Source organism: Macaca nemestrina, chromosome 6, assembly GCF_043159975.1.
Source record: "Macaca nemestrina isolate mMacNem1 chromosome 6, mMacNem.hap1, whole genome shotgun sequence".
NCBI classification, from domain to species: domain Eukaryota; kingdom Metazoa; phylum Chordata; class Mammalia; order Primates; family Cercopithecidae; genus Macaca; species Macaca nemestrina.
Window position 1 is genome coordinate 56,970,476 of NC_092130.1, and position 144,179 is coordinate 57,114,654.

General features: G+C 37.0%; 1 protein-coding gene across 6 annotated transcripts; it reads left to right on the plus strand.

Annotated features, from left to right (window-relative positions):
- Positions 1-11,322: 11,322 nt before the first annotated feature.
- Positions 11,323-88,161, plus strand: LOC105463149 (centrosomal protein 120). Of its 6 annotated transcripts, none has more exons than XM_011710108.3 (21): positions 11,323-11,447; positions 11,704-11,784; positions 16,175-16,331; positions 18,549-18,663; positions 22,098-22,239; positions 33,751-33,899; positions 39,231-39,428; positions 41,370-41,597; positions 42,601-42,817; positions 44,157-44,331; positions 46,022-46,171; positions 47,545-47,727; positions 49,592-49,688; positions 49,782-49,934; positions 50,464-50,553; positions 54,266-54,358; positions 55,158-55,319; positions 59,869-59,991; positions 68,280-68,378; positions 81,397-81,542; positions 86,320-88,161. In XM_011710108.3, exons 2-21 carry the CDS (start codon positions 11,736-11,738, stop codon positions 86,552-86,554), a joined length of 2,961 nt encoding a protein of 986 aa, XP_011708410.1. In that variant the 5' UTR covers positions 11,323-11,447; positions 11,704-11,735; the 3' UTR covers positions 86,555-88,161. The 6 variants fall into 6 exon arrangements, with proteins under 6 accessions (XP_011708410.1, XP_011708411.1, XP_011708413.1 ...); XM_011710109.3 differs by lacking the exon at positions 11,323-11,447 and adding an exon at positions 11,463-11,606; XM_024787144.2 differs by lacking the exon at positions 11,323-11,447 and having other exon boundaries at positions 11,633-11,784.
- The last annotated feature ends 56,018 nt before the right edge of the window (positions 88,162-144,179 follow it).

Below are 144,179 nucleotides of genomic sequence, written 5' to 3' on the forward strand. Positions count from 1 at the left end.
GTGGATTGGGGTATTTGAAATTTGAAGAAACTCCTGGGAATCTTATAGTGCCTGATGTTTCTACTTTGGTCCAGTTGGGAAATAGGAGAAAGTCCTTGAAAACCTCTGATTTCCACATAAAAAAATTGAAGTTTAGAAGTTTGACAAATGAGAAAGCTACTAGCCAAATACAATAAAATATTATAACATTTTATTGTGAAGAAGTGAATATTCCAAGAAAGTATTTAATATTTTGATTCATTTACTTTATAAAAGAGGATATTACTTGAATATATCATGTCGGATTAGATTTAACAGTCAGTCCATCTACTGACTAAAATCTATTGTGTATCATGTTGAGCGCTTATTGTATACCAAGCACTATTCTAGGCCCTGGGGATAGAGAGGTGAACAGGTGAACAAACAGATACCTATCTCAGGTAACTTAATAGATTGTACTTCATTGGCACTTGTGCTAGCAATATAATGACACTAATTTAAACAAGGATTTAGCATGCACTATATCAAAACTCTTAAAATTCACAACAAAGAAATAATAACAAACACATAAATTTTTTTTAGAGGATGTCTTGGTCTGTCACCCCAGGCTGGAGTGCAGTGGTGCGACCTGGGTTCACTGCAACCTCTGTCCCCAGGTTCAAGCAATTCTCCTGCCTCAGCCTCCCGAGTAGCTGGGACTACAGTCACCGGCCACCAGGCCCAGCTAATTTTTGTATTTTTAGCAGAGGTTTCACCATGTTGGTCAGACTGGTCTCAAACTCCTGACCTTGTGATCTGCCTGTCTTGGCCTCCCAAAGTGCTGGGTTTACAGGCATGAGTCACCACGCCCGGCTAATAAAATATCTTTTTAACTTCACCCTGCTGAATAGACATCATTTTTGTGTGTTCATATTCCTTGATAGAGATAACCGAACCCAGTTTGTTAATAAATGCTGCCTGGATGGTGAACAAAACTATAATAGTCTATATCTTGGTCCTTTGTAAATGTTATATAAATAAGAAGTAGTAGAAGTGGCTGACAAATATGTATGTTTTCAAAAAACATTCAGAAAATACCACTCATTGTATCAGTGGGTATTGGTTTAAGTTCTTCAGATGTCTAGATTTTTAACCCCCCTCCCCTCCCGCTTCCTTCTCTCTCTCCCTCTCCCTCTCCCTCTCCCCTCCCTTCCCCTCCCTTGCCCTCCCTTCCGCTTCCCTTCTCTTCTCTTCCCTTCCCTTCTCTTCCCTTCCCTTCCCTTCCCTTCCTTCATTCCTTCCTTCTCTCTTTCTTTCTCTTGTCCCCCTCTTACTCCCTAATGAAATATCCTCTGGTTGTCAGGCTTCTTGTGGTACTGCCAATGAAAATGCTAACATAACATATAAACTTAATATTATATCCCTCCCTTTTCTTTCTTTTGTTCAATTTTTCTTCTTTCTCCTCTTAACACTTATAGATTAGACATATTTTCCAATGTTAAACTATTTACCCTTATCCCTTATATCCCTCCAAAATCATCTGTTTACAGTCACCTTAATATTTGAGCCTTTTCCCAAAGCATTACTGTAAATCTTTCTCTTCTCCTCCTGTGCAATAAATAATTTCCTTTCATGTTATCAAAAGCTTCTGAAATCAAATAAATGCATCATAATGTTTTTCTTAATGCATCAAAGAATGGCTGGCAATTTTCTCAAATGCAATTTGAGTAAGACAATCTCTCACAGCCACATTTTTCTTTATCTGCACTTAATTATGTATTCATTATTGTCTTCTACACATATAAGAATTATGTCTCTATTACTCTATCACTGGCGTAAAGATCTAACATTGTTATAAATTTAGCTTCATTTATTTATTAAATAGGAATTTATTGAGTCTTTACTATAAATTTATTCAAGACACTTCTAGGCACTAGGAATATGGTAATTAAAAAAGACACATTTTATAAGTTACTATAATTTACATTTGTCAACTTTTGGAAGATTATATTTTTCTTAATGTTAAGCCTGTAAATGTTGACATTATAGATTCTTAGCCAGAAACTTTTTTTTAAAGACATCACTATTTTGTATCTCTGATTTCACTAATCTGGGATATTAATCAATTTTATAATTAGCAAACATACTTCACATTCGTAACCATTTATAGAGTACACTAACATTCTGTTTTCACACTCAGCAATTATAAGGGTACTTCTCAGTTAAACATTCAACCAAATGTATCTGGAGTAACTAGAATATCCAAGTGAAACTTCCTAAGAATTTCATTCACTATATTGATGTTAACAACGATTTTAACATGTAATTGGAATAATAACTTTAATCTTCTTCTACCATATGGAGCATAATGTGGAAGTAGCACGTTACTTTCTCTTAAACATTAGGAAATGTTTCCCTTTCACTATTCCAAACAGCTTTCAATGTGAGTATGGCTCAAGAATGTAGGTGATGAGCTTCTCAAAGGTTCCCCAAGTTACTTCTTAAGTGCAGAAGAGGGTTAACATAGACATGGTTTCTGTAGGTTACAGGCTGAAGATATAATCCAAAACAAATTACTTTGAGGTATATTTTATATTTAAAAATCATGCAAGGCCATGTGTGATGGCCCATGTCTGTAATCCCAACACTTTGGGAAGCCAAGGCGGGTGGATTGCTTGAGCCCAGAAGTTTGAGACCAGCCTGGGCAAACACCGTCTCTACAAAAAATTAAAAAATTAGCTGGTCGTGGTAGTGCCTGCCTGTAGTCCCAGCTACTCAGGAGGCTGAGGTGGGAGAATCATCTGAGCTCTGGAGAGTGAGGCTGCAGTGAGCCATGATCATGCCACTGAACTCTAGCCTGGCTGACAGAGTAAGACCCTATCTCCAAAAATAATAATAAATAAAACATGCAAATGTTTATTGTATCCGCATAGTTTCTATTTTTTTTTATTATAAATACAATGTTTTAATTTCTTACCATTGACGAACATTGTTGCTCTACAACATGATACATTGTTTCTACTCCAGTTTCCTGGCACAGCTCCATGTTCTCAGGGTACTTTGAGAATAACTTGGGTAGCTTAACATAAGCACTCAGAAGACCTGAGCTCTGATTGTTATCAAATTGCTCAGGTTATCAAACTTCAGATTTTCTCATCTGTTAAAACATGGTAAAACTCCTGCTTTTCCCTCCACAGTGTTGCTTAGGAGATCAAAAGTGGCAATATGTATGATTGGTTTATTCAACAATCTGAACTAGGGTCAAGTACAAATATGAAATAGTTCATGTTTTCTCCAAATACTGCTTTCAGCTATGTTCCACTGAGTCTTTTTCCCATCCCTTATTCACAACTTTGTCAGATCCCATAAGCTTTCTGATCACTTCCAGCTATTAAAATGTCAGTTCATTCCATTTTGATCTAATTTAAAATTTAATCTCATATCTTTTTGAAGTCTCATCTCCTCCTACCCCTCCAATTTCAGCAAAGTTGCTCTCTGAGGGACTTGGATTGGGGAGGGAGTGGAATCAATTTTTTTCACTCCTTTTTTGGGGAGCCTTTTCCTGGGGATCAGAGACAGACTACAAATATCCTTACCTTAGTGATGTGGCTGTGTTCCTCACTTGTCTCTTGCTCTTTTTCTGTTCAGGATCCATCTGTCGCTGATGCTAAGTGGATCCCAGATAAATGTAGAGTCTCTCCTGGGACACAGGTGTTATTTCTTGGGTTGATGTTGCAGAGTGGTGGAGTGGGGGGTCCCAGTGCCATATGTTCTGTTCTGGGAGACCTGCATAATGCAGTGACTTCTGACATCTGCTCAACTCTTCTGAAACCAAATCAGTTCTTATTTTGGATTCTATACCAGGTAACGTTATGCTGCTTCAGTCTTCTCACTGGGTGGCCTGTCAACTTGGACACCAAAATAACTGAAAGTGACCTGCCATTATATTCTTTTCACCCACAGGAATCTCACACATTTTTGCCACGACAAATTTGGACACAGGCTGCTAATCAATTAATCATCTCTCTCTCTCTCTCTCTCTCTCTCTCTCTCTCTCTCTCTCTCTCTCACACACACACACACACACACACACACACACAGTCTTTCTCTCTTTTCTTTCTACTCAAGCATTCATGGTGAACTGCTGATCAGCAGGTTCACCCATCTCTGTCAGAGGTTCCCTTTACCTGCCCTCTTCTACCTGGCTTGGGGGTGAGAAAGGGAAGTGCTCCCACCTTCTAAATAGAAAGGGCCTCAGGCTTATCACTCAATACTCCTCTGCCCATCATCTAGGAATATAAAGTTAGGTGGTGCTAAACTGATGGCTGAAGGTAGCAAAGTCAGTGTCATCTCCTCTTACCAAGACTGGGAGTGGTATCTGTGCCTCAGTTTCCTTGGGTGTTCTTTAGAGAAGGGGGAAACACCACCTCTGTGTCATCTTTTGGGTCATAGGTGGTAACACTAAGGCAATAAATAAAAGTCACCATTCAACTTCCTGTTAACTGTTACACTTGCTAGATGCTTAGAAACGTACACATTTATGCAAATACAAAGCATTATGTTGGCAGCAGAAACACCTACCATAATTCAGGAAGAACAGTTTTGTGGCTGATGCGATAGTCAAGGGATAGAGCTTTGTTATACCCCTAGTGAAATGGGTGACTCAGCTTACTAGCTGCTGGCTGCGGAAGCTTCTTGTGCAGTTGCTTAATGTATGATGGAGGCTTTTCTCGTCTCTGAACCCAGATTGTATGTTTAGAAACTTCCTCTGAATTCAAAGGGGAAGGGGGTTATTATTGACTGTTGTTATAATTTATTTATTTATCTATTTTGTTCCTTGAAACACAGAGAAGTAGGGGATAGTCTTATAACCTTCAGGTGTACTTGTAATGTTAGCATTAAATAGAACCCTTCTGCCAGAGATAGCTTGTAGTACAGAAGATTCTTTGTTGCCATTTACTGAGATCAGACTTTTATGGGCCCAAACACTGACCCAGAGCCTGGGGAATTTCTTCACCAGAGAGCTGAGTAGGCCAGCACCAGCTCTTCCTCTGCTATTGGCTCCAGTGTGTCAAAAGAAAGATTTTTGGATGAAAAAAAAATCCACACACATCAAACATTACACAATAAGTGAATCAAAGTCCCACAATGTCATGTAGTGTTTCTCAATGTCACAGTGTTACAGAGAGGGGTTCCAGCATCTACCATCTGTTCCAATCTCTACTCCTAAAATGAAACCTGTTCACAAGTCAGCTGTCTCTAGAATGTGGTCATTTTGCCAATGGTATAGTTTTTTCAAAGCAAACCTGAGTAGCATTTTTTGTTGGCCTGAAACCCTTTGCTACAGTTCCAGAATGTCCCTACCTCTGCCTTTCCTCCATAGAGTAGGGGGCATTCTCCCACCCTCCACTCTATACCTTGCCTCAGGGAGAGCCACTGTGACACACACCACAACAGAGTGGCTCAATGCTCATCTCAGCCTAAAGTTATCCCATGAAGCTTAGAACACAAAGGAGAGTGTGCAAGAAATGTTGCTTTTCTTTATACTCAAATTCAACCCCAATCTCCTTCTGCCAATCAACAGGAAATTCAATCTCAGTAATCACTGGGGCTTCCCTCTCCACATACATAGTGTTGGGCAAAGTTGTTGGAGTTCTCACACAGAGCAAATATTGGGGGAGGCCTTGCTGGCTCTTGCCTTGCTGGTCACTGATAAGCTGACTAATATCCAAGCCAACCTGCTGAGTCCGTCAAATTAGGGGCATAAGAATCTATGCCAAGGATGATAAACCAGGACCTAACGTCTCACTTCCCTAGGGTTCCCACAGGGCCACTTTCTGTGTCTGTCCCCTCTCCAAGACTCTGCCAAGGAGTGGAATGTTGGTCTCCACTATACTTTCATTCATCCTGTTTCTTCCTAGCTGTAGGCAATCTCTTTTATTTACTGCTCTCTTTTCTCTTCCCCTGACACCTATCACAACCATCTCAATGAATTTGGCTGTAGGTAACTAACCTGTGGCTGGCAGAAGTGTTTGGTCTGGCTCATGCAGTGTTTTTTGTTTTATTTTGCTTTGTTTTGTTTTTTTGAGACAGAGCCCTGCTCTATCACCCAGGCTGAAATGCACTGATGCAATCTTGGCTCTCTGCAACCTTGCCTCCCAGATTCAAGCAATTCTCATGCCTTAGCTTCCTGAGTAGCCAGGACTACAGATGTGCGCCACCATGCCCAGCTAATTTTTGTATTTTTCATAGAGATGGGGTTTGGCCATGTTGGCCAGGCTGGTCTTGAACTCCTGGCCTCAAGTGATCTGCTTGCCTCAGCCTCATAAAGTGCTGGAATTATAGGTGTGAGCCACTGCACCTGGCCTGCTTTTTGTTTTTAAACTAAATTTCATTACTGGCATTTAAAAATTGCATGAGTTCACATAAAAAATCTATAATTCTATCTCCTTATGAAACTTACAATCTGTCTTATTGCATGGCAATGATCAGCTGGAGCAGAGCAGGGCTCCTCCTTGAGACAGCTGTGTGCCATACTTCTGCCCTCACCCCGCTTCACTACTTGATCACACCTGACCTGCAGGATGGTTTGACTTTGGCATGCTCTACTGTGGTCTTTCACAGAAGTCAAGGAGATATTATGCATTGCAGACCTGTATCAAAATATCTCACATAACCCATAAATATGTATACCTACTACGTGCCCACAAAAATTAAAAGCAGCCAGGGAGAGAGGAGCTGTTTTGGGGATATCACCAATAGAACATAAATATAGGCCAAGGTGAGGGAATATAAAGGGTCTGTTAACTTCGTAGAACCAAAGAAAGGGAACAAATATCAGAATAATCCCACAACAAATTATCCCTCCATACTAACAATAAAACTAGCTACCACATTTGGAGATTTCATAGTGGCCTAGGTCCCTCACAGAAGCAATCCCATTTAATTCTGACAAAAACCATGTGAGGAAAGGACTAATAACCTGTTTTACAGATGGAAAAACTGAGGTTCAGAGATAAGTGACTTGGCCAAGTCACAAAGCTCATAAGTCATGCTACTTGAAATTCAGGGACATATGGCTCTTTGATACTGGGTTATCCTGCCTCTCTTATGATAGATGATAGAGGCCCTACTTCCAGGGATCAAAGATGCCCAAATTAACTGCCAAGTTTAATTACAGTAAATCCTGAATTGAAAGGTTCTGTCTTCTTGACACTAAGCGATGAGGATTAGTTATCACTTTTACTCCCATTCCCTCTTTCTAATGTAGTAATTTTAGAAGCACCTCTTGAAGTTGGGTCTGGCACCAAGCTTTTACAAACTGCAATTATTCAATAGACGTGCTAATTTTATTAGTCTTTGGGAGCTTGCCTAAAATTTTACGAAGTGTATGTGTATTTTTGTGTATACAGTGGAAAAGGCTGAGGAAGAGAAATATAGCTCATAATTCCTCCTGTGGTGGTCGACAGAAGTGGTTAAAGAGAAAAAATATAGAGAACTACTACAAAGTAAAATGTTTTCCCAAAAGGTAAAATAGCTACAGCAAAGAAAGGCTTAAAATATGTCAAAATGCTTTGTTTTGTTCTTTTTTTGATAGAAAGTTATGGAACTAGAAAGCCACCTAATATGATTAGTTATTAGGTTGACAAACTAATGAATTCAGAATCAAGCCTTTAGTCAAACCTGTCAGTTTCACCCACGCGCGGTGGCTCATGCCTGTAATCCCAACGCTTGGGGAGGCCAAAGCTGGAGAATCACCTGAGGTCAGGAGTTTGAGACCGGCCTGGACAACACGGTGAAACCCCATCTCTACTAAAAATACAAAAATGAGCTAGATGTGGTGGTGTGCACCTGTAATCCCAATTACTCAGGAGGCTGAGGCAGGAGAATCACTTGAACCCTGGAGGCGAAGGTTGCAGTGAGCTGTGTGCCAAGAGCGTACCACTGCACTCCAGCCTGGGTGACAGAGCAAGACTCCATCTCAAAAAATAAATAAATAAAATAAAAAAACCTGTCAGTTTAAATTTATAAGCTTATAGTGTAATAAATCTCATATTGTCTTATAGATAAAAATTACATGTTACTAGCATTTACTTTCATATTTTAAGGCAGTAATTGGTACTTTATAAACTTATAACAAGATTTTCCCTCATAAATCTAAGCTTAAATGTGATGATTTATACTAGAACCGAAGTCACTACTGTTTAATATCACATATGAAAGGAAATTAGATTATAGAATAACAGGTATAGATGATGATAGGATTATAATTCCATTTCTAGATGGGGAATTTTGTATCATTGATTTTGTACATTCTGTTAAAGACAGCACCAGGCCAACTAAATTGGTGACTTTTCAGTAGCTGTGCTGAAGTGATTTTAGGAGTAATAATGTTGTTCATGAGGAAAATCCAAATAAAGGGAATCATGTGAAATTTACTACATGAAAAAGTTCGTTTCTTTAATTTTAATAATTGTCAGATTTTTTATGACCTAAAACTATTCTATGGCATACAGTAATGGTTTATAATCTAGGTTTGAAGCCCTTCTGGATATCCTAAAGCAAAACAACAAGGTATGCTGATGGACAGTTCCTGGCTCTTTTCACAGCTACTACTTAAAGGTCTGAGATTGTTCATATAAAAAAATAACAACTAGGTGGCATTTACTACATTTAAGTCCTGTACTAAAGAACCATGCATACTATCATTTTATAGCTGAAACTGAGGCTCAAAGAGGTAAAGTGATTTGCTTAAGGTCACCTGGCATGCAAATAGCAGAGGTAGGTCCCAAACGCTGATCTTCTGGGGTATTCTATCCATCAGAGGTACTTGGGCCTCTCTTTGTCTATAATGCTGAGTACTGGCTTACACCACTGATAACATTATATTTGCTTGTTGTTAATTTGTTTCCTAATCTTTAAGTGTTGTTAATGTGTACGTATTTATTAGACCTCCCAACAGAGGATATGTTAAACCACAACACTGGTATTATACAACAAAATTTAGACTGGTAAACTGCAGACACGACCAGTTTCTTCAATAAAGAATTTCAAGAAAAAAAAGTAGGACTGGGTACCTGCGTTAGTCTGTTTTCATACTACTATAAAGAACTGCCCAAGACTGAGTAATTTCAAAAGGAAAGAGGTTTAATTGACTCAGAGTTCAGCATGGCTGAGGAGGCCTCAGGAAACTTACAGTCATGGCAGAAGGTAAAGGGGAAGCAAGGCACCTTCCTCACAAGGCAGCAAGAAGAAGAGTGAGTAAAGGGAGAAGAGCACTTAATAAAACCATCAGATCACCTGAGAACTCACTCACTGTCAGGAGAATAGCATGGGGGAAACCACCCCCATGATTCAATTACCTCCACCTGGTTCCTTCCTTGACACGTGGGGGTTGTGGGGATTACAATTCAAGATGAGATTTGAGTCAGGGCACAAAGCCTAACCATAGACATTAAAAAGGACAAGAGACACACCAATCACTGTATTTTGGAATTTGTTTGGATCCTGATTTGAAAAAAAAACTGCAAAAAAATTATTAGACAATCAGAGAAATTTGAACAGTGTATATTTAATGGGATTAAGAAATTTTTGTTAATTATTAGGTGTAACAATGGGATTGTGGTTAAATATTTAATATTTTAAGATTCTTTAAAAAGTGTTTATCTTTTTTTTTTTCCCCAGACTGAGTCTCTCTCTGTTGCCCAGGCTGGAGTGCCGTGGCATGATCTTGGCTCACTGCAACCTCTGCCTCCTGATTTCAAGCGATTTTCGTGCCTCAGTTTTCTTGTTCCTCAGTCTCCCAAGTAGCTGGGATTTCTGGCTTGCACTACCACGCCTGGCTACTTTTTGTAGTTTTAGTAGAGACGGAGTTCTGCCATGTTGGCCAGGTTGGTCTCGAACTGCTGATGCAAGTGATCCGCCCACCTCGGCCTCCCGAAGTGCTGGGATTACAGGCGTGAGCCACCACCACGTCTGGCCAAAAAGTCTTCATCTTTTAGAAGTACGTATCCAAAAAAATGAATTGATGTGATGTTGGGGATTTCCTTAAAAATAATATAACAGATGAAGATGATTGGTCTTAAGTTGTTAATTGTCGAAGCTGGGGTCTGGGTACCTGGGGGTTCATTATATCATTCTGCTTTCTTTAAAGTATGTTTGACATCTTCCACAAAAATCATGCATTGTTCAATGATGAATGCAAAGTAGATCATTACTTTGATTTTACATTGAATAGTGCTTCATTTTAAGAATGCCTGTGACAGGACCTGAAAGGACCTTAGAAGTAATTAGTCCAATCTCCACATATTTCTCCTTTTCTTTTGGGCAGAAAGCAAAGAAGAAAGAAGAAGAAGAGGAAGAAGAAAACAATAGTGATGTTGTATTATTTGCTCTCAAAATAACTTCTACATTTACAAAACAAGAAAGTAATAGGAGAAGCCGGACTTATGTTCACTACCTAGTGCCATCTCTACAGCTTTATTTTTCTATTATGATTTACTTTTGTTTTCTGAAGCAGAATCTTTCCCAAACATAATAGTGTCCACGATCGCTCCAACCAGTATGGTTATTTAGGTTTCAAGCTAGATAACCTCCAAAAGAATTTTGCCTTTGACTTGAATACATGCTTCATGCAATTTGAGTAGTATTTAGGAGGCCGTTCCCTTTACAAGTCTTGAACCATTTCTTAAGTCTGAATTTGGGAGACGTTAAGTGGAAAGGATCGGCAGACAGCATCTCAATGCCTTGTTTATGTTTGGTTTTGACTTTGCTAGTAACTTTGTGATCGGGGGTGGAAGAACCTATACCTTTATATTTCATTGCCCACGTGACAATGTTTTTGTTTTAGGGGGAATTTCTAAGGACAGGAAATTCTCGGGGAGTTTACGTCAGCTGCAACAAGTACTGTGATTACCGTATTGACGCTACTTGTTTTCAAAGGTTGGAAATTTGAGGTGCCGCGTGAGCACGATTTAGGGACTTTAGAGTTTAGATTTAAGTTATTATTTTTCTGTGATTTAATTTTTAAAGCAGTGTTGACACTGGGTACCTCAACTAAGCTAGGTTTTTTTGTTTTTTTAATTCCCACTAACACAACTCTCAGGTTGTCGCTGAGGCACAAAGCACGTAACACGCTACACTCTTGCTCCTTATAGGCTACGCAGTTTCAGGAAGCGTTTACAGCAGTAGTGCGCCTGCGCAGCTGGTCCCACACCAAGTCGTCCGCCTCTCCCCGTCCGGCTAGCAGAGGGCGCTGTGAGGTAATGAAGGCGTCCCCCTTAGGGCTCTGGAACAGAGCGTAAAAGGGCGGGAGGCGAAGCTCGCTGACGGACGTTCTAGCCTTGACTGCTCTGTCTCTATCACCCTTTGTCCTCCAACCTCCCCTGGGCACTGGGCCTGCGGGCCTGGTTGCTAGGCGGTAGCTGGGCGCGGCGGCTGCCGCTGCGGCCGCCGGGGCGTTTGAAAAGCGGCTACGCAGGCGGCAAAAGGTCCTCGGGCGGCGGGCTAGTCTCTGCCTGCAGACTGGCAGGGCTGCAGAGCGGCTTTTTCCTTGAGTCGGGGCAGAGTTAGGGTCTGGGCTGGCGGCTCGGGGCAGAGGAGCCGGGCGCGCTGCAGCAGACGGCGGTGGGACCTGGCTGCGGAGCGGGGTCCGGGCATCAGGGACCGGGACCCGGGGCGGGCAGTGGGGGTCCCGCCTGGGGTCTCAGATTACCCGCGACTTACCTGGACCTCACTTCCCCCCAGGCGACTTCGCCCCCAGACCGCCCACCGCAACCATGGTCTCCAAATCCGACCAACTGCTCATCGTCGTGTCCATCCTAGAAGGTGAGCGGCCTGAGGCTTGCTTTTGCAACTGCTGCCTCCCGAGTTTTAAAAGATTAGTGTGGGACCGAGGCCTTTTTAACCTTAAGAACCCTGTCATCTGTGTTTTTATGGTCCCCACAGACTTGTTCAAAGTTGTACGTAGTGAAGTCTGTTAGGCAATTGATTTAAAAATCTCTCCAGGGATATGAGCGCTATTAGGAATAAGTGATATTTAGCGTGACTAGCCATAGCCCCAGAGAATCTAGAGAAAACGATTTTCATCCAAAGCAGCACGTCGATGGCTTTTATATATGAGCTGAACGTGGTCCTGAGAAGCGCGTTTTGATCAGCGGTTCCCAATAATAGCACTTGTAAGAGCTTTGACTTGAATACAGGTTTCCTGCAATTCCAGAGTGTTGCGGAGGCAATTGCCTTTACACGTCTTGGTGGAGGACTCAGGGGACTACAGTTCTTAAGAGGGTATATTATACATTTCTTAAAAAGTGTGTTTTGGGTGAATGACATTTGTTTATTGGGGACTCATTGAGTGTCAGACACTGTGCTGGGAATGTAATAATAACAGTCCTGATTCTAAAAAGCTAAGGATGTAGCTTGGAGAGTGTGTCAGCAAATAATTCATCGGGATATGAAAGACCCTGATGAATGACCACCTCTGTCTGAGGAAACTGGGGAAGATTCACCAGAGGAGGTGGCGTTTTTTTGGGTCCTACAGATGATTAGGAATTTGTCAGGTGAAAAAGGGAAGGGCATTCCAGGCAAAGGGAAGAGCAGAGAGCACTTCAAGTATGGAAAAGCAAGACACGTTTTGCCTTGCTTCATTATATTCATTCAGTAAATGTTGCTTACATTCAGTGTAGTTGGAGAACAGATTTGCAAGAAAGTGGAGAGCAGAGGAGATAACAGGTGAATTGAGGACACTTTACGAATAATATGTTAAGAAGGAGTCATCTTGAGCCAGAGCAGAGGCCTGGCTGCATTCTTTCCCCCATGGGAGAGTATTTTATAAAGGCCTGGCGCTGTGTGAGGGACGAGAGCAAAGGAAACATTGTAATCCTAATCTTTGAATTTTGGGACAAGAGACTGACCAGAAGCCATAAAGATTTGGAGCACTATTAGCTGTTAGGTTACTTATTGTTTAAAAACGCAGGACTGAAATAACCTTCAAATTTGGTTAACAACACTTTTTAGACTTAAAACTGACCATGCTATGAGAAAACAAACATCTACTTTCCCTCCAAGGATGTAGAGGTCTGTCCATGTGGGGAGATCACAGGACACAATATGTTGGGGTATAATATGATATTTAAAATATGTGATATGGATTGTAAATAAAGGTTTGAGGGTAGGGTGGGCGGGATGGCTGAAGTTCTTTAAGTAATAAGTGAGCTTTAGATATGTGACAGTTGAATTCTATGGACGACCCAGGCCAATCTGACAACCCAGGACATACATGCAGTTCATTTGGGGAAGCTGGTTTTAGAGCAGCAGAAAATGAGGTCCTGAGAGAGGCCTGTTAGTGCTAACTGGGAGAGCCCTGCCATGTGTGTTAATATTCCTGATACAGAGTTTCAAGTGAGAGCCTCAGGCTTAAACTAAAAACGTTAGCAGTCAAGGTCTTTCTGACCAGCTTGATTCCCAACCAAGTAACTTGTGCCAGGGTGAGCATGGTGGGTGGAACATTGAAAAGATCAGCAAGATGACCAGGGTGAATATTTAGAAATGTCATGGTAAGAAATGAGCTTGTACAACTAGAGCAAATGGGCCTTGAAAGCCAGTTTAGAATTAATGTTCTAAGAAATAGATTGGCCTCATGTATTCCTAAATAGAATGCTTTTCTCGAGTTCAGTTTAGTAGCAGTGTGCAAGGAAGAGAACCTGGAGTCAAGGATGTCAGTTAGGTTGTTACCACAAACATACCCGAAACTAGCATGTGGTCCTTCCTCCAAACTATTCTTCTCTTTTGTTTGTACTGTATTTCCATTCATCATAACCATGCTGTTGCCTCAAGCCAAGAACCTAGGAGTCATCCTCAGCCTGGATTCACTCTCCATTTCTAACTTCCAGATGGTCACCATGTAAAATTGATTTTATTTCTGAATAATAATAGATTCTACATGTAAGTTTTTGAATGAATGAGTTTCCATTGTGAGTGCCTTGGTAAGGGGCGCTCATCATCCACCTAACTTATTGTAATAATCTTTTCAATAGTCTGATTCTTGAATGTTTTCTTCCTTTCCAGAAACATCTAGACTTCCTCCATTACTCACTGGGGATAATCTTTCTGAAATGCAAATCTGATTTTCTTAAAGTCCTTCAGTGTCGTAAAGGGTTATGTCTGTATTTCTCAGAATGGCATACATGGCCCTTTGTGGTAGACCTCTTGCCTACCTTTTCAGTCTCATTTCCCCTCATGTATTCCCAGCTCTTCGGATTGGCGGAGGACTCGGGACTATAGCCCTTAAGAGTTACTTGCAATTTCTTGACTACACTTTTAGAAATGCCCTTTATTCAAAAGAAAATGGTTAAGCTTTTACCATGTACAAAATTTGGGCTATGTACTAGATTCCAAGGAGGAAGAAGACGGTTTCTATTCTCTCTGTATCACTTTCCGCTGCAAGGCAGGCACCTGTTTGTTCCACTTCACATCCTCTGTTCTCAAGCTTGTTGGAAGCTGTTGGTTCTAATAATATGGAAAATGTAGGTTCTTTGACATATATGACATTTCATTTGAGGAAGCTGGGTATCTTTTGGAGCAGCAGAAATGAGGTCCTGAGAGGGGCCTCTGTTAATGCTAGTTGGGAGAGCTGTGTGATGTGTGTTAATACTCCCAATACAGTTTCAGTGAGAGCCTCAGGCTTAAACTCACAAGGTTAGAGTCAAGGTCTTTTTAACAGCTTAATTCCTACACTTCCCCCACAAGTAGCTTGCGCCAGAGTGAGTAGCAGCAGGGATTTCTTTATTAATCAGTGGATAAAATTCCCCTCACTAGGATCCACCTTACCAGATTTATAAACAGGAGGACTAGTTGACTCAGGGCAAGATTCTTAGTGTTTCTTCGTTGATGTTCTTTAGCTTTCTGTTTTCAGTTTTTTTGGTTGTTTCTCTTAACTAGACCCTCAGGTTTTTTAGAGCAAGTACTCTGTTTTACTCATTTTGCACTCCACCATCTGATATAATACCTGACTCTGAATATGTCTTCAGTAAACATTGATGAAATGGGGTTTAGCAGTACAAATGAAAAGTGATGTGTAGATAGAATATTTGAATACTTCTTGATAGTATACAATGTTATCCTTGAGAATAGAATGAAGGAATCTATGTGGCTATTTTTCTTTAGCTAATTTGGAAAGTATGCTTTTTTTTTTTTTTTTTGAGAGAGAGTATTGCTCTGTTGCCCAGGCTGTAGTGCAGTGACAGGATCTCGGCTCACTGTGATCTCTGCCGCCAGGGTTCAAGCTATTCTCCTGCCTCAGCCTCCCGAATAGCTGGGACTACAGGTGCGTGCCACCACGCCCGGCTAATTTTTTGCATTTTTAGTAGAGACAGGATTTCACCAGGAAAGTATTCTTAACTGAGTTAACGGAAAAATTAAGATGCAGACAAGTTTGTTTTTACTAATTTATTTCCCAGCTCTTCAGATGACTGTTCTCTATTAAGTACTGCTATAGTAATATCTAAAATTCATGTAATCACATTAAGTCTTTAATTCCAGATGTTGTTGAGATCATTCCTACTCAAAGTGTGAACCAAGGACAGCAGCATTCACATCACCTTGGATCTTGTTAGAAATGTGGAATCTTAGGCCCACCCTAAATCTACTGAGTCAGAATCTACATTTTAACAGGGTCCCTAAGTGATTCATGTGCACACTAATGTTTGAGAAGCACATATTTGTAAATTATAGCTTTCTATTTGATTCATGTGTCTTATGAATTATGAAGGTGGGTGTATATGTGAGCCTGCATTAGTGAGGTAGCTTATGGAATGTCAACCACACTTAACAGATACTAGTTTTAAAAAACGCATGCTAGGCTGGGCGTGGTGGCTCATGCCTGTAATCCCAGCACTTTGGGAGGCCGAGGCGGGTAGATCACCTGAAGTCAGGAGGTCCAACGTGGCAAAACCCTGTCTCTACTAAAAATACAAAAATTAGCTGGGTTTGGTGGCATGCGCCTGTAATCCCAGCTACTCGGGAGGCTGAGGTAGGAGAATCCCATGAACCTGGGAGGCAGAGGTTGCAGTGAGCTGAGATTGCACCACTGCACTCCAGCCTGGGCAACAGAGTAAGACTCCATCTTAAAAAAAACCAACCAAACAAAAAAAACACATGCTAAATGATCCTGTTTGATTTTTGTACACTTTTGATTAATCTGTATATTCTGTTTCTCCAGGTCGCCATTTCCCCAAACGTCCAAAGCATATGCTTGTAGTGGAAGCAAAGTTTGATGGAGAACAGTTGGCTACTGATCCTGTGGACCACACTGACCAGCCAGAATTTGCTACTGAGTTAGCCTGGGAAATTGACAGGAAGGCACTTCATCAGCACAGGTGATTATCATTTTCATTTTAAAGTAGCTTCTTTATTGGTTTCTTGTTTTTCAGGCTGTTATAAATAAATGCGGGTTGAGTATTTAATACTTGCGACCAGAAGTGTTTCAGATTTTTGGAATATCTGCATAATCAAATACCTCGGGGATGGGACCCAAGTCTAAACATGAAATTTATTTGTGTTTTACATTATACACAGTCAAAGGTAGTTTTACATAATGTTTTAAATAAATTTTTCATAAAATGAAGTATGTGTTAAATGCTTGTGTGTGGAATTTTCCATTTGTGGCATTACGTCAGCACTCAAAGTTTTAGAATTTGGAGCATTTCAAATCAGGAATGTTCAACCTATAAATTTTGTATCTCTCATTATGTTATAGTAATAATTACAGTTATTGAGTGTTTTTTTAAATGTGACAGGAAATTTTTAAAGTGCTTTGCAACAAAAACAGTTAAATATCAGAACAACACTATGAAGCTGGTATTTTTATTTCCGCTGTATTATAGATGAGGAAACTGAGGCCTGATAGGTTAAGTATTAGTAACTTGCTTTGAGTCTGTTAGCTTAGTAGTGGTAGAGCCCAGCCAGTCCAGCTCCAAAGCCTAAGCTTTTACACTACACTTACACTGAGCTGTTTGGGGTTTTTTTTCCTTATGTGTGAGACAGTAGATATTCTAGAAATACCTTGATGATACCTACTCAGTACTAAATATGGTTGGAATTCATTAATTCTGTTAATTTACTTATTGTATATTTACCTGGCTTGCCAAGGATATATAGAAGGGTATCCAGTGAAAAGCTATGAAAGTAATTCTATCAAGGTTTCTTTCTAATTAATTTATGTTTGATTTTAAACAAAACCACTTTATTAGTATATAAAATAGACTTAAAGTTATAGCATATATTTTTTTGTGAACTCTGTGACTGGAAGCAAGCAACAACAATAAAAGCAATACTCTTATTTATTAAAGGATTAAAAATTATTTTCTTCTGGGAAACATGTTGTCACTTTAATACTTGCTTGTTCTCAGTACTAAATTAAATCAAAATGGAAAGTTAAAGCAAGGAAAACTCAATTTGCCTCTATTGCTAGAGTAGTCCATGGATTTATTTGAAGAATTATTGCATCTTTAGAGAATATCAATGTTGGATTTCCTTTTAGTGGTGTCTGTAACGGAGTCCTGCTATGAGCTGTTAGAGCTTCCATTTTGTTAGTGCCAGGTTAGTACCACTCTGATTGTTGTAGGCTGAGAAAATACAGATAAATTGAATTTATAAGTGATGAGTTTGTGCTAAGTGCAGTTCTATAATAATTCCACTAGATAAAAGCAGTGGCAAAATTTATTCAGCTTAATGCATGAGCCAGTTTAGGGGTTCCCAACTAAAACAGAGCCCATGCTAAACAAGCCAATATCATTCTTTCAGAATATTGTCTTAAATTATTAATTTAAATTTTAATTTATTTTATATTCCTGTTTGTTTAGCTACAAAAGAGCTATAAGCATGTATTTCTAATTTTATATATGTTGCAGTATAAGAAAAATAAAATAGATCCTGAAAATTCATGATAATTTTTTACTTTCAGAAGGTTTTACACGTTACAGAAGCTTGAGAAACATTGACCTACGTGATGGCTTCTTAGATGAAAGAATGTAAAATATGTTGACATGTTTTGTATAATATTTAGTTGGTGTAGAGGTTAGTAGATATAATTAATAGTTCTTGCCTCTTTATTTTTTTTTATTTTTTTTTTATTTTGGAGTCTTGCTCTGTCGCCCATGCTGGAGTGCAGTGGTGTGATCTGGGCTCACTGCAACCTCCGCCTCCCAGGTTCACGTGATTCCCCTGCCTCAGTAGGGGAATACAGGGATTCTGAGTAGCTGGGATTACAGGCGTGTGGCACCACACCCAGCTAATTTTTTTTTTTTTTTTTTTGTATTTTAGTAGAGATGGGGTTTCACCATGTTGGTCAGGATAGTCTCGATTTCCTGACCTTGCGATCTGCCTGCCTCGGCCTCCCAAAGTGCTGGGATTACAGGTGTGAGCCATTGCACCTGGCCTAGTTCTTGCCTGTTGAAGAGTTTTTTAGACAATATAAAATAGATATAGTTTTATCCAACAAAATTATAACTATCTTGATAATAGGTAATATTTTCAAGGCTAATAGAAAGTTTATTAAGCAAAAACCATTTTATTTATCACATGTTTTGTTATAGGCTGCAACGTACTCCTATCAAACTCCAGTGTTTTGCCTTGGATCCTATAACTTCAGCCAAGGAAACCATAGGTTACATCGTTCTGGATTTAAGAACCGCCCAAGAAACAAAGCAGGTATTGCCCTTTTGATGTTTTGCTAATGATTATGTTAGACAGTTGATTATTTTCAGTAGATAACAGATTGATGAAAAGGACGTGAAATACTAGACCTGATCAATCATAGGCTTAAGCTAACATGGCAGTTCTTTTTTTTTTTTTTTTTTTTTTTTGAGATGGAGTCTCTGTTACCCAGGCTGGAGTGCAGTAGCACAATCTTGGCTCACTGCAACCTCCACTTCCCAAGTTCAAGCAGTTCTCCCTGCCTCAGCCTCCTGAGTAACTGGGATTACAGGCGCTCATCACCACGCCTGGCTAATTTTTGTCTTTTTAGTTGGAGTTTTGCCATGTTGGCCAGGCTGGTTTCAAACTCCTCACCTCAGGTGATCTGCCTGCCTCAGCCTCCCAAAGTGCTGAGATTACAGGCGTGAGCCACTGCACCCAGTCAGTATGGCAGTTCTTATGTTTTAGTTTATGAATTAGATTTAGAAAATCTCAACATTTTAATCATTTTCTTGGCCAAGAACTGTCTTTCTCAAAAAAAGTCTCTGAACTCACTTGTATCCAAGTTGCTATTATCAGAAGCTTAACATGCCTAGCCCCCGAGCTTTCCTTTTAAAGGTGGTTAATCCTCTTCCAATGTTTCCTGCTTCAGTGAATTGTCGCCACTCCCCTTTCAGTTATACAAGTTAGAAATACAGAAGTCTTCCTTGACATTTTTCCTTTTCCTTCCCCCATAACCACCTATTCCAGTTGGGTTTTTTCCCTCCTGATCTCTCTGCTATTCTCCTTTTCACTGCTGCCACTCCAAACTTAGCTGTTATTGTTTCTTACCTTGGCTATCATAATAGCCTCCCTGCTTCCTGCTCCTTGCATAGCAGTCAGAGCAAGTGAACTTATTGAAACACACTTGATGTTATCTAACCAGTACCTCTCTCTCTGCCCCACTACTCCCAAGAAAAGGAACTCAGAATCGTCCTGATTCCTGTGATAGTGACTTTTATTATTTAATATGGTGCTGTTTAGGGCTTTTTTTTTTTTTTTTTTTTTTGAGATGGAGTCTTGCTCTGTTGCCCAGGCTGGAGTGTAGTGGCGCTATCTCAGCTCACTGCAAGCTCCAAGTCCTGGGTTCACGCCATACTTCCGCCTTAGCCTCCCGAGTTGCTGTGACTACAGGTGTCTGCCACCATGCCCGGCTAAGTTTTTTTAAAATTTTTTTTATTTTTAGTAGAGATGGGGTTTCACCATGTTAGCCAGGATAGTTTCGAACTCCTGACCTCATTATCTGCCTGCCTGGGCCTCCCAAAGTGCTGGGATTCCAGGCGTGAGCCACCGCGCCCAGCCGCTGCTTAGGGCTTCAAGTCTCTTCTGCCCTTTTCGTATGTGACTGCCTTTAGAAACCTCCCTTGTGATGTTTCTGCTTGTCTTGGGTCATAATTTTCTTAAGGGGGAAAAAAAGCTAAAAAATTAAAATAATATCTTCTTTTTATTTAAAACTCCTTTCTTGATTTGAATCTTAAATTGGTATTCTGTGAAGAAAAATTTATCTCTTACTAATGTTTTTGCTGCTGATAGCAATGATATTTGCATATGATCAGTCAGCCTAGCCTGAGGTTGGAATAATTTAAAAGAAACTGCAATTTTAAAATGCTTTAAAAGAGGACTTGCTTTCCTCCCATCCTTGGTACTCATTACCTCTCTGCCCCTAAATCTTATCCTGAAAAGGTTTTTCGTTTTTAGTTTTAGACCCTGGGCCTTGATTGGGTTCTTGATGTTTCTCTTAACCACCTTCTCTCATGTAACGTGCAAGTGTCTAGAAGACACTTCTGCAGTCAGTTTAGTTGCAGAGAAGGTAAATCCTCTTAGGAGGGTATCTGAGGGATGAGGTCACGCCTTTAAATACTCTTGGCATTCCTTGTCCCCTTGTCCTTTAGGACAATTTGTCAATGTATTTGTAATCAAAGTTAGGGAGAAATGGCTCAGTTATTTAAACCAAATGCTGTATTGCTTATTCTCTCCTGTTTGTCAGCATAAATATTTGAAATGGATGGTACAATATTTGAAGTTCAAAATAAATTGATTCTCCGTAAATAAATATAAACAGAAAAAAATCCAGACTTATTTTTCTGAGTTATGTAACAGAAAAAGTCATCAATTCTCTGAGTAGCTGGAAATCTTTCTTTCAGGCTTATATTCAAAATTATAACATATTTGTCATAAGAAATACATCAACAAACTGTATTATGTGTTTTTATCTTTAAAAAATTAGGTTGTTGATTTTTATTTAAACTTATGGCCTACTTAATTCTGTTTTACTTATCAAACATGACTTGAATGTAAAATAGCAGTATAGGCACCATTTATTAATGTCTTTATGTAACAAAGACAATATAAGCACTATCTACTATATCTTTATATAACAAATTATCAGAGTAAAAAATGCTGTTTCCAAGTATTGAGATGGTGTTCCCACTGACCAGTGATTCCTGCACTAATAATATATGTAGGCATGATATTTTTCAGGTGGTCTTGAGTACTAGAATTTCTGAGGTTGGCCTAGTGGGGATATTAAAATAATTTAGGATGCTTTATTCTGTAAGAAGGGTTTTGTTTCAATATCAGTCAAGTACCTGGTTCATAATCCACCACTCTTCCATCAGTCCTTGACTTTAGTATTTTGTTAATGCTTTTTATTAACACTAATAAGATTTTCTTTTTTCTTTTTCTTATTTTTTTTTTTTGCAACAGGGTCTCACTCCTGTTGCTCAGGCTGGCTGATCATGGCTCATTGCAGCTTCAATTTATCACGCTCAAGCAATCCTCCCATCTCAGCCTCCCAGGTGTGCACCACCATGCCTGGCTAATTTTTTGTATTTTTACTAGAGACGGACGGGATTTCGCCATGTTGCCCAGGCTGGTCTTGAACTCCTGGACTCAAGTGATGTGCCCACCTCGGCCTTCCAAAGTGTTAGGATTACAGGCATGAGCCATCCATCCAAGATTTTCCTTTGCTTATTGATATAAGCAGAACGAAGCAGGTCTATGGCAGAAAGAAAAGGTATACTTTTAAAATATGAGAAGATAGAGGTTCAGGAATTAGAAAACTGGTAGTTTTTTGTGTTGCTTAAGGGATGGAGTGACATTGGGGCTATAAGGTGAAAGGTAGAAAGAAATATATTATGCTTTCTTCCTTTTAATATTTTACCTCTTGAAGCATAGAAGACAAGCAAAGAAAACAATTTAAACTTCTACATAGTTTTTCCAGAGGAAAATTCAGCTGATGGCTTCCTAAGGAGGATTAATTTGTTTTGAGAAAAATGTGAAAAAAAATTGTTTATAGAGGATAAAGTACTGAAAAGCTACAAGAAATTTATTTAGAACCATATAGCATTTCCCAATATTTTTTTTCCCTTATTAACTAGTAGGTGTTTTGTTATTTTGTTATTCTCTAGGCACCAAAATGGTACCAGTTGCTGAGTAATAAATACACCAAATTCAAGTCTGAGATACAGATAAGTATTGCTTTGGAAACCGATACAAAGGCACCAGTGGATAGCTTTAAAGCAAAGGGGGCTCCCCCTCGAGATGGAAAAGGTTTGTGCATCATCTCTAAAAACATTCTCTGAGAAGTTCCATCTTTGGACTAGAGCTTTAGGAAGGGGGAGTGTTATAGGGAGATATATGCAGGGTGTAAACTGTTCATCAGACAAGTGTTGTGACATTGTTACACATGCAGCACTTGTTGCTCTTAGCTCTTGTTTACAAATCTTAGGACATTTTTTTCTTTATTTGTTATGTAATAGAACAAAGCACAATGTTGTATAGTGTTAAAAATTTGCTACTTAGGACAGTTTTCTTCCTAGAATGAGTACAGGAAAGCCCAAAATGGTCATGCTGTTCTCTATTATCAACTGTAGTTTAACAAAACCTTTATATTTTTTCTTTTTTAATTAATACACTCTATTTTTTAGAGCAGTTTTAGTTTCACAGTAAAATTAAGCAGAGAGAAATGAGAGTTCTCCTATATACTCCCTGTGCCCACGTATTTGCAGCCTGCTTGCTGTCAACATGCCACACCAGAGTGGTGATGCTACAGTGCATAAACATATATCATTCATATCAGTGTCACCCAGGGTCCATAGTTTTACATTGGGTTTCTCTCTTGGTGGTGTACATTCTGTGGGTTTTGACAAATGTAAATGACTCGTAGTATCCACTATTGTAGTATCATAGAGTAGTTTCACTACCCTAAAAATCATCTGTGCTCCTCCTATTCATTCCTCCCTCCTCCCAGCCCCCTTGGCAACTATTGATCTTTTTTACTGTCTCCATAGTTTTGCCTTTTCCCGAATGTCATATCGTTGGAGTAATTTCATATACAGCCTTTTCCAGATTGGTTTCTTTCCCTTAGTCGTAAGTGCATGTAAGGTTACTTCATGTCTTTGCATGGCTTGATAGCCCATTCCTTTTGAGTGCTGAGTAATAGTCAATTGTCTGGATGTATCACAGTTTATTTTTTCACTCAGCTCCTAAGGGACATCTTGGTTGCTTCTAACTTTTGGCAATTATAAATAAAGCTACTGTAAACTGCTGTAAACATCTGTGTGCAGGTTCTTATGTGGAAAGAAGTTTTCAGTTCGTTTGGGTAAATTTCCAGGATTTCAGTCATTGGATCATGTGGTAAGAGTATGTTTAGTTCTGTAAGAAATATCCGCACTACTTTCCAAAGTGGCTGTGCTATTTTCATTCCCACCAGCAATGAGTGAGAATTTCTGTTGCTCCATATTGTTACCAGAATTTAGTGGTGTTAGTGTTTTGAATTTTGGCCATTCTACTAGGTATATCATAGTATCTCGTTGTTTTAATTTGCAGTTCCTCAATGACATAGGATGTTGAGCATGTTTGCATATGCTTACCTACTATGTGTATATCTTCTCTGAGGTATCTGCTCAGGTCTTTGGCCCATTTTTAAATTGGGTTGTTTATTTTCTTGTTGAATTGTAAGAGTTCTTTGTATATTTTGGATAATAGTTCTTTATCAGATATGAATTTTACATATATGTTTTCCCAGTATGTGGCTTAACTTCTCATTCTGTTGACATTGTCTTTCCCAGAGCAGAAGTTTTAAATTTTAATGAAGTCCAGCTTATGAGTTGTTGCATTCATGGATTGTGCCTTTGTAGTTGTATCTGAAAAATCATTGCCACCACCCAAGGCCATCTAGGTTTCTCCTTTGTTATCTTCTAGGACTTTTATAGTTTTGCAGTTCACATTTAGGTCTGTAATCCTTTCTGAGTTAATTTTTGGAAAGGTCGTAAGGTCTGTGTCTAGATTCACTTTTTGCATATAGATGTCCAGTTGTTCCAGCACCATTTGTTGAAAAGACTTTCTTTGCTCCATTGCATTGTCTTTCTCCTTTGTCAAAGATCAGTTGACTTTACTTATGTGAGTCTATTTCTGGTCTCTTTATTATGTTCCATTGATCTGTTTGTCTATTTGTTTGTCAATGCAACACTGTCTTGATTACTGTAGCTTCAAGTAGGACTTGAAGTCAGTGCCAGTCCTCTGACTCTATTCTTTGTCTTCAATATTGAATTGGCTGTTCTGACTCTTTTGCTTCTCCATATAAACTTAAGAATTAGTTTGTCAGTATCTACAAAATAATTTGCTGGGATTTTTATTGGGATTGTGTTGAATCTTTGATCAAGTTGGGAAGAACTGACATCTTGACAATATTGAGTCTTCCTGTCTGTGAACATGCACTCCATTTATTTAGTTCTTTGATTTCTTTTATCAAAGTTTTATAGTTTTCTTCATATAGATCTTACATATTTTGTTAGATTTATATCTGAGTTCTTTATTTTTGGGGGTGTTCATGCAAATTTTATTTGTTCATTGCTGGCATGTAAGAAAACTGTTGACTTGTGTATTTGTATCTTGTAACCTTGCTATAACCTCGTGTGTGTGTGTGTGTGTGTGTGTGTGTGTGTTTTGCTTGTTTTGTTTTTTGAGACAGGGTCTCGCTCTGTCACCCAGGCTGGAGTGCAGTTGTGTGATCTTGGCTTACTGTATCCCTGTCTCCCGGGTTCAAGCGATTCTCCTGCCTCAGCTTCCTAGGTAGCTGGGACTACAGGTGTATGCCACCATGCCCAGCTAATTTTTGTATTTTAGTAGAGAGAGGGTTTCACTACATTGGCCAGGCCAGTCTCAAACTACTGACCTCAGGTGATCTGCCTGCCTCAGCCTCCGAAAGTCCTGGGATTACAGGCATAAGCCACCACACCTGGCCTTTTTTTAAATTCGTTTCGTCGTCGTTGTTGATTCTTTCCACAGACTTTTTTATGTAATCATGTCCTCTGTGAACAAAGACAATTATTTTTTCTTTCCTAATCTGTATACTTTTCCTTTTCTTTTGTATTAGTAAGGCTCTAAGTATGATGTTGAAAAGGTGTGGTGAGAGGGGACCCTGATCTTGAATGCTTCAGGTTTTTTTTTTTTTTTTTTTTTTTTTTTTTTTGAGACGGAGTCTCACTCTGTCGCCCGGGCTGGAGTACAGTGGCCGGATCTCAGCTCACTGCAAGCTCCGCCTCCCGGGTTTACGTCATTCTCCTGCCTCAGCCTCCCGAGTAGCTGGGACTATAGGCGCCCGCCACCTCGCCCGGCTAGTTTTTTGTATTTTTTTAGTAGAGACGGGGTTTCACTGTGTTAGCCAGGATGGTCTTGATCTCCTGGCCTCGTGATCCGCCCGTCTCGGCCTCCCAAAGTGCTGGGATTACAGGCTTGAGCCACCGCGCCCGGCCAGCTGCAGGTTTTTAAATATTCTTTATTAATTGAGGAAGTTTCCTTCTAATTCTGGTTTATTGAGAGTTTTTATCATTAATAGATAATGGATTTTGTCAAATACTTTTTCTGCATCTATTGATAAGATTATGTGATTTTGTTTTTCTTCATTAGGCTGTTGATGTGATAGATTACATTAATTGATTTTCGAATGGTGAATCAGTCTTGCATACCTGGGATAAATCCCACTTGATCATGGTGTATATTTTTCTTTCTAAAAACCTTTTGTAAAGATGGAATCTCCCTATGTTGCCAAGACTGGTCTCGAACTCCTGGGCTCAAGTGATCCTCCCACCCCAGCCTCCCAAAGTGCTGGAATTACAGGTGTGAGCCACCATGTCTGGCCTATAATTCTTTTTATACACTGATGGATTTGATTGGCTAATATTTTGTTGAAGATTTTTGCATTTGTGTTCATGAGAGATATTGGTCTGTATTTTTTGTTTTCTTTATTGTAATGTCTTTGATTTTGGTATTAGGATGATGCTGGCCTCATAGAATGAGTTAGGAAGTATTCTCTATGTTTCTAGCTTCTGAAAGAGATTATAGAGAATTGGTATAATTTCTTCCTTAAATGTTTGGTGGAATTCATCAGTGATTTCTAGACCTGGTGCTTTCTGTTTGGGAAGGTTACTGATTATTGACTCAATTTCTTTAATAGATATAGGCCTATTCAGATTGTCTATTTACTCTTGTATGAGTTTTGGCATATTGTTTCTTTCAAGGAATTGGTCTATTTCATCTAGATTATCAAATTTGTGGGCCTAGACATCTTCGTAGTATTCCTTTATTATTATTTTAATACCCATAGGCGCTGTAGTGATCCCTTTCATTTCTGATATTGGCAATTTGTATCCTTTCTTTTCTTTTCTTTTCTTTTTTTTCTTATTGAGCCTGGCTAGAGGCTTATTGATTTTATTTATCTTTTCAGAGAACCAGCTTTTGATTTTGTTAATTTTTCTCTATTGATTTCCTGTCTTCAGTTCCATTGATTTTCTCTAATTTTTATTATTATCTTCTGCTTACTTGGACCTAATTTGCTCTTCTTTTTCTGGTTTCCTAAAGTGGAAGCTTAGATGTTTGATTTTAGATCTTCTCTTTTAACAAATGTATGCATTTAATGCTGTAAATCTTCCTCTAAGCACTGCTTTCATTGCATGTCACAATTTCTGTGCCCAGTGAAATTATCCTTCAAAAGTGAAGGAGAAATAAAAACTCTCAAATAAAAATTGTGTCTCACAATTTTTGTTGTGTTTTCATTTTCATTTAGTTCAAGATATTTTAAATTTATCTTGAGATTTTTTTTTTAACCCATGTTTTATTTAGAAGTATGTTTAATCTCCAAGTATTTTGGGATTTTCCAGCTATCTCTGTTACTGATTTCTAGTTTATGTAGCCTGATAGTAGACATGATTACTATTCTTAAATTTGTTCATGTGTGTTTTGTGGCCCAGAATTGCTCTGTCTTGGTGAACTTTCTATGTAAGCTTGACAAGAATATGTATTCTGCTGCTGTTGTTTGAAGTGGTCTATAGATATCCATTGCATCCAGTTGATTGATAATGTTGAATTCAACTATGTCAATAATTTTCTGCCTGCTGGATCTGTCCATTTTTGATAGTGTGTGTTAAAGTCTGCAAGTTGGATTCAACTGTTTCTCCTTGCAGTTCTGTTAGTTTTTGCTGCATGTATTTTGATACTCTGTTAGGTGCATTCACATTAAAAATTATTTTGTCTCTTTGGAGAATTGACTCCTTTATGATCATGAAGTATTCCTCTTTCCTTGTTAACTTTCTTTGGTCTGTAGTCTCTTCTATCTGAAATTGATATAACTCCTACCATTTTCTTTTGATTAGTATAGCTTTTAATCTATATTTGTTTTTATATTTAAAGTGGGTTTCTTGTAGATAACATATAGTTGGATCTTGTTTTTTGATCCACTCTGACAATCTGTTTTTTAATTGGTACATTTAAACTATTGATGTTCGAGGTGATTATTAATATGTTGTGTGAATAACCTTATTTGTTAGTGTTTTGTATTTGTTTCTCTTGTTCCTTAGTCCTGTTTTTGTCTGTTACTCTTTTCCCACGTTTGTGGTTTTAATTTTATTTTCTCTTTCTTGCATATCAGTTATACTTTTTTGTTTTTGTTCTTTTTTTACTTTTTTAGTGGTTGCCCTAGAGTTTGCACTATACATTTACAAATTTCGAATAACAGTATACTGCTTTTACTTTGAAGGTCCAGCTTCAAATAACAGAATTCTGCTTCACAGGTTGTTTTAGGTATTTTAAAATAAAATATTACTAATCCCTCCTTCTTGTCCCTTGTATCATTACTTTCAGTTATACATCAGCATACATACGCACATGCGTACACATGCACATAATTGAAGAACCTTTTATCTGTTAGATCAATTAAGAATAAAAAAAAAGTTTTTATTTTACTTTCATTTATTCTCTGATGATGTTCATTTCTTTGTGTAGATCTGAGCTTCTTACCCATGCCATTTTTCTTGTCTGTGAAGAGCTTTTTAATATTTCTTGCACACAGGTCTACTGGCAACGAATGCCCTCAATTTTTATTTGAGAGTTTTTATTTCTCCTTCACTTTTGAAGGATAATTTAACTGGGCACAGAATTCTAGGGTGGTGGTTTTTGTTTTTTTTTTTTTTCTCTCAACATTGTAAATACTTCACTCTACCCTTCTTGCTTGCATGGCTTCTGAGAAATTGGATGTAATTCTTATCTTTGGTCTCCTAGAAGTAAGATTTGTTTTTCCTGTTTGACTTCTTTCAATATTTTCTCTTTAGCTTTGATTTTCTGATGTTTTTATATGGGATGCCTAGCAGCAAGTTTTGTTTTGGCATTGATCCTGCTCAGTGTTCTCTGAGCTTCCTGAATCTGTGGTTTGGTGTGTCATTAATTGGGGGAAATTCTCAGTAATTATTGCTTCAATTATTTCTTCTGTTCCTTTCTCTCTTTTTTCTTCTGGTATTCCCAGTCTGTGTTTATTACCCCATTTTTAGTTATCTCACAGTTCTGAGATGTTCTGTTCTGTTCTGTTCTGTTCCCCCCCCCCGCCCCCCCCAGTCTTTTTTCTCTTGACGTTCCAGTTTTGGAAATTCCTATTGTCATATCAAGCTAAGAGATTCTTTCCTTAGCCTGTGTCCCATCTACTAATGAACCAATTCTCATAGTCATTCATTTCTGTTATAGTATTTTTTTGTCTCTAGCATTTCTTTTTTATTCTTTCTTACACTTTACCATCTTTCTGCTCCCATTATCTCTCTGCTCTTGTATGCTGTCTACTTTTTTCATTAAATCCTTATAAGGCATATATTAATCATAGTTTTAAAATTTTTTTCTGTTTTGATGATTCCAGCATTCCTGCCATATGCTTGTTTCGTCTCTTCAAAACTGTGTTTTTTCTTTCTGTTTTTTTTTTTCCTTTTAGTATGCCTTGCAATTTTTTGTTGCAAGCCAGACATGATGTATGGGGCAAAAGGAACTGCTATAAATAGACCTTAGTAATGTAGTGGTCAGGAGTGGGGAAGGAGAAGCATTCTATAGACTTATGGTTAGGTCTCAGTCTTTTACTGACCCTGTGCCCATTGGGTCTGAACTTCACCATTGCTTCTCAGTTTTTTCTCCCCTTAAATGGGGCAGAGTGTCTGGAGGGGCTGGAGTTGTGTATTCCCTTCCCTTGCATGGAAGACCAGAGGCAGCTGGAGTTGGGTATTTGTCTTCTCCCAGGTCAGTTAAGCTCTGATAGAACCTCAACAGGTTAGGCTCTGGCAAATAGTTTCTCCCGAGGGCAGGCCTTGTTAACAAAAGCAGAATTGTCTTTTCTCTTCCCTATGCCAGAAGAATGAGGGAACTTTTCTCTGATATTCACTGTGAGGACCTGGTAGAGCTCCTGGAGGTAAAAGTCACAAAAGTGTGGGGCTCCCTTGTGACTGGGTCCCCCTGGAGTTTTTATCTCTCAGGCTGGTTCACACCAAGCTAGTAGCAATTCCTCCCAGTTCAGGTTTTCCTACTTCCTGCATTGGCTCTTTCTGTTCCAAAATTGTGATTCTCTGTAGCTCCTTGTTTGTTTCCTTAGTTTTGGGGAGCAGCAGTTTTCTTGAGACTTCACTTCTCTGACAGATCTATGGAGAGTTGTTAATTTTTAGTTCGTCCAGCTGTTTATTTGCTATTAGGGCTAAGTGAAGATTTCTAAGCTCTGTGTGCCAGACTGCATTATTTCTTCTTCAGTGTTTTACAGTCCCTATTTTCTTTTTGGTAAAATGATGGAATTGAATGAGATAGTCTCTAAAGTTCTTTCCTACTCTAATATCTAGTGATTCCATCTCTTGTGTAAACTTTTTCTGTAGAGGAAGAAGGAAGAAGGTGTCTTCTGGAAGTGAGAGAAACGAGTAGTGAAATTGAAATCATACAATTGGCATTCTGTGCTTCAGTCATGTTGCATGCAATGTCCTAGACTTATCTGGAAAATAACGTTAATAGCACTCTTTGTATTGGCACATATATTCTTAGTTCAGTGAATTTATAAATAGTCTTGTCCTAAAAGTTTAATTCTGAGTTGAGAATTACTTTTTGAATTGAGAAGATAATTATAATTCAGTATTTTAACAATAACTTTTCCTCAGTTTCTTCTCTTACCAGTACTTCTTAACTTCCTTTTAGCCTTTTCATCCTCTTCCCAACCTTTATATGTTAAAGAAATCTCTTCTCATTCTGTATACACTCTTCTAATGCAATCTTACTTATTTACCAGGCATCAATCATACTCTTCTGTGCCGAAGACCCCCCACTTAGGCCTTTGGACCCAAATATCACTTGCCTCCTGGACATCTTCTTTTGGATGACCTCTAGGCACCATGAACGCAATAGATGGTTAAATTGAACTTCAGCGATGTGTTTGCCAAAATGGCATATGTCATAAGTAGTGAAATCCGGATATGAACTTGGAAGTCAGATTCTAGAGCCTTTATTATTTTTTCCCTCAGTGAAAAAATATTTTTAAGAATTTGTTTTCTGTTGTGAAATAATCTGTCTTCCCCAAAAGTTGGAAGTATGTTATGAAGAAGAATATTTTTCCCTGGACTATTTGAGAGGAATTTACTACCTAATGCACCTGAATATTTGGAGTATTTATTAGAGCATTCTCCTTCATAATCATGGTATATCCATCAGAACTGGGAAATTTACATCAATATATGAACACATGTAACCTTATTACATTAATGAAACATTGATACATTATTATCACCTAGTTTCATTTGAGTTTTGTTTTACCAATTGTCTTTTCCCAATAATTTCTGTTATAAGTAAAGGATTTAGTTTAAAATTAGATGTTTATATTGAATTGTTGTATCTGTGTATTCTGAAATAGTTCCTTGATCTTTCCATGACCTTAAAATTTTGAAAATTGCAGGCCAGTTAATTTGTAGATTGTTTCATGACTTGAGTTTGTCTGATTTTAGATTTAGCTTATGCATCTTTGGCAGGAATATCACCGAAGAGATGCCACATTCTTCCCATTGCATCTTATCAGGTGGTGCACAGTTTTGATTTGTCCTATTACTGATGCTAACTTTGATGACTTGATTAAAGTGTTGTGTGTTAGTGTTCTCAACTGTAAACTTGTTCTTTTTTCCTTTGTAATTAATAACTTTTGTGGGGCAGAATTGTGAAATTTTGAATATATTCAATTTCTTATTAGACCTTCAATTCATTTATTTGTATCAGTCTGAATTTACAGTTTTCTCTTTTTGTTTAGTGTTTTATAATATTTAACTACCCTTGAATATTTGTCCCGGATTTGGGCAGCCCTTTCAAGTTGCTTTTGTTTGCTTTTGAATGTCTCCATGATTCCTTGAACTTATCAACAAATATTTTCAGGCACATCAAGATGTTCCAAGCTTATCTTGTGCTTACCCTGTCTCAGCTCTGGATTCAGCCATTTCTCGAAGGAGCCCTGCTTCCTTTTAGTAAAGAATGATTTTTAGAAGCCAAGATCTAGGTGCTAGGTATGTTAGCTGATATCGAGGTGTCACTGCTCCCAGGCCCTTTCAGTAGACAAAGTGAGGGAATTTGTGTATATATGTGTACACACACATATAAATACATACACACATTTGTATATATACATATGATCTTACCTGTTTTGTGCTGCTATGATAGAATACTACAGACTGAGTAATTTATAAAGAACAGAAATTTATTTCATACAGTGCTGGAGGCTGGGAAGTTCAAAATCAAGGCACTGGCATCTGGTGAGGGACTTTGTCCTGCATCCTCACATATTGGAAGGCTGAAGAGCAAGAGAGGAACTCTCTCCACCAACCCCTTTTATAAGAGCGCCTGATCTCATTCATTAGGGAGGAGCTCTCATGGCCTAATCACCTGTTTAAGACCTTATCTCGTAATATCATCACATTGGCCATTAAGTTTCAACACCTGAGTTTTGGAGGGGACACGTTGAAACCATAGCACATGTACACCATTTTGCTTATGTTTATCAATATACATTGAACAGGGCCAGGTGCGGTGGTTCACACCTGTTCCAGCACTTTGGGAGGCTGAGGCAGGTGGATCACTTGAGGACAGGAGTTCGAGACTGGCCTGGCCAACATGGTGAAACCCCTTTTATACTAAAAATACAAAAAATTAGCCTGGCTTGGTGGCACAAGCCTGTAATCCCAGCTACTCAGGAGGCTGAGGCGGCAGAATTGCTTGAACCCCGGGGGGGCAGAGGTTGCAGTTAGCCAAGATCCACTTCAGCCTGGGTGACAGAGCGAGACTCTGTCTCAATAAAAAACAAAAACAAAAAACACCATATATATGTGTATATATATGTATGTATATATATGATATCTGAATTGATGCTGTTCTATATATATTGAATTCAGATTCAATATCAGAATTGATGCTCTTCTATATATATGTATATAGATTGACGCCTCAGTATATATAATTCAGTTCAGATTGACACCAATTCAGATTGACACCTTCAATTCCATTCCAACACCACAAGATTTATTCTAGTTTTCACCTTCACCCTATTTGTAACACCCTTCACTGTCAGTGAGAACATGTCATAGTTATTTTAACTTCTAAGCTCTGTCGGCCTTACTATGTAATGGCTACCTTTATTAAAGTGCTTAATGGGTCAGAGGCTGTGCTAGATGCTTTGCTTTCATTATTTAATTTGATCTTTCAACAACTCTATAAAAGCTTTCTAGAAAAAAAAATGGAGACTAAAAGAGATGGGTATAGTTTCCCTATGTAACAAGTGAAGGACAGAACTGAGATTGGAACCTTGGTCTATGTGACTTAGATATCTGTGCTCTTAATCATTATACTGTTTTCAGCCACTGCTACTTTGAGCACAACTCTTTAGGATTAACTCCTAGAAGGATTGCTTGTTTATAGGGTATGCACATGTAAAATTTTGATAGGCCCTGATACATCACCCTCTAGTACGTTATTCTAGTGTATACCTGCCAACATTGAGAGCACTCACTTTCCTGCTTTCTCCTCAACATTGGATATTATCAATTATTTTAGTTGTGTATATGTTTTGTTTTTTAAATCAATTTGAAAAACGCTGTCCCTCTTCAGTCTCCTCATACTAAAGCCTATTTGATTATGTCAGTTTTCTTCTCAAAACTTATTTCATGATTTTCTCTTATTCTTAGAAAACTATCCAAAAATGTGTCTGGATAGCATACAGAAAGAATGTATGATATGGCTTCTGCTTATCCAGCCCCACCTCCCTCTGTATGTCAGTTCTCACTCTGTAATCTGGCACCCTATGCCTGTGTCAGTTTTCTCACACATACTTTCTCTTGCTTGCTTCTGTGTTTTTGTACATACTGTCCCTTCTGTCTAGAACACTCTTTTTTTTTACTCCCCCATTCCCTGTTCAGCTACCCTTTTCTTCTTAGCCAAATCTAGTTTATTCACTTTCCAGTTTAGATTCACTATAAAACCTATGTTAGATGCCTTTTCTTTGTGGTTTATTACCTTAAGGTTTTAAAGGGTTACTTCAGAATTTTATATACAGAAAGAATATGCTGGTTAAGTAAGGTTTCTTTGGTGAGTATGTAAGAGAGTATGTCAGAGAGTAAAGGAAACCTTACTAGATATTAACTGTATTCATGAAAATTACCAAGCAAATTAAAAAATACCAGTTTTAAAAGTCTTACAATGGTTTATAACAAACTGCAATGTAGTTTAATCGTGTTTTTCTCTGTAAAGTACCTGCCATCCTGGCTGGACTTGACCCCAGGGACATTGTGGCTGTGCTGAATGAAGAGGGAGGCTACCATCAGATTGGACCAGCAGAATATTGTACTGACTCCTTCATTATGTCAGTGACCATAGCATTTGCCACCCAGTTGGAACAGGTGAGACTTTCCGTGAGATTGGTGACTTATGAATAATTTGAAAACATTATGTAAAACATTTTAGCTTTCAGCTATTAAAAAGACTTGCAAGTAGACTTTTTTTTTTTTTTACTTTTGAGAAATGAGTACAAAACATGTTTTCTTTCATACTAGAGAGAAAACTTTTTAATTTAGAAAAAAGAATAGATTTGATGATCTTGATTGTAAGATAATAAATCTTCAGGATTTCGGAGAGTGACCATCAGTTAACATTGTTTTCCATTGTGCTGTGTGGCATTGTAAGGACTGACATGAAAGGATTTTTAAATTTGTGAATAATTTACTTTTTGGAGAAACTTAAAATGTCAGGAATACTTTCTGCCAGTAATGCTTAATGCATATACAGTTTTGGGTTCTATTTTACCTTGTTTATAAACTAACAAATTAAGCTGTTACTATCATGGATGCTAGCAGAAGACACAGGTTCTTCGATCAGAAACGAAGGAATTTATTACCCTTAGCACAGCAAGAACATGAATATTGGTATATTTCCTTCAGTTGCCCTTACCCTAAGTCCCATGGGGACTCCACAGAGGGGCCCAGGTGGTTGCTCTGCACATAGTGGGTTTTATCACAGCTGAGGAAACTGAATTTGAGGAACCTGCCACTTTTATTGTAAGCAGTAAGCAGGCCTGGTCTTTGTCCAGGAAGACACATTACCTTATCTCTCAAGCTGCTTAAACAACCCTGGGAAATGTGCTGAGTAAAAGAGTGGTCTGGGCCTTGCAGTCTTGTCATACTCTGCAAGAATGTGTAGGGATGCTCAGGGCTCATTGTAGATTGCTTTCCTCCCAACAACAGCTCAACACAAAACTAGCTGTTATTCCACTGTCCTTCTCAAGTCCACTTCCTCTTTTTTTCCCTCCTCTGCCATCAACTTGGTTTTACAGGTCTACTTTTCTTGACATTATGTTGTTCTGTAGTAGCTGAAATGAATACTTACAAAAACAGATGATATGGCTTATAACTGTACAATTTTTCTCAGATGATTCCCCTCCCCCGCTTTTCCCCTAAGAGACAGGTCTTTCTTTGTTGCCCAGGCTGGAGTGCCTTGGCGTGATCATAGCTCGCTGTAGCCTCAAGCTCCGACAGTCAATTGATCCTTCTGCCTCAGCCTCCTGAGTAGCTGGGATTACAGGCATCTGCCACCACACCCAGCTAATTTTTAAAAGTTTTTGTAGAGACAGGGTTTTACTATGCTGCTGAGGCTGGTCTCAAAATCCTGGCCTCAAATGATTCTCTCACCTCAGCCTCACAAGATGCTGGGATTACAGGTGTGAGCCACCATGCCCAGCCTTATTTATTTTCTTAGAGGAACAGAATATCCATGTAATCCACATTCACAAATGAAATATGCAATTAGTGGCCACATTTTTATTTTACTTGCAAGGTACATCAGGTAAAGATTTTTATCAGGAAATGTGTTTACTTTGTCACACTGAATTCATGCACACTATATAAAGAACTTGGCGTTCTTTGAGTATTTACTCTTTCTCTCCTAATTTGGTACTGTGAATTTCCTTGTTGATACATACGTACTTTTGCGTTTATATCAGTTTCCGTATTTTTCTTCTCTTCTTAAAGCTCTGCTTCTGGATTTGTTATAGTTTAATATGCCACTCTAGTTGCAAGGAAAGACAGATATCTGTTGGCTTTTTATTTATTAACCACATCAGAACACTCTTGTCCACATGTCAGATACTTAGGAATGTACTGTATTTTTACTGTGTTGTTACCGTATTTTCTAAGCTTTTTATTTTTTATTTTTATTTTTTGAGATGGAGTCTTGCTCTTGTCGCCCAGGCTGGAGTGCAATGGTGCAGTCTCAGCTCACTGCAACCTCTGCTTTCCCAGTTCAAGAGATTCTCCTGCCTCACCCTCCCGAGTAGCTGGGATTACAGGCGCCTGCCATCACGCCTGGCCAGTTTTTATATTTTTGGTAGAGATGGGGTTTCACCATGTTCGCCAGTTTGGTCTCAAACTCCTGACCTCAGGGCATCTTCCTGCCTCGGCCTCCTAAAAGTGCTGGGATTACAGGCGTGAGCCACCATGCCCAGCTGAATTTTAAATCACTGTTTTAACAATTTTATCCTCCTTAGGGAGGCATAATTGTTCATATTTATTGATTACTTACTGTGTAATGCTTTGTATAATAGACATTGTGCCACCCACTCTGCATATTTTGCATTTAATCCTACCACAATCTTAGAGTTGCTCATTTTCATTTTAGAGATAAGGAAACCAAGTCTTAGGAAGATCTTACGGCTAGTTAATGGCCCAAGTATTTCTGACCATGTGGTCATTTTTAATGTTCTCTTGGTCCCATATAATGCTCTCTTGCCTCTTACTGAGTTTGGAATAAAATAGATTTGAGTTGTAATCTCATTCTATTTTCTAGCTCCTTCAACGTAGGCAAGTTACATAACCTTTTTGAGGCTTGATTTTATAGTTATACAGTGGTGATATTTACCATCTTTTCAGTTGTGCGTGAGGAATGAGGTAATATTAGTAAGTTGCCGACCATGTTGTTTGTGAGAAAGTACATTTGTATGGTAAAGTTTCCTGTGGGTAATTGACCTATTGAGTCCATAACTTTTAAAAACCAGTATAATACAGTTCTTGGTAATACAGGTGAATTACTGGGACAAATTACTATTTCAGTTTAGTTTAAAAAAAAAAAACACACACAGGTTGATGTCTGGCAAACTGTTTACTATCTCTATAAAAAGTAAGCCAGATAGATTCCTCAGAATGTTAAACAGAATTACGACATGATCAGCAATACTACTCCTAGGTATATACGCAAAAGTATTGGAAACAGGTGTTCAAATAAAAATTTGTATGTGAGTGTTTATAGCAATACTATACACGATAGCCAAAAGGTGAAAGCTACCCAGATGCCCATCAGTAGATGAATGGATAAACAAACTTTGGTATATGTACACAATTAAATACAATTTAGCTATCAAAGTACTGCCTGTGGGTGGTGTGGTACACAGCTGTAATCTCAGCTCCTCAGGAGCCTGAGGCAAGAGGATCCCTTAAGTCCCAGCAGTCCAAGACCAGCTGGGGCAACATAGCAAGATCGCCATCTTTATAGTAAAAAAAAAAAAAAAAAGGAATGAAGTACTGGTACATGCCACAACATAAAGGAATGTTGGAAACATGCTAAGTGAAAGAAGCTAGACACAAAAGGCCACATACTGTGTAGTTCCATTTATATGAATCATCTACAATAGGCAAAAGTTCCTTCAAGCAGATTTGTGATTCCAGGGACTGGGAACAGGAGAGTATGGGTGGTGGGGTGTTGCTGCTTAATGATTGTATTGTTTATGTTTGGGATGAAACTAGCTGTTTAGTTTTTTCCTCTCAACTTAGTCAAAGGCAATGTGAGAAAGCATCTAGCAATAAACAAATTTACAAACCTTTTCAGATGCAAGTCAGGGACTTAGCACATGTTACTATAAAGTTTTAATAGAATGGAGGATTGAGTTTGGAGCAGAAACACTGGCTAGTGACAATCTTGCTTCCTTCTTAAATATTGAAAGTTAAGAGTAGGAAAAAAATACAGTCTCTAAATATCAGAATAATAAAGAATTTTTAAATAATTTCTTCCCATAATGGGAATAATTTAGAATTAAATATACTGTGAAATATTTAAGGGTCTTTATTTCTTAGTATTTTTGTTGCTTTATGATTATGAAAGAAAGTAAAAGAAAATGAAAATCTTCTCTAAACTCCTCCAGAATAATCACTGTAACGGATAGTATGTTCTTCCCCAGGATTTTCCATTCTCACATAACAACAGCTAACTGTGTGCTAGGCGTTGTTGTAGCAGCAACTATGTATCTCTAATCTTTCCAACCCTAAAACAAGTGGATACACACAGTGATTAAGTAATTTTTCTAAAATTTCACAGTAAGTTACTGATGGAACTAGAGTTGGGGTTTGGGATCTGACTCCAGAATTTGTGACTGTAACAATTATAAGTGCATATGTGCTCCTCTCAATGTGTGTAAGTCCACATGATTAAAATCTCCTCACTTAAACATGAATACATTTTAAAGTAGGATTAAAATAGCTTACATTTATTATGTGACTGGTACTGTGCTGTTGTAATCTAAGTGATTAGTACTTTTATTTTCACAAACTATACAAACTATCCTGTAATTTTTTTAAACCAACAGTATATCTTAGAGAGGGATCCTCAACCCTCAGGCTGTGGACTGGTACAGGTTTGTGGCCTGTTAGGAACCGGGCTATATAGCAGGAGGTGAGCAGTGGGCAAGTGAACATTACGGCCTGAGCTCTGCCTCCTGTCAGATCAGTGGTGGCATTAGATTTTAATAGGAGCACGAACCTTATTGTGAACTACACATGCAAGGGATCTAGGTTGCGTGCTGCTTATGAGAATCTAATGCCTAATGATCTGAGGTAGAAGTTTCCTCTTGTAACTATTCCCTCTATGCCCTCCTGTTTATGGAAAAATTGTCTTCCATGAAACCAGTCCCTGGTGCCAAAATGGTTGGGGACCACTGTCTTAGATAACTTTCAAGTTAGTATGTTATTATTTAGCAGCCATGCTGTATGATAATTATATTTAAGGCATCCCCTATTGATGAACATATTGAATGTTTATAGCTTATTGTTTAACAATATGCTAGTGAACATTACAGGTCTGTTAGAAAATATTTTATATTTTGTAGGACAGGAATCCCATCTCTTGGTCATATGTGGCCATGAAGCTAGTGACTCTGAAAAGTAACACTCATAGTACAAAAGGTATTTTTTTGGTGTTAATTCATAGGCCTCTAAATTTTGACAGAATAGCTAAAAACTTTATTGGAGACCTCAACTAAGATGTTATATATTAAATAGCCTGGATTAAATTTTTTTACAAACCTTTTCTCATTCATAACATAGAGCCTCTGATGGCTGAGGAAGTATAAGATGAAATAAAATATGTGAAAATAAGGAAAGCTCAGTTTGAAATACTTAATCTCTTTCTTCTAAGTAGAACTTTCACATATTCATGGACCAATTGAATGCAATGAAAACTTTAAAACGACATAAATCTATAAAGTCTTTTAGACTCTGCTTTTCTAAGACGACCCTTTTTTAAAACAGTCATTTGGTAGCAATTTGGCAGAAATTCAGAAATTTTATTTGAGGGTTAAGACATCAAATTAAAAAATCAACATTTTAGCAAATATTTTTGGAATGCAATAGATACACTAAGCATGTTTAGTGGTTTAGAAAGTAATACTGTTTTCTTTTTCCTGAAATGTTTAGTTAATTCCATGTACCATGAAACTTCCAGAAAGACAACCTGAGTTTTTCTTCTACTACTCTTTACTGGGAAATGATGTTACAAATGAACCCTTCAATGATTTGATCAACCCAAACTTTGAGCCAGAGAGAGCATCAGTTCGCATCCGTAGCAGTGTAGAAGTTCTTCGTGTTTACCTGGCTCTTCAGTCTAAACTACAGGTGAGTACTGCAGCAAATCGTTTTTAACTGGAGGTGGTCTTTTAAGCGTTAATTTAGTACCTAAACTTAATCTTATTTCAGTAGTAGAGGTTATCTTTCTGCCACATCTTCTAATTTTTTTAGGTACTATCCTGTGTCATGACATTGTTGGCATTATAGTTACTTCAGAATTTTATGAGATAGCACCTCTTTTCCCCGTAATTGAGAAAAGAGGTATATCAGTTACCAGTCCTTTGCAATAAAAACAATTATACCTGGAGCCTAGAGCAGTGGGCATGGGCAGGGTTTGATTATTGTTAGTGGAGATATTGTGTGTAGGCACACAGATCACACTGTTGATTTCAAAATATATATGCCTTACTGCTATTAAAAGCAATGAGGTAAGACAGCTTTCTAAAATCTGCCCTTGATTTGAGTATTTTTTATGAACTCTTTTTGAATTGGACTCCATTTAAAAGCAAACATTGGCTGAGCATGGTAGCTCACGCCTAGAATTCCAGCACTTTGAGAGGCTAAGATGGGAGGATCACTTGAGGCCAGAAGTTCAAGAATAGCCTGGGCAGCATAGCAAGACCCTGTCTCTACAAAAAATAAAAAGTTACTTAGACGTGGTGGTGTGTGCCTGTAATCTTAGCTACTTGGGAGGGTGAGGTGGAAGGATTGCTTGAGCCCAGGAGTTGGAGACTGTAGTCAGCTATGATCACACCACTGTACTCCAGCCTGGGCAGCAGAGCAAGACTCTATTTCAAAAAAAAGATAAGTTAACCTTACCTAGTAAACATTACTCTTCTGTCTTTTATGACACTTCCTTTTGATCAAAACCAAAATAGGGTGGTGTTGTATATGGTTAGATATTCATTTGTTTAAAATAAAGTAATGGACAGGAGGTGAGAAGAAGCATTAGGAAATTTTAGTAGAACTGAATTTTAGAGATGGTTCTACTAAACCCAAGATATTTAGAAAACTGAAGACTATATAAAATGATGACATGCAGGAAAAAGCAGTTTGAATTTTATTCTGTATCTGACGTATCAGTCCTTACCAAAAGTATTGATTTATTTATTAGTTTCTAATGGAGGACATTTACATCATAAAAATACTTTTTTTTCCAGCCCATAAAAATATTACACCTTAATATAATAACTTTGAGACTAAGTTACAGGTCTCTCTTAACTCTTTCACTGATGATATTAGAGCTAAATATATTTTACAGCATGATTGCTTGTTGATTATTCATTAAAATACTAAGTTTGCTAAGGCTTCAATATAGTAAGGGAAAATAAGTTATATATAATTTTCTGGAGCAGTCTTTTTTTTTTTTTTTAAACTTGTCAAAAGGTGTAATATTGAACTTTTAATTAGCTATCAGTGATTAACAGTATATTCCACTCCAGAGATACTCTTTTACTTACTGTTAAGCACTCTTTTTAATATGAGGTCTGAAAAGCAAGAAAAGAGAAATACTCAAGATATCTTATGAGTGAAAAAAACAAAACTATTTGAGGTTTTCAAATGCCAAATCAGGATTGATCCACTGACTTAGTTTTTGAAACCATGTTTAAATTAATGGTAAAATGGAAATAGAAAAATGTTGAGGTATTTTTTTGTTTAAATTCATGCATTAGTTATTTTCTTATACACTTTTCATAATAAAATATTAAAGTAGTTCATCAAAGAGGCAGAAAAAGGAGCAATAACATATGATTATGTAATACCAAAAGAAATGAAAAGGGTAATAACTATTATTGAGTTTCTAGTAAACTGTTTTATCACCAGTTTTAACAGTTATGTGTGAGAATTCATTACTTAGTCACTTCAGGTCAATGAGGTGCATTATATTTTCTTTCCGTGAGTCATTTTACAACTTCTTATTAAGTTTATGATGTTTAGGAAAAAGGAGAAAGTATAAAGCCCTATTTTGATTTTTCCCTTTCATATTAGATTCATCTCTGCTGTGGAGACCAGTCACTTGGAAGTACAGAAATACCTTTAACTGGATTACTTAAAAAGGGCAGTACAGAAATCAACCAGCACCCAGTCACAGTCGAAGGTGCTTTTACCCTTGACCCTCCAAACAGAGCCAAACAGAAGCTTGCACCTATTCCTGTGGAGCTAGCCCCAACTGTGGGAGTGTCTGTGGCTCTGCAGAGAGAAGGCATAGACTCCCAGGCAAGTAGTGGCCCTCCTTCATTCCCCCGGCTTCACTAGTCCCACTCATGATTACTTACAAAAGTTGAATTTCAGAAGAGTTACCTTCATAAGGATATATTTATTAATCTTAATTAGTGGCCTGTGTTATATGATACCCCCTTTCTGAAAAGACCTTTCTGAAAAGTGCTGTGACTTCTGTTGTGGTTTATAAGTGATCCTACCCAGAGCCCTCTTAGCCTTTGGGACAGTCTTCTTGTGTAGTGGAAACCCACTGATGGTCTCCCCGACCCCCAACTCAGTTAATGACTAAGGCAGAAAAGGAACTCCAGTGAAAGAGAACATTTTTAGACCTAGTTTCTGAGAATCTGCATTACTGGTATCTTTTTGGTTAATGCAACCGAAGCCAAAATAAAATCCTTGGTTCCTTAGTGCTTTGTAGTCCTCATACTCTCTTTAGTCACTTTTCATAATACAGGTGATCATTTATTTGGCCGTGTATTTTTTTTTTTTTTATTGTATCTATTCCCAGAATCAACTTTATCTTGTTCTTTCAAAAAGCTGATCTTTATACAGGTTGTGAATTAAAGATAGAAAAACCGAAATGAGTGTTTAAAAGATATATATACATACGTTTTTATTGGGGAGTGGAATAAAGGAGAGAAAGAAAGTCATACTAGACATCTGTTTTTTCTCTTTAGAAGTATAGTTCTCCATTGTACTGCCTTGGTAGGAATAACCATTCCCAGGGACACCTATGCCTGACTTCTTTTCTCAAATATCCTTTCTTACCCATTAGGATGCATTTTGGTATTCAGCTCTGGATATCATATTTCCTCTGTTCATCTTCCTTTTTCTGGTCCTAGATGCTATAAAGAAATTTGCAAATTATGAAGAAAAATAGACTAGGAATATCCAAACTGGGAAAGGAAGCTTATATTTTTAAAAAACAACGCCAAGTTTTTTGCTTAATTATGAAGGAAAGTTCTTTGCAAATTATACTTTATTTAAAAATTGTTTTTAGTCTTTAATTGAATTAAAGACCCAGAATGAACATGAGCCAGAGCATTCAAAGAAGAAAGTTTTAACCCCCATAAAGGAGAAGACACTTACTGAGCCAAAATCACCAAGAGTGTCCCCTGTTCCATCTCACAACCAGTCACCTCCAACAAAAGATGATGCAACAGAAAGTGAAGTGGAAAGTTTACAGTATGATAGGGACACCAAACCAAATCCAAAAGGTAAGGTTTTTTTGTTTGTTTGTTTACAGATCTTTGAGGTATTGCATTTTGCAGCCATCTAAAAACTGACTATGAGAACTTAAATGAGTTTTAAGTAAAAATTATGGGGTTGTTAAGAACCAATAAGGTTGGGCGCGGTGGCTCATGCCTGTGATCCCAGCACTTTGGGAGGCTGAGGCAGGCGGATCACCTGAGATTGGGCATTTGAGATGAGCCTAACCAACATAGAGAAATCCTGTCTCTACTAAAAATGCAAAATTAGCCGGGCATGGTGGCTCATGCCTGTAATCCCAGCTACTCGGGAGGCTAAGGCAGGAGAATTGCTTGAACCCAGGAGGCAGAGGTTGTGGTGAGCCAAGATCGAGCCATTGCACTCCAGCCTGGGCAAAAAGAGTGGAACTCCGTCTCAAAAAAAAAAAAAGAAAGAAAAAACCCACCAATAATGTGTGGAAATATAAAAAATTTCAATGCAAAGTCATTGCAATCTATCTAACTTCAAAATAGAATTCACTAAATTTATTTAAGGGATTTTTTTATTTTACTTGTACACTGGAAATATCGTATTCAATAGACATTAAATAATACAGTTTTTGCAAATAGATTTTTTAAATGATTAGATTCTTAAATATGTTGAATTTTAGAGAGAACAGTTATTAACTGCCTCTTATAGTAAACTCATAATAGCCATTTTTGATCCTAAAGTTAAGGGAGAGTCTGATAATGCATGATTATCTGATTTAATAAAAAATTTCCTTCCATTGCAGTTATAGTTAGTAGTGTAAATAACTAGTAGTGGATTAAGAGTTAGATCTCTTTGCTGTAAGTTACATCTCTGTCACTGAGTAGCTGTGTGACTTAGGCCACTCACCAAGTATCTCTGATCTATAATAGGGTTGGACTAGATATCTGTCTTCTTAAGTTTTAGCCTTCTGTTATTTTAAATATGCCTACAATAACCAAAACTACTTTAAAAAGGTGATGTCATTATATCAGTAAGTCTCATATACAGCCCTTCAAATGTTAAGTTATGTGCCTCCTGGAAATAAGTTAGTGCCTGCTAGGCTGCAGTCATACATATTTCTCTGTTGGTTCTGTACATTTTCTATGTGTGTTGAGAGTAAGCTCTTCTTTCACACAATTCTAGAATGGAAATTGAAACCTGGGTTATTTTGTGTGAGTTACTTTTAAGGTACTTATGCCTCAATTCATATGTTCATGAGACAAAATAGCCCAATTCCTGCTTAAAGGTAAATGAGATGATAGCCTTAAACTATCTGTACAATTTAAGAGAAACTGTTAGCAAGTGTGATTGTTTTGTTTTATTTTATGTTCATTTTAGCCAGTTCTTCTGTACCTGCTTCACTGGCCCAGCCAGTGACTACATCCAATGCTTCAGAAGTAGCTTCAGGACAGAAGATTGCTGTTCCAGCAACATCACATCATTTTTGCTTTTCAATAGACTTAAGGAGTATACATGCCTTGGAGATTGGTTTTCCAATCAACTGTATATTAAGGTGTGATTTGATTTTGTTTCAAAGTATTATTTTCTGAAGAGAAAGGACTTTCCTGTGTTTGGGGAATTGCAAAGAGAAATGGTCACCAAAGAAGTTATAACATTTGTTAAATCAGTGGACTAAAAGGGGGTAAGGCTATATCCTAATGATTTTGAATTCAAACAAGGGTAGCATTGGTAGAGGAGAGGTAACTGTCTTATCTATTCTGTTATAATAATTGTAGGCATTTATAATAATTTAAGTAATATAACTATTATATGTATTTTGATATACATAATATGCCATTTAAAGTACAGTGCCTCTTAAACTTCAAAAGTGCTTTTTTTCTGGAAAAAGGTATTACCGGTCAAAATAATGGTAGTGTATTATCTGATTTTTCTATATAACTGTATTATAATGGGAGCTCATATTCCTAATACCCACATTTCATAGCTATGAATCTAAATACCATACTTAATCAGCTGTAAGTGGAATGTGTCTACATTGTTCTATATTAAGAATTTTATATAATATATATGTCAGTTAAGTAGTTTTACACAATTTGTTTTTAATGATGTTACATTTTTATAGTCTTTTGTGCCTGAGATATAAATTAAATATAATACAATAATGTGTTTAGTTTGGGGTAGTTAGCATCTCCTCATAAATTTCTTTGGAACAAGCATTAGCATTTACAAAAGTTGAGGAAATAAATTGTTAAATCCACTTAACACTCTTCATAGAATTCACTTGATACAGACTAATAGTTCTATCTTTGAATCATTTTAAGGCACTTTAAAAATGCTGACCATTTAACTTTTTCTGTTTGATAAATTTTCATACACTGCTCTCTATTGGTATGGAATTGTAGTTTGCAACTGTATCATGGAATTTGTTAGGTAACACTGGTATTTGAAAAGTTTCTCATCTGCATGACTTCCTTTATTTATTTATTTTTCTTTTAATCACTAAATCCTGTAGTGTGGTGGTAAGCATAGGGAGTTGAAACTCTAGGGCACTTAACTTTCTCAGAGATAACTTGATTTAAATGGATATGTAATTATATAGGAATTGGGTGAATACATAGAATTCTTATTGGAAAGCAGTTTTTACTATTAGTGTTTAAATTTTGGTTCTCATATATGAATAACAAGATGCAAGATTAAATTTAAATGAGCATTATAATATCTTTATATTTGGCTTTAAATACAAAGTAAGTTCAGCAGTAGTCAAGCATTCTTCCATTTAATCTAGCGTGGGTTTGTGATGAAAGGGAGAAACAGTGTTGTTATGTCACTCTCTGATTCATCCATAATACATTCAAATTGCTTGCATCCTTGCAAGATTACCATAATTACCAGATTACCCTGAATGCATCCTTTTGGAGTTGACTAAGGGCTTTTTATCCCATAAAAAATCAGGACACTATTGTATAAAATAAACTAGGTTTACAAATTAATTTAGGAAACATTTCTTGAATATTATATATGGCAGAAACTGCCTATGTCCCTGGGAGTGCAGAGATAAAAAAGGTAGGACATGTGCCCTCAAGAAACTTACACAGATGGCAGCTTGGTATTTCTACCATGTTTCTATTAAAAAGTTATATTTGCTCATAATATTCATATTGTACTTTTTTTCTAAAAAACAGACTAAATCTCGTCTGTATGCCATATCATAAGTTTTTTTTTTTTTTTTTTTTTAATTCTAGGTACTCATATCCATTCTTTGGAAGTGCAGCTCCTATTATGACTAATCCTCCTGTAGAAGTTCGGAAAAACATGGAAGTTTTTCTTCCGCAATCTTACTGTGCATTTGATTTTGCAACTATGCCTCATCAGCTGCAAGACACTTTCTTAAGGTAATGCATACAGCGTATGTATGATATTAATTATTTTAAGTCAATTCTTGAAAATTTGTATTTTATTAAAAAGGAATTCCTATAGGTTTAAATCCATAGCAGTTTATGCATTTGAGGATCAAGAAACGAATTTACTAATGATGTGTATGAAATTTGTGCATCTGCTACAGGGTTTTGCATGGTTTATTATAAAGGTTCTTTTTAGATTTTCCTATCTTATTTACCTGAATTTGTTAAAACAAACTATATGTAATGAGGGACCTTTGAAAAGTGGTCTTGCCTTTTCCTAATATAATATGGGAAGATAAAAAGCTAAGAACTAAATATTATTGTTGATTCACTGAATGAAAAAAATTGTTTTTTCTAATTTTCTGAACCTATAACTAGAGATGTTAATCTGACTATCTGAAATGGATTCATGAAAAAATCTGAGATCTGCAAAACACCTTTACTTTCTCAGAGTATCACAATTCAAATTTATACATTATTTAAAAACGAATGAAGGGTAACTTAAATCTAACCATTTGTGGTAATTACAGCATTTGAAGGTTTTTATTACATAGAAAATGGTACAAAAAATGTAATAGTAGGCCTGGCATGGTGGCTTACACCTGTAATCCCAACACTTTGGGAGGCCAACGTGAGCAGATTGCTTTGAGCCCAGGAATTTGAGACTAGCCTGGGCAAAATGGCGAAACCCTGTCTCTACAAAAAATACAAAAGTTAGCCAGCATGGTGGTATGCACCTGCAGTCCCAGCTACTCAGGGGGCTAAAACGGGAGGATCACTTGAGCCCAGGAGGTTGAGGCTGTCGTGAGTTGTGACTATGCCACTGCACAGCAGTCTGAGTGGCAGAGCAAGACTCTGTCTCAAAAAAAAAAAGTATAGTCATGAATTACTTAAAGATAGGGATACATTATGAAAAATACATTATTAGATAATTCTATTGTTGTGAACATTGTAGAATGTATGTACTTAGACAAACTTAAACGGTATAACCTACTGTGCACCTAAGCTAGATGGTATAGCCCATTGCTTCTAGACTGCGAATCTGCACAGCATGTGACTGTACTGAGTACTGTAGGCAGTTGGATAAAGGTAAGTATTTGTGTATCTAAACAGAAAAGATAACAGTAAAAAATATAATATAATTTTATGGAACCACCATTGTATACGAGGCTCATCATTGATGGAAACATCATTTCATATTTGCTGCCTGTGAAATTTAGTGTTCAGTCTAACAATTGTGTTAGATGACATTCCAGGTAACAAAAAACATCTTTGACTCCATTAAGGGAATTCAAAGAATTTAGTTCAGAAAAGACTTTAGGTCAGAGTTGATAGGTATGAACACATGTTTCTCTCTTCCTTAGGATTCCATTACTGGTTGAACTATGGCACAAGGATAAAATGAGTAAAGATTTACTTCTGGGAATTGCGAGAATCCAGCTTTCTAATGTCTTGTCTTCAGAAAAAACTCGTTTTTTAGGTTCTAATGGTGAACAGTGTTGGCGTCAAACTTACAGTGAAACTGTGCCTATTATAGCAGCACAAGGGTAATGCATTTCACAGAATTGGTCTTTGCTTTTTCTTTTTAATTCGTTGAATGATTTTGATTAGCCAGCTACCATTTCACCCTTTCATAACCTCTTTTTTCTGATCCACCACTTCACCCTTTCATAACCTCTTTTTTCTGATCTTCTCTGACCTGTGGCAGCTATACCCCACTTTGCCCTTTAGCTTTCTGATACGCATTTCACCTCACAAAAGTCAAGAGTCTGTGCTACCATGGTATTGTAATAGTCAGATGGCTAATTATTTTCTTCCTCTCTCTAGCTTTAGAATTTTAAATGCAGGACCTATTTTTTTTATTTTGTAATTTGAGATTAAACTTTATAATGTGTTTTATATTATTTTGCATTGGGAATGGCTGAGACTGTTTTCCCACTTAAAATATTTTACTCCTACCCCAAATCAAAAGTCTGAGGACATTATAGATATTTGGCAGTCAGAGGCGGTTTTTAAAATCATTATTGGTTTTTTTGCCCTGAACTTCATTGCCACAAAGAAAAACTTGGGTTTTTGTTAACATATTTTAAATACAGTAAAATACTTGTTGAATTATCTTTTTAAAATTAACAATAAAAGTTTAAAATTTAATTTAACATTATATATCATATGCCCTTTATTGTTAAAGACTAAAAAAAAAGATAGAAATGAGGCTCAGTAAAATTTTAGATCTAAAAGTATTATTGAAATGTCTTTCCTCACTCCTCACCATTCGTAGCCATTTTGTTTCAACTCCTATTGTTGAAGAATCTTTCTTAAAAATTAGCATTTTTTCTGTCATCATAAGATAAAATATTAATAATGAAAGCTATTTTAATGCTGCCTGTTTGTTATGAATATTTACTTTCATTGCCCTACTTTGTAGACAGAAAGTTTTAGGAGATTTACTTAAGTGAGAACCTTAGATACTCTCAGGAGCTTCTGTCAGATATAGTAATGCTTCATTTAACCTTATTCATTTCTTCTGAAATCTGTGAGATTACAAGAAGAAAATGTAAAAGTTGGTTAATTAAGATTTCTAATTGTGTGAGAACCACTCATTCAAGTTTTGTTTGACCAGAGTATATTTGATTTAGACAAAATCATGGTTTTGTATTGCTAATATTTTATTTTCTTCTAATATTTTCTCTTGTTTTCATTTGGCTAATGGCAAATGCTGCATGCAGTTCTATGATGCAAAGAGGTGCTCATTATGATAATACTAACATATAATTATCCTAGAAGCATTGCTTATGTGCCAATTATACCTAGAGGCATTGCTTCTATCTAGTAAAATATTTATGAGTGTGTACATCCCAGGAAAAGTAGAAAAAAGAATTCAGAATAACCAATATAATCAAGAGTAGGGGAATTGTTAAGTATATTTTACTACATAAATTCATTTGTATATTTTACAGACAATAAAAAAAAATCACATTTTTAAATGAATATTATGATGTGAGAAAATGCCCCTGATGTAAATAGGAAAACAAGACAAAACTATGTGAAGTCAACATGGATGTGTGCATGTATATCTATATGTAAATAAAACAGGAAGGAAATAAACTACATATTAGCAATAATTACCTGTGGGCAGTAAGACTTTAAATTTCACCTTTATACCTTTTACAACTCTTAACGGGGTCATTTTGTAGTAAACGTATGCATGTATTTAGCAGGGTGTTTGTGATGATCAGTTTATATATATAGAAGGTGTTGAAGCCTACAGAAGCTGCTGCAGTTTCAAAAACAATAGAGTTAGGTGCAGAAAATGTTGCTTACTCCCCATTGCTAAAGCACTGTGGAAATAAAAGGAAAAATAATATAAAAGTATTTCTGTGAATTTTAAGGTATTTCTTATTTTATTTGTAGATCAAATAACAGGATAGCAGATCTTTCTTACACAGTGACTCTAGAAGATTACGGACTAGTAAAAATGCGTGAGATTTTTGTCTCTGATTCATCTCAGGTAAATATAATTTAATCTTATCAAATTATTTTTTAAAAGGAATCTAATGTGCATATGTGTGTGTTTAAATGTACTTTTTGGTTCATCTCTTAGGGTGTGTCTGCCATACAACAAAAGCCATCTTCTCTTCCTCCAGCACCTTGTCCTTCAGAGATCCAGACAGAGCCTCGTGAAACCTTAGAATACAAAGCAGCACTTGAACTAGAAATGTGGAAGGAGATGCAAGAAGATATATTTGAAAATCAGGTTACTTTTTAAACGTTACTTTAAAAATTCTGTTTTGTCTACTCTGTATATTTTTCCTTCTCCATAGCAAGGTTTAATCTCTAAGTTCTGTAGGTATTTTATCTAATTTCTTTGAATGTCAACAATGCCTTACTTAAAAAAAAAAAAATTGAGAATCAAAAATACCTGAAATGTGGCAACTTGGCAGAAGCCACTCAGAATTCTGTAAACTTTCTTCATGATTATTGGGTAAAATTAGGAAGTTACTCTTTAAATTTCATGTCCTCATTTGGCATACCCTCCTGGAACTTGCATCATTAGTTTCCAAACGAGTTAGAAAGCACAACCCACTGTTAGCTTTATACTTTCCTGAAGTGAACTCAAATGGATATCATTTGCCTCAGGCATCTTTTTTTTTTTTTTTTTTAAGAATAAAAAAGAATGCGTGAAAAAAATCATATTAGTGATTAGTGTCGGTTCTTTGACAACTGATTCATTTATTTGACATATTTGGGGTTTTCTGGCGACTTTATTTTTCTTCCTTTTGTAGCTGAAGCAGAAAGAACTGGCTCATATGCAAGCTCTTGCAGAGGAATGGAAGAAAAGGGACCGAGAAAGAGAATCACTAGTAAAGAAAAAGGTAATAACTTGTGTAAAAGTGAGGAAGAAAAGGAAGAATATTAATGATAGTATCTTGTATTTGCATTAAAGACAGTCTCTGGAAGGAATAACTAATTATAGTGGTGATATGTTGGCATGGAAGAAGTGGATGGTGGCTCTGGATAGAAGGGAGGCATTTCACTGTAAAGTATTTTGTGCTTTTGGAATATGCAAATGTATTACCTATTCAAAAAATATATAAATATAGGCCAGGTATGGTGGCTCACACCTGTAATCCCAGCACTTTGGGAGGCTGAGGGAGGATTGCTTGAGGCCATGAGGTTGAGACCAGCCTGGATCACATAGTGAGACCCCCATCTCTTAAAGTGTGTGTGTATATGAATATACAAAAATGAATAGAGAAAAACCCTGCTGATGTGTAAAAAAGAAAAAGATAGCACATTTCAATATATATATAACTACATATTATAATCTGTAAGTTAATAAGATGCCTCAAAAATGTTTAAGCTATTTTTAAGAATTATGAAATAAGTCACATTTTAAAAAATGATAACATGAGACCATCTGATTTTATTCCTGAAGCAAGAGCTTAATATTTGTCCATTTACACTCAAGTTATTAAATAAAACAACCCTAACAGTTAGACTTTCTTCAAATATTCTATTAATAATTTTAGGACTTTCGAAATACTCTTAGTGGTTAGTCAGTATTCAGCTTCAGATTTGAGGGGATGGCTCTACAGGTCTCCAGTGCTCCTTCTCTCTGTAACCCCATCCTCTCATCAACTCTAGTTGCCTCAGCCTCTCTAGTCTCCATTCCATTTTCTCAGCTCAGCAAGATTGCTAGTGTCTGTTTGGGTTCCCCTTTCTTGAGCTACAGTCTTCAGGCAGTAAGCTAGATATATTGTAGGGGTTGCCTTATTTATTTCCCACCTTTTAGGGATCATCGTCCTGTGCTGCCAGTTGCCCAATGGCTGAAAACAGTTGTTTCATAAATGTTGTTTAATTTGTGTTTGTAGAGGAGGGCCATTTGTCTTTTATGGGTGGAAACAGAAGTACACAGGCCTTTGATTTTAAAATAACCATATCAGCTTTTTCTAACTTAATTCTCACCATTAAAAACTTGAATAACCAGTGAACTTTTTAAAAAGCTGAAAGACAAAAATAAGAGTACATCAAAGTCTCTAATTCTTTAGAAAAGTTCAGATAATCAATATTACAATAATTAGAAGCCCTGACATACATTTTAACATTATACTAGTTATCTTGTTATTTAAGAGTGAGTTTTATATTAAGTAATATTTATAGACCTCACCTATTAGATATTCATTGAATCTGGGGGAGCTGGAAAATACCATTTTAATTTTAAACATTTTAGCCTAGCCTTTTAGACAAGATGAGTTTATCCTTGAACCATTTTTCTTCATTGCTGTTAAAGAGTATTTTAGTATTGAGGTCTACAAAATTCAAATCAGGAAATATTTGAAAAGTTAATAAAATTACTAGAAACGTGACAAAAATTCAATTTGTGCCATAATTAAACTTTCTGTGAAAACTCACCAAGTAATTTTTGGTTTATTGTCATTTTGGTAATAATGATCTTTTCAGCTAAAATTTGTAATTGGTTTCCATTTATACAACTTCTACTCTTTCAGCCTGGAATGATGAGTTCCTGGCTAGTTAATAACTCCAGTCAGAAAACAATGTGATGCCTACCTAATAAGTGATTGTGCTGTTTACTCAAATTAATCATATGGTAAAGGTAGATTTGAGATTGAGATTTGCCATTTTCTTTCAACTTAAGTGCATTTTTGGGACCAAATACTTTAATTCATTTGTCTTAAAGTATCCTGTCTTGCATGGGATCAGTTTTTCTTTTAAATTTTTTCAACCACTACAAAATAAAGTCAGTAGTGAGAAAAAAAAAAAAAGTTGCTTTTCAGTATGATCAAATATTTTAAAGCTAAATACTCAGACTCTCACTATAGTATTTTTTAAATGTCAATTTTATGTGAGCCTTTTCTGTTTATTTTTGTTTTGTTTACCTAATTTTTTTTTAAATGATATATAACTTCTTTCATACTTTGAAAATTTACCTGAAGGAGTAAATCTCTACGTCGTTCATGTTCTGCCCTCTGGAGCAACTGAGATATACTCTGTCTTACATATGACTGTCCATCAGATAGCTGAAGATAGTCATTACCCACGTAGAAGGAAGACCTCAGTTCTACATAAGGGAGCGTGAGGAAGTGTTCTGTAGATAAGATCATGCTTTCACTTTGGTGAAGATTGGTGGATATTGCCAGGTAGACTCAAAAGGTATTCCAGACACAGCCCCTATAGCAAAAGGCAAAGAAGTTTGAAATAGACTCTGCATTAAGAAAATTATAAGTAGTTTGATGTTGGAAGAGGGGAGGAAAGAATGTGCCTCAAGAAATAAGAGAAGTTGATGCCCCGGAGAATAAATGATCTCATAATCCATTATGTAGAGTTTAGACTAGGTACTGTAGGGTTTTTTTAACCAGGCCTTCCTGAGAGAATGAAGCCCTTAATACCCTAAGGGATCCATTATTGGTAATAAATTAACTTTATCCTCGCATCTAAAATGGTAGTTATGTACCATTTTAGGAGAGGATGGAGAAAATAATTAAATCATTTTCTGTGTTTTGTGTTTCAGATGATAAACCCTGGTTGAGAAAGGTAGAAATATCAGAATTTTTTTAAATGAAGATTTTTATATAAAATAAGATAATTAGGTTTTCATTCTGTGACGATAATTCTGATGGAAGTATAGTGGATAGAATAGAGGAATGTGAAACTAATGTCCAGGAGACCAGGAAAGCAATATGTCTTAAAGAAAACAAAAGCCAAAAACTTACAGTAGCGAAAGGTTATGGAGAAAAGATGGGTGTTATAGAGATGATTTTAAGGAGGTTTAGGACCTCAGGCGCTAAGACGTCCTCACGGCTGCTCACAATCCTACTGCTTTCCCTAGTCAATTCATTTTCTCACTCACCAGAACAGTTAGTTTTTGTCTTAACAGACAATCCTTCCTCATCCTTACTCAGTTTATCTCTGTCTTTGAAACACTTCCTCTACTTGGCTTCTTTGACTATACTTTTTTTGGGGGCTATACTTTACTACTGTTGTATTCCGCTGTCTTCACTGGTCTCTCTTTCCTAATTTTCATGCTAGATTCTCCTCATGTTGGCTTTATTGGCTTGTCCCAGAGCCCTGTCCTCAAATATCATCTTTTCTTCTCTCAGTATGCTCACTCCTTTGATGATTTCATTCAGTCTCTTGGCATTATATACACCAAGACACCCACCACACACACACCCCCATCCCCTTCCTTCTTCCCTGGACTCTGCACTTGGCTATTTAGTTGCTTACACTACATACGCATTTCAAATTTAACAGTCTTTTGTTTCCATCCTCTGTAAATTTAGATTAAGTCTAATATATTAGAGGATGTGGAAATCATAATATATGAATAACAGTTAACATTTGTGTTTATCTTGGAGAAGAAAAAAGACCAGAAGGAGGAAATATGGCCATCACCAGTCTCAAATTCATAAAAGCACATTTTTTCTTTGAATTGGAGGATGTAAGTTGTGACTTTCCTATTCTCAGGTCCTGTGTTTCAGTGAAATGATACATATTTTTGAATTTGTGTGTGTTTTAAGTTTGGGAGAAGGTAGGTAACTTTTTTTTTTTAATACTATATTTTAGGTGGCTGAATATACTATTCTAGAAGGAAAACTTCAAAAAACTCTAATTGACTTGGAGAAGAGAGAGCAGCAGCTTGCTAGTGCGGAATCAGAGGTATTTCATTCATCTATCATATATTTTTTTTTTCCAGCATAGAGGGATTTCTTGCAAAGTAGAAATAGTATTTTGAAAGTTAGGTGCAAAATAGTCCCGAGAGAGAAGTGATTCAGGATGGGCTGCTTATAAGAATGAGACAGCAAAGACTGGAACTAGAGGGATTCCATTTATGGGAATCTTACATAATTATTTACAAAGAGGTGGAAAGTGGTGTTATTAGTAAGCATGTCATCTATCATATATCTTAATTTCACAGTCTATATATGAAATTCTTACTGTTTATTACTTTATGCTCTATATATTTCATGAAAATTGTCTTTTAGACATGCAGAAAACTGCTGTTCAAACTGCTATTCAGCATATCTTACATTTTAGAATAGGTAGAAAAGTATGTCAGAGTGTTTAAACTTAATAGTGTAGATATGTTCCTAATACTAAGGCTCTATTCTGTGCGATTAGGCAAGAATCAGACGTTTCTAAAAGAAGAGAAACTTGGGCATATTTGCTTACACAATTAAAAAGGTTTTATTCAAATGGAAATGTTAAGTGGTTAGGGTTTTGAAGTGAATTTATACAAATTGTTTATAGATTTTTATATGTGTGTATAATAGTATTAAACAGTGATTGAAAATTTATAATGGTACAGTTGAACATTAACTGTCTAATAACTGAAAAAGATGTGAAAATAAATTTGTAAATATCCTGAACATTTGAGTGTATAGAAAGATATTGGAATATTGAATAGTATAATACAGCTAGTAATAAACCAACCTCTTAAAGATGCCTTTGTTTTAAGCTTCAAAGAGAAAAAAAGGAACTGCAATCAGAACGTCAACGGAACCTGCAAGAACTGCAGGACTCTATCCGTAGGGCCAAAGAGGACTGTATTCACCAAGTAGAACTAGAAAGGTTAAAAATCAAACAGCTTGAAGAGGATAAACACCGCCTTCAGCAACAGGTTGGATAACGTACTTATCATCTTTTTATACTTAGTTTATTTGCATTCTAATAATAAGAGAAATAGTTCACTACTAAAAAGTGGTAAAATTCACAGTAATTTAGACTATTAATCATATTTATTGCGCTGAGATTCAAATATACTTTAAGTTGGATCTTCTAACTGTTTTGTGTGAAATTGTGCATATTTCAGGTCATTTCCAACTTAAATCTTTTTCTGATAAGTCTTCTTTAAGCAAACAGATATTCTTCATGTAGCACTAAACCAAATTCATTTAAGGACCAAATTTAGTTAAGATCCAAATTTCATAAGAGAATTGTCAGTGTTCCTATTTCCTCTTCTCATACTCAGTAAAACTGATTGATATAATCAACACTGTTGTCCTTGTTTTTGTATTTTCTCTTCTCAACTTCCACATCACCACTCTCTTTTTTTTTCTATCTTTCTGGCCACCCTCAGGCTCTTTTGCAGGCTTGTCTTCCTTTAACCGTTACATGTTGGACTTCCTCCAAGCTCAGGACTTACTTTCTGCAAAAACAATCTTATTCATGATTTCATGCCCATGGTTTCAGAGACAATCTGTACATCTGGGGACTTTCACATCCAGGGTCATATCCAAGACCTTACCTTTGCCCTCTAGACCCATATACCTGATTGCCTCTTTGGCATCTCTATTCAGATGTCTTAAAGGCATTTAAAACCCATTGTGGCCCTTCTCTCCATACTTGACCTTCTACCTGTAAATGTTCTTTGTTTCAGTGATGGGCCCCTCTAATCTACTCCTCATGTTGTAGCCAGAATGATATTTTTGAAATTTGGGAATCTTGATACTCTCCTCTTTAAAATCTTTCAGCATTGTCTCATTGCTCATAGGACAAAGATCAGAATCATTGCCTTGTCCTGCAGCCCTCTGCATAGATCAGAGCCTGTCTCTCTGACTTCATCCCACACTCTTGTGCCTGTGCTGTATACTCTCTGGCCATGCTTGTCTTCCATCAAGTTCTCAGGCATGCCATGCTCGCTTCACCCACAGGATCTTCATGTTTGCTGCATTATCTGGGCCTGGTGTACTCTGTTCCTCTTTCGGTTTTAAGCTAAAGCATCACCTACTCCTAGAAATCTTCCCTATTTCATGCTCCCCAAGTCTAGGTCAGGTTTTCATTTTGTGGTCTCATAGGACATTATTCTCCTATTCTTTTTCTTTATGATATGTCATATCAGTTTGTTTTTATTTTCATTAGCATGATAATTTAATCAGTATCAGATTGTTTGCTCCATGAAAACTGTATCCCAGGAGTCCAGGCCAGTTGTCAACACATAATAGGGGCTCAATAAATATTTGCTTAAAAAAAAAGAATCAAGCTGTTAAAAATTAAGCTTATCTTTCTTGAAAAATTCCAGTGTAGATTAGATATGTATGATGAATGCCTCCCAAGTCTTCAGTAAATTTTCTCATGAACAGTTTCCACAGCAGCACAGGGCCATTATTTAGGTGGTTGTAAAAATATGAATTTGATTGTTACCAAGTAGGGTAGTCTCGTTTAAAATACAAAAGATAAAGTTGTAAAAGTGAGCACTTGTGGTGGGATTCACCAGTAATGCTTGTCTTCTTCCACTTAGCAGGAAGATTCAACCATCTAGAACAAAGGCTCTTAACACGTATTAGAGTCACCAGGAGAGCTCTTGAGAAATACGCATGTTTGTACCTTGTCTAAGACTGGTATAAGCAAGGCACGGTGGTTCACACTTGTAATCCCAACACTTTCAGAGGCCAAGGTGGAAGGATTGCTTGAGCCCAGGAATTCAAGACCAGCCTGGGCAACATGGCAAAACTGCACCTTTGCAACACATATAAAAATTAGCCAGGCATGGTGGTGCACACCTGTGGTTCCAGTACTCAGGAGTCTGAGGTGGAAGCATCACTTGAGCCCAGGAGGTCAAGGCTCTAGTGAGCCGTAATCACAACATTGCACTCCAGCCTGAGCAACAGAATGAGACACTTTCTCAAAAAAAAGAAAAAAGACTTGCAGATAGTGTTGTATATTGTGTAGTTTACTTCTTTGTAGGAATAACTAACTTTGGTGGGAAGAACTGGTATTTTGGAAAAATTACCCGGAGCACACTTCTATTCTTGAACTACTGTTCTAAAACCTGGGGGAAAAAAGGGGAGGTAAGAAGGACAGGAGGAGTTACCAAGATGCCCAGATTGCTAAGTCCATGACTGTATGCATTTCACATTTTAGGTATGGAAAAGCTCTTTGGACCCTTACCTTGACCATGTTACATGTATTATACACACAATTCTAACTAGACTGGCAGAAGGGACAGTTAATTACACTGTCAGTGAGAGCTGATGAAGATAAAGTATCTGTACTCAAATAGATTATAGCAGGCACCAGAACTCAAATCACTATATTTATGGATCACTTAGCAAAGGAAAAAGAGCCCAACATGCCTTAATAGCTTACTGCTTTATAACCCTATTGTAACAAGAATTGTTTATGATAATGTTCTGGAATTGTGAAGAAACTACCAAATTTAATGTTTTCTTAGCTTTTGTTTAAAACAGAAAAGTGAGAGACTTTAGAAAGGTTTTCTTTTCAACTTTGGATGTTAAAAAATAGGTAAACTTCTGTCATATGGAAAATTCTCATGTATGGAACACCACATTTCCTAAAGATGCTAGATAAATCCTAATTATTACTGATGATTTCCATTTTTGCCGCATATTTTCTTAGTATTAATATTTCAGATTTAGGTAAGTCCTACGCCTTAGGGAAGAGATAATTGGTTTATCTAATGACGGATAGTCATAGCAGTACATGTTTTTGGAAAACATCTTCAGCAATCTTTGTTCGCATTTCAAAAAAAAGTCTCAAGAAGAACATCTTCGTACCTTTTTTTAGAAAAAATTTGAAACTATTCTAAAAGAAATTTGAATGTTCAGTCAAGGCTGACTGTCGTGTCATTTTGTTTTTCAGGAAGTATTGACTGCTTTAATGAAAGCATTATTCAAGGGGATGAAGAGGTCTGAAGTCGCTTTTTGCCCCTGCTACTGACTTAGCTCATTAGGTCTTTGACACTACCTTGATTTAGCTTCTTTGACTTTCAGGTTGTTTTTTTTTTTTAACCTATTAGTATGAAGGAATTGAACCAAATAATCTTTAAATTACCTTAACTTGTAATAGTATCTGAATTTGTAAAATTCATACGGTACCAAACTATAGAAACAAGAAATGCTACATTAAAATTGAGCTTATTTTTATTTACATGGATACTTATCTGGCATATCTGTAATGCTCAGTCTTTTTTTGGCAGGGGGTCAGGATTATTCATTTTTTTCACATTTTCATTACATTGGGCCAGGCAGAGTCATGCACCAGAGTATTGATGATTATGTTATTCTTTTGCTTTCAAACAGAATTGGGATCCAGGTTGTCACTGTCTCTAAATTCAAGATCTGGAGCAGAATCAGAAGAGGTTGACCACTGCTGCTGGGGGCTGGGGGTCTCTGGGAAAAAGGAGTCAGCATGGAGCTGACTATGGAGGCCTTATGTTCCAGGGCTCCATTGGGGTACCCGAGGATCTTCCATGTGGCTCAGAGGAGCTCCTCAAAACACAGGCCTGGAGTTAGAACTTAGGAATTGGAAGGACGACCACATTTGTAAAGACAGAACCTGAAAAGATGTCGTCCTTCCTTCCATCTGTATCCCAGAATCCTGTGTAGGCCTTCTCCTTAAGCAGAGGGCCAGGGTTGGGTTGTTGGCCTCAAAGTAGTCCGGTAAAAGTCTGGAAACTTGTCACCATCTCTTCTTTATGCTCCTGTGCTTTGGACACTGGGCACTTGCTTTAGGCTATTCCTGATTGTTTATCCTCAACTCTTCAAATTCAAGAAATTTCCATTCTTTTAGTAAACTGAATCTTCCGGTCACTCCTTGATTTACTTAACTGGGCTGATGGTTTTTCTGGTTTATTTTTCCTTCTTTGTTTTCTGAGCATTTCTAGTAATTTTAGCCTGAAATCTCTTTCTCTGTTTTTATTCCTGAGTCTTCTCCTGAGATTCTTTTCCACTGTAGCTGTAGGGCCTAATCCTGGGTTGGCAGAGAACTTGCACTTACTCTGCTCTAATGGAATCCAGGAGAGACAGAGTTGCCTTAGTGTTGAAATGTGTTTGCTCATCTCTGCTTCTGTTGGTCTCTTGCTGAATTTTTTCTTACATGCGACATCTTAGTGTAAGTGTAAAACAAGTGTATTTCTGAAGATAACTTTTAAATTTGACATTTGAGCTTTACCAAAAACATTTTCATGATACTGTTTGATAAGAAATTTCATACTCTTCAAAAGTTTTTGTATAATCAGTTGATTTACTGAATTTTTAATGACTAAGGATCTTTATTTTCGTCATTATACCTTAGCAGTTTTCCAGATTTTCTACTATGAGCATGCTTTGGAATAAAAAAAAAAAAAGAAAGACCCTGTTGAATTGAATTCTTTATTGTTAAACTTTGCATATCATTGTTTTGAAATGGCTAAACTTTTTTTAATACAGCTTAATGATGCTGAAAATAAGTATAAGATTTTGGAAAAGGAGTTCCAACAGTTCAAGGACCAGCAAAACAACAAACCAGAAATCCGTCTACAGTCTGAAATAAATCTTCTCACCTTGGAAAAGGTACACATGTTAATTTTGCACAGTTTAACTAGTCCCAGTGATCAATTTATAAAATCAATAAATAATGTGTATACAATGTAATAATGTTTTGCTGTAGTGTTCTGATGTCAATGCATGAGAGAATTAAAGGCACATGATATTATTAGTACTTGAATTTCTTGGCTTATGTCAGTTGTAGCTTATACAAATTAGAGTCCTTGGTTGCAGACATCTCAGAATTGACTAACTCTGGTAAGGAAGGAATTTACAAAACTTTCAGGAGGCTAAAGAACTAGTTTCAGAATATGGGCAGGATAGGGGAAGCAAGGCATAGCCAAGATCCTGTCAGAAAACAGTCTACTTTGGATGCTCCTGTTGGTGCTGTCACTGCCATGTCACTGGATTCCCTGCTCTCTGATTCTAGTGTTATGCTGTTGAACTGTTTTGTGGTAGTCATTGTGAGTATTCTCTCCATGTATCACCCCTGTAGATTCGATGTCCTAGATAGGAGTATTCATTTGAACTACAGACTTGCACTCTGTCTGTCAGCTAGAAAGAAGGGATGGTTGTCTTACTTTGTTTTCTATTGTTGGAAGCCATGTTCTTCTCATTTAAATTGAGATTCCTCCACAAACAGAATGTTCAGGTGCTAGGCATTAAAAATGTGTAATGTCAGCCGGGCGCGGTGGCTCAAGCCTGTAATCCCAGCACTTTGGGAGGCCGAGATGGGCGGATCACGAGGCCAGGAGATCGAGACCATCCTGGCTAACACGGTGAAACCCCATCTCTACTAAAAATACAAAAAACTAGCCGGGCGAGGTGGTGGGCGCCTGTAGTCCCAGCTACTCAGGAGGCTGAGGCAGGAGAATGGTGTAAACCCGGGAGGCGGAGCTTGCAGTGAGCTGAGATCCGGCCACTGCACTCCAGCCTGGGCGACAGAGCGAGACTCCGTCTCAAAAAAAAAAAAAAAAAAAAAAAAGTGTAATGTCCATTAGACAATCTAAGTTTGACAATATGTGTTCTTGCATTTTATGATTTGATAACTTTTAGGCATGATTAAAAAAATATAGCATTCAGAGGAAAATAACACAGGTAATACATAGGAAAATTACCTTCAAAGTTTAAGGATTTGATTGTGCCAGCCATTCCCTGTCTTTTCCTACTCAGCTTTGTGTTGAAGGTTTCCTTGCCCTCATGGACTCGCCACCAGGGGGCACTAGCAGAAGACTGGTGGGTGGAAGTTGGATCTATGCTGCAGTAGTTTTTTCCATCTCTCTCCTTCCTTTATTTTGACCCGCAGTAGTAGAATCTTTTTATGGTTCCATGTCCCATCAGAGAGCCCTTCTCTCCAGCTTTCTTCCTCACTGTCGTTGTAGTTCACTGGACAACAGAGCTCCGGTGAGCGTTTCCTTTGGGCATTTCTATAGTTTGGCTCTGTGTCCCCACCCAAATCTCATCTTGTATCTCCCATAATTCCCAGATGTTATGGGAGGGACCCGGTGGGAGATAATTGAATCATGGGGGCAAGTCTTTTCTTGTGCTGTTCTCTTGATAGTGAATAAGTCTCCCAACATCTTATGGCTTTAAAAAATGGGAGTTTGCCTACACCAGCTCTCTCTTTGCTTGCCACCATCCACATAAAATGTGACTTGCTCCTCCTTGCCTTCTACCATGATTGTGAGGCTTCCCCAGCCATGTAGAACTGTGAGTTCTCCATTAAACCTGTTTCCTTTGTAAATTGCCCAGTCTCAGGTTTGTCTTTATCAGCAGTGTGAAAACAAACTAATATAGGCATCATGTTGACATTCAAAAAGTTTCAAATGTTGGAGCATTTTAGATTTTCGGATTAGAGATGCTGAACCTGTAGTAGTAGTTTACAAAATAGGGCTAATAAGAGAATGCTGGAAGTAAAGGTAATTTTTGGCCATATGGGGGAAGGTCTTAGATGCTAAGTTAAAAAATTCAAATGTTATCTGGTAAGAAAAGTCGGATGTTACTCCCAAGTTTGTAAGATTGGTGTAATGGATGTTAATAGAAATGAGTTTTGATGAATCGTAATCAGAAAGCAACACTGGGGGCTGCGTGCAGTGGCTCATGCCTGTAATCCCAGCACTTTGAAAGGCACGGTGGGCAGATTGCTTGAGCTCAGGAGTTCAAGGCCAGCCTGGGCAACATGGAGAAACCCTGTCTCTACAGAAAAAAAAAAATATATATATAAAATGTGTATTATATGTACATTATATATATATGTGTATATATACACACATACACCTATATATGTGTATATATAATGTACATACACCCTAGCTGGATGTGGTGGTATGTACCTGTTGTCCCAGCTACTCAGGAGGCTGAGGTGGGAGGAGCACTTGAGCCCAAAGAGGTTGAGACTACAGTGAGCCATGATCCCACCACTGCACTTCAGCCTGGGCGACAGCAAGAACTTATCTCAAAAAAAAAAAAAAACAAAGTAGCATTGGAGAGTGAGAGATAGACTTCCATGTTTGGGAAAATGGACTAAAGAATAACAATCACAGCCAAGAGTACTTTGAGAGAAGTAGTGTCTGGTGTCTGCTAAAGTGTGGCAGGGAGAGAAAGACTATGGAATAGCTTCAAAATCTTTTACTTAATAAATCCAGCACTCAGATCCTTAAAGCTTATGTTGAGATACTATAATCTGACAGTAGGCTGTGGAATAGATTCCTTTAGGAACTTTTAATACTTATTGTGTACTTTTTATACTTATTTCAGAACTACCATAATCCAAACTAAATTCTAAACTTTCCAAGGCAGAAACCATGTTATAGCTATTTTCATATTACCTGTTCTTAGGACAGCACACTGTACCTTATAGCACTGAGTAAACATTTTGTTAATCATGATGATGAACCAGCACCATCTTTGCTACTCAGAATTTTCATTTATTCATTTATTCAGCAAAAATTAATGGAGGGCATGTCGTCATCTTGGTACAAAACTGTTTTGAGATGTTAAGTTGCTGCTAATCATTCCACCAGCTATTTATTGAGTACTTTCTGTGTTCCTAGGATTATAGTTAGTGTTGCATTGAACAAGACAGATTCCTCAGGGAGATCCATTATAGAGGAGAGAGTAAAAAAAGAATGAGATCATTTTTGTTTATGTCAAACATAAAAGTAATAAAAAAGGTGATGTCATATTGAATGTGGCGATGTAGGTGGCCTGTCAGGATAGATACTACCCAACATAAGGTGGTTAAGGAAGGCCTTTTTGAGGAGGTAACTGACATTTTAATTGGGACCTGTGAGAAGAGAAGGAGCTAGCAATATGAAAAGCTATGGAAGGTGTCCAGGGAACAGCTAGCTACAAAGGAACTGAAGTGGGACTAAGCCTGGATTGTTTGAGGTTGAGGACGAAGGCCATCCTAGAGCATGAGGGAAGGAGAATATACAAGATGAGGTTCAAAGTATGGGCCATTAAAGCCATGACAAGGAGTTTAGGTTTTTATTCTAATAGAGTTATAGTATAATAGTCCTTAACAGTATGAAAATGAGCCACATCACCTTGGTTCAAATCCTAGCTCTGCCACTTGGTTTACTTCTCTGTACTTATTTCCATATCTTTTAAATGGAGGTAGTAAGGTAATAAGGTCGATGACAGATTTAAATGACTCAGTATTTGTAAAATGCTAAGCACAGAACCTAGGACATTGTTTTACTTAAATCCTGTGTTTGTAAATATAAGAGTTAAGTAAATAATGAGATACCATTGAATGGTTTTAAGTAGGAGAGTGACTTGATCTTTACATTAAGGAAAAAAAAATATTCATCTAGTGTGTAGGAAATGTGTATTAGAGGACAAAACCTGTCTCTTTGGCTTATGACCCATATATTCAACTGCCTACCCAACATCTTTTCTTGAATGCCTTAGAACAGTAGTTCTCAAACTTTTGGACTCAGGGTCCCTTTATTGATAATCACTGTATTAGAAATGGTAAAAAATACCTAGATAACGTTTTTATGAAAAGTATTTTCTAAAACAAAAAATTGAGAAGAGTAACATTGTTTTACTATTTTACAAATCTCTTTAGTGTCTGGATAATAGACATCTGAATTCTTGTATCTGATTTTGAATTCACTCTGTTGTGATACTATACATCATGTAGCCTCTGGAAAACTCCAGTGTACATTCATAGAAGAATGAAAGTGGAAAAGACAAATAATCTTTTGGTATTATGAAAATAGTGTCCATCTCCTGGACCCTTGGAGGTCAGTCTTCAAGATATCCCAGAATGTCCAAAACTAAACTCAGTCATCTCCCTGAAATACATTTTTCATCTGGTGTTTCTGAACTCAGTAAATGTTTCTGTAGCCTGTTAACTGCCAAGCTATCTTGGGGTACTCTTATGCCCACATTGATTTAATTGCAAGTCTTAATTGATTCTTTTTCTTACCTGTTTGGACAGTCTCTTCATTTTTCTGCCAGTGAACTTGAATCCAGCTGGACATTTCCTACTTCTAAAGTATTTCTGTGTTTATAAATATGAATTCTGTTGTACCTACCAGAAATATTTAAAGCACTCATTGGATAATGTCACATTGATTCTCAGAAGATCTATTACGTGGGTGTCTAAGAGTACTTCTCTTTTACCCCGGGGAAATTTAAAGACCAGAAATCAAAATAGTAACAGAGGTATTATCTTATTCATCCCTGAATATAGACTGGTTGACTAGTAATATCCACAATAAAAATAAATTTTAAATGACTTTTAAAATTTCTTCCTACGCTTTTATCAAAAGGATAAAAATCATTAAGCATATTAAAGGTATAAGCAGTACTGTGAGCTTGCATTGAGAGAGAAAAGTACATAATTGATTTGCCTCTATTTTAGACTTAATACATTCATCCAGCATGTTTAAGGTGCCTAGTGAAACAAGGCTTTTCAGCTCTTCTGAAAATTCCTTGTAAATCTTTTTGGAGCCAGAAGAGGGCAGAATCTTATTTCTTAAAATAGTGACAAAGAGATAATTGCACAAAAAGAAAGACCCAAGTTAAAAAGTATCTGATTTTTCTCATTACCTATTCTTTTCAGTGTAATATGCATATTCCCATTTTTTACTGGAATTGTCTGAAAATAAGTTAACATAAACATATAGTTTTAGCAAATGGAATTGTTGATTCTTTTTACAGGTTGCGTATCCCTTATCCAAAATGCTTGGGACAAGAGGTGTTTCCAGTTTTAGATTTTTTTGAATTTTGGGATGTTTGCATTGTATTTACCTGTTTAGCATCCCTGATCTGAAAATCTGAAGTCTGAGATGCATTTCTTATGTGTCATGTCAGTGCTGAAAAGGTATTGGATTTTGGAACACTTCGGATTTTTGGATTAGGGATACCCAACTTGTATTGTGTAAGAAGTGAGTATTAGTTTATGGTTTTCTTTCAGTTAGGAAATTTTTTAATATATATATAGCTTAAATAATGGGGACTTTAAAAATGAAACGTGGAAGGCATATAATTTAGTAGGGCCTACAGAGGCTGAAAAGACTGAAGATATATTGAAAGAACATAGATATTTTTAATTAAGCTAAAATTTATGTACGTAAGAATATTTGGCAAGTATCTACTATATGCCACCCCTGACTTGGGGCAAATGGGAAAGTAAGAGAAAAATCAAAGATAGGAAGAGAAAACTTACATTATCCTTTTGGGACTTCCTTTTGAGACTTCACTTAAAGAGTTCGTAAGGTAATTGGGAGATTAGTCAGAGAGCAGTAAATGACCATGAAAAATCAAACTCCAAGGAATGTGGTAGAAACCATTTGGCGTTCGGAATCTAGTAGTTTTATGACAGCTTCATGTAGAGGTAGAATCTGAGCTGAGCCTTAAGATTTAGGTAAGCAGAGGAAAAAGAATTGGCAGGCTCAGGAAGTAACTTGGGCAAGGAGTGGGGAAGACACAGGGGACACAAACCTGGTTGGAGTCGGTTTCCTGTTGAGGAAAGCAGGTTGAGCAGATAGGACAGATACTATATTTTGCAATGCCTTCAATCCTAGGTCAGGTAGTTTAGGTTTAATACTGTAGATAAATAGTAGCTACTATAGATTTATTTAATAGTAGTTTTTACAAGATTTGTAGATAGAATAGATTTGAGGCTGGGGAGGCTGGAGAGACAAGAGAACCTCTTATAGTCAAGATGAGTTGAGAAGAACCTGGGCTAAGGAAGTAGTGGTAGGAATATAAAGGAATAGAATTTGAAAAGATTTCAAGAGAGAAATGTAGAGTTCCTTGTGACAGAATTGACCTGGGAATAGCAGATTAAGAGACAAAGACAATGCCATACATCTAGTAAAGAACTAGAATTGTAGGTGTATCAAGGGTAGAAATAGGGAGATTGGAAACCAGTGAATTTTCATCTATGCTTTGAGTTTTACTAGCCTCTGAATGGACTGTAGGTACTGAGCTGAGTTTTTCTTTCAGGAGTATATAACTTGGCTTATGGTCTATTACCTCAGTCATGACCAAGAAAACCTAAAGAAAAATATAAGTACAAAGGCTTCCAGAAGTTTAAATCTACTTACAGTAAGGGCTCTTAAGAACCCAAGGTCTTTGAATGTCTTGAAATTATAAAATTTTAGCTGTGTACATTGTTTCTGGGAATTGGGTCCATCTATTTCTTTAGAATCACAGAGACATCTATATCTTAAAAAATAAAAAGTTAGGAATCGTTGATTTGGGTGTAGGAATAAATTAGAAGAATGAGGTTTGTGTCTCAGATTTACTAGCTACAAGATTTTATTAAAAATAAAGAAATTATGTCTATAACTATACTTGTGTTTTAAATTAGTGTGACTATGCAAATACAAATTGTTTTAATAATTATGGCAGAACAGATATAACCTATCCACAATCTTTTCTGATGGTGCATTGAGTATAAATAATCCCTCTAGGTTCATCTCTAGCCTAACTCTCATTCTTGGGCTCGTCTAGTATACTAGACCTTCTCCAAGACCCATGGATGATTGCTTATATAATTGAATACTATCCTCTTATCCCACAGGTATAAAAATATTTTTTTCTTTTCTTCTGAGGTATGGTCTCTTGTTACATTAACAAGTAGTATAGGTATACATCTTTGGGGCGTAAGTAGAAGAGATCATCTTCAATAATCTCAGCAGTATTATTCAACTTAAGATGCTTGAGTCTAGTTGTGAAATGTCAACACATTTAAATCCAAGCACTAGGGATTTGTAAAGCAGAAAAGACCTTGACTCCATGTAGTCATATATTACTGCACAAAATGTTCTGCACTTTTGTGAAGGGAATTTGGCCATCTGCTTTTCCTTTCATTTTATTTTCATATGAGTTTTCTGAAGTTGGAATTTTTGGATAGTATCTTCATTTTTGTTTTCCTGTAAAATACTACAAGCTATATGTATGGGAAAAACTAGACTTGATATAAAAATTAGACCGGTTCAGAGTAACAGTGTTTTACTCTAATTCAAGCAGATTATTACATTATCACTTAATAGTAAAACTATCTGTTGGCTACATGAATTTGTTTGGTACTTGGTTTGAAACACTGAGTACATTCCAAAACATAGCCAAGTTGGCTTCAGTTCATGTACAACAGATTGCCTGCTGCAAGTATAAATAATCATATTTTTAATTGAATCACTTTAATGTTTTTCTTTATATATTTGAGGAAAAATAGAAAATAGAATGTGTGTTATTAAGGAACATTATTTTTCTTACTCTTGGCTTTATGTTAACATTCTTAAAATATTTTTGACTTTGTACTCTTTCTTAGTAGACTGCTTTCTGATAAAACATTTCACTGTTTTCAGAGTTTCACAATTTTGCCAAAATACAGTTATAAAAGCATCTCTACTGGCTGTCTTCATAAGACAAAATTCCATATGAAGATAGGCCTCCAAAAAGAAAATTTGGCTTCTAAGATTTAGAGTGCCAGCTAAATTGGAATGTTAACAGTTAGAACTGTTTTTTGTAAAAAATGAATGTATTTCTCACTCCATGATCTTTATATAATATATATGTTTAAATACATTTATAGTAACTGTCTGGAGGTTAAGACTAATTCAGTTCTTTTTAGGATAGACTGTTAGGCAATAAAAATAAGACTATATTTTAAACAAGAAAATGTTCATGTGCCATAATATTTATAGTAAATTATATAACAGTTTTAGATGATGTCGTATGTTACACTGTATAAACTCTTTTCTTAAGCCAGACTCTTTGTATATATTATCTTTCAGTGGTTGTACACAGTGGTATAGTGTTTCACTTGATATGATTTTAATCACTGTTAGGTTGAACTTGAAAGAAAGTTGGAATCTGCAACTAAGTCTAAACTGCATTACAAGCAGCAGTGGGGACGAGCTTTGAAAGAACTTGCCAGACTTAAACAGGTATGTAGTTTATAGCTTATTCTTTTTATATCTTTTTCCCTTGTTTCTTTGCAAATTCGCATGTTTGGCAATATCTGTTACATTCAGATGTCTGCATTTGAATATTGCTATTTTTGAGATTAGAGGTTTTTATAAAAATATGTTATAAAGGCAAGATCTTTCTTTTTTATAGTTAGAAACAATTGTGTCTTTAAAAAAAAAAAGTGCCAGCTATCCCTTTCCCCAGAAGAAACTGGGAATAATTTATTTTACTTTCACTTATAAAACAACCACTCTTTTCTTTCTTAGGATTAAACTTTCCACTGGGAGTGCCTTTTAGGATGAAATTTAAGGATAACTTGAACATTTTGTCAAGTTTAAGAATATATTTCAAATGTTATTCTTAAGACACAGTAATTCAGTCAAGAAAAGGAATTACAAGGAATTTTTGCATGATTTTTAAAGAGTTTAAAAACCTTGATAGAAGTTTTCTGAATTGTTATTTTTTTTTTCTTTCCTGCTACCAATCAACAAATGCTGTGTGCTTCAGAAGAAATTAATCTTAATTTTGGACATATTTGATCTTAATCATTTGAAGAAATTATGAATAAGATTTTTATTTTGAATCTAACCCTAACTGACCTAAATCTTTTAGAGAGTAATAATGGTTCGTTTATTCCAAGTTCACTTTTACTTAATGTGTCAGTTTTATTCTGAATGAAATTTCACACATAGGGTCTTTCAAGTTTGTAGTTTTCTTAATGTGTCTCCATAAGCGTCAAATACTATTAAATATCATTATGCTATTATACTAAATGCTTACCCCTTTCATAGAGTACTACCAGTCTACATGAGAATTAAAAACTAGGGTAGATAGTTTACCCTAACATAGATGACAGAGGAGTTGGGATTGTAAGCATTACAAATGAAGACAGGTAGATATAGATATAAAATAATGTGCCATGTGACTATGTTAATACTGACAGGACTAAGGATAGACATTATATATAGTACTAAGAGTCTCCTGTATTGAAAGCAGTGTCTTACATGTATAATAAGTATAAAATAATATTATACCAGGTGTAAATCTATGCAAGACATTGGCCTTTCCATCACGGAGCTTGCAATTTAGTAATAAGGAAGAAACAACCATAAATATAAAATTTACTGCCTAATAGTAAGAGCCTTGACGCAGACCATATAGAGTACTCAGGAGTTGGAAAGGTGTCATAGGAGAGGAGGTATTTGTGATAGGCCTCTGGAGATAGATACTTAAGATTTTAATAGAGGAATTGGTTGTGATTTAGGAAAGTAGTGGGGGAAATGTGAATATACTGAATAGAATGATCATAGCAAAGAGGCATAAAGTGGGAAAGCATAGGCTCTTCTTATAAAACAGAGGAGGACCCGTTTTCTAAGTCATTTCTGGTGATAAGGGCTGGAACTTAAGTAGTAGCAGTAGCAATGCAACAAGAAGATTCTTGTCAAAGATGATGCCAAGGGCCCAAGCTTCAGTGTCTGGTCCAGTTTGGGAAATATAGTTACGAAAAAGCTGTTTGGAGGGTGGGAAGGAGATAGGATTTGCAAATTTGGATGTTTTAATTTTTACAGAATGAAATTTGGCTACCAGTTAGAAAGAATGATTGGGCTTAAAAATAGACATAAAGGAATCCTTTGCAGAGGTAGTGTTTAAAGTTGTGCCAGCTAGAACTTGGAATTCTTATGTTTAAGAAAGAAAAAAGAAAGCTAATGAAGGAAATAACAACTAGAGAAAATGTGAAGATCATTATGATGATACTGGTAGAGCAATTAGCGTGTATTGAAGGCTTACTTTGTGCCAAGTGTAGCACTAAGCCCTTCAGAATTTATCATTTAATCGTGACAAAGATCCCTATATAGCAGGTAATATTCCCGTTTTATTAGGTTGGTGCAAAAGTGAAAGTGGCAAAAACTGCAATTACTTTTGCACCAGCCTAATAGATGAAGAAACTGAGACTTAAAGAAGTTAAGTTTCATGTGATCACATAGGTACTAAGTGATAGACCTAGCATTGAAAGCTTTTGAGGAATCCAGCCTGAGGCTTCTTTCCCTTTTATGATATTATGGTCTTAGTCCATTGAAGTCAAGGAATGAAAGAATTTCTAGAAGAAAATTAGCCACTCTGACGAGAGTACTGAGTTTTAGGTGAGTTGGTATATCCTAAGAAGGAAAATGGCATCATTGACCACAAGAGAGACCCGGTCTGGTAATGAGAATTAAAGTGATTTTGAGAGAGAAGCAGCTAATATATGGTCCTGCTGCCAAGATATTTAAGTTGCATATAGTATAATAGAGAGGAGTCCCTGTGGAATTGGGGCCAAGGAAATATGATGAGAATGGCTGTTAAAGGTAACAAGATAGAAACTCCATCAAAAGCAGCATAAATAGTAATTAAGAACATGACCCTGGAGTCAAGAGAGCTAGGTTGAGTTTTGGTTCTACCTCTCTAACTTCTCTGATTAGTCTCTTCATTTGAACAATGAGAAATTTTCTTCCACAGGTTATTCTGAGAATTAAACGAGTGGTTTTAAAGTGTGTATTTAATACAGTGTTTTATACATAGTATGTGCTCAGTAAATGTTAAGTAACTTGTTAAAAAGAGATGAGCCATAAAGCCATTCTGTGGTGGTGGTGCGTTCAGTCAATGGGGACCTAATTAGACAGTAGCTTTGGATATTGATGAACAGAACAAATACTAGAGGGCTCTGTGACTGAGAGTCAAAATTCTTAAGTGTGCATAATTGAGGGATGTTGTTATGCAGTGATAGTTAGACATTCTGTAGAAAACTACAGAAGGAAAAAGTATGAAGGGCTAAATGTGCAGATGTGCAAGAGTGTCAGTAGGTAAACTTCCCAAGTTTGAGTATAAAGGAATGTGAGTACATTGAGATGAAGAAATATCTGTAGTTAGTTCATTCTTTCATTCATTCAGCAAGTGCTTATTGAGAGCCTGCTATGCACCTTGCACAGTGGGATGCTATGGATATAGCAGTTGCTCCCATGTGGAACTTAAAGTTCACCTAGGAGGACTGATACTTAGAATATAGCAGGGTGTTAAGAAATGTAAATGAAGTCAGCAAGTATTAGAAAAACAAGGGGACCACTGGGGGCTATCACCACATATGTCACTCAAAGCTAAGGGAGAAATATTTCAAAGAGAAAATGCTTCAAATAACACTACTAGATAGGAAATCATTTCAAGTTTTTAAAAGGAGAGTAGAGGGGGAAGAAGTGGAAGATAGTGCTTCCATTGAAGAAGCTGAGTAGTGAACAGTCATTACACATTACCCAAATCAGCTGAAAAGGGAGAAAACTGTTAACTATTGGTTAGGGCATTTTCTGTGGAGAACTGAATAATCATTAATTATTGAAACTTAATCTCATTATAATTGATGTGCTTTTTTATTGAGAAGTATCTATGCAAGAACTTTTTACTTTGTCATGTTCATGTGTGTATATTATAGATTACATTCTTTAAGTTTTTCACCATTTGAGGTAGTTTCAAAAAATATAAGTAAACAAACAGTGTTCTGAATAGAATCCCCCAAATTCCTGGCTTTTGATTAGTTTTACACTGGGGTATTGAAGGAGTCTCCTTTAAAAGAAGATTCAGTGTGAAAGGCTCCAATGTAAGAATTCCTCCTTCCTAACACACACATCCTCATATACTTTTGTTATCTTCTGGATCTTTTTTCCATTTAATCCATTTTTTATTTAACCTTCTTCCTGTGTATTTCCTACCCTCTTGCCCAAAAAGCATTGCAAAGTAATTTTAGCTATTTTATTCAAATAAGGAGGATATCACATTCAGATACGTTTTGTAAAGAAAAGGAAAAAAAAAGTTTTAAATTAGTGGTTCAATTCTGAAACTTATACTTCATGAAAGAAAAGTTCTTTGAGTGCAGAGATGCTCATTGCTTTTTCATTGCAAACCAATTTAATCCTTATCCCACAAACTTTCTGCTTTAGAGGCACCTCTGTAATCACATTTTGAGGTCACTAGGAATCACTGATGTTCTGCAGACTACACTGAGATGCAACACTTTAAGAAGAAAAGTAATAGACCTTGGGGTTACCATAGTGAGTTGTGCTCTGCCCCTAACTGTTTTAGTAAGATTAAAATTAATAACTTCATCAAATAGGCACATTTCATGTGTGTGAAAATTACTCAGTTTTTTTTCCTTAAATTTTTTATTAAAAACACATTTATTGTGCTTGAATATAATTTTGGAATCATCTCTCTGGTTTTGTTCAGAAGATTGTTTGTGCAACTTCTTGTTTAAATTGGATTAGTACCATGTTAATTTTACATTGCCTCTGGTGAATAGCCACGGGGCTGTAATCTCTGCCAGTAATTTGTCACATCAAAACCCTCTGGAGAGCCATACAAAACATTTGTGTAGTACGGATTAGATGGTGAAAGCCATATCTTAGATTGTTAATAAATGTTAATGACAAAACCCAGCTGGTAAAGCTTGGAAATAAGACCTAATGCTTGGTGCCCATTGCCAGAAGAATGTTTAAACAGAGATTTCCATTACTCGAAGGTGACCCAGAATAGTAAATTTGTGAATTAAAAAATATAACCTTCTAACTATTTTGTAACTTTCTAATTATTTAGAAAAAAATCTTTTCTTTTGATTTGCAACTGTAAAAGCCTGTTTCCCAGTGGAAAGCTTTTTTGTTCTTTGGTAACTGGGAAGGCAACAGCTGTAAAATATAAATAAGCATAACATAAAATGAGTCCTGATTTAGAAAACAAGGAAGTGATACCCTTAAGTTTGATATCATGGGACAAAGTTAAAAGTTCTACTTGTTAGACTTGTAAGAGGTAATTTAGTTTCCTTTTTTCTTCTTCAAGATATACTATAGAAATATTTTAAAACCAAAAGAAATACTTGAATTGCATTGGTCTACAAATACTCAAGTGAAGTTGTGTGCTTTCCTACTTGTGCTCTAAATAACCTATTTGCATATTTACTTAAAAACATTTCTTGACACCTTAGAATATCATTAAGTAGAATAAAGCCTACTTTTTAAAAAAATAAATGAAGCATTGTTATGAAGTATGAGTTTGTTGTAGACAATTTAACATTTTTATGTCAGATATATTCAAAGTAGGTATGTATGTTCCCAGGACAGGAAAGAGAAGTAATATTTTGGGAAGGATTGTGGGTCTGTTACCATATTTGTGCACAGTAGATCTGTTTAAAACTGAGCTGATATATTTAGTTAAAACAACACAGACTTCATTGGCTGACATCAGCACTATCTTGTCCAGCCTCCTGCTTATCCACTCTGAGTAATTAATTTGATTAATTTATAAGTAATTTAGCCAAGGATGGGATGTAAATCTTTGTTTAAGAAAACAGTTGGAGGTCCAAGTCTTGGTTAAAAACTGTGTCTTGAAACCATCCAGGCCCTCCTACTGACTTGTCAGCTCTGGGTTATTTTCAGAAAACTTTACTTGAGTTCCTTAGTTTAGTTGTAAGTTTTTTCCCACAGACTTACATGGTATGTGTGAGTGGGAGGGTAAGTAGTGGCCACTTTTTAGCCGCTGTTTAGTCTAGTGTATGTATGTTTACATCTCCTCTCTGGATTTATAGGCAGCCAAGGCAAAATAAAGATTATACTCACTTGATTGAGGATCCTTTAACCCAGAGCACCTGGCACTGGAGAGGACTTCTTTCACTAACCTCTAATTTGTGTGTGTGTGTGTGTGTGTGATTATTATTAATGCCCTATTCTTGATTCAAAATTCCAAACATTTAAAGGATTTTCTTATGTTTTAGAAAATGTTAAATTTTATCAAAAACTTAGTTTTACAGAGTAAAGCTAATAATCAACTTTTATTACATATTTCCTGCTTGCAGTCATACTTACTCAATTTGCAGCACCATGTAACTTTAGACACTACAGATCACCAGTAATCCTCTCCTTAGCCAAAGAAGAGAGTTTGGTGCATTTTTGCCCAGATATGTTTTTCTTTTTAAATAACTTTAAAATGAAATACACATTTCAAAGAAGGTTCTTCTCCTCTTTCCACCTGCCTCCTGGTTTAAGAAACAGAGCATTATGAATGCTTTGGAAGCCTTCTGTGTCCCTTTCTCAACTCTGTGTTCTGTTTCCAGAGGTAATTACTATCCTGAATTTGATATTATTCCTTTGCTTTTTGTCATAATTTTGTGACATGATATATTAAAAGTCTACTATTTGCAAACAACATTGCTTAGTTTTGTGTGTTTTGAACCTTTATATACATACAATCATTCTCTATAAATATTGCACAATTTTATCCAGGATAAGAGAACCCTGAATGTGTTAGTGCCTGTAAGAGTTTCTCATCTAAAAGTGGGATTTCTGGTACTAGGGGACATTGATTTCTTCAGTTTCACTAAATATTACGTAATTATCTTTAAAGTGGTTATACTAATTTGCAATTCCCAAGAGTAGCATATAATTGTTCCTGTCCTTCACATTTTTGCAAACAGTTAGCTATTGTCAGATGTCTTAAATTTTTCAGTTTGGTTGGCCCCAAGTAGTGTCACATTGGGGCTTAAATTTTCATTCCTGTAGTTACTAATAACTAACTTTGAGCATCTTTTCCTATGTTTGTTTTTGAAACAAGGTCTCACTCTGTCACCCAGATTGGAGTGCAGTGGTGCATTCACAGTTCACTGCAGCCTCAACCTCCTAGGCTCAGGTCATCCACCTCAGCCTCCGAAGTATCTGGGACTCCAGGTGCACGTCACCATGCCTGGCTAATTTTTGTAATTTTTTTTTTTTTTTTTTTTTTTTTTTTTTTTTTTTGTGGAGACAGGGTTTTGCCACGCTGCTTACATTTCTTCATCTGTAGAGTGCCTGTTTATGTCTTGTGCTCAGTAGAAATTAATCAACAAGTGTAATTCAGATTCTGGAATATCAGACAAGAAGTTTGAAATACTACTATCATTATACTGTAGAAAATAGATGATATGATGAAGAAATGTGTTAGAGAAGTGGTATATTTTGAGACTGTCTTATGTGTAATTGGAGAAAGAATGGGGAGAAAGCAATATTTAAAGAGATACTGGCTAAGAATTTTCCAAAGTAAAACAGCTATCAGTTCATAGATTCAAAAATATCTATGAACTGCAAGCAGGATAAATACAAAGTAAACCTACCTAGATGCATCACAGCAAAATTGACAAAAAGCAAAGACAAACCTTAAAAGCTGTTGGGAGCAGGGGTGGACAGATACATTGCCTTCAAAGGAGCAGTGATAAGACTGACAGATGACTTTTTAACAAAAGTAAAGGAATTTGTAAGACGGTAAAATAGCATCCCTAAAGTACCAAAGAAAACAATTGCTGAACTAAAATTTTGTTACCCAGTAAAAGCATTATTTATAAAGGAAAGACTGAGACCAACAAAAATTGGCAGAATTTGTCATGGCAAATCCGAAGCAAAAGAAATACTTGGGTTCTTCAGGCAGAAGAAGAAGAATGATCCCAAATGAAAGCTTTGAAATACAGAAGAGTAAAGAACAATGGAAATAAATATCAGGCTAACTGTAAACGGATATTGGTTGTAGGAAAACAATAAGAGTATTTGTTGACTTTAAAATATACATAGAATTAAAAGTTATAACAAAAATAGTGCAAAAATATGAAGAGAGTGAAATGTTTAAAGTATGTTAAATTATCTGAAGATGTAAAAGTCCTAGTTAGATTCTGTTAAGTGAGGGATACGTATTTCTAAAAGAAGAGTTAAAAATTATTTAGTAACAAGATAGAGGGTGAAAATTGAATGACAAATTATTTCATTAAAGGGAGAGAGAAGGAGCATAAAATAGATGGAATGAATAGAAAATCATAAGATGAAAAGATTTAAATCTATATCACCAATTGCTTTAAATATAAGTGGACCAAATGCTCCCATTAAAGACAGATATTTAAAAGCTGAATTTTAAAAAGTTAACAATATGCTTTGTAAGAGATACCTTAAATATAAGAACATAAGATGGTTGAATTCTAACAGAAGGAAAATATATACTACAATAATACTAAGAGAAAGCTGGTGTAGTAATACTTCATATTAGGCAAACCAGACTTTAGGGTGAGAGACATTTTACTGTAGGTAAAGGGAGTTTTCATAGTTATAAAAGGGGGGTTAATCCACTTGGAAGATGACAACAATTGTACATTTGTACCTGGTAACACAGCAACAAATTAGATAAATTAATAGAGCTTAAAAGAGAAATAGGTAAATCTATAATGATAGAAGATTTTACCATAACTCTCCAGAGAACTGATGGTGCAAACAGACCGAAAATAAGTAACAATGTAGAAGATTTGGGCAACACAACTAACCATTGGTATATTCTAGAACACTTCATCCAAAAAGTCCAGAATATACACTATTTTCTAGTGCACATGGAACATTTAACCAAGTTGCTTATATGCTGGATTAAATTACAATTCTCAACACATTCCAGAAGATTGTAATATAGAATATGTTCTCTGACCACAGTGATATTAAGCTAGAAGTAAAAAGATAATACAAAATGTCCCCAAATGAGTGAATATTAAGTAGCGTACATCTCGTAACCCATGGTAAACTGGAGACCACAGTAAAATTAGAAAATATTTTGAACTGAAAAATAGTGCACATAAAACACATCAAAGTGTGGAATTTAGTGAAAGCTGTGCTTAGAGGGAAATGTATAACCGCAGTTATGTTTAGCAAATAAGACGAATAAATCTGCTCTCTAAATATTCCTTTCAAAAACTCAGTAGAACAAGAAGAAAGTAAAGTGGAAGCAAGGAAATAAGATGAATAGAAATTATTTCTGAGAGGAAACATACAATAAAAATCAATAAAGCCAAAAGTCATGTCTTTGAAAGGACCCCTCTACTCCCCCTTAGCAAGTATTCAAGGACAAAAAGAATAGACAGTAACTATCCATATCGGGAATCGAAAAAAGAGACAAGACTACAGATCTCAGACATTTACAGAGATAAGAGGATAGTATGAACAATTTCATGTGAATTTGAAAAAAGAACTTCCAAAACGGATACACCAAGACACAGAAAATAGAAATAGTCTTATAGCTATTAAAGAAATTGAATCTGTAATAAAAAAAACCTGCCCACAAAGAAGGCTCCAGACCCATATGTCTTCACACTTGAATTTTAGTGAACATTTTAGGAAGAAATAACACTAATCTTACACAAAGATTTTAGAAAATGGGAAGTGAAGAACGCTTCTCACCTTTTTAAAACGAGACTAGCATAACCTTGATCCTAAAAGCCTACAAGGACAAAATTAATTGGCCAGTCTTTTAAAACATTAAAGATAACAAGTTTAAGATATTAAGCTTGTAAGCATTACAGCGAAGCTTATTTATTAAGCAAATGCAAGGTTGGTTATTTACCACATTCAAAGAGTAAAGGAGAAAAAGATATCAACAGCTGCAGAAAAAGTCATATCCCTTAACAAACTAAGACTAGACAGTAAATTTGTTAATCTAGTGGAGTTTTTACATAAAGCCTACAAAAAACATTCTTAAAATAATGAAACTTTCCTCAGATCAGAAATGAGAAAAACATTCCCTCTATCACCATTTCTTTTCAACATTGTATTAGAGGTGTTCTAGCCAGTGTAATAGGGCAAGAAAAACAAATAGTGTGTCATTTGGAAGGGAGAAAGTAAAACTACCCTTATTTGCAGATAACACGGATGTATTTAGAAAGCTAAGAAGTATCTAAAATTAGGAATAAGTGAGTTTAGCAAGTTTGCTGGAAACAAAGTCAATATGTAAAAATTAATGTTATTTGTCTACTAAAGTAATTAGGAAATGAAAATTGTAAAGTTCTATCATTTACAGTAGCATCTAAAATCAAATATCTAGCAGTACAATCAAATATGTTAGTCTTAGCATATAGAGGACTGTAAACTATTATTAAAAGTTAAGACCTACATCATTAGGTAAACCATTTCATTGATTAAAAATCAATATTTTAAAGACACTGGTTTTGGCCAAATTGATCTGTAGATTCAATATAATCATCATAAAATCTCAGCAGGTTTTTTTTTAGCCTTAGAAATTGAAATTTATATGAAAATGTAAGAGCCAAGAATAGCTAAAATCATTTTGAAGAATAGCCAAAGGTAGAGGAACTTACACTATCATATATTAAGACATTGTTACAAGAGTTGAAGTAATTAAAACAGTGTAGTGTTAATGCAAGAATAAATAGATCAGAGCATCCAGAAACAAAAACATACATATATGGATGGAGGTGATATGTGACAGGTAATAATAACTGCCAAGCAACAAGAGAAGAGGTGTTTTTCAGCAAATATTGCTAGGTCAGTTTGAGCTCTATATGGGGAAAAAGTGAAACTTCAGGAGGGTAACATAAAAGAATATCTAACAGACTGAGACAGGCAAAAAATGTCTTAAATAGGAAAGAGCACTAACCAAAAAGGAATAAACAGGGGCCGGGCGCGGTGGCTCAAGCCTGTAATCCCAGCACTTTGGGAGGCCGAGACGGGCGGATCACGAGGTCAGGAGATCGAGACCATCCTGGCTAACATGGTGAAACCCCGTCTCTACTAAAAAATACAAAAAACTAGCCGGGCGAAGTGGTGGGTGCCTGTAGTCCCAGCTACTCCGGAGGCTGAGGCAGGAGAATGGCGTGAACCCGAGAGGAGGAGCTTGCAGTGAGCTGAGATCCGGCCACTGCACTCCAGCCTGGGTGACAGAGCAAGACTCCGTCTCAAAAAAAAAAAAAAAAAGGAATAAACAGAAAAATCTGAACTATGTTAAAATCAAGGACTTCTCTTTATTAAAAACAACATTAAAGGAGTGAAAAGACAGGCCAAAGACTACTGGGAAATAGTTGTAATTTATAAAATTGACAAAGGACTTATCCAATATTTATAAGCATCAATAACAGAAGATGGACAACCAGGTAAAGTACCAAAAGCGTAAATAGGAACTTTATAAACAAAGATACCTAAATGTCATAAAACTATTAAAATATGTTCAACCTCACTGGTCTTTAAATAGTGCAAGATAAAATTACAATGAGATTCTACTACGTGACCTGTCAAATGGCTAAAATGAAAAAAAAAAATGACATCACCAAGCGTTGGCAAGAATATAAAGCACTGGAATGCTCAAGTGGAAGTATGAATTGATACAACTACCTTGCAAACTGTTTGGAAATACAGGTTGAACATCCCTAATCCGAAATGCTTCAAAATCTGAACTTTTTGAGCCCTGACAGGATGCCACAAGTGGAAAATTCTACACCTGACCTTATGTGACAGTTCACACAGAATTATTTAAAACATTGTGTAAAACACTGTGTAAAATTACTTTCAGGCTGTGTATACAAGGTGTATGTGAAACATAAATGAATTTCATGTTTAGACAGTCCCATCCCCAAGATATCTTGTTATGTATATGCAAATATTTCAAAATCAAAACACTTATGGCCCCAAGCATTTCAGATAAGGGATACTAAAACCTGTATTTACTAAGGCTGTTCTAATTCTTACATCCTCTGACCACGCAATTTGAAGCCTATGTGTATATCCAGTAGGAATGCATACAAGTGTGTTCCAAAAGACATGTATAAAATCTTCACATCAGCATTATTTATAATTCAAAACTGGAAACTGCCCAGTGTCTTTCAGCAGTGAATGAATAAATTGTATATTCATTCAGTGGAATGCTGTATAATAATGTAAATGATTAACTACATAGAACAATGAGTCTCAAAAACAATGTTAAATGAAAGAACCCTGACACAAATACATACTGTACAGATTCTATATTAAGTTCAAAACTTATTTGTGGTGTTAAAATTAGGGTAGTAGTTATCGTTGGGAAAGGGTGAATGGTTAGTGACTGGGAGGAGACACAGATTTCTGGGATTCTGGCAGTCTGATCTCCAGATGGTGAGTATGTGAGTGGTCTACTTTGTGAAAATATATCAAAATGCATCTTGTCATTTGGCAGTTTTCTGTTTTGTTACAATTCAATAAATACTTTAAAAAATAGTTAACAGAAACCTATTGACCCAGCTTTCCCACTCTGGGATTTTGTCCTAAACAAAAGAAAATGACTTAAGGATTCCTGAGCTAACCTGTGTGATAGATGACAGAGTGTCCTATTACAGCAGTGTTTGTAGTAACAAAAGTGTCTGTTATTGAGAAAGTGGTTGAATAAGTCATGGAATATGCATTATGTGGAATGTTACTCATTTATTTTAAGACTTTATCTATTGACTTGAAGAATTGTTAAACTTTTTTCAAAATGCAAACTAGAACGTATTGTTTGTTTTCATTTTTGTTTAAAAACATATGTGCATAGGTTTTGTATGAGTCTGGAGAACAGAGTGGAAAGGCATATTTACTGAAGTAGGAGTGGAATTAGGGATTTGTACAGGGACAGTTAATGAATTTTTCTAGGTACATCTTTGTATAACGATTTTCTCAGATGCTGCTCTTACCACTAGTCTTTTAGCAGTTCATTGTATTGACAGTAGCCTCTTTCTTGCCTTCAACATCTATTGTCCTGTGATAGTCAGCTAATATCAATCACTGATTGAAGGATTATGACTTATAGTAAAAGAGAAGTAATAGAGTGTTTAGAGAAAACTTACCTGGGTATTTTCTGGATAATATATAACTCATAAAATTAGCAGTGCAAGGGTGGGCACACACCTTGGGCCCAGGTACTCCTACTTGGGCCCAGAGGCCGAAGTAGGAGGATTGCTTGAACCTAGCAGTCTGTGGCTTTAGTGTGCTTCATTGCTCCTGTGACTAGCCAGTGCACTCCAGCCTGGGCAACACAGTGAGATTCTGTTCTTAAAAAAAAAAAGAATTGGCAGTGTGTGGCTATATCATGGGTGTTGTCAAATAGGATTATAATCACAAGTCAAAGTCATATGAAATATTTGTTCCTAATATTAAGAATATGGCTTGTTTCTTTGTTTCTTTCAAGAGGGAACAAGAAAGTCAAATGGCTCGTCTTAAAAAACAGCAGGAAGAATTGGAACAGATGAGACTACGTTACCTGGCTGCTGAGGAAAAAGATACAGTAAAAACCGAGCGACAAGAATTGTTGGATATAAGAAATGAATTGAACAGGTATAATAACTAAAAGAGTGTTTCTTTCAAAAACCAAAGTTTGGTTCAGGGAAGGTACAACTTCAGGTCTTTCAAGGATAAAGTAGATCATATATAAAAATATAGAAAATGTAGCAGACATATACAATAGAAAATCTATGCCAGCTGGGTACTGTGGCTCATTCCTGTAATCCTAACACTTTGAGTGGATGGTGGGAGGATCGTTTGAGCCCAAGAGTTCTGGGCTGTAGTGAGCTGTGGTCAGGCCACACTGCACTCCAGCTTGAGTGACAGAGTGAGGCCTTGTGTCAAATTTAAAAAGAAAGAAAAAATCTATGCCAAAGACTATTAAACTTTTTTTTTTTTTTTTTTTTTTTTGCTATGAATACAACTGTGGCAAGTCCATTCAGCTCTTGTGTTTCCATTTATAGCATTACTACTTTAAAATTTATTTTTATGTGGTGATTTCAGGATTATTGCTACTATTGAACTGAGTCTTCACTTACATAAAGTATAAGAAATTTCAAATTTAGTCATATTATTAATATCTGTAACAATAGCTCTTAATGAGCCCTTACTTTGTGCCAGGAACTGTTTTAAATGTCTTGTATTGCCCAGCTCTTTTTTTTTTTTTTAAATCTTCAAAGCTACTTTGTGAGGAAGATATTTTCACCAATTTCAAGATGAAGAGATTGAAGATTAAAGACAGAGCTTAAACACATTATTCAAGGTCATGTAGCTAGTAAATCATGGAGCCAGAGTTCAACTCTGATTCCAGAGATTGCATTTTTAACTACTATGCTACACTGGGCTTCTCTGTAGTGCTGTGTTCATCTTAATCACAACTTCAACGGTGTTTCATGTTAGAAAATTAATCACTAGGAAGCAGCATAAAAATGAATTCTAGTTTTTTTGGAGGGTAGTTTTGGGGGAAGACTTTTTGGCTTAGTTTATCAAGGGTCTAGTATATTTTTGTTTGAGCAAAGTGCAGTTTTAGTTAACTTGGACTGGTTAAAAAAATATACCATAGACTGGGTAAACAGAAGTTTATTTTCTCACAGTACTAGAGGCTAGAAGTCAAAGATCATGGTGTCAGTGTGGTTGGTTTTAGAGGGCCACCTTCTCGCTCTGTCCTCTCTCTGGTGTCTCTTCTTAGGAGAGCACTAATCCCATGATGAGAGTTCACCCTCATGGCCTCATCTAAACCTGATTATCTCCCAAAGGTCCATCTCCAAATACCATCACATTGGAGGTTAGGGGTTCAACATCTGAATTTGGCAGGGATGCAGTTCAGAGCATACATATTACATTTTACACAGTATCTTATATCTCCATGTATGAAGTGGAGAAAAATGTGGTCACTATATTAAGTGGGTTCCTAGCTGAATTAAATAACTGTATTTAAAAGATAATTGAAGAAATACCAGTTGTAAAAGGTCAGCTCCAAGTACCATGCTTAACAGGGTTCAATCTGTGGTACTTTTATTCTCATTCATTCAGGAAATATTTATTTGGTATCTACCATGTTATAGACTTGCAAGACATTACAACTTAATGAATTATAATATCCTTGCCTTCCAAAATTTTGCTGTCATATATAGCACTTTCTTGGTTCCAGTTTAGCAAATATTTGTTTAGCTCCTGCTGTTTGCTAAGCACTGATTTGGTGGGTTAAAGATATCCATGTTGCCTATCAAATCTGTAGATCATACACAGTCTTACTAATGCCTTAATAAATTAGGATTCTGAGAAAACTGAAACCAATAAGATTAAATATATTAGAGACAAAAGCAGAGTCCTCTGTATAAGCTATAAGAAAAATCACTTAAGTGATAGATAAGACATAAAACAGGTGATGTGTAGAAGCCTAGGAGAACTTCTGTGGCCACTAATAATGGTGTGATTTGGCTACCGAAGAGTCAGTGCAGTTAGGGTCATTCATAGAAGTAGTGTTCATTATTCAGTACTGGTAAATCACCTCTGGGGTGTTCTTACCACTGTGCAGCACACTTTAAGGGAAATCAGCTACCTAGAGAGCTTCCAGTGGAATGTGACCAGGACAGTAAGGGGCAATATATCATGCCATCCAAGAAGTGGTTAAGAGAGTGAGGGATATTGAACTTGAAGAACTCTTGGGCAAAGTGGTAGGTAACTGTCTTCACATATCTGGAGAGCTACCATATTAAGAAGTAGTAAGCGGGCTTCTCCTCTTAGGCAATATCATAGCCAATTACTGAAAATATAAAGAGGCATACCGAGTTCAATACAAGAAGGAACTTTCTAAGTTAGAGCAGTTCTACACAGTAATATATTCCTAGTGGCAGGGAGTGTGCTTGTAGAGTCCAGAATAGCAGTTGTCAGGAATGTTCTAAAAGTTTTCTTTAACAACTTTATGGGCTTCTTCAGCCATCAGGTTCTAAAATTCTATTGTGATCATGACTGATAATTGCATTTTAGCAAAGATTTGGTAGAGATGATTTATCAGTTGTACAAAAATTGCATTTGTCCCATATGCATAGACAGATGATGCACAGAAGGGAAATGGTTAAACTTTCTGGTACATAGTTTGGCATTGTGTGCATTAATTTACCTAGAGGGACCCTGTCCTCCAAGACAGCTATAAGAATTAGCGTAGGAGAAACAACGATTCAGAAATCTGCCCTTCCTTATCCACATGAATCACTCAAATTCCATGGAAAGACTTTGGTACCAGTGTCTCACTAACCACTCCATTTCCCACCCAGGTCCCAGAGTACAGTGCCCTGCACTGTTTAGGCTTTTTGTTTTAGAATAGATAAAGACATTTGGTATCCTTCTTGGACTGTAGTTTCCTTTTTTTTGTGAGGAATTATAGGAGTTTCATGTTTCAGAGGGTCATCTGAACAAATGAAAGTGTGTTCTGCCAACAGTCATGTACCCTCTGGGGCCATCCTGGTCTGTGAGAGCAGGACTCGTTCCTCACTGCTTCTTTCTCCCTCTCCCTCATCCTGTGTGTAAATTTAGAAGTGGACTTAGTCTTCAGCGGAAATAAGCCACAGAAAAGCCAGTCTCAAAGGGAGGAACTTAGATGCAACTGCTTTGTCTTACAATCAAGACAAAATATCAGAATCATTGCAAATTAAAATACTTTTGTAGCCACTAATATAGAAAAATATAAAATTATATCTTTTTTTTTTTTTTTTGAGACAGAGTTTTACTCTTGTTGCCCTGGCTGGATTGCAGTGGCCGATCTTGGCTCACTGTAGCCTCGGCCTCCCGGGTTCAAGTGATTCTCCTGCCTCAGCCTCCCAAGTAGCTGGGATTACAGGCATGTACCACCACGCCCGGCTAATTTTGTATTTTTAGTAGAGATGGAGTTTCTCCATGTTGGTCAGGCTGGTCTTGAACTCCTGACCTCAGGTGATCCGCTTGCCTCGGCCTCCCAAAGTGCTGGGATTACAGGCATGAGCCGCCGTGCCCAGCCAAAATTATATCTTAATTGTATGTTCTACATTAAACATATTCCATATCCAAACTTAGTGTTATTGTCACTTAGTAAGTAGGCCAGGTACAGTGGCTCACACCTGTAATCCCAGCATTTTGGGCGGCCGAGGCAAGTGGATTACTTGAGCCCAGGAGTTTGGGACTAGCCTGGAAAACATAGTGAAATGCCATGTCTACAAAACTATATATATATATATATATATATATATATATATATATATATATATATATATATATATATATATATAAAATCTCACACACACACACACACACACACACACACACACAAATTAGCTGGGCGTGGTGGCATGGCCTATAGTCCCAGCTACTCGGGAGGCTGAGGTGGGCAGATCCATTGAGCCCAGGAGGTCGAGGCTGCAGTGAGCTGTGATCACACCACTGCACTCCAGCCTGGGCAACAGAGTAAGACCTTGTCTCAAACAAACAAAATATACTAAGTATTATTATTACTGCTCCATTTTCAAGACAGTTTGATCAACAGTGTTCTATTGGAAATACCCAAATCGCAGGTCAGTATCTACTCTCCTTTTCTCATCCCCAAATGAGATTATAACAAACATAACTTGAAGATATCCATACAAAACCTTAACATGCATATGCCCTTTGAACCACACATACATATAGAATTTCACTTTCTACAAATAATTAGAGATACAACTCCATAATAGCAGGGAATTTTCTTGGTTCACTTCTGTATCCCCAAAACTTGTTTGGCACAAATAAATGTTTGTTGAATGAATTTTTTTTAATATGTTCAAAACAGCAACAACAAAGGTTTAAAAACGAGCAACCTAAAGATCAATAATAAAGGATGACAAAATGATGATACCCCAAATGATGGAATATTATAAAACAATTTAGAAGAACATTTAATGATATAAAAAAATCACTATATAAATGAGAAAAGTAGTATACAGAATTGCATATGTAGTATCATTAAGTTTTTCAACACATACATATTTTAAGTACATATATGCATTTTTTAAACTTGAAAAGAAATACAGAAAAATGTTACTCAAATTGGGATCACATTACAGATGATTTTTATTTTCTTTACATAGCTCCATAATATCTAGTTTTCATGTATTTTGTAATTAGAAAAACAAGTATTGTTTTTAAAGTTGCCTTTTATAAATGTGCAGACTGTTGACTAGCCAAGTGGAACATTGTTTTTGTTTTCTTCCTGAAAATATTACTGAAACCTTATTTTACCATTGAATCATTTTGTTTTTAAATAGTGACGTTAAGAAAACCAACACAGTTGCTAGAGTGGCATTTGTTCTTGACTTCTCAGGTTAAGGCAACAAGAGCAAAAACAATACCAGGATTCCAGAGAGATTGCAAGTGGAAAAAAGGATGGTCCCCATGGCAGTGTATTGGAAGAAGGCTTGGATGATTATTTGACTCGCCTAATAGAAGAAAGGGATACTTTGATGAGAACGGGTGTGTATAATCACGAGGATCGAATAATAAGTGAACTCGACCAACAGATCAGAGAGATTTTGGCAAAAAGCAATGCCAGTAATTAATAACATTTGGAAGAGCTTTATAGAGACTCTAAATTTTAATTTCTTTGTAAAACCTTCAAAAGTGAGGAAAATGGATGTTTTAAAATGGTATTTTCAATTTTTTATAAGCAAAATTTTGTATGTTATTGTATAGTATTTATTTGATCTTATTTACTTTATGCTACCTCTCCCACACTGGTTTTATTTGTAATTTGCATTTTATATACTCATTTTAAATGACTTTTCAGTGTTTTTCATAGTTTATAATCTGATGGCTAACTTTCAAAACAGCTTTTCACTAAGTTAGTTGTAGGAGAAATGACTGCGGTAATTTCCAGTTCTATAATATTTCATGTTGAGCCAAAAGAGTATATCTTGCACTTTAAAAATGCTGCGTCCTATTCCATTTGAATGTAAATTTTTAAAAGTTGAGACCAATTGTAACCAGTTTAACTCATTTTAGATGACCTTTTTTTCTTATAATATTTGCAAGTGACAAGTTTGAAAACAAAGTAAGATCAGTGCAGAGAAGCCATATGTCATGTTTGGTGACAAATTGGTCATTTGTTTAAATAAAGTTAATACAGATTAAATTTGTTTCAAGAGCTATTGAATTTTCAAATTCTCAGTGTACTTATAACTTTTAAGAACATGAAGTATTAGCTTAATATAGTTTTCTCTGTTGGTTTCTTCCTCAAGTTTGCATTGTTTTATTTTGTTAAAATTAGAGATTTGTTTTTATTTTCCAGTTATAGTAATACTAGCTGTCAGCTTAAACCCTCTGTAATAGAACATGGAAACAGACACATAAAGACATTAGCTGAAAAAATGGAGTGAAAATCAACTATTTTTTACTCCCCCTAATTTCAGTCAATCTTTTTCAAAGTGCACGAGATTCAGTCATTGAATTTATTCAGTGCCATGTCTGTATAAACTCTAAGAGTTCCTTTATATCATATTCTTCAGAGCCAACATTTGTCCTCAAAGCAACGCTTCCCACCTCCTTTTACAGAGTACTGAAAAAGTTTTAGCAAAGTCACAGATTAGGTTGAATTTCAAAATATATGTACTTTAGAAAGTTCTGATTTCCAAATATAATTAAGTATATACTTTAGGAAGTTACCAGTAACTTCCATCAAAGCAGAGTAGGATATATGGTAACATTAATTTTCTGTCATTTTAAATGAGATATATTTCTTATTAGGGAAATTAAAGTCCCTATGCTTTTATTTTTTTCCTTATTAACAGAGTATTAATCTTCTAAAAAATAACCCAGCAGTAAATAATAAAGAAATTACTGAATGAGAGGATAATGAATCTGTGAATCATAGCAGGAATTTGCAATATTAATTATGATTAGCTATTTTTCTCTCATTGATTTTTGTGCCACTTGAATGGAACAGAAGCATGCCTTTTGTTTTGAAAGGTCTGGGGTAAAATGCTGTGACTGTTTACTGCAATTGCATTGTGTGTTGCCTGAGACTGCTTTCAAACACTAGAGGGGGCCTCTGATTTAGAGAAACAAAAAGGGCTTTTCTAAAATGGATGTGTATTTTATTTTCCCTTCTGTAAAGCTCTTTTGGCTATTGTAATTTAACAAATAAAATCATAATTGTGTGCATCTCTGAGTTCTTGAGCAGCCTGAGTTCTTTTTTTTCTAAACAGAGTTGGCAAAGTGTTCGGGTTTTCCTATTTCAAATGACTGTCTTTTTTTCTCAAGTGTTTACATACTATTTTTTTGTTTTACAACTAGGGGAGTCTAAAATCTTAACTCTCTTTTGTAGTCCTTTTAGCAATAACCATTCCATTTATAAGTGGCATCAAATGTTTTTACACTGATTTTGCCTAGGAGTTAATGAGTATGACCACAGTAGATAAATCAGTGAGTGGGTGCAGGCATGGGTGGGTGAATAAGTTTCCAATAACAGGAAAATATCATATATTTGAAGGTGAAATCAGATTTACCTTTAAAATTTCTGTGTTTTTTTCATGGAAAAAGTCTAGTTTCCATGTTTAATGCAGGCATGTACTGCATAGGAGGGTGTGTAATGTCTACCAGGTATATCTAATACCATGTCTGTATAAACATAGACGTTCCCTTGCAGATAAATCCTAGTAATTTCTATCTGTACCTGAATTCCTGTTGCTTCAACCATATGTGGGAGTTTGAGTGTGGTTTAAGGACGTATTAGGGCCTCTGCTGATGGGGAGACAGTCTCGTCTGACCACATGATTTTCTCCTCTACTTCCTGTCCAGATGCTGCCCAACCTGAATCTGAGTTCACAGATTGCCCCAGCATATATTGCTTGTTTGCAGCCACTTCAGAATGGACCAACCTGTTTTTTACAGTTTGTAGGAAGGGCCCTCTGGTAGCTATTTATGAACTTAAAAGATGTGTTCTCACTACCTTTTTGTCTAACTTGATTGAATACCTAAATTTTTCATTTTTAAAATTGATATAATTCACACACCATAAAATCACCATTTTAAAGTATACAGTTCAGTGTTTGATATAGTCACAAGGTTGTACAACTGTCACCACTATCTTATACATTTTTATCACCCCAAAAAGAAACCCCTGTACCCATTAGCAGTCACTCCTCATTCCCTTCTATCCCAACCCCTAACAACCACTAATCTTTCGGTCCCTTTGGATTTGCCTATTCTAGGCATTTCATATAATGGAATCCCAAATTGGATATTGAAAATAGAAAATATTAGAAAACCTAAACTATCACTAGTTTCTATATGTTTTATCAGATGTTGAATTAAATGATATAGAGATTCAGAAGACCAACATAAGGGCATAATATTCATCATAATATTCATCCATTGGGAAAAGAGTTCAACTTTTCTTCTATCACCTCTAAAGCACTGACCAAATATAACAGTGAAAAGTGGATAATGTTCTAGCAATTTAATGCTGAAAATGGAGTTATTGACACATATCATCAGTATCTCATCAAAATTGCACACTCTTCCGTGCTTTTTCAGAGTTCGGGGATAAAGTGAAGCAGTGTCAACTAGAATGTGAGGTCTGCGAGGGCAGCGACCTCACATTCTAGGTCTGTCTGAGTTTCTTCCAGAACTAAAAGAGTGCTGGCCATATGTAGGCACTCAGATAATATTCGCTAAATTCATAAAAAAATGAAAAGATTGTGTATGGTCTACCTGTCAAAATAGATGTAAAAAAATTTGATGGCTGAAATGCAGGGGAAAATAGGACCCCATGGCCTCACTGACAGGTTTATGAACTTGTGGTCTGACTACCCAGGCCCTGTAGAAGTGGAGGAGTTCTGTTTGTTGGATTGTTTTTTGCTTAAAAAAAAAAGTTTGCTTTAAATTCATAGATGTAGAAAGTAGACTAGTGGTTACCAGGGGCTGAAAGGAACTAGGGGAAAAGAGGAAGCGGGACTTACTGTTCAATAGGATCAGAGTTTCTGTTTGGGATGGTGAAAAAGCTCTGGATTATGGATAATGGAAATAGTTGCACACATTGCGAATAATTCCACTGAATAGTACACTTAAAAATAATTAAGATGGTACATTTTATGTTCTATATATTTTGCCACAATTTAAAAGTTTGCTTCAAACTGTGCCTCAAATCTGCTTACCCAGTGTTCTCATGCTGAAAGTTTTCTGCACAAGAGTCACTTGTCAAGTCATTTCTGAAGATAACATCTTGTCATTCTTTGATTGTAGAAATGGATCAAAGGTACTTCCTTAAATGTTTATAGCACCTTTACCAAAACCTGAAATGAGTGAAAACTAATGGCTACATTTAAATCCTGAGTTCTAAAGATAAGCTGGAGACTCCTCGAAACTTAGAATTGTAATGCCTTCATGTTTTATAAAATTATGTCGTTATCTTTAATGACAATTTAGAAAAAAAAAAAATTGGTTTTTAAAATTTAAGAGATAGTCCAGACCATGGATGTAAATTGGAGTGAGAATTAAAAAAAAACAAAAACAAAAACAAAAACCAAAAAAAAAAAAAAACCACCCAAAACATATTACTAGTATAGTAAAGACACTACTAGCTTAGTGTCTTTTTTTGGTAGTAGGTTGTCTTACTGTCGGTTAGTGGTCTTATTAACCAATAAAGTGGTTTGTGTAAGCCTGTTAAAGTCTGGCTGAGTAATTTTAAATTATGACTTGAAAATTTAAATCCGTCTTAGACGTTTGTGTTTTGGCAATTGTATTAACAGCATATCCCTTGGAGCCTAGACGTTTCATCACACCCTTTTTCTGCCACTTGCTCTAGTGTACGATCATGCTTCTTCCTAGCTAATGTGCCCTCTGCTTCCAGGTCTTGGAGACACGTAATCCATCCATATTGGCATAAATGGGGAAATAGAGACAGAACTGCCGAAGTACCTAAATGTTCTACTGAAACTAAAAGAACTAGATTGCTCACTGATTTTGTTATATAACCGCTGTTTGGCATCAAATTAGAATCTGCTATTGTTAGGAATGTAACTGTAGAAAGGCTGCTATATACTTAATTCCCATTTTATTTGCTTCTCTGGGGGTTGTCTTAGTGTTTTCATTTGAAATGTTTTTACAGATGTAGGCTCTTCAGATATGAAGTTGCTGAAGTGGAGACTCAGAAGTTTAGCTTTCAAATTGAAGAGGGATGGAAATCTGTTTAGGAAGATTAATTTTTAGATAAATAATTTACTGACTGATACATTAATGTACAATGATCCCTAGAGGCTTTTAAAGATGTTATTATATTCTTAAGGTTTCTAAGAATGTTAAACCTGTCATTCGTAATAGGAGAGAACTAAAATAGAGTCCATTTATAATTTCTTCTTGGAAACATTTCACTCACACGTTCGTCGACAAATTTCTTTTCTCTTCCAAATAACTTATTTAATAGTTGGACAGCATAGCTCTTTTCTTGATTAACATGTTAACTAGTCAAAAGCATGCAGATGCACTGGATGAGTGCAGAATTTTCCCCAATAGTTTAGATTAAAATTTGGCTAGAGCAAATAAAACTTTACTATAAAATCCTACTTTGACATAATTGTAAATTTTAGTGAATGTCAACCCAATAGTGAGAGTCTATGTCTAGTAGGTTACAGTATACTGCTCAATTCTTCAGCAAGTTCTCATATTAGTGAATAGATTGAGCAGGATTAAAAACATTATTAAAGCACTCGTTTCATTTCTATGTCTAATTTGCAAAGAAGGATTTAGTTACTAAGATTTCAGTCTGTTTTCTTGAAATTTGGAATCTCAAGACTTATCGCATTACTTGAATTCAGTTCATATTGTGAGCAAAATGTGATGCCCTGCAGATGGTAAGTCAAATCAAGAATCTGAGATGTTACTATTAGCATACATCTTTAGTTATTCTGTTTAGATCAGAGAAGATAGTGTAGCGGTCTGCTTGGTGTATTCGCTTAATTGTTGCCTTGAGGAAGGAGATTTCAGTTCCTGATTTAGCTTCATTGTTGGCAGATGAGATTAATGGTCTTCTCTTGGTTTCTGGCAGAAGTTTATTTAGGTAACTAACTGAAATTTGTAAAATTTGCACAAAGAGAATAAAAGTATCAAATAGGAAAAAGACGTGTGAATAGTTTTCAGAAGTAATTTAGCCCACAGACTTTTTTCCTTTTGCAGTAAAAATTGCATTTGCAAGTTCACATTTAGCCTACTGTCTTCTCCTCTATTACCAATCTTCATTTTTTTTTCTCTTCTATCTCCTTATCAATGTATAAGTATTTGCCAGGAACAATGACACTCCAAATTTGTCTTAAAAAGATTATTTAGAAAACTCAGAGCGAGAGAGATATGCTGAGAGAGAGACAGACAGACAGAAAGAGAAAGAGACGGAGAAGAGAGATAGAGCTTGGGGCCCAATTTTCATTTGGTCTATGTTTTCTTTTTCTTTCTAAGGTCTATAAAATTGTCATATGGTTCCACTGCTTCTACTATTATTTTTTGCCTCATATTGTCACTTGAACCGCAGTGTCATTATCACATCTATCTGAGCATCTCTGTGATCCCAGCAGTGCAAATATGAAGGGATGCAATTGTCAACCTAGTATGTTTTGGCATGACTCCAGAATTTAAAATTTCCTCTATATATGCAGTAGGCATTTTAATGCTACCCTCAGTGCATATACACATTTAGTATAATTCCCAATGGTGTGCCCTTCTACTAGATAAAAGAGAATAATCTCCTATTTACTGTGATCAAATAAATTGAGGAATTCATTCAACTAAAATGTATATATTTAGCAACTATATGGAAGCTTTTTAGTCTAAAACTTTACATAGTTGTGTATAAAGTATTACTATTGTTCTTCCCATTATGGTATCTTGGAAAGAGATTTACACATTTCTTCATTATTAACAAATTATGAAAGTGTCAGGGGGCCTTCAATGCCTTCATGTAATCAATAGCAAAGACAGAATAAAACATATATAGACAGACAGATTTCTTCTCGTTTATCTACACTCACTGCTCTCCCAATGATGGCTTCAGTTGCTATGATGCACAGTACACAAAAGTTTCTAATCACAGCATTATTACTGAAAGCTCTAATTATACATGTTAATTGTGTTATGTCAAGAACTTTTTTTTCAGATTCAGTAAGAGGAGATACTAAATTTAAAACTACAAGTATTATCAAACCCATTTGAACCAGAGAAGCAATTTGTTATAAATTACATTAGATTAGCTGCTAGTCATAAGGGAACTTCAGAGGTAAGCCTATTGAGGAGACTAGAACACCCCAATCTATTTCTAGGCCTGTGCTCCAAGAAAGTTGGCTAGCAAAGGATGAGGGAGTGAGTATATGCAAACTCAGATGGACTCTAAGGTACCCTTAAAATCCATAGGGTCCAATGCACTCTATAGAACATAACATTTTTGACATTTGGGGTACAAGTGATGCTGTTGTCTGAATACTTGTGTCCCTCGAAGTTCATCTGTTGAAACCTAATTACCAATGTGATGATATTAGGAGGTGGGGCCTTTGGGAGGTGATTAGATAATAAAGGTGAGGTCCTCATGAATGGGATTTGTGACCTTATAAAAGAGGACCCAGAAAGCCGCCTTCATTCTTCTACCACATGAGGACACAGCTATTAGGGACATCTATGCATCAGACAGTGGACCTTCACCAGACACCGATACTGGATTTCTTAGCCTCTAGAACTATAAGAAATAAATTTCTGTGATTTATAAGCTACTCGGCCTTTTGTATTTTGTTATATCAGGCCAAACAGACTAAGACAAGTGATATTAATGGTCAAGAAAAGAAAAGAAAAAACTCCCCAGCAAACTTAGAGGAACTTTCTCGACCTGATAAAGGACATCTATGAAAAACCTACAGCTAATGTCCCGCTTAATGGTGAAAGGGAGATGCTTTCCTTCAAAGGTCAGGGACAGAAACAAGAACATCTGCTGTATTCAATAGTGTATTGGAAGTTCATAACCATTGAAATAAGGAAGAAAAAAGAAACTAAAGTCATCTAGATCGCAAAGGTAGGAGCAAAACTATCCTTGTTCACAGATGACATGATTGACTACCTCAAAAAAATCCAATGGAATCTACAAAGTTTCTAGAACTAATAAGTACATTTAGCAAGGTTGCAGAATACAAGGTCAATATGAATAATAACCAAAAATCAGTCACATTTCTATATATTAGTCACACACAGTACCAATACTATAAAAATATGCAATATTTAGGAATAAATATAACAAAAATGTGAAAGACATATGCACTGAAAACTATAAAATATTATTGAGAGAAATTGAAGAAAACTGAAGTAACTAGAGAGACATGACGTGTTTATAGATCAGAACAGTCAGTGTTGTTAAGGTGTCATTTTGTAATCCCTATCAAAATCCCAGCATACTTTTTCGTAAAAATTGAGAAACTGATTCTAAAATTTCAGTTGAAACACAAAGCACCTAGAATATCTTTATAAATCTTGAAGTCAGGTAGTGCTACTCTTCCCATTTTTTTATTCTTTCAGAAAGAAAAAGTGAGAAGACTAATATTACCTGATTTCAAGATTTTTAAAGCTACAGTAATCAAGACCACACATACATAGATGGCTGATTTTCAACAAAAGTGCAAAGGCAATTCAGTGGAGAAAAGATGGTCTTTTTGACAAATACTTCTGGAAAAATTGGATGTCCATAAGTAAAAAAACTAAACTTTGATCCCAACTACTAGACACAAGTTAATTCAAAATAGTTCATAGGTATAAATGTAAAAGCTAAAGTTATAAAACTTCCAAAAGAAAGCACAGGAGAAAGCCTTTGTGGCTTTAGGTTAGACAAAGATTTCTTTCATGTGACACCAAACGCACAATCCATAAAGGAACAAACTGATAAATAGAACTTCATCAAAATTAAGAACTCTGCACGTCAAAGACACTGATTAGAGAATGAAAAACAAGCCACGCTTAGAAGAAAATATTTGCAAGTCATGTATCTGATTACAGGATTTATATCCAGAATACATAAATAATTTTTGAGCATCAGTAAGAAAATAGCTCAATCTTTAAAAAGATAAATCATTTAAATAAATGCTTCACTACAAAACATATATGGATAGCCAGTCAGTACAGGAAAAGAAGCTCAACATCCTTACTGATTAGGAAAATGCAACTTAAAACCATAATGAGACACTGCTACACAACTATTAAAATGGCTAAAATTAAATGGACTACATAGACTGACCATGGACTCCTAGGTATTTACTCAGGAAATAAAGCATACATCCATACAAAGAATTGTACATGAATGTTCATAAAAGCTTTGTAGCTAAAAAAGAAATGTTCGTCAACAGATGAATGGGTAAACTATGGCATATCCATACAATTAAATATTACTCTTCAATAAAAAAGTTACGGATAACATGCAACAATATAGAGGAATTTCAGGATAATTACACAGAATGAAAGAAGCCCAACGAAAAGTACATTATGTATACTTCCATTTATAGAATGTTCTAGAAAGTGAAAATTAATGTATAGTGACAGAAAGCAGATCAGTGGTTGTTTCCTGTGGGGATGCTTAAAGTGGTATGAGGAAACTTTAGGGGTAATGGATAGGTTTATTATTTTGATTCAGGTGATAGTTTTACAGATCTATACATGTCAACATTTTCAAAATGTATACTTTCAATATGTGCCACTTATTATTTTTTGGCACATATTTATCTTATGGCAATTAAACCTAAATAAAGACGTTGAATTTTTTTTAAATACCGGTACTAAAATAACAGCTGCCAATCCACCCTTGGTTGTCCATTTGTATTGATTGATTGACTGATTGATTGATTGAGATGGAGTCTCAGTCTGTCACCCAGGCTGGAGTGCAGTGGCAGGATCTCAGCTGACTGCAAGCTCCGCCTCCCGGGTTCACGCCACTTTCCTGCCTCAGCCTCCTGAGTAGCTGGGACTACAGGCGCCCGCCACCACGCCCAGCATGTACTTTTCCACATAAGTAGATTTTCCAGATAACTGAGGCTTAGCATTTGCTCCATTGGAAACTACTTATTTTAACCATTTTAAAAGTAAACCTTCAAAAAATGTATCACAGCCTCCTTTGAATGTTGAATCACAGACTACAGAAACTGAGTTACCTTTTCTATATATCACAGACTACCATGACAGGCGGCTGCAGCAGAGGGGAAAAAGTACTATATTTGGAGTTATTTGATATTAAGTTCAGGTTTATAGCTTGCTTCCTTTCACAGGGAATTTGAAGCACTTTGCAAAATTATGTTTAATTCAAAAGTAAAAGAATAAATTATTGAAGGAAAGAGAAAATACAGACTAGCAAGTACTAAAGCTAGGGAAAATATTAGTGAATTGGAATATTGTCATAATCAATGCTCTTATTGTAAGTGACAGAAATCCATTCTGAAATCGCTAAGCACCAGATAGAAAATAATTACCCTGTAAAAACGATGGTGGTAATGAAGAATGGTGGAGATGGCATTGAGATTAACACCAAGAGGACCCTCTCTGTATGTTCTTGCTTCTGATTCTGTGTTTGCAGACTTCTTTTCTTCACAGCATTAAGGGAGTGAGAAAAAAAATAAGAACATAGAAGACCTAAATATTAATATTAATATTATTATTATTATTATTTTGAGATGGAGTCTTGCTCTATCACCCAGGCTGGAGTGCAATGGCACGATCTCAGCTCACTGCAACCTCCGCCTCCCGGGTTCAAATGATTCTCCTGCCTCAGCTTCCCAAGTAGCTGGGATTACGGACACCCACCATCATGCCCGGCTAATTTTTGTATTCTTTAGTTGAGATGGGGTTTCACCAGTTGGTCAGGCTGGTGTTGAACTCCTGACCTCAGGTGATCCACCCACCTCGGCCTCCCAAAGTGCTGGGATTACAGGTGTGAGCCACCACACCTGGCACTAAATATAATTAAAAGGTATAATTTGTAGATATGCATTCTATATTCAGAGAACAGAAAATCAACCTTTACAAGTTTACTTGAAATATTCAGAAACAATGAGCATATATTAGTCCACAGAAAATATTAAATTATAAAAATATTGAGTAGGGGGTGGCTGGCTAGATGGCCAAATAGAGACAGCTCCGGTCTGCAGCTCCCAGCAAGATCAATGCAGAAGGCGGGTGATTTCTGCATTTCCAACTGAGGTACCGGCTCATCTCATTGGGACTGGTTAGATAGTGACTGCAGCCCGCAGAAGGTGAGCAGAAGCAGGGTGGGACGTTGCCTCACCTAGGAAGTGCAAGGGGTTGGGGAACTCCCTCCCCTAGCCAAAGGAAGCCATGAAGGACCCTGCTGTGAGGAACAGTGCATTCCAGCCCAGATACTATGCTTTTTCCATGGTCTTCGCAATCCTCAGACCAGGAGATTCTCTCTGGTGCCTATGCCACTAGGGCCCAGGGTTTCAAGCACAAAACTGGGCGGCCATTTGGGGAGACACCGAGCTAGCTGCAGGAGTTCCTTTTCATGCCCCAGTAGTGCCTGGAATGCCAGCAAGACAGAACAGTTCACACCCCTGCAAAGCGGGCTGAAGCCAGGGAGCGAAGTGGTCTAGCTCAGTGGATCCCACCCCCACAGAACCCAGCAAGCTAAGATCCACTGGTTTGAAATTCTCGCTGCCAGCACAGCAGTCTGCAGTTGAGCACGACCTGACCATGCTCCAGCTTGGTGCAGGAAGGGGCATCCACCATTGCTGAGGCTTGAATAGGTGGTTTTCCCCTCACATCATAAATAAAGCCACCAGGAAGTTCAAACTGGGTGGAGCCCGTCACAGCTTGGCAAAGCCGCTGTAGCCAGACTGCCTCTCTACATTCCTCCTCTCTGGCAAGGCATCTCTGAAAGAAAGGTAGCAGCCCCAGTCAGGGGCTTATAGATCAAACTCCCATCTCCCTGGAACAGAGCACCTGGGGGAAGGGGTGTCTGTGGGCGCAGCTTCAGCAGACTTAAATGTTCCTGCCTGACAGCTCTGAAGAGAGCAGCGGAGCTCCCAGCACAGTGCTTGGGCTCTCCTAATGGACAGACTGCCTCCTCAAGTTGGTCCCTGATGCCCATGCCTCTTCACTGGGAGACACCTCCTAGCAGGGATCAACAAACACCTCATACAGGAGAGTTCTGGCTGGCATCTGGCAGGTGCCCCTCTGGGTTGAAGCTTTAAGAGGAAGGAACAGGCAGCAATCTTTGCTGTTCTGCAGCCTATGCTGGTGATACCCAGGCAAACGGTCTGGAGTGGACCTCTAGCAAACTCCAACAGACATGCATCAGAGGGGCCTGACTGGTAGAAGGAAACCTAACAAACAGAAAGGAATAGCATCAACATCAACAAAAAGGACATTCACAACAAAACCCAATCTGAAGGTTGCCAACATCAAAGACTTTGGTCTTTGATAAATCTTTGGAGATAATCCATGAAGATGGGGAGAAACCAGTGCAAAAATGCTAAAAATTCCAAAAACCAGAATGTCTCTTCTCCTCCAAAGGATCAAAACTCCTTGCCAGGAAGGGAACAAAACTGGATGGAGAATGAGTTTGATGAAGTGACAGAGTATGCTTCAGAGTATGCTTCAGAGTAGCCTCATACAGAGTATGTAATAACAAACTCCTCCAAGCTAAAGGAGCATGTTCTACCCCAAAGCAAGGAAGCTAAGAAACTTGAAAAAAGGTTACATGAATTTCTAACTAGAAAACCAGTTTAGAGAAGAATATAAATGACCTGATAGAGCTGAAAAACACAGCACAAGAACTTCGAGAAGCATACACAAGTTTCAATAGCCAAATCCATCAAGAGGAAGAAAGGATATCAGAGATTGAAGATCAACTCAGTGAAATAAAGCATGAAGTCAAGATCAAAGAAAAAAGAGTGAAAAGAAATGAACAAAGCCTCCAAGAAATATGGGACTATGTGAAAAGACCAAATCTATGTTTGATTGATATACCTGAAAGTGACGAGGAGAATGGAACCAAGTTGAAAAACACTCTTCAGGATGTTATCCAGGAGAACTTCCCCAACCTAGCAAGACAGGCCAACATTCAAATTCAGGAAATACAGAGAACAACACAAAAATACTCCTTGAGAAGAGCAACCCCAAGACACATAATTTTTAGAAGCACAAAGACTGAAATGAAGGAAAAAATGTTAAGGGCAGCCAGAGAGAAAGGTCAGGTTACCCATAAAGGGAAGCCTATTAGACTAACATGGATCTCTCTGCAGAAACCCTGCAAGCCAGAAGAGAGTGGGGGCCAATATTCAACATTCTTAAAGGAAGAATTTACCCAGAATTTCGTATCTAGCCGAACTAAGCTTCATAAGCGAAGGAGAAATAAAATCCTTTACAGACAGGCAAATGCTGAGAGATTTTGTCACCACCTGGCCTGCCTTACAAGAGCTCCTGAAGGAAGCACTAAACATGGAAAGGAACAACTGGTACCAACAACTGCAAAAACATACCAAATTGTGAAGACCATTGACACTATGAAAAAACTGAATCAACTAAAGGGCAAAATAACCAGCTAGCATCATAATGACAGGATCAAATTCACACATAACAATATTAATCTTAAACGTACATGGGCTAAACGCCTCCAATTAAAAGACATAGACTGACAAATTGGATAAAGAGTCAAGACCCATGGGTGTGCTGTATTCAGGAGACCCATCTCACGTGCAAAGACACACATAGGCTCAAAATAAAGGGGTAGAGGAAAATTTACCAAGCAAAGCAGGGGTTGAAATCCTAGTCTCTGATAAAACAGACTTTAAACAAACAAAGATCAAAAGAGAAAAAGAAAAGCATTACATAATGGTAAAGGGATCAATGCAACAAGAGTAGCTAACTATCCTAAATATATGTGCACCCATTACAGGAGAACCCAGATTCATAAAGCAAGTTCTTAGAGACCTACAAAGAGACTTAGACTCCCACACAATAATAGTGGGAGACTTTAACACCCCAAAATTTCTGTCAATGTTAGAAAATTAACAAGGATATCCAGGACTTGAACTCAGCTCTGGACCAAGTAGACCTAATAGACATCTACAGAACTCTCCACACCACATCAAATCAACAGAATATACATTCTTCTCAACACCACATTGCACTTATTCTAAAATTGCCACATAACGGGAAGTAAAACACTCCTCAGCAAATGCAAAAGAAGAGAAATCATAACAAACAGTGTCTCAGACCACAGTGTAATCAAATTAGAACTCAGGATTAAGAAACTCACTCAAAATTGCACAACTAAATGGAAACTGAACAACCTGCTCCTGAATGACTACTGGGTAAATAACAAAATGAAGACAGAAATAAAGATGTTCTTTGAAACCAATGAGAACAAAAACACAATATACCAGAATCTCTGGGACACATTTAAAGCAGTGTGGAGAGGGAAATTTATAGCACTAAATGCCTACAAGAGAAAGCAGGAAAGATCTAAAATTGACACCCTAACATCACAGTTAAAGGAACTAGACAAGCAAGAGCAAACAAATTCAAAAGCTAGCAGAAGACAAGAAATAACTAAGATCAGAGCAGAACTGAAGGAGATAGACACATGACAAACTATTCAAAAAATCAATAAATCCAGGAGCTGGGTTTTTTTTTTTAAAGATTAACAAAATAGACCACTAGCCAGACTAATAAAGAAAAGAGAGATGAATCAAATACATGCAAAAAAATGATAAAGGGGATATCACCACTCTTTCCACAGAAATACAAACTACCATCAGAGAATACTATAAATACCTCTACACAAATAAACTAGAAAATCCAGAAGAAATGGATAAGTTCTTGGACACATACACCCTGCCAAGAATAAACCAGGAAGAAGTCAAACCCCTGAATGGACCAATAAGTTCTGAAATTGAGGCAGTAATTAATAGCTTACCAACCAAAAAAGTCCAGGACCAGACAGATTAACAGCCAAATTCTACCAGAGGTACAAAGAAGAGCTGGTACCATTTCTTCTGAAACTATTCCAAACAATATAAAAAGAGGGAATCCTCCCTAACTCATTTTATGAGGCCAACATCATCCTGATACTAAAACTTGGCAGAGATACAACAGAAAAAGAAATTTCAGGCCAATAATCCTGGTGAATATAAATGCAAAAATCCTCAATAAAATACTGGCAAACTGAATCCAGCAGCATATCAAAAAGCTTATCCACCACGATCAAGTTGGCTTCATCCCTGGGATGGAAGGCTGGTTCCACATACACAAATCAATAAACGTAATCAATCACATAAACAGAACCAATGACAAAAACCACACAACTATCTCAATATATGCAGAAAAAGCTTTCAACAAAATTCAACACCCCATTCATGCTAAAAACCTCTCAATAAACTCGATATTGATGGAACGTATCTCAAAATAATAAGAGCTATTTGTGACAAACCAACAGCCAATATCATACTGAATGGGCAAAAACTGGAAGCATTCCCTTTGAAAACCAGCACAAGACAAGGATGCCCTCTCTCATCACTCCTATTCAACATAGTATTGGAAGCTGTGGCCAGGGCAATCAAGCAAGAGAAAGAAATAAAGGGCATTTGATTAGAAAAAGAAGAAGTCAAATTGTCTCTGTTTGCAGAAGATACGTTTGTATATTTAGAAAACCCTATTGTCTCAGCCCTAAATCTCCTTCAGCTGACAAGCAACTTCAGCAAAGTCTCAGGATACAAAATCGATGTAGAAAAATCACAAGTATTCCTATATACCAATAACAGACAAACAGAGAGCCAAATCATGAGTGAACATCCATTCACAATTGCTAGAAAATGAATAAAATACCTAGGAATCCAACTTACAAGGGGTGTGAAGGATCTCTTCAAGGAGAACTACAAACCACTGCTCAAGGAAATAAGAGAGGATACTAACGAATGGAAAACACTCCATGCTCATGGATAGAAAGAATCAATCTCATGAAAATGGCCATACTGCCCAAAGTAATTTATAGATTCAATGCTGTCCCCATCAAGCTACCACTAACTTTCTTCACAGAATTGTAAAAAACTATTTTAAATTTCATATTAAACCAAAAAAGAGCCTGTATAGCCTAGACACTCCTAAGCAAACAAACAAACAAATAAATAAATAAATAAATAAATAAATAAGTAAATTTTTTTAAAAAAAGCAAAGCTGGAGGCATCATACTACCTGACTTCAAACTATACCACAAGGCTGCATTAACCACAACAGCATGGTACTGGTACCAAAACAGATATATAGACCAAAGGAACAGAACAGAGGCCTCAGACATAGCACCACACATCTGCAACCATCCGATCTTTGACAAACCTGACAAAAACAAGCAATGGGAAAAGGATTCCTTATTTAATAAATGGTGTTGGGAAACCTGGCTAGCCATATGCAGAAAGCTGAAACTGGATTCGTTCCTTACATCTTATACAAAAATTAACTCAAGATGGATTAAAGACTTAAACGTAACACGTAAAACCATAAAAACCTTAGAAGAAAACCTAGGTAATACCATTCAGGACACAGGCATAGGCAAAGACTTCAGAACTAAAACACCAAAAGCAATGGCAACAAAAGCCAAAATTGGCAAATGGGATCTACTTAAAATAAAGAGCTTCTGCACAGCAAAAGAAACTATCATCAGAGTGAACAGGCAACCTACAGAATGGGAGAATATTTTTGCAATCTATCCATCTGACAAAGGGCTAATATCCAGAATCTACAAGGAACTTAAACAAATTTACAAGAAAAAAACAACCCCACCAAAAAGTGGGCAAAAAACATGAACAGACACTTCTGAAAAGAAGACATTTATGCTGCCCACAAACACGAAAAAAAGCTCATCATCACTGGTCATTAGAGAAATGCAAATCAAAACCACAATAAGATATCATCTCATGCCAGTTAGAATGGCAATTATTAAAATGTCAGGAAACAAAAGATGCTGGAGAGGATGTGGAGAAATAGGAATGCTTTTACACCATTGGTGGGAGTGTAAATTAGTTTAATCGTTGTGGAAGACAGTGTGGCGATTCCTCAAGGATCTAGAACTAGAAATACTATTTCACCTAGCAATCCCATTACTGGGTATATACCCAAAGGAGATTATAAATCATTCAACTATAAATACACAAGCACAAATATGTTTATTGCAGCACTGTTCACAATAGCAAATACTTGGAGCCAACCCAAATGCCCATCAATGATAGACTGGATTAAGAAAACGTGGCACATATACACCATGGAATTATATGCAGCCATAAAGAAGGATGAGTTCATGTCTTTTGCAGGGACATGGATGAAGCTGGAAACCATCATTCTCAGTAAACTAATACAAGAACTGAAAACCAAACACTGCATGTTCTCACTTGTAAGTGGGAATTGAACAATGAGAACACATGGACACAGGGAGAGGAACATCACATACTGGTGGGAGGGATAGCATTAGGAGAAATAGCTAATGTAGACAACAAGTTGACGGATATAGCAATCCACCATGGCACGTGTATACCTATGTAACAAATCTGCACATCCTGCACATATACCCCAGAATTTAAAGTATATTAAAAACAAAAAAGAAAAAATAATAATTGAACAAAGTCTCTAAGAAATTTGGGATTATGTTAAATAGTCAAACCTAAGAATAACTGGTGTTCCTGAGGAAGAAGGGAAATCTAAAAGTTAGGAAAACTCATTTGCCAAAATAATTGAGGAAAACTTCCCTGGCATTGCTAGAAATCTAGATATCCAAATTCAAGAAGCTCCAAGAACTCCTGTGAAATTCATTTCAATAAGATCATCACCGAGGCACATAGTCATCATGTTATCGAAAATCAAGGTGAAGGAAAGAATCTTAAAAGCTGTGAGACAAAAGCATCAGGTATCTATAAAGGACAACCTATCAGATTTACAGAAGATTTGTCAGCAGAAACCTTATCAGCAAGAAGGATTGGGGTCCTATCTGTAGCCTTCTTATACAAAATAATTGTTAATCAAGAATTTTGTATCCAGCAAAACTAAGTTTTATAAATGAAGGAGAGATAGTCTTTTTATGACAAAAAGAAATGTTCAAACAATTTGTCACCACCAAGCCTGCACTACAAGAAACACTAAAAAGAGTTCTAAATCTTGAAGCAAAATCTTGAAATACACCAAAACAAAAAATCATTAAAGCATAAATCTCACAGGGCCTGAGAAACAATAACACAACAAATAAAAAACAAGGTACTTAGGCACCAACTAGCATGATGAATAGAACAGTACCTCATATCTCAATGCTAACATTGAATATAAATGGCCTAAAGGCTTCACTTAAAAAGATACAGAATGGCAGAATGGATAAAAATCCATCAACCAAGTATCTTCTGTCTCCAAGAGACTCACCTAACACGTAAGAACTCACATAAATTTAAGGTAAAGGAGTGGAAAAAAATATTCCATGCAAATGGAAACTAAAAGTAAGCAAGGGTAGTTATTCTTATATCAGAAAGAAAAAAAAAACAAAAACAAAACAAAAAAAAAACAACAACAACAACAACAACGCAGACTCTAAAGCAACAATAGGAAAAAAAAAAAGAAAAAGAGGAACATTATATAATTAGAAAAGGATTAGTCCAACAGGACAATATTACAATCCTAAATATATATGCACCTAACACCCAAATTCATAAAACAACTACTACTAGACCTAAGAAATGAGATAGACAGCAACACAGTAACAGTGGAGGATTTCAATTTTTCACTGACAGCACTAGACAAGTCATCAAGGAAGGAAGTCAACAATGGACTTAAACTATACCCTAGAACAAATGGACTTAACAGATATTTACAGAACATTCTACCAACCACTGCAGAATATACATTCCAATCATTAGCATATGGAACATTTTCCAAGATAGATCTCATGATAGGCCACAAAACAAGTCTTGATAAATTTGAGAAAAATCAAAATTATATCAAATATCCTCTTAGACCACAGTGAAATAAAACTGGAAATTAACTCCAAAAGGATCCCTCAAAACTATGCAAATACATGAAAATTAAATAATCTGCCCTTAAATGATCTTTAGGTAAACAATGAAATCGAGACAAAAATTTAAAACTTCTTTGAACTGAATAACAGTGACACAACTTATCAAAGCCTCTGGGATACAGCAAAAGCATTGCTAAGACGAAGCTTCATAGCATTAAATGCCTACATCAAAAAGTCTGAAAGAGTACATTTATGTAGCCAACAAACACATGAAAAAATACTCATCATCACTAGCCATCAGAGAAATGCAAATCAAAACCACAATGAGATACCATCTCACACCAGTTAGAATGGCGATGATTAAAAAGTCAGGAAACAGGTTGTTGGAGAGGATGTGGATAAATAGGAAAAATTTTAACTGCTGGTGGGTCTGTAAACTAGTTCAACCATTGTGGAAAACAGTGTGGTGATTCCTCAAGGATCTAGAACTAGAAATACCATTTGACCCAGCCATCCCATTACTGGGTATATACCCAAAGGAGATTATAAATCATGCTGCTATGAAGACACATGCGCATGTATGTTTATTGCAGCACTATTCACAATAGCAAAGACTTGGGACCAACCCAAATGTCCATCAATGATAGACTGGATTAAGAAAATGTGACACATATACACCATGGAATACTATGCAGCCATAAAAAAGTATGAGTTCATGTCCTTTGTAGTGACATGGATGAAGCTGGAAACCATCATTCTCAGCAAACTATCGCAAGAACAGAAAACCAAACACCGCATGTTCTCACTCATAGGTGGGGACTGAACAATAAGATCACTTGGACACAGGAAGGGGAACATCACCCACCATGGCCTGTTTTGGGTGGAGGGAGGGGGGAGGGATAGCATTAGGGGATATACCTAATGTAAATGACGAGTTAATGAGTGTAGCACACCAACATGGCACATGTGTACATATGTAACAAGACTGCACATTGTGCACATGTACCTTAGAACTTAAAGTATAATAACAAATAAATAAAGTTTTTTAAAAAAGAGTACAAATTTACAATCTAAGGTCACACTACAATGAACCAGAGAAACAGGAATGAACCAAACCCAAACCCAGCAGAATAAAAAAAAAAAAAACAAAGACCATAGCAGAACTAAATGAAATTGAAACAAACAAACAAAAAAAAATGGAAAGGATAAATGACACAAAAAGCTGGTTCTTCAAAAAGGGAAATAAAACTGATAGACCACTGGTAAAATTAAGCCAATTTCTAGAAGGGTTTTTCCAATGTTATCTTCTAGAGTTTTTATGGTTTCAGGTCTTAGACTTAAGCCTTAGATAGATCACACATTAGGCCACAAACTAAATGTTCATAATTTTTACAAAGTTGAAATCATATGAAGTACTTTTTCCAATAACAATGAAATGAAATCAGAAATCAATAGCAGACTGAAAAATGAAAAATCCGCAAGCATGTAAAAATGAAACAATGAATATGTCAAAGAAGAAATCAAAAGAGAAATTCCAAAATGCCTTGACACAAATGAAAATGAAAACGCAGTATACCAAAATTATGGGATACAGTGAAAGCTGTGCTGAAAGAAAAATATATAGTTAAAAGTGCTCAAATAAGAAAAGAATAATCTCTAATTGACAACCTAACTTTACCCCTTAACTAGAAAAAAGAATACTCTAAACCCAAATCTAGCATAAGAAGGGAAATAGAAATTAGAACATAGACAAAATAAAGAACAGAAAAACAACAGAAAAAAATAAGTGAAATTAAGTGTTGATTTTTTGAAAAGATTAACAAAATTGTCAAATATTTAGCTAGTTGACTAAGCAAAAGAAACGAGACTTAAATAACCAAAATCAGAAATTAAAGAGAAGACATTACTATGGATTTTTACAGAAATATAAAGCACTATAAATATCATAGACAATTGTAAACTAACAAATTGGATGACCTAGATGAAATGGACAAATTCCTAGAAATGCACAACCTACCAAGACAATCATAAAAGAATAGAAAATCTTTTTAAAAAGCTATAACTAGTAAAAAGATTAAATTAGTAGTGAAAAATATCCCAGCAAAGAAAAGCCCAGGACCAGTGAACTCTATGATGTATTTAAAGAATTAAAACCAATCCTCCTCAAGCTCTTCCAAAATATTAAAGAAGAGGGAAAACTTTCATTTGAGGCAGTTTTCATTCTATTGGAAAACTTACATTCTTTGAGGCAACATTAGCCTAATCACAAAGTCAGGAAAAAATAGTACAAGAAAAGAAAACTACAAACCAATATCCTCGATGAATACTGATATGAGAATCTTCAACAAAATACTAACAAACAGAACTTAATAGTACATTGAAAGAATTATACACTCTGACCAAGGGAGATTAATTCTTGGAAAGCAAAGATGGTTCAACATACAGAACAAATAAAAATATTAGTTTAATACGTCACATTAATGAAGAAAATCTTCATATTATCTCAATTGATTAGGAAAAACATTTGACAAAATTGAAGACCCTTTCATGATTACAACATTTAAATCAGAAAAACTTCAGTAGTTCTTTTCTATTCCTAGTTTGAATGTTTTAATCATAAAATGCCCAATCTTACCAATTCTATTCAACATAGTTCTGGAAGTCCTAGTCAGTGCAATTAGGCAAGAAAAATAAATAAAAGGCATTTATATTAGAAAAGAAGAAGTTAAATTGTCTCTGTTCACAGATAACATAATCTTATAAACAGAAAACCCTAAAGTTTCCAGGAAAAGCAATAAATTAATTTAGCAGGCTTCACTGAATTCTACCAAATATTTTAAAAAGAATTTTAAAAAATCCTCCTCAAGCTCTTCCAAAATATTGAAGGGGAGGGAAAACTTCAACTAATAAATGAATTCAGCAAACTTCTGGAAAGCAAAATTGACAAGAAAAAAGTCAGTTGTGTTTCTATAAAATAACAATGAATGATCCAAAAGGAAATTAAGAAAACAATTCTATTTACAATAACATCAAGAAAGTACTTAGGAATAAACTTAACCTTAACCTCCTTGATTAAGTTTATTCCTAAGGACTAGTACACTGAAAACTATGAAATGATGTTAAAAGAAATTAAAGAAGAAACCAATAAATGGAAAGACATCTCATGTTAATGGATTGAAAGATTTAATATTGTTAAGAGGTCAATACTACCAAGAGCATTCTACAAATTCAGTGCAATCCCTATAAAAATCCCAATAACATCTTTTTCCAGAAATAGAAAATCCCATCCTAAAATTCATAGGGAATTTTAAGGAACTCTGTCTTAGTCCCTTTGTGCTGTTATATCAGAATGTTTAAGTTGGAATAATTTATAAAGAATAGAAATTTATTTCTTAGAGTAATGGAGGCTGGGAAGTCCAAGGTCAAGGCACTGGCAGGTTTGGTGTCGAGTGAGGGTTGCTGTTTGCCTCCACGATGGCACCTTGCTGCTGCATCGTTCCGCAGGGGGGATGAACACTGTGTCTTCATATGGTGGAAGGGAAGGATGGACCGAACCTTAAGCATTTCTATAAGGGTACTGATCCCATTCATGAGGGCAGAGCCCCCATGACTTTGTCACCTTCCAAAGGCTACATCTCTTAATACTGTTGCATTGGGGATTCAGTTTCAACATGAACTTTGGAGAGGACACCACCATTCAAACATCAGCAGACTCTGAATAACAAATACAATCCTGAAGAAAAAAAGTGAAGTTGGAGTTTGCATATTTCCTGATTTCAAAACTTACTACAAAGCTATATAATCAAAATAGTGTGGTACTGGCATAAAGTCAGACATATGGACCAATGTTCTAGAATTGAGAGCCCAGAAATAAACTCACACACATATGGTTAGATGATTTTTATAAAGGTGCCAAGACCATTCAATGGGGAAAGTACAGTCTTTTTGACAAATGGTGTTGGGAAAACTGGATATACACATGCATAAGAAAAAAGTTAGACCTTTACCTTAAATCACATATAAAAATTAACTAAAACTGCATCAAAAACCTAAATTAAAACCTAAAATTATAAAACTCTTAGAAGACAACATATGAGGAGATCCTTATGACATTGGATTTGGCAATAATTTCTTGGATATGACACCAAAACCACAGACCACAAAAGAAAAAAATAAATTGGACTATATCAAAATGTAAAATTTCTCTGCAAAGGACATAATCAAAAGAGTGAAAAGCTAACCCATGGAATGGGAGAAAACAATTGCAAATCATATATCTAATAAGGGGTAAATATCTAGAATATATAAAGAACTCCTACAACTAAAAAATGACAATAAAACAACTTGATTTAATAATGGCAAAGAACTTGAATAGGCATCTCTCCAAAGATATGCAAATGGCTAATAGGCCAACACACATGATTAGAAAACTGAGACTTTCAGCCTCACCCTCCCATCCTCTTGGGAGGGGAAATGTGCTAAAGGTTAGGCTGATAATCAATGGTCAACAATTTAATCAATCATGCCTACATAATGAAACTTCTGTAAAAACCCAAAAGGATTAGATTTGGAGAATTTCAAGACAGCTGAACATGTGCCAGCTCCTGGAGAGTGAGGCACCTGGAGAGGGCATGGAATCTCCATGCCCCTTCTCCCATATATCACACTATGCATCTCTTCCATCTGAGTATTCATCTATATTCCTTATAATATACTTTATAATAATAAGTAAATGTAAGTAAAGTGTTGCCCTGAATTCTGTGAGCCACCCTATCTGATTAATGCAACCCAAAGAGGGGTTGTGAGAACTCTGATTTATATGGTTGGTCAGAAGGATAGGTGACAGCCTAGTACATATGATTGATGTCTAAAGTGGGGGATGTTATACTACAGGTAGAATTAAATAAGGGGACCTAACTGATATTTGCTGCACAATTGCTTGGTTGGTGTGTAGTTAAAAACAACAAGGGGATCTGGGTAGATGGCTGAATAAGAACAGCTCCAGTCTGCAGCTCCCAGTGAGATTAATGCAGAAGGCAGGTGATTTCTGCATTTGCAACTGAGGTACCCAGTTCATCTCATTGAGACTTGTTGGCAGTGGGTGCAGCCCATAGAGGATGAGCAGAAGCAGGGTGGGGTGTCACCTCACCTGGGAAGTACAAGTAACAGGGGGACCTCCCTGCCCCAGCCAAGAGAAGCCATGAAGGACTGCTACCTGGCCTGGATACTACGCGTTTCCCACAATTTTTGCAGTCCTCAGACCAGGAGATTCCCTTGGGTGTTTACATCACCAGGGCCCTGGGTTTCAAACACAAAAGTGGGCGGCTGTTTGGGCAGAACCCGAGCTAGCTGCAGTTTTGTTTTGTTTTTTTCATATCCTAGCGGTGCCTGGAACCCTAGGGAGACAGAACCATTCACTTCCCTGGAAAGGGGGCTGAAGCCAGGGAGCCAAGTGGTCTCACTCAGCAGGTCCCACTCCTGTGGAGCCCAGCAAGCTAAGAACCACTGGCTTGAAATTCTAAATGACAGCACAGCAGCCTGAAGTCAACCTGGGACGATCAAGCATGGTTGGGGGAGGGGTGTCTGCCATTACTGAGGCTTGAGTAGGCAGTTTTCCTCTGACAGTGCTAAGGAGGCTGGGAGGTTTGGACTGGGTGGAATTCACAACAGCGTGGTGAAGCTGCTCTGGCCAGACTGCCGCTCTAGATTCCTCCTCACTGGGCAGGGCATCTCTGAAAGAAAGGGAGCAGCCCCAGTCAGGGACTTGGAGATAAAACTCCCATCTCCCTGGGACAGACGCGTAGGGGAAGGGGCGACTGTGGGTGCAGCTTCAGTGAACTTAAACTTTTTTGCCTGGTGGCTCTGAAGACAGCCACTGATCCTGACAAGGAGGATTCTCCCAGCACAGTAGTTGAGCTCTGCTAAGGGATAAATTGCCTTGTCAAGTGGGTCCCTGACCCCCATGCCTCCTGACTGGTAGAGACCTCCCAACAGGGGTCAACAGACGCCTCATACAGGAGAGCTCCAGCTGGCATCAGGCTGGTGCTCCTCTGGGATGAAGCTTCCAGAGGAAGGAGCAGGCAGCAGTCTTGCTATTCTGCAGCATCCACTGGTGATACGCAGGTGAACAGAGTCTGGAGTGAACCTCCAGCAAACTCCAGCAGACCTTCAGTAGAGGTGCCTGACGGTTAGAAGAAAAACTAACAAACAGAAAACAGCAACATCAGCATCAACAAAAAGGACCCCCCCACAAACACTCCATCCAAAGATCATCAGCCTAAAAGATCAAAGGTAGATAAATCCACAAAGATGAGGAAAAACTAGTGCAAAAACACTGGAAATTCCAAAAACAGAATGCCTCTTCTCCTCCAAATTATTGCAACTCCTCTCCAGCAAGGGCACGAAACTGGACAGAGAATGAGATTGACGAATTGACAGAAGTAGGCTTCAGATGGGGTAATAACAAACTCCTCTGAGCTAAAGTAGCACGTCCTAACTCAAGTAAAGTAGCATCTCTTAACTCAATTCAAGGAAGCTAAGAACCTTGATAAAAGGTTGCAGGAACTGCTAAATGGAATAACCAGTTTAGACAGGAAAATAAATGACCTGATGGAGCTGAGAAACACAGCCTGAAAACTTCGTGAGGCATACACAAGTATCAAGCGTTGAATCAATCAAGTGAAAGAAAGTATATCAGAGCCTGAAGATCAACTTACTGAAATAAGGCAGGAAGACAAAATTAGAGAAAAAAGAATGAAAAGGAATGAACAAAACCTCTAAGAAATATGGGAAACAAAGCCTCCAAGTGAAAAGATCAAACCTACAATTGATTGGTGTACCTGAAAGTGATGGGGAGAATGGAACCAACTTGGAAAACACACCTCAGGATATTATCCAGGAGAACTTTCCAAACTTAGCAAGACAGGCCAACATTTAAATTCAGGAAATACAAAGAACACCACTAAGATACTCCTCGAGAAGAGCAACCCCAAGACGCATAATCATCAGATTCTCCAAGGTTGAAATGAAGGAAAAATATGTTAAGGGTAGCCAGAGAGAAAGGTCAGGTTACCTAAAAAGGGAAGCCCATCAGACTAACATCAGATCTCTCTGCAGAAACTCTAGAAACCAGAAGAGTGTGGTGGTCTTTAACATTCTTAAAGAAAAGAATTTTCAGCGCTGAATTTCATATCCAGCCAAACTAAGCTTCATAAGCAAAGGAGAAATAAAATCCTTTACAGACCAGCAAATGCTGAGGGATTTTGTCACCACCAGGCCCACCTGACAAGAGCTCCTGAAGGAAGCACTAAATATGGAAAGGAAAAATTGGTACCAGCCACTGCAGAATATAAAGACCAATGACACTGTGAAGAAACTGCATCAACTAACGGGCAAAGTAACCAGTTAGCATCATGATGACGGGATCAAATTCACACATAACAATATTAACCTTAAATGTACATGGGCTAAATGCCCCAATTGAAAGACACAGACTGGCAAATTGGATAAAGAGTCAAGACCCATTGATATGTTGTATTTAGGAGACCCATCTCATATGCAAAGACACACATAGGATCAAAATAAAGGGATGGAGGAAAATTTACCAAGCAAATGGAAAGCAAAGAAGAAAAAAAAAGCAGGAGTTGCAATCCTAGTCGCTGATAAAAACTGACTTTAAACCAACAAAGATCAAAAAAGACAATGAAGGGCATTACATAATAGTAAAGGGATCAATTCAACAAGAGGAGGTAACTATCCTAAATATATATACATCCACTACAGGAGCACCCAGATTCATAAAACAAGTTCTTAGAGAACTACAAAGAGACTTAGACTCCCACACAATAATAGTGGGAGACTTTAACACCCCACAGTCAATATTAGATCAGTGAGGCAGAAAATTAATAAGGATATTCAAGGCTTGAACTCAGCTCTGGACCAAGCAGACCTAATAGACATCTACAGAATTCTCCACCCCAAATCAACAGAATATACATTCTTCTCAACACCACAAAGCATGTATTCTAAAATTGACCACATAATTGGAAGTAAAACACTCCTAGCAAAATGCAAAAGAACAGAAATAATAACAAACTGTCTCTCAGACCACAGTGCAATCAAATTAGAGCTCAGGATTAAGAAACTCACTCAAAACCACACAACTACATGGAAATTGAACAACCTGCTCCTGAAAGACTACTGGGTAAGTAATGAAATTAAGGCAGAAATAAAGAAGTTCTTTGAAATTAACAAGAACAAAGAGACAATGTACCAGAATCTCTGAGACATAGCTAAAGCAGTGTTAAGAGGGAAATTTATAGCCCTAAATGCCCACATCAGAAAGCTGGAAAGATCTGAAATTGACACTCAAATGTCAAAATTAAAAGAACTAGAGAAGTAAGAGTAAACAAATTCAAAAACTAGCAGAAGACAAGAAATAACTAAGATCAGAACAGAACTGGAAAAGATAGAGACACGAAAAACCATTCAAAAAATCATTAAATCCAGGAGCTGTTTTTTTTTTTAAAGATTAACAAAATAAACTGCTAGCTAGACTAATAAAGAAGAAAAGAGAGAAGAATCAAATAGAGACAGTAAAAAATGATAACGGGGATATCAGCACTCATCCCACAGAAATACAAACTACTATCAGAGAATGTTATAAACACCTCTACACAAATAAACTAGAAAATCTAGAAGAAATGGATAAATTCCTGGACACATACACACCCTGAAGACTAAACCAGGAAGAAGTCAAATCCCTGAATAGACCAATAACACGCTCTGAAATTGAGGCAGTAATTAATACACTACCAACCAAAAAAAGCACAGGACCAGACGGATTCACAACCAAATTCGACTAGAGGTACAAAGAGGAGCTGGAACCATTCCTTCTGAAACTATTCTAAACAATAGAAATGGAGGGACTTCTTTCTAACTTATTTTATGAGTCCAGCATTATCCTGATACCAAAACCTGGCAGAGACACAACCAAAAAGGGAAATTTCAGCCCAATATCCCTGATGAACATCGATGTGAAAATCCTCTATAAAATACTGGCAAATGAAATCCAGCAGTACATCAAAAAGCTTATCCACCATGACTAAGTCAACTTCATCCCTGGGATATAAAGCTGGTTCAACATATGCAAATCAATAAACATAATCCATAACATAAACAGAACCTATGACAAAAACTACATGATTATCTCAATAGATGGGAAAAAGGCCTTCAATAAAATTCAACACCTCTTCATGTTAAAAACTCTCAATAAACTATTGATGGAACATATCTCAAAATAATAAGAGCTATTTATGACAAACCCACAGCCAACATCATATGCATGGGCAAAAGCTGGAAGCATTCCTTTTGAAAACCAGCACGAGATCAGGGTGCCCTCTCTCACCACTCCTATTCAACATAGTATTGGGAGTTCTGTCCAGGGCAATCAGGCAAGAGAGAGAAATAAAGCGTATTCAAATAGTAAGAGAGGAAGTCAAATAGTCTCTGTTTGCAGATGACATGATTATATATTTAGAAAACCCCATCGTCTCAGCCCTGAAACTCCTTAAGATGATAAGCAACTTCAGTAAAGTCTCAGGATACAAAATCTATGTGCAAAAATCACAAGCATTCCTATACACCAATAATAGGCAGAGAGCCAAATCATGAGTGAACTCCCATTCACAATTGCTAGAAAGAAAATAAAATACCTAGGAATACAAGTTACAAGGGACATGAAGGACCTCTTCAAGGAGAACTACAAACCACTACTCAAGGAAATAAGAGAGGACACAAATGGAATACCATTCCATGCTGATGGACAGGAAGAATCAATATTATGAAAATGGCCATACTGCCCAAAGTAATTTATAGATTCAATGCTATTCCCATCAAGCTACCAGTGACTTTCTTTGCAGAATTAGAAAAAACTATATTAAATTTCATATTAAACCAAAAAAGAGCCCATGTAGCCAAGACAATTTTAAGCAAAAAAGAAAAAACAAAGCTGGAGGCATCACACTACCTGACTTCAAACTATACAACAAGTCTACAGTAACCAAACAGCCTAGTACTGGCACCAAAACAAATATATACACCAATGGAACAGAACAGAGGCCTCAGAAATAACACCACACATCTACAATCATCTGATCTTTGACAAACCTGACAAATTAAGCAATGGGGAAAGGATTCCCTATTTAATAAAAGGTGCTGGGAAAACTGGCTAGCCATATGTAGAAAACTGAGGCCGGGCGTGGTGGCTCATACCTGTAATCCCAGCACTTTGGGAGGCCGAGGCAGGTGGATCATGAGGTCAGAAGATCGAGACCATCCTGGCTAACACGGTGAAATCCTGTCTCTACTAAAAATACAAAATATTAGCCAGGTGTGGGGCATGTGCCTGTAGTCCCAGCTACTCAGAAGGCTGAGGCAGGAGAATCACTTGAACCCAGGAGGCAGAGGTGGCAGTGAGTCGAGATTGCGCCACTGCACTCCAACCTGGGTGACACAGCAAGACTCCATCTCAATAAATTAAAAAAAAAAAAAAAGAAAGAAAGAAAAGAAAACTGAAACTAGGCCCCTTCCTTACACCTTACACAAATTTTAAATCAAGATGGATTAAAGACTTAAATGTAACACCTAAAACCATAAAAACCTTAGAAGAAAACCTAGGTAATACCATTCAGGACATAGGCATGGAAAAGGCTTCATGACTATAACACCAAAAGCAATGGCAACAAAAGCCAAAATTGACAAATGGGATCTAATTAAACTAAAGAGCTTCTGCACAGCAAAAGAAACTATCATCAGAGTGAACAGGCAACTTACAGAATGGGAGAATATTTTTGCAATCTATCCATCTGACAAACGGCTAATATCCAGAATCTACAAGGAACTTAAACAAATTTACAAGAAAAAAACAAACAACCTCATCAAAAAGTGGGCAAAGGATATGAACAACAGATACTTCTCAAAAGAAGATATATATGTGGTCAAAAAACATGTGAAAAAAGGTCACCATCACGAGTCATTAGAGATATGTAAATCAAAAGCACAATGAGACACCATCTCATGCCAGAATGGCGATTATTAAAAAGTCAGGAAACAACAGACGCTGGTGAGGCTGTGGAGAAATAGGAACACTTTTACATTGTTGGTGGGAGCGTAAATTAGTTCAACCATCGTAGAAGATAGTGTGGCAATTCCTTACGGATCTAGAACCAGAAATACCATTTGACGCAGCAATCCCATTACTGGGTATATACCCAAAGGATTATAAATCATTCTACTGTAAAGACATACGCACACATATGTTTATTGCAGCACTGTTCACAATAGCAAAGACTTGGAACCAACCCAAATGCCCATTAATGATAGACTGGATCAAGAAATGTGTTAAATATACACCATGGAATACTACACAGCCATAAAAATGAGTTAATATCCTTTGCAGGGACATGGATGAAGCTGAAAACCATCATTCTCAGCAAACTAACACAGGAACAGAAAACCAAACACTGCATGTTCTCATTCATAAATGGGAGTTGAACAATGAGAACACATGGATACAGGGAGGGGAACATCATACACCAGGGCCTGTCAGGGTTGGGGCCAAGGGGAGGGAGAGCATTAGGACAAATACCTAATGCATGTGGGGCTTAAAACCTAGATGATGGGTTGATAGGTGCAGCAAATCACCATGGCATATGTATACCTATGTAACAAACCTGCACATTCTGCACATGTATTCCAGAATTTAAAGTTAAAAAACAACCTAAAAGACATATTATATGAGAAAGTGATTTGCATCCTGCAATGTATTACATGCATTAGCAACTATTTTAAAAGATCAGCAAGAAAATCAGACAAAACCAACCCACACATCTGTGTTAGAAGTGTTGTATTGAGCAACTGAGAATAGGAAAAATGCTGTTCTTTTTTTTTCTATCTTTTTAATATTCAAGAGATTTGAAAGCAGGAACTCAAAGAGATATTTGGACACTCATGTTCACAGCAGCATTATTCACAATAGCTAAAAGGTAGAAGCAACCCAAGTGTCCACTGACATATGAATGGATAAACAAAATGCAGTGTGTATATACAATGGAATAGTACTTAGTCTAAAAACAGAGGGAGGGGTTTAGGCCAAGATGGCCACCTAGAAGTAGCTACAGTGTGTGGTTCTCATGGAGAGGAACAAAAGGGGGAGTAAATATAGAACTTTCAACTGAAACATCCAGGTATTTGACCCATGGAGACAAATCAAGGAAACAACTTGACCTGTGGAGAATGAAGAAATGCAAGGCAAAATGATGGCCCACCTGGGAGCAAAATGGAACCAAGGGAATCTTCCCCACTCAAAGAAGGAGTGAGTGAATGTGTGACCCTGGGAAACCATACTTCCCCCTTGGACCTTTGCAACCCTTGGGTCAGGAGATCCCCTTGTGAATTCACTCCACCAGGGCCTTCAGTCTGACATACATTTCTACATGGAGTCTCAGCAGAGCAGCCACTCAGGCATGCACATTGGCCCAGGAGCTTTACCTACTCCAGCTCTGGGCTTCCCAGCAAAAGTGACTGCAACTCCAGCAAGGCAGGAGGTTGGACCTCCATACATGCCCCAAGGAAGGGGGCTGAATCCAGGGTACTGAGCAGCAACACTTGGCAGGCCCCACTTCCACAGTGCCTCACAGGATAAGACCCACTGGCTTGGAATTACAGCCAACCACTGGCAGCAATATTGACCCAGCACAGCACAGCTGCTCTACCATGTGGCCAGACTGTTTCGTTAAGTGGGTCTTCAATCCATTCTTCCTTAGTGGGTGTGACCTCCCAACCAGGGCCTCCAGTCACCCCTGCTGGTGTTGTCTCACCGACAGAGATTTTAATTCTTCCTGGGATGCAGTTCCCAGAGGGAGGGATAGACCACCATTTTTACTGTTTGGGCGACTAAGCCAATCCAGTCTGTGGGCTTTGGGGAGCCTATGCTGACCGGGACAGAAGAAATACTCCAGCGTAGTGTGGCTGCTCTATGAAAATGTGGCTAGACTGTGTCTTTAAAAAGGTTCCTAATCCCATTTCTCCTCCAACTGGGTGAAACTTCCCAAATGGGGCCTCCACGTACCCTTACTGGTATCCTCCAGCTGACAGAGATTTGAATTACCCTCAGGACAGAATTCCCAGTTGGAGGGGTGGACCACTTTAGCTGTTTGGGCAACCGCCATTCCAGCTTGTGGGCTTTTGAGAGTTCAAACTGACCCCAGGTGGAAGGGATCCCCCAGCACAGCACAACTGCTCTACCAAAACACGGCCAGAATGCTTCTTTAAGTGGGTCCCTGATTCATTCCTCATCACTGGATAGGACCTCTCACCTGGGCCCTCCAGCCACCCCTGCCAGTGTTCTCTGGCCAACAGAGATTTGAAAACTTCCCGGGACAGAGCTTTGAGAAGGAGGGGTGGGCTGCCATCTTTGCTGTTTGGGCAACTTAGCTGTTCCAGCCTCCAGACTTTGGAGAGCCCAAACCAAGTAGGGGCGGAAGCAGTATCCCTGCCCAGCACAGCTATTCTATGAAAGCATGGCCATACTGTGACTTTAAGCAGGTCTCTGATCCCATTCCTCCTGACTGGGTGAGACCTCCCCACTGGGGTCTCTAGCCACCTCCTACAGATGTGTTCAGGTTGGCAACAGGTCCATACCTCCCTGAGACAGAGCTCACAGAGGAAGGGGCAGGCTGCCATCTGCTGTTTTGCAGCCTTCACTGGTGATACTTCCAGGTACTGGAAAATCTGAGGTAACTAGGGATTGCAGCAGACCCCAGCAAACCACAGCAGCCCTATGGAAAAGTGGCCAGACAGTTAAAAGAAAATGAAAATCCCATCCGAAGGTCAGCAACCTCAAAGATTGATGGTAGATAAGTCCACAAAGATGAGAAAGATTCAGCGCAAGAATTCTGAAAACTCAAAAACCTAGAGTGCCCTATTTCCTCCAAATGACCACATCACCTCTCCAGCAAGGGTTTAAAACTGGGCTGAGGCTGAGATAGCTAAAGTGACAGAAGTAGAATTCAGAATATGGATAATAATGAACTTTACTGAGTTAAAGGAATGCGTTGTAACCTAATGCAAGGAAGCTAAAAGTTATGATAAAATATTTCAGCTGACAGATAAAATAGCCAGTATAAAGAAGAATGTAAGTGAACTTCTAGAACTGAAAAACACAATAAAATAATTTCACTATACAGTTACAAGTATAAATAGCAGAATAAACCAAGCAGAATAAAGAATCTCCGAGCTTGAAAACTGTCTTTCTGAAATAAGACAGGTAGACAAGCCATGGTGGTTCACACTTGTAATCCCAGCACTTTGGGAGGCTGAGGTGGGTGGATCACTTGAGGTCAGGAGTTCGAGACCAGCCTGTTCAACATGATGAAACCCTGTCTCTACTAAGAACACAAAAATTAGCTGGGCATGGTGGTATGCACCTGTAATGACAGCTACTTAGAAAGCTGAGGCAAGAGAATTGCTTGAACCCAGAAGGTGGAGGTTGCAGTGAGCTGAAATCATGTCACTGCACTCCAGCCTGGGCAACAGAGTAAGACTGTGTTGCAAAAAAAAAAAAGGAGAAGAAGGAGAAGAAGGAGAAGAAGGAGAAGAAGGAGAAGGAGAAGGAGAAGGAGAAGGAGAAGGAGAAGAAGAAGAAGAAGAAGAAGAAGAAGAAGAAGAAGAAGAAGAAGAAGAAGAAGAAGAAGAAGAAGAAGAAGAAAGAGGAGGAGGAGGGAAGAAAAAGAAAAGAAAGAAAGAAGAAGAAAAAGAAAAAAAGAAGACAGGCAAACAAGAAAACAGATAAAAGAATAAAAAAGAATTAACAAAATATCTAACAACTATGAGATTATATAAAGAGATTGAATCTATGACTGATTGGTGACCTGAAAGAGATGGGGAGAATGGAACCAATTTGGAAAACATATTTCAGGGTATCATCCATGAGAACTTCCTGAACCTAGCTAGACAAGCCAACATACAAATTCAGCAAATGCAGAGAACCCCAGTAAGCTACTCCATGAGAAGATCCCCAAGACACATAATCATCAAATTCTCCAAGGTTGAAATAGAAGAAATAATGTTAAAGGCAGATAGAAAGGACAGATCACTTACAAGGTATTCCATAGTATTCCATAGTATCACTCATCAGACTAACAGCACACATCTCAGTGGAAACCTTACAAGTCAGAAGAGATTGGTTCCCAAAATTTAACATTCTTAAAGAAAAGACATTCCAACCCAGAAATTTATATCTGGCAAAACCTTCATAAGTGAAAGAGGAATAAGAATATTTTCAGACAAGCAAATGCTGAGGGAATTTATTACTACCAGACCTGCCTTGGACACACTTTACCTATGTAACAAACCTGCATATGTACTCATAAACTTACTTTTTTTAAAAAAATAGGATGGGAATTCTGACACATGCTACAACATAGACGAAGCTCAAGGTCATTATACGAAGTGAAATAAGCCAATCATAAAAAGGCAAATACTGAATGATTCCACTTATATGAGGTACCTAGAATAGTCAAATTCATAGGGACAGAAAACAGGATGATGGTTGCCAGGGGCTGTGAAGGGAGAAATGGGGAGTTAGTGTTTATTAGTACAGAGTTTGCAATTTTAAAAAATTTCTGTGACTGGATAATGGTGACAGTAGCACAACAATGTGAATACTTAAGCCTGCTGAATTATACTTAAAAATGGTTTAAAATGGTAAATTTTATATTATGTGTATTTTATCAGCATTTAAAAATTTTGCAGAGAACTGTACATAAATACACACTCCAGAGTACATGTAAAGCTGTGAAATCTAAATAAGTTTGGAAGATTATATCAATGTCAGTTTCTTGGTGGTGATATTATACTATGGTTATGCAGAATGTTATTATTAGGTGAGATTGGGTGAAGGGTATTCAGAATTTCTCTGTATTATTTCTCACAGTTGTGTATATGAATATACAGCTATCTCAAAATAGAAAGTAAGAAAGACAAAAAAAAGATGAAGAACACACATACATTTCTAACTGTGTAACAGGGATGGAGGATTCCGGGAGAGGTGAGTTTCTATACTTCAGTTTCCTCACTTTTAAAATGAGGCTAATATCACCATTCTGTGGAAATGTAAGAGAATATTTATTATGAGGACATGCCTATGGAAGTAAAAGGATTACAAGGGCATTATGTATGCTACCTACTTTAAAAAGGTGCACACACACACAAATTCTACTTATCTATACATGGAAAAAGGGAATGATAAAGCAAATATGACACAATTTTAACATTCTTGGTAATCCCAATTATTCCCAACTTTTCTATAAGTTTGGAATTATTTCAAAATAAAAAGTAAAAAACAAAAGTTGAAAAACAGATGGAAATCTTATATCAAAATTAATAAAATTATATTTCTTTAAGGATACAATATATAAATATTAAATTATGCTAAAAATTTATATTACCAAACTTACATAATACTCAGAGAAAAAGTCATAATATTGATTGGTATTACCAAAAAAATGACATTAAGTAAACATTAAAAAAAGTTAGTACACTCAAATAATATAAGAACAGAACTAGAGGGCTGGGTGTGGTGGCTCACATCTGTAATCTCAGCACTTTAGGAGGCTGAGGCAGGAGGACCTCCTCAGGTCAGGAGTTCGAGACCAGCCTGGCCAATAAGGCGAAACCACACCTCTACTAAAAATACAAAAATGAGTTGGGTGTGGTGACGGGCGCCTGTAGTCCCAGCTACTCAGGAGGCTTAGGCAGGAGAATTGCTTGAACCCAGGAGGCAGAGGTTGCAGTGAGCCTAGATTACACCATTGAACTCCAGCCTGGACAGAGTGAGACTCTGTCTGAAAAAAACAGAAAAAAAAAAAAGAAAAAGAAAAAAGTATAAACACAGAAAATAAATTATCATGAAGGGGGAAAACAGATTCATAGCAAGTTATTAAAATCATTTTGGTGTATTCCTTGAAAGTAAATTTTAAAACTTTGATGAAAGGCTTAAGGGACCAATTTTAATGATAGAAATTGAGCAAGTTGTCAAATATCTAAACCCTACAAATTGGTCTAAACCCAAGTAGTTTCACAGGCGATTTCTACCAAACCTTAGGAAATAGATTATTTAAATGTTACTTAAATTATCCTGAAATATAAAAATATAAGAAAACCTTCCCAAAAAACTTTTTGTGAAATAAGCATAATATTTACACCAAAGCTTGGCAAAGTAATGAGAGAAACAAAATATGCCTGTGAGTGTACTCTAGAAAGCTAAAGCTTTAACTCACTTGTTTGAATATCAACGCAAAATTCTTAAATGTTCCAAATAGTAGCTAAGAGAATCCATCAGCATAACCAAATTATAATGTACCATGACCAAATTTATACTAGGTATGCAAGGATCTTTCACCACTAGAAAACCGGTACTTCACCATATTAATAAATCTAATGCAAAAAATAATTTTATTATGATATAATCATGTTTAGATGCCAGAAAGGCATTAATAAAATTCAACATCCATTACTGATTTCTGAAAGTGTGTCCGGAGTTGAAAGTGTGTTCCGTTGGGTTCTTGGTCTCACTGACTTCGAGAGTGAAGCTGCGCACCTTCACGATGAGTGTTACAGCTCTTAAAGTTGGCACAGACACAAAGAGTGAGCAGCAGCAAGATTCATTGTGAAGAGTGAAAGAACACAGCATCCACAGAGTGGAAAGGGACCTGAGCGGGTTGCCGCTGTTGGCTAGGGTGGCCAGTTTTTATTCCCTTATTTGTCCCCTCCCACATCTGCTGATTGGTCCATTTTACAGAGTGCTGATTGGTGTGTTTTTCCAGAGTGCTGATTGGTGCATTTACAATCCTTAACTAGACACAAAGCACTGATTGGTGCTTGACAATCCTCTAACTAGATAGAAAAGTTCTCCAAGTCCCCATTAGACCCAGGAAGTCCAGATGGCTTCACCTCTCACAAGTATTAACAAAATAAGAACAGATGGTATGGTAGGCTGAGATGGCTTACCCAAGATTTCCACTTCCTAACTCCTGGACCCCGTGAATATGTTAATTTACATAGCAAAAGATATTTTGAAGGTGTTATTCGGGATTATGAGGTAGAGAGAGAATCCTATTATAGATTATTGGATGGGCGTATTGGTGTAATCATGAATTTCTTTGTAAGACACAGGCAGAGGGAGAGGGTTGATTGTACTGAGGGAGAGAGGTGATATGAGGAAGGAAGCAGAGATCAAAGTGCTGCTGCTGTGAACTAAGAAACCCAGAAATTGCAGCATTGCAGCAGCCTCCAGATGCTGGAAGAAGCAAGGAATGAGCAATTTTTCCCTGGAGACTTTAGAAGGAACCAGACCTGCTGAAACCTTTAGTCCCTTCAGGTTCATTTGTACTTCTGTCCTCCTATAATTTTTTTTTTTGGAAATGGAGTCTCACTCTATCGCCCAGGCTGGAGTGCAGTGGCATAATCTCGGCTCACTGCAAGCTCCGCCTCCAAGGTTCACACTATTCTCCTGCCTCAGCCTCCCAGCTACTTGACATTAGTACTGTTATAAAGAAACTCCAGAGAGCTCCCTTGTCCCTTCTACTATGTGAGAAAGGTGCCTTCTATGAACCAGAAAGTGAGTCCTCACCAGACACAGAATCTGCTGGTGTCTTGATCTCAGACTTCCCAGCCCCAAGAACTGTGAGAAATAAATTTGTTTATAAGCCACCCAGTGGATGGCATATAGAACATTTTTTTATAGTAGCCTGAATGAATGAAGACATGTGCCTTCTCCCCACTCAGAATACCCCAACTCATATGCCCTGTCTAAGCTAGGAGCAGGTTGGAGGTTCATGACCCAGTGAGTAATTGAGTGATTTAGAAAATAACTTTATTTTGTTTTTTTCAATAAGTAAGATAATAACAACATGGTTCAATAGTCAAAAGTAACTAATGATTTCAGGGTGAAGAGTCTACCTCCATCACCTGTGTCCCAGTCAAACAGGGTCTCACCAAGGGAAAACCAGCATGTTTAGATCTTTGTGCGACCTTTTAAAGATATTACGATCGTGCCACTGCACTCCAGTTTGGGCAACAGAGCAAGACTCTGTCTCAAAAAAAAAAAAAAAAAAGATATTCCGAGCATGTACAAGCAACAATCACTATTAACCATTTTTAGTTTTTCATTTGAAAGTATAGGAAATGACCACAATATGATACTACTTCCCACCTGGCAGAATGGATAAAATAAAAAAGATGGGCCGGGCGTGGTGGCTCAAGCCTGTAATCCCAGCACTTTGGGAGGCCGAGACGGGCGGATCACAAGGTCAGGAGATCGAGACCAGCCTGGCTAATACGGTGAAACCCCGTCTCTACTAAAAAAAAAAAAAAAATACAAAAAACTAGCCGGGTGAGGTGGCGGGCGCCTGTAGTCCCAGCTACTTGGGAGGCTGAGGCAGGAGAATGGCGTAAACCCAGGAGGCGGAGCTTGCAGTCAGCCGAGATGCGGCCACTGCACTCCAGCCTGGGCGACAGAGTGAGACTCTGTCTCAAAAAAATAAATAAATAAATAAATAAATAAAAATAAAAAAGATGGACTCTGCCAAACATTGACTTGAATGTGGTAATGGAAATTCCCGTATATTACTGGTCAAGAGTGTAAAAGGTCCTTATAGAATGAGTTTGGAAGTATTCTCTCCTCTTCAGTTTTCTGAAAGAGTTTGAGAAAATTTAATACTAGTTCTTTAAATGTTTGGTAGAATTTAGCAGAAATCCTACCAAATATTTAAAGCAAATCGATCAGATCCTGGGCTTTTCTTTGATGGGAGAGTCTTTATTACTGCTTCAATCTCATTACTTGTTATTGTTCTCTTCAAGTTTTCTATTTCTTCTTGATTCAATTTTGTTAGATTCTATGTGTCCAGAAACCCATCAATTTCTTCTAGATTTTCCAGTTTGTTGGCATATAATTACTCATAATGGTCTCCTGTGATCCTTTATATTTCTGTGGTAGCAATTGTAATGTCTCCTTTTTCATTTCTGGTTTTATTTGAGTACTCTCTTTTTTTCTTAGTCTAGCTAAATGTTTGTCAATTTTATCTTTTCAAAAACACAACTATTTGGTTAACTTTTGTATTTAAAATCTCATTTATTTATCTTCTGATCTTTTATAGTTCTTTCCTTCTACTAATTTTGGGTTTTGTGTGTTCTTGTTTTTCTAGTTCCATGAGGTATGAAGTTATGTTATTTATTTAAGATCTTTCTACTTTTTTGATGTAGGCATTAATTGGTATAAACTACCCTTTTAGAGCTGTTTTTGCTGTGTCCCATATGTTTTGGTATGTTGTGTTTTCATTTTCATTTGTCTCAAGAATTGTTAAATTTCCTTTTTAATTTTTTCATTGACGTATTTTTTGTTTAGGAGCATGATGTTTAATTTCTACATATTTATATAGTTGCTAATGTTTTATCTGTTATAAATTTCTAGTTTTATTCTATTGTGGTCAGAAAAGATACTTGACATTATTTCTACTTTTAAAAGTTTGTTAAAACTTATTTAGACCTCACACATGGTCTGTCCTAGAGAATATTTCATGTGTTGTTGAGAAGAATGTATATTCTGCAGCTGTTGGATGGAATGCTCCGTAAATGTCTATAAGTTTCCTTTGGTCTAGATTGCAGTTTAACTCCAATGTTTGTTGATTTTCTGTCTGGATGTTCTATTGCTGAAAGTGGGGTTCTGAAGTCCCTTACTATTATTTATTGTACTATAGTCTATCTATCCCTTTAAGTCTATTCATATTTGTTTAATATATTTTGGTGCTCCAATGTTGGGTACATACACATATTCACTCACCCGCCACCCTCCGATAGGTCCCGGTATGTATTATTGCCCTCTATGTGTCCATGCATTCTCATCATTTAGCTCCCTCTTATAAGTGAGAACATGTAATATTTGGTTTTCTGTTCCTGCATTAGTTTGCTAAGGATAATGGCCCCCAGCTCCATCCATGTCCCTGCAAAGGACATGATCTCATTCTTTTCTATGGCTATGTAGTATTTCATGGTGTATATGTACTACATTTTCTTTATCCAGTCTATCGCTGATGGGCATTTGGGTTGATTCCATGTCTTTGCTATTGTGAACAGTGCTGTAGTGAACATATACATGCATGTGTCTTTATAATAGAAAGATTTATATGCCTTTGGGTATATAACCAGTAAAGGGATTGCTGGGTTGAATGGCAATTTTGTCTTTAGGTCTTTGAGGAATCACCACACCATTTTCCACAATGGTTGAACTAATTTACACTCCTGCCAGCATACTACTGCATTTTTTTTAAATGTATTATCTGGTTGTTTTGAGGATCATTTTTTCTTCTTTTCTTCAGTTACTCTTCCTTTGTGTTCATGTGGTTTTCTTTAGTAGTGTCTTTTGGTGTCATGCTATTTATTTTTAGGGTATGTATTATAGGCATTTGGTTTGCAGTTACTGTGAGACTTTGGAAAATATTTCATAACAAATTGTTTTAAACTGATAACTTTGAGCACAAAGAAATAAAAAACCTCTACACTTTAACACCATTCCCCACTCCCACATTTTGAATTTCTGATTTCTTTTTTTTTTACATATTTTTACATTGTCTATTTCTTAACCAATTGTTAGTTACTATTGTATTTGATAGTTTTGTTCTTTAGTCTTCACACTAAAAATAGAAGTAGTTTACATGCCACAATTACTGTGTTATTCGGAATTTGTCTATATACTTTTATGAGTGATTTTTTTTTTTTTTTTTTTTTTTTTTTTTTTTGAGACAGAGTCTCGCTCTGTCGCCCAGGCTGGAGTGCAGTGGCGGGATCTCAGTTCACTGCAAGCTCCGCCTCCCGGGTTTACGCCTCAGCCTCCCGAGTAGCTGGGACTACAGGCGCCCGCCACCTCGCCTGGCTAGTTTTTTGTATTTTTTTTAGTAGAGACGGGGTTTCACCGTGTTAGCCAGTATGTTCTCGATCTCTTGACCTCGTGATCCGCCTGTCTCGGCCTCCCAAAGTGCTGGGATTACAGGCTTGGGCCACCACGCCCGGCCATGAGTAATTTTTTTATACGTTCAGATGTTTCCTTGCTGCCCATTAGTATTCTTTTGTTTCAGAATTCCCTTTAGTATTTCTTATAAGAAGAGCTGGTATTGATGAACTCCCTCAGCTTTTGTTCATCTGGGAAAGTCTGTATCACTCCTTCATGTTTAAAAGATATCTTTTTGGGTTACAGTATCCTTGGCTGTCATTTTTTTTTTCTTTTAGCACTTTGAATATATCATCCCACTCTCTCCTGCCCTGCAAGGATTCTGCTGAGAAATCTGGAAAAGCTGTCCAGGGGCTTTGTTGAATATGATATGTTTCTTTTGTCTTGATGCTTTCAGTATTCTTTGTCTTTGATATTTTAAAAGACAATTTGGTTTAGGGACAGGTTTTACTATGCTGCTCAGGCTGAAATCAAGCTTCCAGGCTCAGGGGATGTTTTCCCTTCAGCCTTCTAAGTAGCTGGGACTACAGGCATTCACCACCATGCCTGGCTCCTTGTCTTTGATTTTTGATAATTTGATTATTATGTGTCTTGGGTAATTCCTCTTTGGATTGAATTTGATTGGTGATCTCGGAGCTTACTGCACCTAGGTCTTATATTCTTTCTACAGATTTGGGGAATTTTCAGCTGTTATTTTCTTGAATATGCTTTCTATGCATTTTTCTCTCTCATCCCCTTTGAGACTTTCTATTATGCAAATGTTAGTTCACTCGATGATGTCATCTAATTTTTTTCCCCCTCTAATTGGGAAATTTCATATCCTCTACCTTTGAGTTCATTGATTCTTTCTCCTGTTTGGTCAAGCCTGCTGCTGAGGCTTTCCAATGAGTTTTTCAGTTCAGTTATTATATTCCTTATTTCTAGATTTTCTATTTGGTTTTTAAAAATTGTTTCTATTTGTCAAATCTCTCATTTTGTTCCTATATTGTTTTCCAAATCTCATTTAATATTCTACCTGTATTTTCTTATGATCCCTGAAATTCCTTGAGAGGATTATTCTGAATTCATTGTCAGACATTTAATAGGTTTTCAACTTTTCTGGTTCAATTACTGGAGCTTTGTTGGTTTCTTTTGGTGATGTCATATTTCCCTGAGTTTTCACATTCCTTGTGTCTTTACATTGGTACCTGCACATTTGAAGAGATGGCCACCTCTTCCAGCTTCTGCCCAAGTGTTATTTGGTGCAGTTAGACCTTCACTACTTAGTGTTGAAACTTAATCTACAGGCTGCTGTTTCTTCCCATTTGGGGGAGGATGTATAGTGAGTACCAAAACTAAAACATGGTACTGGAACTAACTCACTGCCCTGCCATTGTTTCCTGGTCTGAGGAAGGCTTCTAGTGAGTATCAAAACTTAACCTCAGCACCAAAACTTAAACACGGAACTACAGTAGTTTCCAAGTCTGGAGAAGACTTAAGTACCAGAACTTATTCTGTCCTTTTAGTTTTTCTGAGTCATGGGAAGCCTCCACATTAACACCTAGGAAGTGTGGAAAATCTGTCCAGGGATTTGAGCTTTCCCACAGATCATGCCCCCTACAGTGCTATGGCGCTGGCCATTCTCCTTAGTGTGGTGTCCCCACTGATGGGAATGCAGAGAAGCTGCCAAGATTCCTGTGCCAGTCACTGCAATTCTTTACGTATAATTCACTCTGGTAATTTTATATCTTCTCAAGAGACATATTAAACAAGAAAAGTTCAAATTATATAACTCTTACACTAAAATATGGATTAGATAAAAGAGCACCTATAATAGTTCATATTCAATATGTGTAATGAAGTATCAGCTGGCAGAGATCATTACAGTAATAATTTAGAATACATCATGTTAGTTGCTAAAAAGAGATGGTCAGATAATGCCGGTAACAATAACAAGTCATGACAGTCTGAGATTTGGATTATACAAATTTCAAAAGGGAAATACCCCAAACCTGCACTGTGGAACACTAGGGGAAGAACTGATGGCAGAATTAGAAGACGTGGTTTTAAGTCTCAGCTCCGCTACTTTACCTCTTAGTACCTCCTCTGCTTTCTCATCTATCCAAATGGCAGTGACTCAGACCATGCCTCCTTCAAAGGGTTACGCTTTGAGCATCAACTATGTTGGGTCAATGTGCTTTATAAACTACAAATCATTATGAAATATAGTTGTTACTAGTCAGGTATGACTTAAACTATAAGATGTATCCAACCAAGACTTTACCCCTATTCTTGTTTTCACTAGTGCACTGTATAAATTTTGCTGAGAAGAAGTTGAAAAGTCCTCTTCACAGTAGTAAAGTTTTCTTCCACTCTGCTAAGCCCTTATTTCCTCATCTGTAAAAGCAGGATAGTAATAGTATTTCCCTTCTGGAGTACTGTGAGAATTAAATAAAATACCACATTTGAGGTGCTTGGCAAAATGCCTTTCATGTGGTAAGTACCCATGAAATGACATGTCTTGTTATTATGTTGTTTGTATTATTATGAGCAATGAACAAGCACTCATTAATATATTATGTAAGTGCTAATTGGAACACCAATGTTCCACAGTTTGTGAATCTAGTTTGTACAATTCTTAAGAAGCTGCTAAAACAATTAAATGGGAGTCCATTAAACTGAGGTGGCTGTAACACCCTGTATTCCTATGTAAGCAAACCAAAACTTAGATTCATTTCCTGTAAGTGGCTAATTTAAAAGAAAATAAAACTTAAGCTCAGCCAATCACAGGCAGCCAACAGGGCATTAATTGTACTGTTATGAATGACTCACTAGACTAGTCCAAATAAGGCCATTGTGCAAACATTAAACAATAAAATAATTGCTTTGCTTCCACATTCACCCTATAAAAACTTTCCTTTCAGCCACCTCTGGAACAACTCAAACTGCTTGTGGTTTGGTGCTGCCTGATTCATGAATCACTGTTTGCTCAAATAAACTCTTTGAAATTTTAATGTGCCTTAGTTTATCTTTCAACAGAGCTATGAAACAGTGTTTTGAAGTTAAGGGTTATATTTAAACAGCTTTTTCTGGAATTATGGATTTAGATATTTTCCTAACATGTCTCATTAAAATTTTTAAATTATACGTACTTATTTCTTTTCCTTGAAACAATTCATTTCTTATTTCATCTATCAGTTTTCTGATGGATTGGGCATAGTTTCTTATGCCCAAGTAGGGAATGTTAACAGAAGTACCACTTTCACTGTTACAAATGGTTTCAAGGAGTAGTCAGATCATTCCTGAGTGACAGAATAACAAAATAAAGAAAAGAAAGGCCTATTGAAGGTTCACCAAGCCACAACTATTCCAAAACAAATAAAGCTGGTTCACTAAATGTCATACCATAGGCCAAAATAAATCCCACCAGGGTAAAGAGTTAAACAAAACAAAACAATAAAAAACAACCTCAGGGTGCTAAAGGTCTTTTGAAACACAGAGACAAGGGAATAATCCCTTAAGGAAAGGATTGATAGATTTAATTTCTTTAAGTCAAAAAATAACATAAATAAAACTAAAATGAAAACAGCAAACTAGGAAAAATATTTGTAACATATATGACAGATTTACGTCTTTATTATATAAGGGAATAAAGATTGTGTGCAATGATGTATGTGAAAGGATTTTATAATGGTGATAAATGAGACAATTCAGTTTATAAAATAGGGATAGTTTATAGAATGGCCAAAAATTATACATTTGTTACAAATTAGGTTGTAAAATAATACTTTAAAAAATACTTAAAATATATATGTAATCTTACAAATAAAATACTTAAAATACTTAGAAAGTGTTCACATATAATTAAATGGAAATTGTTATAACACAATATGTTTAATATAATGTGAATTTTAAGAGTATGTTTTGACAAAACTGCCAAAATATGATTCTAAGAGATATGAGCATATTAAATGTTCTTTTGTTTTTCTGTTTTCCAAAATTTCGACAATGAATATATATTCTAACCAAACTCCTAATATATGTTATTTTAAAAATATATCATAAACATAGTAAAAATAATGAGTGGGAAAAACATTCCAACATATTTAACAAAAAATTAACAGTTTCTTACCTTGATGCTGCCTCCTATTTTCTGAGCTAAATCTTAGTTTTATTCTGTTAATTACATAACTTGAACAGAGTTTCATCAGATCTTATATTTAAGAATGTATATCACAGAAAAATAAATATAAATTGTCTAATTTTATGGTTAAATAAAATTATGCTAATTCATAAGATAGAATGTTGTGCAACTATTAAATATGCATGTTTAAAAGAATAATGCTATGATCAAAGCAAATTGCATAGCAGTCTATTCAAAATAATCCCAATCATGCTTTTGTTCAAATGTCACTTTTTCAATAAAGCCTCTCCTGATTACTGCATTTAAAATTTCAACCCCCTCCCCTCTGTCCCCAAATCTCTGACCACCTTGCTTAATCTGCACTATTTTTTCCATGTACTTCATACCCTCTACCATACTAAATTTTTATTACGATGACTGTTTATTGTTTGTTTCTTCATAGAATGTTGGTAGGCATCTAATGAAAATTTGTTGAATGAATGAATGAATGTGAGTAGAGCCATAGAAAAAATTAGAAAGAAATACAAGAAAAATTAGAAAAATATCAATTGTAGCTGTTTTTAGACAGTGTGATTATGAGTAGTGATTATTTTCTTCTTTATTCTTCCCTAGCTGTACAAATTTTCTGCAACAAACATGAATCACTTTTATAATGAGGAAAACATATGTTTGTGTGCATGTGTGTATGTATATATACGTTTAAAGAATGTTAAACTATGTGTCAAGGTAGATCTTTACCCCTGAATCATTCTAGGTATTCTGTGTTTTCAGAAACCTCCTGGGGAAATGATTTTACAATCTTTCTCATCATTCTGCATGAGGGTTTAACATCTGGGAGAGTCAAGAAATATTTATTTCTGTCTCACTTAGTTCTGCTTGCCATTGGCAAGGTTAAATGCTGCCTGTGGATCAACTGTCAGGCACTAAGGCAAGCATTGAAGACAAGAAAAACAGGGCAGGAGAGAGACATATTATTTTACAGTGATGGAGTAATGACAATGAAAAGGTAAGTAGGAGGAAGAGAGAAGAAGAAAGACACCACAATGACAAGTTATAAACATTTGTTTATCCTCTTTGATGTGCTAGCATCCTACGCTGGGTGCTACAATGTGCATAGAGGAGATTGTAACACTGTTCCTGTCCTCAAGAGTTTATAATGTAGTAGGGGAGCTTACAGTCTAATATTTACTCCTTGTCTCCACCCATAACCGTAGCAGGTGTTTATTGACTTAGAGGGATCCTGCTCATTAGTAGCTGTGTTAAGTGGCCCCTGATGGGAATGGATGCTAGACAACTAAATATAATAAAACTGTTTTGATACTTACTGTAAAAAAAAGTTTGACTACTTTAAATTATCCTTCTGTGAATTATCCCCCTTATGCATTATCTGCAGCTTTATTTTGCTGGATCTTGTCTTTCTGCCTAATTTTGATCCTTGACTAGCTCTTCATTAGGACAATCAAGACACACACTTAAAACTTTTCAAAATAACTTTAAGACTGGCCTAGGTGAAACATAAATGGGTCTGTCTGGAATAGGAAAGATCATATTAAAATTACAGAGGCAAGCATGAATGATCTAACGTTTTGTTGTTTGAGGTATTTGGTCTTAGGGTCTTTCTTTCTCTCCAAGAAATGGAGAATTGTTTGGAAGGCTGGTGTAAATCCTTCCTACTCTCTACCTTCTGGGAGATGAAAAACACTAAGCTGATCATCGTCTGTCCTAGGATGTTCCTGATAAGCAACCTTTGATAGTTTTCTTCAAAAGAACCCAAATTTATTTGACTTTCTCCCTTGAGTCTTTTGCTTCTAACACTATTATTTTTTGCAGAAACATTATCTAGTTCTCTGCACCATCCTGAAGTTGTGGGGCCCTATTCTAACACACCAGTGTTTCATTTGAGGTTTGAACTCTGTCAGTTCTCATGGGGTAGTTGTGTCTTGGCTCTGATTTTGAATTCTTCTTCCATTTTTACATCTAGATAAAATATATTTCCTTAGGCACCAGTATTGCCACAGTTACTGCTGATTTATATGCACCTTTGAGTCACTTGTGCCTTTCTGTCCTGGGACTGCTGAGCCTCTGTGGTTTGGTAGATTGGCCATGGGAACTGAAATTTATAAACCCGGGTTTGGGTTCCAGCCTTACCCCTTTCCGTCACTGTGGCTTTAGTAAAATTGAGTTTAGGTCTCTCAACCTTCTCTCAACCTACACTGGGTGTTTGTAAGCATTAACTAGGGGAGCAAATGTGAAAATGCTTTCTAAACTGGAATCAGAAATAAAAACACTATTCTGTTTCAGTTTTTTGGGGGATGAGCTTCTTGAATCTCTTTCCCATCAAAAGGCTCTCCTTTGCTTTTCCAGGCTACCCTGAGAGGGGTTAATAACCCCAGCACTTTCGGAGGCTGAGGCAGGCGGATCACCTGAGGTCAGGAGTTCGAGATTAGCCTGGCCATCATGGTGAAATCCCCTCTCTACTAAAAATATGAAAATTAGCCAGGCATGGTGGTGGGCCCCTGTAATCCTAGCTACTTAGGAGTCTGAGGCTCTTGAATCTCTTGTATCTGGGAGGTGGAGGTTGCAGTGAGCTGAGATCGTGCCACTGCACTGCAGCCTGGGCAACAGAGTGAGACTGTCTCAAAATAAATAAAATGAAATAAAATAAAATAAAATACTCCTCCAGCCCCTTTTCACCTAGTTCATGCCTCCTGTTAAGATGCCATCTTAACAGTCCCTGTCTCAGGAAGCTAGACATCTTACTGTGGTAGTTTCCCCTTCAAATATGCTTAGTAGTACCATGGCCCTCTCCTCTTTAGCTCCTGGAATACTTAAAAGTTTCCAATGTTTTATGAGATTTGATTATTGAAATTCATTGTGGCTCAGGAGGCAGACTGTCTGGATTCCACTCCTGGCTGACACTCACCAGGTATGTAACTTCGGGCACCGTAATGCATGCCTCTATGCCCCAGTCTTTACACTTGTAAGATATAGATGATTATAGTGCCTACCCCATAGAACTATTGTGAGAATGTGAGGAGTCAGGGCATACAAACCATGTAAACTGTGCTGGACATGTAGTGAGTACTCAATGGCGGTCACCTGCCACTGTGTGAAGGGGACTCCTCTGCTGCATTTGCCACCTGTGTGGAAGCTCCATAAGGGACCATGCTTTGTCTTGGAAGTACAAGAACAAGGCCTGACTTAGAATAAGTGCTTAATAAAGATTTGTTGAATGTAATAATGAATTTTTGGATTTAAATTCTAAATTTAAATCTAAACCAGTAATCTTAAAATGCTGGGATCATGATTTCATTATCCCTGTTACATTTAATCAAGTCAAAAAGCAGAAGAATTAAAGCCAAACCTTTAGAAAAATAATTCCCCTGATGTTGCATCTAAATCACTGTTAACTATTTGTAGATACCATGAACTTCCATTCATGGTACCGCCTAGTCATTTTTGGTGTCTAAAATAATAATTAATAAATATTTGCCAGAGCACAAAGAACTCTGCTAGACATTTTGGATGAGACAACAAATGACTCTCTCTCCATTCAAGATGAGGGTTGTGAAGTTAGAACATAGTATCAAAATAAGTCTGCACCAAAAGAGGAGTAGACAAGCCCCCTCTGCTGGTGGCAGATGGTGAACTTTATCATGGGTCAAGGAACATTGGGAAATTCACAATTACTCAGGTATGCTTCTCCCCCCTCCACCACGTCCATCATTTTGTTAATACATAAATAACTCTGAATGTATTTTTTCTTACCCCTCTGTCCCGTGTTTGCTAGTTTTCCTTCTAATGGTTTGTTCTATAGTTTTATTGACAGAGGCAACTCAAATCATTTTCAGTCTTAAAAATTTTCTTAGTCTTAACAAAATATCTTAACAATTGTAAATGTAAAGAAAAGCTCTCATTGAAACAGTAAATGTTTTAATTAGTTCACATAAAATATATTCTTTTGGAAAAGAAATTAATATCTCCAAGAGATGTTTAGACTTCCCATGTTTATTACAGCATTATTCACAATAGCTAAGATATGAAAACAACTTAAGTTTCCATAAATAATGTTAGTATTATTCAGCTTTAAGAAGAAGAAAATCTTGCCGGGTGTGGCGGCTCACACCTGTAATCCCAGCACTTTGGGAGGCCAAGGCAGGTAGATTACAAGGTCAGGAGATCGAGACCATCCTGGCTAACATGGTGAGACTCGGTCTCTACTAAAAAATACAAAAAATTAGCCGGGCATGGTGGCGGGCGCCTGTAGTCCCTGCTACTTGGGAGGCTGAGGCAGGAGAATGGCGTGAACCTAGGAGGCAGAGTTTGCAGTGAGCCGAGATCATGCCACTGCACTTCAGCCTGGGCGACAGGATGAGACTCTGTCTCAAAAAAAAAAAAAAAAAAAAAAGGAAATCTTGTCATTTGTGACAACCTGGATGAACCTGGAGAACATTATGCTAAGTGAAATAAGTCAGGCACAGAAAGATAAATATTGCATGATTTCACTTCACTTAAGTGGAATCTTAAAATACTGCATAATTTCATTCACTTAAGTGAAATCTTAAGTCAAACTTGTAGGACCAGGGAGTAGAATGGTGGTGGCCAGGGGCTAGGGGAAATGGCAAGGTATTGGATAAAGGGTACATTTCAGTTATTCAGGACAAGTTCTGGAGTCACGGCATGGTGACTATAGTTAGTAATATCGGATTGTATACTTAAAATTTGCTAAGAGAACAGATCTTAGAAATGTTCTCACCACACACACAAACAAAAGGTAACTGGGAGGCTATATTTATATATGTGTGTGTGTGTATACATATATGTGTATGTATCAGAGGTGACCAGTTAAATCTCTCAGGTGAGTAGCTATCTTAAAAGTGCTAATCAGATTATATCATACGCAATGAACACCTTTCCCTGGATGAGCAGGTAGTTTAGAGGATGAAAACTAGATTAGAGGTAGCAGTCATTGTGCTGCCTACCCAATGGCCTTCAGCCCTCTGTCTTCCTAGTTAGTAGAGCTCATCTCCCTAGAGAGGCCCCAAATGCCAAATAGTTTCATTCCCAGTCTGCCTTATAACATAGGCACAGGATTCAGGGGTGTGTGAGTAGAAGTCTGCTGAGTGGCTTCTGGGAAAGGCTTTTCTCCCTAATTACAAAATGATAATTAATAAACACATTTTTTTCTACTTTGACATTGGTACTGAAGAATGTGAAGCCTGGAGCCATAGCAGCCTTCTTGGGACTCTAACATTAAAAACCAAATACTGAACATACTATAAAAGAAAGGAGGAAAGAATCTGGGCTTCTGATGACATCTCTAACTGCTATACTCACCTTTTTGGTGTATGAGAAGATAAATGTGCTTGCTACTACCTACCTTTAATTGACTATTCTGTGATAAGCAGTCAAAACTATACGATATATCAGGGTCACCTGGCTGTCATACTGCAAGACCAAATAGTATCAACTAAGCAACTTATTTTCAAAATGGGCCTATGTGAACCAGTGAAACATTTAGAACAGGGCAATGGATTGGCCCATGGGAGTTAGGAATTCCGGTTTGTATCATTTCAGCTCTGGCATCAACTAGGTAAGTGATTGGTACTAGATAAGTCATGTAACCTCTCTGGTGTGCAATTTCTTTACCTGTAAAATGAGATATTTGGATTGAGAAAGCACTTAGGTCCCTCCCTTTCATCTCTAACATTCTCAGATTCTATGTTTAAAGTAGCATCTCAGATAGGGTTCCCGAAGAAGCCAACTGAATCTGACATAAGCTTGAAGGAGGTTTATTAGGAAATGCTCTTGGGATCAGCATCTGTGAAAGAGGTGGAGAAGGTACAAGATTGGCCAGAGGGAGAATATGAGCTGCAATGAAGTCTCAATGGAGGCCTCAGCCATGGGATTGCTGAGGCTGGGATACAGGAACAGGGAGTCTGGACCTTTGTTACTCCCACATCCATCAGTGGAGGAGGCTGCCCCAGGAGGAGGGGTGAGGTGGCTCTCTCTCCAGCAATACAATCCACATAAGGGGCAGATGGCAGAGGGCTTTCTGCAGGGAGCACTCCCAGCAGCTGCGGAATGTGCTTCATTCCTGAATGGGGATCTGAGTAGTCCACCCAACATGAGTAGGAACCAAAGTTTACCTGTGTTAACAACAGAAGGTTGACATCTTTCATTCCATTTTAATTGCTGAGTTTTTTTCAGTATGGAAAATTTCAAGCCTCCACAAAAGTAGAGAGAATAGTACAATGAACACTCATCTATTTCTCTCCCATCCTCAATAAAGGTCCACATTCTACCATTCTAGTTTCACATATTCCCGACCTCTATATTATTCCCCTCTGCTGGAATATTTTAAAGAAAACTCAAAATATTCTAATAATCACTTAGGGTTGATTAAATTCAACATGCCATAGATTGTTTAGGGTATCCACATGTGTCTCCAATTATAAAGGTGTCATTGATTAGAATATTTTAAATCATAACAGGTTGCTATTCCCCCATCCTCTATGAGTTTATTTCAAGGACTTCTCATGAAGCCCTGAAGGGACACTTTCAAGCCTCAGAGATTTCACCTTCCCCCTTCTTTCACCCAGTAGCAGGAAACTACAAAGTGCGGCACTGGGTTTTAAACTGGGAGCAGTAGGTCCCATTATGAGCCAAGCCAATTAGGGGCTCCTAGTCAGTAGTGTGTTTCACCACAGTATTTAGATGAGCAATGGCAAGCGGCAAAGCATTACTTGGTAAATGATGATTTTTAGGTTCCCAAGGTCAGTAGATCCAGGTTTTAAAATAGTGTTTGTTTTTGCTATGCCCTCACTTTTCAAAAATTCTTCCACATAATGGCCCTGTTCAATCATTTTTATTTCGAAATATTCATGTCCACTGACACTTCTGATAAAATGGAAGTGTTTTATGGCCCTATTGCCATAAACGGGATCCCAGACGAAAAGGGATCACTAACAAAGTGATATGATTAATTCCTTTCAAAAATCAACTGGGATGTGTAGAAAGATAGACACTGAAGGAAAGTTCAGATTGAATGAATCTCCCAAGCCATGTGCTCACAGGAGTTCCTCTGAGCTGTGTGCTACTTACTTGCCACTTACATTGTTTTCTAGAGAAGCATCTTTAATTCGGTTTTGTTTTCTTTCTTATGGGAAGCCTGGCTACAGAGACAGACAAAAAGGTTTTAATTTTTTTTTTTTTTTTTTTTTTTTTTTGAGACGGAGTCTCGCTCTGTAGCCCAGGCTGGAGTGCAGTGGCCGGATCTCAGCTCACTGCAAGCTCTGCCTTCCGGGTTCACGCCATTCTCCGGCCTCAGCCTCCCAGTAGCTGGGACTACAGGCGCCCGCCACCTCGCCCGGCTAGTTTTTTTTTTTATATTTCTTAGTAGAGACGGGGTTTCACCGTGTTAGCCAGGATGGTCTCGATCGCCTGACCTCGTGATCCACCCGTCTCGGCCTCCCAAAGTGCTGGGATTACAGGCTTGAGCCACCGCGCCCGGCCTAAAGGTTTTAATTCTTAAGTGATTGTTCAGAAGCATAAAAGCCTGAGGCAGTCTAGTTCATGTGTATTAATACTATAGAAGGACAGATGAGGACTAAAGACGGCAGTGCCTCTCCTAAAAAACCATGTAGTTCAATCGTGAGGAAAAGCCAGGCAAGCATGGAAGTCCAATAAGAACAGTTACTTGAAAGCACAAAAATAAAATGAGTGTAACTTATACATAGATACAACCACCTTCATGCAGTCTAAGAAATTTAGATGTTTCTCATGCTGCTTGAAAACTTAGCCAAATAATGAATTCAAGATTTAAAATTAAAAGGGTAGAGAATATACTTGGGAACTGAAATACCAACCTTACATGGTGCTTCCATGATGCTCATGAAAGAGGTTTTTATTTGGAAGTATATGTTTCAAGGTTACAAAGTGGAATATAATTTTAATAACTCTTCTAAGGCTCAGTATCACTGGGACTAGGCAAACACTAGTGAAATTATTTTGCTTCTAATAAAGACTTGGAATATGAGATAGAAAAGTACTAAGAGAAGCAGACAAAATCCAACAATATAAAATAAAATTATATATCACAATCAAGTGTTTCCTAGACTACATTAGAAAATCAATTATAGAAAGTTATCACAGTAATAAACACATATGATTATCTCAATAATGAAAAACTGTTGACAAAATTGAATGTACATTTATAATAAAATATCTTATCAAGGAAGGCACAGAGCTATACTTACTGAACCTGATAAAGTATATCAACAGGAAACATCACAATTAATGGTATTATTGAGAGCCTTCCTTTTAAAGTCAGAAATGAGACAAGATTGCCTTTATTAATTCTATTCAACCTTGTATTAGTGGTCTTCTCCAATGCAGTTTTGGCAAAAATAAATAATAAGTAAAATGTGTAAGGACTGGATAATAACAAAACTATCTTATTCCCAAATAAAATCATTGTGTAGAAGAAAATCGACAGAAAAAGATTTACAAGTTGCTGGATATAAAAATCAATGTACAAAAATCAGTTGCATTTCTATACTCCAGCACTGAATAGTTAAGAAAAATTTAAATAGATCCCATTAATATATCATTAAAAACATAAAGATTCTAGGAATAAAATTTTAAAAATATGTGTAAAACTTCTACAAATAAAATGACAAGGCTTTATTGAAATACAACAGAGAAGGCTTAATCACACCATATACCATGTTCATGGATTGGAAATTTCAATACTTTTAAGGACAGTGTTCCCCAAATTGATATTTAGATTCAATATGATTTCATTAAAACTACCAAAAGGTTTTTTTTTTTTTTTTTTTTCTGTGAAACTGACAAGCTGATTCTAATATTTATATGGACCAAGGGGAATTTAGTTTAACAGATATCACCATTTATAATAAATAATAATTGATTCAATATCTTATCAGTTTAGTGATGGTCAAATTGATCAAAGGAACAGAATAGAGAATGCAGGAAAAAATATGTATATAATATATTAGTCTGCTTGTGATGCCATAACAAAATATTATAGACGGGGGGGCTTACATAACATCTACTTCTCACAGTTCTAGAAACTGGAAATCCAAAATCAAGGTGTGACTAAGTTGGTTTCTGGTAAGCACCCCTTCCTGGCTTGCAGATGCGTGCCTTCTCATTGCATCCTCACACGGCAGAGAGACAGCAATCTCTCTCTTCCACTTCATTTTTTTTTTTTTTTTTTTTTTGAGACGGAGTCTCTGTCGCCCAGGCTGGAGTGCAGTGGCGCGATCTCGGCTCACTGCAAGCTCCGCCTCCCGGGTTCATGCCACTCTCCTGCCTCAGCCTCCCGATTAGCTGGGACCACAGGCGCCCGCCACCACATCCGCCTAATTTTTTTGTATTTTTAGTAGAGACGGGGTTTCACCATGTTAGCCAGGATGGTCTCGATATTCTAACCTTGTGTTCCGCCCGCCTCTGCCTCCCAAAGTGCTGGGATTACAGGCGTGAGCCACCGTACCCGGCCTCTCTTCCTCTTCTTGGAAAGCCCTACCCTTATAACCTCATATAATTCTAATTGCTCCCAAAATGTCCTATCTTGAAACACCACCATACTGGAACTTAAGGTCTCAACACATGAATTTTCGGAAGACACCATTCAGCATATGGATACTTAGTTTATGACAGTAGCTATTATGTTGCAGGGACTTTTCAATAAATAATGCTGGGATAATTGGATACCCATAGGATAAAAACCAAAAATTGGGTCTATACCTTATGCCACATATGACAATCCATTCTAGTGGTTAAATGTGCAAGGTAAATTTATAAAACTCTTAGAAGACAATACAGACTATCTTTACAACCTAGAATTAGAGAAGTTCTTAAGACACACAAAACCCACAAACCATATAGACAAAGATTAGTAAATTAAACTGCCTTAAAACTAAGAACCTCAGTTCATCAAACTTCACCATAAAGATAGTGAAAGGAAAAGCCACAAATCAAGAGATAGTATTCTCAATATACATAACTAACAAACAGAAATAGGCAACGGAAAGCAGACCCTTCAAAGAAGAGGAAATCCAGATAGCCAATACACACACAGAAAGTTGTGCAACCTCTTTAAACTGGAGAAATACAAGCAAAAATCCTTAATGATTTGTTTTGCTACCACTAAGTAGGCAAAAAGTCTGGCAATATTAAATGTTGGTGAGAGAATGCACAATTTCTATATGTATATTGCTAGTGAGAGAGTAAATTTGCAGATCCCGTAAATAAAACAATTTGGCATTATCAGTGAAGATGCCCGTACCCATGGCCCAGCAATTCCACTTCCAGCAAGGCCTAGAGAAATTCTAGGGTGTACATTTGGATAATTCTTTATAAATATGTTAACAACAGAACTATTTGAATAGAAAAAAAAATGGGAAGTAACCCAAATGTCCATCAGCAATAGAACACACGGATGCTGGAGTGAACATGAATGAACGATAGCCACATGTAGCAAAATGAATGACCCTTAAGAACATAATGTCACTTGGAAAAAAATAAACCACAAAGAATATGTCTAATACGATTCTATGTATATAAAGTTCTAAAACATGCAGAAATTTAAAGCCATACAATTTTTTCAGATAGAAGCATGATAAAATTACATATTAAGGTAGTAAAGGATGACTACTGGAAAATTCAGGATGGAAAAGGAGATGGGGATCAGGTAAATTCTTTGCTTATGCTATTTATTCATTGTATCATTATTATTTGTACCTCACATATATTTTAAATATTCTTTGGTATCAACTTAATAATCGATAATTTTTTAAAAAGATAAATACTGACCTGCAGCAATCTTTACATTGATTACATCTAATTTGTGGTTTTTAAGAGAATACTTTTCTATAGATATCATTTCCTAACAATATTGGAATACAAGCAAAAAATAAATCCTCATTATCCCAATAAACATGACAGAAAATCTTCAAAGAGGAACTGCAGGCAGAGGGAGAGAGAGAGAATAAAGTCACCACCCGCCTACACGAAGCCAAAAGTCTCCCTTGAAAAAAGAGTCTGCGAGACACACATCCCCCAGCCGACATCGCTGTCAATTCCAGTGATAAGGCTGTAAATTCCCTTCCCGGGCCTGGAGTTTAGTGTAAACACTCCAAGAGCCTGCAGGACCACAGAGAGAGAAAGAAATGGCTTGGCTCTGGCTGTTTTTCCTCTTGGGGGAATGCTCACTATCAACTGTTGAATCACAAAACCCAAACTCCCGGCATCTACCAAGGGCTGTGCGTCCCTGGCGCGGGCGAAGAGGAAGAGGGAGAGGGAGGAGGGCGAAGGGCTTAAAGCGGGGAAGGGGAATGGGTGGGTGGAGGGCAGGAAGGGCCGACAGCGCTGGGGCCCCGGCAGTGGGTTCCTGCGCCTCAGGCCCTGGGATCCCGCTGCAGCGGCTAGGTTCCAGCTCCACAGAACTGCCCACACCCCGCGCCGAGACCTTTTCAGCTTGCAGACTACACATCATTTTAGGAGCTGGAACTGACCACGCACACCTTTCTGCTCCGCGTCTAACTGGCCTCAGGAAATGGAAACATGGATAACATTCCAGGACTGCCACTTGCGGAATGAAGAAAAAAAAAAAAAAAGACGCACTGGGCACAAGGTTAATAGATCCTTATTTCCATGTTCATGTGGGAGATTAAAGCACATCTTGCAATTAATTTGGTTGCCCTGTGATCCATTACCGAGAATGCACACAGCAACAAGGCCAACTATGGCAGCTTCGGGGAGAGCGTGCGGCTCCGCCCGCAGAGCCAGCCTGAAACGTCTTCTCAGATAGCAGTTGGCAACAACAGCTCAGCCTGTCGGCTGCAGCACTTAAAGCTGATGGATATATATTATTTTTGTTTGGGAAAAAAATCCATTCTACCGTTAATGACTCCTGGAGTATTAGCTCAACTATTTTATGTTAAAATAAAGGATGATTTAGAGAAGGTTCCCATGGCCCCTCAGTAACTTATGTCAGTATATTTTTAAAAATCAACTTTATTGAAGTATAATTTACATACAATAAAATGCAGTCGTTTTAAGTGTACGGGTGGATGAATTTGGTTTGTGCAACTAAGTACCATTAAGATGTAGAACATTTCCAACACCCAGCAGTTCCTGTGCTCCTTTTCTGTCCATCGTCCCCATCCCCTGCACTCCCTGCCCCAGACAATCACTGATCTGCTTTCTGTCACTATACATAACGTTTTGCTGTTTCTAGAATTTCAAATAAATGGAATCAGCTAATATATTTTAAATTCAGTGTCTCCCTCATTCTGAGAAACTTCTATTTTCTGAGGTGTTTTCTCTTGGTTCTCGTTGCTCAAAAGTGCAAGACTTCATTTTATTTCCCCTTACCCAATCTAAATTTAAACTTAAGAACCAGAAAAGTTGAAGATTTCTAAACTGAAGGGAAAATACATGCAACTCACACAGAACTTAAAAAAAAAAATGCTTTTCTTTTAACTGTTTCATGTGAATTAACTGGACAAGTTTCCCAACCTCATGGCTGACTGCAAGTGTCAGCTTCTGGGGGAATATGACAAAATCTATTTACAATAGCCGCAGATAGAATTAAAAAGAAAACTCTGACAAGCCAGCCAATTATAAAATAGTAAAAAAAAAAAAAAAGAAAGCTGCCTGTCAGAATTACCTATGGAAATTTCTTCTGTGTCCAGTCACTGACTGGGGCCACGGAGGAAGGTGGGAACTCTCTTCACATTTCTGAAAAGCCTCTGAGAGGCCAGGGAGTTTTGGGTGGTGTAATGATATTCCACTGATTGACACCTGTGCCCAGTTCCAGTAGAGCTGAAAGCTCTTCACGGTGAGCAACTCCAAGGTTCCCACTGTTCACAATCTTCCTATGCGCAAGTCTTCTCAGGAACTCAAGAATAGGCACAATTTTTACTTATTCCCTACATCTTCTAGGCCATCACCTTTAGAGAGTTT

Excerpts from the sequence above, each read along its gene's own strand:
- LOC105463149 (XM_011710108.3), top strand. The coding sequence starts at position 11,736 with ATGGTCTCCAAATCCGACCAACTGCTCATCGTCGTGTCCATCCTAGAA. Across the intron at positions 47,728-49,591 it reads CCTATTATAGCAGCACAAGG|ATCAAATAACAGGATAGCAG; the intron begins GTAATGCATTTC and ends TTTTATTTGTAG. Across the intron at positions 50,554-54,265 it reads AATCACTAGTAAAGAAAAAG|GTGGCTGAATATACTATTCT; the intron begins GTAATAACTTGT and ends ACTATATTTTAG.